Genomic DNA, 144,179 nt, shown 5'->3' on the forward strand with positions numbered 1-144,179 from the left:
CATCTACTTATTTTTCTAAAATTAACACACATGATGTATGTCATTAAAAAAAAGGCATCTCAGATGTTCACAAGAGCAGTACCCTTGGTGGTGACGAACCCTTGTGCTATTGGCCAGCACAGTCTAGAGGAGAAGGGACCTCATTCCAAGGTCAACGAGGAAGGGGAAACGGGGACATAAATCATCCAAATGTATTTCAGGAGGTAGAAGAGCCAAGCAGGTGCTGTCTTTGCAGACTCCTTCTACTTAGAACCAGCTCTGCATCCCCTTCCCATCACCAACACACACACACACACACACACACACACACACACACACACACACCCCACATTAAACAGCTATAGCACATGCCTGGGAAGACACTCTGCTTGGGAGAAACGAATGCAGAGGGCTTGGCCAGGCAGCCAACCCAGGGCAGAGGCAGAAGAGCACAACTAAAACCAGCCTCCCACTTCTCAGAAAACGATTTTGTCATCCCCATTTCACAGATGGGGAAATGGAGGCCAAATAATTTACAATAAAGGAAAGCTCTGGGATTGGACCCTGGTCTGTCTGATCCCAAAGCTCATGCAGTGCCTTTCACCAGCTCCAAACTGGATATGGTACTACGTACCAGGTATTACTTACTGTGCCTTTTCCTTGGAACCTCAAGATCTGTTCTCACCCCACCCCCATGCAGACCTAGCTATCAGGTAGCCTCTGGGAATCTCTGAGTTGCCACCTGAGATGAAAGCTTTGAGGTTTTACCTTGACTCACAGAAACAGGCACATCATGCAAATACTGAGAAATCTTATCCTATAGAGTCAGGATTCTAAAGTTAGCATTGAAGGCAAGAGTTGCAAATAGTCAAAGTTACATGGAAAAAGCTCTTTGCTTGCCGACCACGTTCATCTTCCCTAGAGACATTCTACACACTAAAGTCTAAGGAAGAAATGAGAGTCTGCGTGTTTGCATCTGGATCTTCAAACATTCTGCTTTGAAGACAATTATGAGAACCAGTGGTGCTGGGACCATGATGCAGCCGTGTGGTCATCCTTGCTCACAGAGAGATCGTATTCTGCTTAATATTAAACTTTGCAATGGCAGTGTATGCTCATAGGCGTGTTTGTTGCTGGGATTAAACAAACTCATTTATAATAGGGGTTAGAAAATGTTTGCTGGATTTGAAAATCTATTATGCTTCTTCTGAGCCACATACACGCTGTCCTTTGAAAGGCTTCAGAGAAGTTGGCCACCTGCCCAGCATCTACCCTCCCTGTGTCCTTGGGCACTGACCTCATCTCACCACCATGTGTCATGTGACTCCACTGTGTCTGCTTTTCGCAGCTACAATTTGCTGATGACCCGACACTCACTCTGGAGCTGAGGGCTTCGAGCTGGTGATCCTTTCCTTTGTTCTCACTTTTCAGTTGATTCACCTCCTGTTTTAGTTGTTGAACTTGACCATCCTTTACTAACACGTCTCTTTGCAAAGATGACACCATCTCTGTAAAAGAACCAAACAAACCAAAACAAAAGACTCATGGAGGTCAAAGAGGCAGGAAGGATTATTGGCAACACCGTGGCTGTCAGCCAACGTTCGGACAAGACCTTCCAAGCCTGGGCCACCACCGGTGCCCGCTTAGAACTGGGGAGGCTTTTTCCAAGGGTCCCAGAGCAGGAATGGGAATGAGAGCAAAGTCCACGGAACAGGGTTTGAGGCTTCAGTGAGAATGAGGGGCAGTCAGCACCAGCGAGAGGAGAAACCTTTGGGGGCCCCTTGTGGGCAAAGGCCAGGCAAATCTGGGAGGAGAGGCCACACCATGGGCCTGGGAAACAGAGGCCCAGCACACGGAAGGTCCAGGAATTCTTCTCCAGAGGCCAGGAGACGGGCGTGTGGCAGAGGGCACTGCTGGACGCTATTGATGGGGTGGTGGTTTTCACAGTCCTCTGAGTTTGGACCCCTCTCTACCACTTATTAGCTTGGTGGTCTTGGACAAGCTATTTCACCTCCCACTGTCTGTCCCACACAGAGTTATTGTAAGGGTCAAATGATGCGGTATGTCCCAAGAACACAAAGTGGCTAAATTATGTTTGTTCCATGGCGCCTATGATTTTTCTTGGCAGCCAGCTTCCAAAATGGCCCCAATGATTCCTGCCGCCTAGAATTCATGCCCTGTGTAGCCCCTCCCACCCTGAATAGGGCTGCCATGGGTAACCAATATGATACTGTGGAAATGACGGACTGTTTCCTCTCAGGCTGGGTCATAAAAGACACTGTGGCCAACTCTTTGCTCCCTCTTGAATCACTCACTCTGGGGGAAGCCAACTGCTGTGTCGTGAGGACACTCAAGCAGCCCTAGAGAGAAGCATGTGTGCTGAGGGACTAAGGCCTCCAGCCAATAGCCACATGAGCAGCCATTCGGAAGGGGGATCCTCCGGCTCCCCCCGAGGCTTTAGATGACATGACTGATGCCCCAGCCGACATCTTGACTGCAACTCATGAGAACTAAGTCACCCCCCGCTCAAATTCCTGAGCTACAGAAACTGGGGGAGATAATAAATATTGGTTGGGGTTTTATCCATTACATTTTGGGGTAACTTGTTATGCAGCAATAGATAACTACTCCATTACTGTAGCATCATTTTTTTAACATCTTTATTGGAGTATAATTGCTTTACAATGGTGTGTTAGTTTCTGCTTTATAAGCAAGTGAATCAGTTATGCATATACATATCTCCCCATATCTCTTCCCTCTTGCATTGTACTATCATTTTGAATAAAAGTGGGAAGAAGGGTGCATAAATGCAGTGGTATTGGGTTATCTCCTACGGTTCTTTTCTTGAAAGAACATCAGGCCCAGTTTTAGTGGTAGGTATCAATCAAGAATGTCTATGAAATAAAGCACAAAATGCTCCAGAATTTCATTTTAAAAATGAGCTTTGCCTCCAGGACACAGTTCAGTTACTTGGAAATCCCTCTGGGGCTTGCCACACTTTGAGTGGGTCCAGCCCAACTCAAGCATTATCCCAACCCAGGTCTGTCCGACTCCTTGATCGGAGAAGGTGGGATCTGAGACAGGCTTGATGCTTGGATGAGGTTTCACTGGCCGACATACGGGAGGAAGGTGAGGACCAGCGAGTTCATCCTTCCATTCCTGGTGCCCAGAACAGCACCTAGCCTGGGGGAGGTGCTCAGAAAATATCTGAGGACATCCCAAGTGAGGGAGGAGCATAAGTAGAGACCTGGGGGCAGCAGGGGGTGGGTGTGGGTGTGATTAAGTTGCAGAGTGAGGCAGAAGAAAAGCACAGATTCATACAGAGATGGGGATTCACGTGCGACTCAATGCTATGCCTGCCTTCTACAGCTGTGGGCATGTTTCCTGCTACGCGCTGGCTGCTTTCAGAGTGATGTGCCCCTCCGAGGCTCACTGCCTCCTCCCTGTCACGTGCTTCTCTCCCTCCCCTCGTCTGTGAGTGGTCCCATCCTCTTCAGGTCTCTAGGCATGTCAGTTCCTGATTAAAAACCTCCACTGGATTCCCAACACCCTTGGAATAAAAACCCAGACCCCCCGACCCTGCCCAGCCCCACAATCCCCTGTTCACTCCATGCAGCCTCTCTTGCCCTTGGCTTGTCCTTGGCCACCTGAAACAGGTCCACTCTAAAAGAAGGACATAGCGGTAGAGGATACAACATGAACTGGTTAGAATCGGCTAGGTCCAAGGGGGCGTAAGATTCGACTTCCAGGGGAACTGGAGCTTCATTACAGACTCATTGTAATACATGAGCGAAATGACACACCCACCAGCACCAGGACAGTTTGGAGGATGACCATAAAGGTCAAAAAGAGGATGGTGGGGCTTCCCTGGTGGCGCGGTGGTTGAGAGTCTGCCTGCCGATGCAGGGGACACGGGTTCGTGCCCCGGTCTAGGAAGATCCCACATGCCGCGGAGCGGTGGGGTCCGTGAGCCATGGCCGCTGAGCCTGCGCGTCCGGAGCCTGTGCTCCGCAACGGGAGAGGCCACAACAGTGAGAGGCCCGCATACAGAAAAAAAAAAAAAAAAAGTGGTTGTTGGCCCAATTCCTGGAAATCCCCGCCCCTTCCCCAAAATATTAGAGTTGTCACAATCCTCCCACTCATTAGCCTATAAAATTACCCAGCCCATAAAAAATAACTGCCCCATATTTGGGGGCCTCTAGCCTTCTGAAATGGCCCACACTCTGTCTGTGGAGTGTGTTTCTCTCTAAAGAAATCCACTTCTTACTTTGTCTCTCCCTGAATTCTTTCCGTGATGAGACATAAAGAACCTGAGGTTTATTAAGTCCCGAGACCAGATGCGTGATCTCGATTAAAAGATAGTGGGTTCTGACTGGGTTCGAGTCCCAGCCCACGGGTTCAAGTCCCACCTGAGTTCCATGGTTGCACACCCACTAAGCTGGTCCCCCTTGGCCTCCCCCCTTGAAGCGCTGGCCACCACGACACACAGTTTATTTTCTCCACAGCACCACTGCTCTCTGAAGTGGGCTTGTTTATTCATCCGTTTACTTTTATTGTCTGTCACCCCCTCCCGAATCTGTGAGTACAGGAATCTGACTGTCTTGCTTGGCTCTCCCTCCCCGGAGCCTGGAACGGGGCCTGACACCTAGTAGGAGCTCAAGAAACATGTGGAAGCAATGAAGGAATCCAGGGAATCAAAGCTCAGCTACAGCTGTGCGTTGGCTGCCCCTCTCCCAACCCAAGCCCTTTATCAGGCAACCACCTCTGATAAAATTAGAAAATGGTTTCCTTTGGGCCCAAGTGCACTCGGCTGAAATGGGTGAGACAATGGGTGCCTTAAAGGAGTGACCCCAGTTTGTCCACACTCTAGTTTGCACTCAGGCTGCTTTGTGGAACCACCCAAGCCACAAGGCGACCTGTGTTCTCCCTGGTGGGGCCAGTGCTCAGGAGACCTTGTAGCCAAGAGATACCATTCTCTCAAATATTTACCTGGCCCTGCCCTCGGAACTGGGCGGCAAGAAACCTCCACTGAGGGAGAACTCTAATGCACCGACACGGGTGATCCCTGAGGCTGCACCCAGGTCAAGGGCACAGGTGTGCTGGTTGACTGGTGATGTCTGCAGGGGGAGGGCAGAAGCTCTGGGGCCTGAATGCAGAAAGGCCTCACCTGACGTGATGGCGGCCTCCCTCCTTAAGTTCTCGGCCTCGTGCTTCAGGGAGGTGATTTCTAATTTTCTCTCAGACAGGGTCTGGCACAGCACCTGGTTGTAGCCTTGCTGTAGGGCACTGATCTGTGGAAGGAGGCAACACACAGTCAGAGGGGGCCAGCCAGGCCTGCAGGACACGCTGGTACTTCTCCAACATTGGGCAGAGTCGGGTTGATCTTGGATCGGGGTGTTGGGGAAATCAAGGTTTTCAGTTGTCACTAGTGGAAGGGGCAGGAGGGGGCCTGTTCCTTCAGTGACCACCATGTCATCGGTCCTCGAGACACGGACCTTATCTTTGTGGCCACCCAGGGGCTCCGGTGCTGCTGTCTTCCAATGACCTGTGGGTTTTCAGCCATAAATAGACCAGCTGTTGGTTCCAGATCATCCAGCACTGACTGGATGCACAGCAAAGTTCAAGAGCCGGGAGCAGGTTATGAAATGAATTCCCTCTAATGAGAATAGAGGGTAGTTTATACCTCACAGAACACTCCAGAGTTTACAAAGCCCGTTCACACATGCTACACTGATACTCGTCACAGCGTTGCTGAAGGCTGACGTTCCCATTAATGTGCCCATTTTGCAACGGAGCCAGGTTGAGACTCAGAGAGGCGAGGCCCCCTGCTTGGGATCACGCGGCTGGTCAGACGTGGAGTCTGATTCAAACCCAGTCTTTAGTTGCCTTGTTCCTCCTTCCCAGGTGGCTTTAGGAATGAGCGTGAGAAGTTGGAGGCTGTAAAGCATGGCATGGACTCGGGAGCCGGACTGTGGCCTTCAAGTCCTGTCTCTGCCAGTTAACGGGCTTTGTGAACACAAGGAGGACACCATATTCTGTTTCCTTTTGTTCAGTCTGCACGCGGGGTGATGGTAGTCCCAACCTGATAGGATTGTTAGAAGTATTTTAATAAGTTAGCATGTGTACAAGTGCTCAGATCATGCCTGGCACACGGCATAGGAGGATGAGCTATGACGGTCCTCTCCTCTGACTACCCACGGGGTGTTTTTTAGTTTTGTTTTGGGGTTTTTGTGTGTATTTTTTGCGGTACGCGGGCCTCTCACAGTTGTGGCCTCTCCCGTTGCGGAGCACAGGCTTCGGACGCGCAGGCTCAGTGGCCATGGCTCACGGGAAGAGCCGCTCCGCGGCATGTGGGATCTTCCTGGACCGGGGCACAAACCCGTGTCCCCTGCATCGGCAGGCGGACTGTCAACCACTGCGCCACCAGGGAAGCCCCTATCCATTCATCTCTTGATGACATTTAGGTTGCTTCCATATCTTGGTAATTGCAAATAATGATGCTCTGAACATTGGGGTGCATGTATCTTTTCAAATACATGTTTTTGAAAACACGTGTTTTTGTTTTTTTCGGATTTATACCCAGGAGTTGAGTTTCGAGGTCATATGGTAGTTCTATTTTTAGTTTTCTGAGAACCCTCCATACTGTTTTCCACAGTGGCTGTGCCAGTTTACATTCCTACCAACACTGTACCAGGGTTCCATTTTCTCTAAAAATTGTAAATTTTCTTCCTAGGGGTAATTGAGATGGTAGTTCAGTAATAACATAAGATCAGGTGAAGTCTAAAGAAATTTTAGAAAACCTGGATAAAGTAAGAAAACATCTGTTCGCTGGCATCTGAATGTTAGAGAGACACCAAGACATGTGGGCCAAGTTCTGGAGAGAAGGGAAACACAGACGCAAGCTTGACATTTGGTGCAGCTTTTCTCCTTGGGGCATTTGCGGATTCAAATCTTACAGCCTAGGAGCTGAAAAGCCAAGGAGTTCAAAAGACTCTAACCACAGAAGCTGCTGGCATCCCTTGACTTGTAGGTGCAGCACTCTAGTCCTGCCTCTGTGGTCACTGCCTCCGCCTCTTCTTTGTATATAATCTCCTCCTGTCTCTCACTTATAAGTACACTTACAGATGGCACTTAGGGCGAGGATAGTCTCAACTCAAAATCCTTATATCCGCAAAACTTTACCTTGTAAGGTAACATTCTCAGGTCCCAGGGATTAGAGCCTGAGACCTTTGGGGCCACCAGTCAGCCCACTGTAAGCCCTAAACGTCTTCTCTCCTGAGGAAGGTCTAGGCTGGGCAGAAACCCCGACAGACATCTACCAGAGGCCAGATTGAGAGCCCTTTTAGAAGGTCATTTCTCAGCTCATTTGGAACCTTGCTATTGCCCCGCTTTTTTTTTTTCTTTTCTTTTCGGTACGTGGGTCTCTCACGGTTGCGGCCTCTACTGCTGCGGAGCACAGGCTCTGGACGCACAGGCTCAGCAGCCATGGCTCACGAGCCCAGCCACTCGGTGGCATGTGGGATCCTCCCGGACCAGAGCACGAACCCGTGTGCCCTGCACTGGCAGGCGGACTCTCAACCACTGCGCCACCAAGGAAGCCCTGCCCTTTCTTTTTTCCTCCTGTTTGTCCTCAACAGGGGGAAGCATTAAGAGTAAATGAGGGGCTTCCCTGGTGGTGCAGTGGTTAAGAATCCGCCTGCCAATGCAGGGGACACAGGCTCGAGCCCTGGTCCAGGAAGATCCCACATGCCGCGGAGCAACTAAGCCCGTGCCCCACAACTACTGAGCCTGCGTTCTTGAGCCTGCGAGCCACAACTACTGAAGCCTCCATGCCTAGAGCCTGTGCTCCGCAACAAGAGAAGGCCATGGAATGAGAAGCCCGCGCAACACAACAAAGAGTAACCCCTGCTCGCCACAACTAGAGAAAGCCCGGGCGCAGCAACGAAGACCCAATGCAGCCATAAATTAAAAATAATAATAATAATAATAATAAAATAAATGCATTAGCAGATTTTGGGTTTCCTCTCATCGTTAGTGTATTGCTTTCATTCCTAAGACCCTAAAAAATTGGAAACCACTCCACTTACCAGGAACACACTTTGCAACACGGATCCAGGGGAAGCTGTTTTCTTCCGTAGACACTTCATGACCCCGGTTTCCACAACAGCAGGCACTGCTGGCTCTGCCAAGTTGCTGGAGAAGGGCACCTTATCTGCAAAGTCACGAATCCAAATGGGCCCCCATTGGCAAGGGTGGAAGGAAGTTGTTTGGTTTAGCTTCTTGGGGGATCAGAAGATTGGGAGTTCTGGGGGGGGGACTGCAGATACCTTGCTGTCCCTTGGTACAACGTCAGGGGAAAGAAAGGTCGCTGGTAGCTTCTCAGAGCTACCAGTTGGGGCTGTGCAGAGCGTCTTAGTAAATGCCATTTTGGTTGCAAATAACAGAAACTCAAACCGGCTGAAGAAAAAAGGGGACATCTACGGGGAAGAAAAGATGGCTCCTGCCTGTCCAGACTCCTCCGCTTTGCTTGCCCTTTGTTTCTCTAACCTTCCGCATTTCCCTTCAGTAAACTCCTTTTCTGTTTAAGTTAGCCACAGGAGATTTCTGTTGGTTGCAACCAGAGAATCTTGAGTGATACAAAAAGTCGTAGTGGAACCCAAGGGCAGGCATTGGAATGGGCCTTTCCAAGGAAAGAAACCAGGAACCAGAAAGTCATCAGGAATCAGGGCAACTTTCTGCATCAGTTGGAATGCCTTCAGCTTTTTTTTTTTCCCTTCATGGAGCTCATAATCCATTCATTTATTCAATAAACAATTATTGAGTATCTATCCTGTGCCAGGCACCCTGGTCGGTCTTAGAGTTCCATCCAGTTATAAAATATGCCAAGACCCCTGCCCTCAAGTAGCTCACATTCTAGTGAAGATAAGACATGTGAGCACATAGAGTATATTCACAACACAGAATAAGAAGAGCTATGCCATGGACACATATACACCAGCAAACATAAAATAGATAGCTAGTGGGAAGCAGCTGCACAGCACAAGGAGATCAGCTCGGCGCCCCGCGACCACCTAGAGGGGTGGGACAGGGAGGGCGGGAGGGAGGGAGACGCAAGAGGGAAGAGACATGGGAACACATGCACATGCATAACTGATTCACCCTGCCACAAAGCAGAAACCGACACACCATTGTAAAGCAACTACACTTCAACAAAGATGCAAAAAAAAAAAAAAAAAAAAACAAGAGCTATGCCAGAGGGATGAAGCATGACTGTCTTCATAGACCTAGAAAGCACAGATGCAATTACCCTGGTAGAGAGGGCCTGGGCAGAGAATCGCAGGTAGGTGAACCTGTGTGCACAGAGAACGTGGTATGTATGAGTAGCTGCAAGTTTTCAACATCCGTGGAGCAAAAGAGTTCTTGCAAAAGTAGTGGGAGACGTGGCTGAAGAAATTGGTTGAGGATGAAGCATAAAAAACCCACTGAAGTGTGATCTTTTTTTCCTGAGGAGGCATGGGGGAGCCCTGGAAGGTTTTTAAGCTGTTTGAGGACATGGTCAATTCTCTGGGTTTCAGAAAAGTCCCTCTGGAGTCTGGGATGTGGTGAAAGTTGGGCTGGACCTTTCACCACTGGGCATGCTCAGTCGCTCAGGAAAGGTTTTTGCTCTGCCTTGGGAAATTTTTCACGCCGCTCTGGCAGTGGAGCTCGCCCCGCCCACGGCTTCTCCTCACTGGATTGGTTGAACTCAGGGAGGCTACCAGGAGGCCCAGTTGACCTCCCAACTCCACACCCCCGCCCCCGCCCGTTAACGCTCTGGGCGCGTGCTGCCTTCAGCTTTAAATAACAGAAACCTGGATGTGGGTAGATGGTAAAAATTTGGAGCCCCTCCCAAATGAACTCTAGCCATGTGGCTTGCTTTGTCTGGTGAGATGTTGGCAAACACATGGCAGGTGGAGACTTGAAAAGTGTGCTTTGGGGCTTTCTCTCTCCTGCTGCTCTTGGAAACCTGTACCCACCACACGTGGCCTGGTCTGGCCTGCTGGGTGATGAGGGACCACACCAGGCAGAATCAGACGTCCCAGCTGAGGCCTTTCTAGACCAGGGTTTCTCATTCTCGGTACTATTGACATATTGGATCAAATAAGTCTTGGTTGTGGGCAGCTGTTCTGTGCACTGCAGGATGTTTAGCAGCATCCCTGGCCTCTACCGCGAGATGATAGGATCACCCCCACCCCAGTTTAACAACCAAAGTGTGTCCAGACATTGCCCAATGCCCCCTGGGTGGCAAAATCGCCCCCAGGTGAGAACCACTGTCCTAACCCAGCTTGCCTGGCAATGACCAGGCAGGCATGTACACGAAGCCACCCTAAACGAGCCCCAGCCAAACCAACCAGACCAGTACAAGTGGCCAGCTTGACGCCTGGAATCAGGAGAACTAATAGTTGCCATTTTAAGTCACTAACTTTTGAGTGATTTGCTCCACAGCACAAACAGGTACATCTGACCACAGTGGCTTAAACTGATAGGATTTATTTATTTATACAACAGGATGTACAGAGGTAGGCAGTTCAGGTACAGTGCAGAGCACAGTGATGCCACTAGGCTCCCACCCAGGCTTTTCATGTCTTTCCACTCCACTGTCCTGTGAGGTGGGCTTTGGTCTCTTGCTTGTTACCTGGTGATCCCCAACATGGCTGCTCCAGCTCCTAGTCTGAGCTCCAGGAGAGGAAAAGGAGACAAGGCAAAGGGACAAAGAGAAAAACTTTCTCCTAGCAAAGCCTTGCCTTTAATTCCAGAAGGGAAGCCCTGCCCAGGGCCTTCACCTGCATGTCACTGGCCAGAACTGAACAACACAGCCAGGTCTAGCTGCAAGGGAGGCTGGGAAATGAGGGCATTTCGCGGGCTGCTTATACAGTAGAGGGAGGCAATGACTAAGGGGCTTGTAGTGTCTGCTGCACTGTCTCTCTGGGGGTCGTCTTGGTTTCTTCTTCTTCTTTTTTTTTTTTTTGCCACACAGTGTGGCTTATGGGATCCTAGCTCCCTGATCAGGGATTGAGTCCGGGCCCTTGGCAGTGAAAGCGCAGGGTGGACGGCCAGGGAATTCCCTGGGTCTTGGTTTCCTGTCTCTACCTGTTGCTTATCTATCCTGGCCATGTCTTTCTAAGACTGGCTTTGTTTCTCCAAACACAGTGGGAGAAATGGCCACCCCAGCTGGGAACTGCATCAAGACTTTCAGCTCCGGACCCTTAATGACCTGTGTGGTAACTCCGTGTCCCACTTCCAAATATCAAGGGCACAGGTGCTGATTGGCCCAGCTTGGGTTAGAAGAGAAACCTGATTGGTCTGGCTTGGGTAGACTATCTACTGATCAGCCAGTCAGGTGCGGCCAAGAGAGCAGCAGGAGGTAGGGTAAACCTGGTTGGGGAATGTGCATTCTCAGAGAAAGGGGTGTGTGGCTGAGGAGACACCTAAAGAACCATCTAGTTCAAGGAGTGAAGAAAGGACATTGCCATTGTGGGTTGCAATGTTGATACGATAAAGATTAACACGTCCTTTGAAAGACCTCAAATACAGTGGAGTCACATAGGCATTACATTTAACTTATGCAAATTCAAATATTTGTATTCAACCAAAGTAGTTTTTTTCCCACACAATTTGGCTTCCAAACATGAGCCAGCTACTTAACTACTGCCTGACCAAGTGATCTTTTCTGGTGCTGGAGATTGCTGTTTTAGATTTGGGGGATATGGTACAGTATAAGTAATATGTTCTTTATGGAAAACTGCTGGGATTTTCAAGATTATTTTTAAGGTCAGGTGATGCTCACCCTTCTCACTGTGTAAGAAGTACCTTTAGTGGAAGACCATGCAAATCATTTTTCCCATTTCCTTCTAGTTTTAATCAGTATAAAGAATGCATTTGGTTTTAAAATATCAAAATACTTTTATTGTGGCTTTTTAAAAATAAAAAATAAATGATATTCATGGCTTCTGGCTCTTCCTCCTGTTTTGTTTGGTGGTCTCTGGCTGTACAAGAAAGGCAGGGAGAGAACAGATGGCTGGAGAGAAGGCAACAATGAGGGTCTCTTCAAACACCACGGGAAAGGGGTGTGTCCACCTGGGCAGTGTGTGTTCTTTGATGACTGGGTACTTGGTCTGTCCTGATGGCCTGGGACTTGACCTACTGGGCTGTCTTGGTGCGGCAGAATGGGCAGCGTGAGATGGAGTTAGAAACCTGGGTTCCAGACCCAATTCTTGAATTTACTAGCTGTGTGACTTTAGACAGGCCATTTAACCTCTCTCGGCCTCAGCTTCCTCATTTGTAAGATGGGGAACATAATGCTATTTACCTCCCAGGGCTTGAGAGAGGATTAGACGAGAAGTGTTTTGAACACCACAGAGCGCCATATAAACATGACTCACTGTTATGGAAGCGATAAAACTGGTTGCTGTTCACATTTATTATAATCAATTCAGATATAAATGCACTATACCATGGCCCCAACAGCCCTGAGGTTACCATTCTGTCCTGTGGCCCCAGTACACGCCCTGGGTTTTCTCAACTGCGGGCTTCTCAGAGCTCCTTGGAGGTGTGACATTTGGGTTTGTCACTACTCAAACACATAATTGCATCTACCAGGCCTAGGAGTCTGAATTTCAAACTTATTCTTCATACGCCTGCGTATGTTTACATTCATAATATCTGTGAAAAGAACCCCTCTCCTCACACACTCCAAAATCCAGTATTGTGCAAAATACCAGTCTAGGAAGCAACACACTAGGGTAGCAACCTTTAATGTCCTAAAAAAGCATCTTAGTAGTTTGACGCAGAAGAGTTACACTGACTCACGGAGGATCATGCGAGGCCCAGCGGGGCGACGTTTCTAGTTCCTTCCACCAGGTTTAGAAAACAGAAGGCTCTGGCTGGATTTGCTGGACATTTCTCTCTTCAGCATCTCCCTTCCTTGGTCCATCTTTGGGGTGCCTTTTCCGGCTCCAACCTACAACAAGCAAGAGCAACAAATGCCCAGACTCTATAATTGTAGGGAGATCCCCAAATATTTCTCAAATGACATTTTTTTTTTACTTAAGATAAAATCTTTGTTGTAAAAAATATTTATATACACACATAGACGTGAGCAAAACGAAGGTAAAATGATCCACCATTATCACACTACCCACAGGTAACCTTATTCACATTTTGGTGTACACTCTTCCAGATACACATATAATGTTTTCTTCTTACATTTGCAGCTGTTTTTGAACCAGGAGTTTCTGATGATAGGCAATTTCATTGGGATGGATTTTCTCTCGAAAAGCTGTTACTGAACTGAATGCCTTATGTCTCTGATGTCTTAGGAGGGTAAAATGCAGCATACTCTAGGGGGTCTGTCTAACCCTTTTCTGAGCACTACTCCTGGATCCAGGCAGCCATGTGTGTGACTCTGTCCCTGGTCATAGCTGATCGGGCACTTGGCACGGGCTGGGCTTTTAAGATGGTCACTCCCAGGATTTGGGCTTATGGGCTCTAAGATGCTACTTGCTTCCTGGGCTGGTCCTTTGAACTGGGGGACCATGAGGTCATTCCTTCCTGTCACATGACTGGAGAGAGCAGAGATCAGGGGAGCCACACAGAGACACAGAGAGGAGATACGGCCTGTGTGTGCGTGTGCACATGCTTGTGTGTGTGTAAAAGAGATGATGCCTGAGATCTGATGGCTTACCAGTTCTATTTCGAGGCCAGGCTCTCTTTCAGCTCCCAGTTTTTATGAGGCACTCACCCCTATATCCTTAAAAAAGCCCCCTCCCCCTCTTTTTAATTTTTTTCGGTACACAGGCCTCTCAGTGTTGTGGCCTCTCCCGTTGCGGAGCACAGGCTCCGGACGTGCAGGCTCAGCGGCCATGGCTCACAGGCCCAGCCGCTCCGCGGCATGTGGGATCTTCCCAGACCGGGGCATGAACCCGTGTCCCCTGCATCGGCAGGCGGACTCTCAACCACTGCGACACCAGGGAAGCCCAAGACCCACTCTTGGGGAAGGAGTCGCCCAAGTTACACTTGGCAAGGAACCTGGAGGAAACCTTTCCGTACTGAGGAGATCCTAGACACCAAACTTCTAAGCTCAGGCTGGAGGGCAGGGAGAATGGGAAGCTGGCTCTTTGCTCTTAGCCGAAGCACCATCTGCCCTGCTTCTGTTAAAGTCAGAGGCAGCGTGAAGTTCCAGGGTGTCTCACATCTCAGAGAAGCACAATGTTCCCACAACATCCGGGGCCCATCCCAATATCTCCTCTGCCATTTCACATCCGCAGGTGGTCCTCAGACAAAACCTAGATGTAGGGCAGTTTCTGCCTCCTCCCAGTCATATATGTGAGTGAATAAGTAACAAACTTCCAGTCGTTTCCACTTTGCAGGGTGGCAAACGTCTCAGATCAAGTGGGGCCCTCAGGATGCTCTCTATCCTCTTAACATCCTGCTCTGGGGAGTAACCACCTTCTGGTCTTAGCACAAGGATGCTGGTTGAGAAGCTTCTATTTTCCAAATATATCCCTCACCTAGAATATCTTCGTTTCTTCCCATGATAATTTGGTTGCCTCAGCATGACTGTGGCCTTTTATCAAACTTGAATGTCTCCTCTCTCATATTCAACCAAAATGTGTTTGGCTTTCTAGCTTCCTGAGAGCTTGCCTCTACTGTCTGCAAAGTGGGAACGTGGACTGGCTTAATTCCAGTTCCAGGGCTGATTTGTCAATGGCAATGTTTCAACATGTTCAAGATTTCATAGTCTTAATCCTCAACTTTGAAGAGAATTCTAGAGGATGCTTCCTTGAAATTTAAGAGAAATGCCCCTGGAAATGTATCAGGTTTATTACCTGGAGGTTTATAACCTAAAGGAGGAAAAGCTAGCACTCCCCTGGGTGTCAGATCTGCACTGATTCCCAGCTCTCCTACTGAGCTGTGTGGCTCTGGACAAAGAAAGTCTCTGAGCCTCAGACACCTCATCTGTAAATTGGGTATAATAACAACACCCACCCCATAGGGTTGTTGTGAAGCTTAAAAGAGATACTGCACGTCAAGTGTTTGGCTCTGTGCCCGGCACATGCCAAAGGCTCAATACATAATAGATGTGGGATAACTGTCCACTGGGCTTCCTGCTGACGTCCTAGGGTTTTCTCTCTTCTCTCTTCTGGCTCACCTGGAAATGTGAGTTCTGCATCTTTGAGTTCTTCATCAGCTCTCCAAACATTCGTCTCTTTAACACAGAAAGAATATTGACAAAATTTAGCTTATGTTCTTCTTTGCCTTTTGCATCAGAGAAAAATGGATTTTTCTCAACTTTCAGATGCTACCCATTTGGATGGAATGTTGAGCCTTCCTAGGTGAGGAGGTGAGGATAGAGGTCTGCAGAAGGGGGTGTGGCTTTGGGGTAACGCTACACTGTCCTGCTGCACCTTTTAGGGAATCTCTGTTCCAGATTCCAGCAGAGAAGGAGGTGGTCAACCAAGAAGGCTATGAAGGATACTGCATTCTTCTTGGAGGACAGATCTGCTTTAGCTGGAAGCAGAGCCTCCTAGATCAGTGGAAGAGGCTGTAGATGTCCAGTGGCTTTCCACCCAGTGGAAATGTTGAAAGCCCCAGTGGCTAACCTCCCTGGCAGGGACTACAGGGGCCTGTTGGGAAGCCAGCATCACTGAAAACCTGGAGCTTGCCGCTCCCCTGGGGTTTGATGACTATTGCTGACCCTGATCTGCTCAAGACCCTGCACCTCAGGGGCAGCTCATCAAAGAAAGAGCATCCCCTAGGCACTGGAGACACAAAAGTCAGAGGGAACTGGGGTCTCCCTTGCAGACCGACACTCCGCAGGTGAATGTGCAGTGGTGTCAGGAAGGAGACGTTCTCCTAGAGCCCTGAGCATCCACTGGGGTCGCCAACCTGATTCCTACAGCGGCCAGGAAAGTAAAAGAAGTGGGTGAAGTGAGCTGGGGTGGTGGTGGACAGCAGCAAACACACGAGCCCAGCGCCTTTCTAAGGGGCCTGGAAGATGGAGGCTTGTGATGGTGGCTTGTGGGTCTGTGGGCCTAGGGTCGCCAGATCTTCCAAGTTTCCCAGAGAAGCTGGAAATCCAGAATATTCCAGGAAACTGCCCTATTTTGAAATGTAACTTTAAAAAAACTCCCATGAGCCAAATGGAATATATCTGTGGGCTGCCATCTTGCGACACCCGCTTCAGAACCTCCCTGCTTGGTGTCTAGTTGGTGCTCAGTTAATGTTGGAGGGGTTGCCAGATAAAATACAGGATGCCCAGTTAAATCTGAATTTCAGAATGAAGCCAACAAATTTGTGAGTGTGAATATGCCCCGTGTAATATTTAGGACATTTATACCGAATAGCTTTTGTTGTTTATCTGAAATTAAAATTTAACTGGGCATCGTGTTTTTGGTTTGTTTGTTTTCCCCTCAATCTGGCAACCCTACCGGGTAGTCACACAACTCAGGGAGGAAATAAGGCTGTCTTTTGGGACAGGGCATAGGTGCTTGCGAGACTCTTCCCTTCTCCCAGAAGGATGCTGACTCTACCCTCAGAGGACTGTCCGTGAAGGCTGATGGGCCTGTATTGAACTGACAATTGCCCTCCACGCATTTTCCGTGGAGAAGGCCTCGAGCCTGCGGCCACTCGGTATTTATCACAAACTCTGTTGAGACAATCACTATCCAAATGCCCAGATATTATAGAGCAGGGGTTAGTTTTAAACCAACAGCCTTCTTCTCTCCCACCCCATCCCCCCCCTCCCTTTTTGTTTGCAGAACCGTTTATCCAAGCAAAATCCCATGAGGAACTTGGAGTATAAGATAATGGAGAGCTTCTCTGGCGGGAGAAAGGTGTGTGTGCTTTGAGAGTCACACCCTTCCATGGCACCCAAAGGCTCCAGGGAACCCCAGTTTGAACATTGCTGCAAAATTCCTTCCTGGATTAAGTTCCATCAGTGGGCAGCTGGGCACTGAGGGCAGAGCCTGGCCCCTGTGCACCTGCTTTTCCTGAACTTTACTGAACTCACTGGGATGTGATGAAGGGGGTGCGGGAGGGTCTTTTTCTTTAGCCTTCTTCTATCCGTATGCTGCATAGGCCTGGCCACATGGTTCTACTTCATCATTGTGGGCGGAAGAGCACCACCCCAAGCCCCTCCCATCCCACGGTCCTCCTACACAACATCTACCAATTGTGGGGCTTCCCTGGTGGCGCAGAGGTTGAGGGTCCGCCTGCCAATGCAGGGTTCGTGTCCCGGTCCAGGAGGATGCCACATGCCACAGAGCGACTGGGCCCGTGAGCCATGGCCGCTGAGCCTGCGCGTCCGGAGCCTGTGTTCCGCAACAGGAGAGGCCACAACAGTGAGAGCCCTGCGTACCGCAAAAACAAACAAACAAACAAACAAAACACACAAGTGGCACGGAGGAAGCCAGAATCTTGAGAATACCTGGGCCCAAGGAAATCTTGGAAGATAGTGAGTTAAAGAGAATAGTGAGGATAATGACGATGGTAGGAGAGGGTGAATGCTTTGTGGTCCTATGTGCTAAGGCTTTTGTATACAAGCTCCCATTGGGAAGGCTACGAGCTAGGTGCCATTTTTATTCTCATCTTAAAGAAGAGGGATCTGAGCTAATTAAGCAGAGGGAAGGTTAGGGGGTTTTCCTGGCTGAGACCACAAGGCAAAGCGGTGGTCACGCCCCCTAGCCAGGACTTGATTGGTTGGAGATCTGATTGGCAGGAGAGCTGAGCGGCTTCTCCTGCCAGAAGCAGCTGGTGCCCTTCAGCCTTTCTTACACTTCAAGCCCTAAGAAAGGGCTTGCGTGCTTCCCAAGTGGCAACTTCTGTGCATTTAAAAATTTCCTCTTGAAAATCCCAGCCTTAGCCCATTCACAAAAGGTATCCGGGTCCTTTCTTGGCCGTGGCCCTAGTCGTATTCACCAAAGAGAAGAGCGCGTCCCATAAGAGCTGGCGGCTTTGGGAGGACCGGGGAAGGCGTCAGCTGGCAGGAAGCTCCCTGAAAGAAATAGAGGAATCCCCACCCATCCATGAGCTGCCTATTCTTCCCCCTTAGAAACAGGGCTTGTGATATGCCAGGCACTGTAGGCATTTTGCCATTTAACCCTCCCACTGCCCCATGGAGTAGGCCCCTTGCTAAGAGTTTTGGTTGCTTTTGTTGAGGAACCTGCGATACAGAGGTCAAGCCACTTACTCAGGGTCATTCGGGGCAGCGGTGGGGATTGACCCCTATTTGTTTGACTCCAAATCTGGCCTCTGAACTCTGAGAGACACTGCCGGCTTCTCGAGGGATGTGGGATGTGGATTCGAGTGAGCACGGCCTGGGCCGCGTTTCCCGTCCCTCTGCCACATGGACAGAGCCACAGGCCCAGTTCGCTGTGAAGGCCCAGCATCTTATACCAAGTCTCATTTTCACAGCCAAAGATATTAGTGTGGAAATAGGACTTTTGATTCTTGAAAGATCTGCTTGGTGAAGAGATGATCAAACATTAAAACTACAAACTCCATTTTTTTTGGGGGGGGCAATTCTGAAGCTTAAGATGTGTAATTTCATCTCAGTGCTTCAACCTTGCCACCTCTGTGAACGGGTGAAGAGTTTCAAAGTTTTATACAGGAGGCTAAAGAACTAAGGCTCCTTGTGAAAATACTAAGTGTAAAACTTAGAAAAGAGGAATTCTGCTTTCTGTTCATTTCTGCTTAAAGACAACGAAGATATACTCCCTTGAAGGAATGGATGCCAAGACAGATGTATACAAGTGCCCTTTAGGATCCAGCAAAACTTTAAAATGTAGTATTGTTTTCTTCCTGACAAACAGGCTGGCACGTCCCTTGCATTGTGTATGAATGAGGCAGCCCATGAATAATACATGTGAAGCCTGATTATGTAAATCCTCAGGTTTTCAGTACATGACAATGGCTTTTTTTGGGCCCTTCTCTCTCCCATTCTGTGGTCTGGTGTCTCTGCTTTGGGGCCTAGTCTGCCAAGCCCTGTGGGCGGGGGGGGCATTTCGGGGAGGGGTGAGCTCTCCAGAGGGCACATCAAAGGGAAAGTCACAACTCTGTCACTGGCCCACCTCTCCCTGGCATTGCTTGGTGTGAAAGGAAACTGTCCTCTGCCTGAGGCAGCCCCATGACACATGCAGACTAAGGCCTGTGATGTTTAATTCACAGCAGTGAGCACTGGAAACACCGCATCCAGGCTCCCTCAGAGCAGGACAGCCACTTTTCATTTCTGGGGCTCTAAGTCAGAGAGCCTGCTGTCTGGAAACCTGTTGCCTGGAAGGTTCGCAGGATGGAGGGCAGGCTTCTGCAAGGAACTATCTGACCATCACCTCCTGGTTAAGGAGAAGGGCACCCTTCTATCACCTTGGCCTCCTTAGAGCTCATGCAGGCAACAAACACACACATGCAAATACACACACATGCAAACACACAGCACATACTCACATGTACACAGATACACGCAAGCATGCGTGTACAAATACACAGCCCCAAGTCAGAAAGACTGGAGTACTATTCTGGCTACTCAGAAGAGCAAACCCAAATCTTTATTCTCAGAAAGCTTATTCCTCGGTGTATCCCTGGCACCTGGCAGAACAATGAAAATCAGAAGCGCCGCCTTTAAAAACACTCGGGCTGTTCACTCAACTGATTGTGGTCATCATTTCAGGAGGCAGGGAAGTCAGATCATGATGCTGGACACCCTTAAGCTCAGTACAGTGCTGTGTGTCAATTATGTCTCAATAAAACTGGTAGAAAAAATAGTTATCTGGATAGAAAAAACAAGATAAAATACACAAATTATCAAAAGTTAAAAAATACAGACGAGCTAGACTATGAGTCTCAGAAAGCACTGTTCACAACAGCCAGGACATGGAAGCAGCCTAAATGTCGATGGAGGAGTGGATAAAGAAGATGTGGTACAAATATACAGTGGAATACTACTCAGCCATAAAAAAGAGTGAAGTAATGCCATTTGCAGCAACATGGATGGACCTAGAGACTATCATAGTATGTGAAGTAGGTCAGACAAAGACAAATATCATATGATATCACTTATATGTGGAATCTAAAAAAAATGATACAAATGAGCTTATTTACAAAACAGAAAGAGACTCACAGACTTTGAAAACAAACTTATGGTTACCAAAGTGGAAATGTGGTGGGGAAGGATAAATTAGGATTTTGGGTTTAACATATACACACTATTATATATAAAACATGTAATCAAGAAGGACCTACTGTATAACACAGGGAACTCTACTCAATATTCTGAAATAACTATTATGGGAAAAGAATCTGAAAAAGAATAGATATATGTACATGTATAACTGAATCACTTTGCTGTACATGTGAAACTAACACAACTCTGTAAATCAACTATACTCCAATATAAAATAAAAATTAAATTAAAAAAAAGAAAGTTAAAAAAAATAGAGGCAAGCTAGACTATGAGTCTCAGAGAGGTTAAGCTAACACATATATATGGAATCTAAAAAAAAAAAAAAAAAAGAATGTTCTGATGAACCTAGGGGCAGCCAGGAATAAAGACACAGATGTAGAGAATGGACTTGAGGACATGGGGAGGGGGAAGGGTAAGCTGGGACGAAATGAGAGAGTGGCATGGACATATATACACTACGAAACATAAAATAGATAGCTAGTGGGAAAGAGCTGCATAGCACAGGGAGATCAGCTCAGTGCCTTGTGACCACCTAGATGGGTGGGATAAGGAGGGTGGGAGGGAGACACAAGAGGGAGGGATCTGAGGATATACGTATGCATATAGCTGATTCACTTTGTTATACAGCAGAAATGAACACAACACTGTAAAGCAATTATACTCCAATAAAGATGTTAAAAAAAAAAAGCTGCCTGAAGTCACACAGTAAATGGCAGAACAAGAGTCTAAACCTAAGTCTGCCTAAAGCTAAAGCTATTCTGCCACCTTCCTTTGCAATGAGTGAATGCATTCTTTGCTGCCTGGATCCCACTGGGGCCTCAGTTGGCTGTTTCTAAAGGGAGCTGAGGGGCAGCCTCAGAGGCTCTGCTCCGAGCAGGGACCTCTCACCTTCTGCTGCCTGATCGCCCTGGTGACCCTCTTCTCCTGGTGCAGCCACTCTTCCATGTGCGCCAGGGCCTCCTTCAGCAGCGCCTTTTCTTCGGCCTCTCTGGAGATGTCCTTCAGCTTTGCCACCTGTGACTGGTACATCTGAACCGACACTTTGCTCTGCCTGAGCACACAGGAGAGACAAAGTCTCTTTTCTCCTCAGCTTTCTCACTCACCACCAATGCTCCTGACCTGGGAGATCCTCAGAACACTTCCATATATGCCTGGCTTCGCGGTTTCCTTACAAGTGGGGGGAAGGCTGAAGATGTGGGGACTAGAGGGCAGAATAAATAGCCCATTGGCTGTGGACGTGCAGCATGAAGGGGGCAACGGTTATGCTACCAGCCCCTCCCAATTTCCCAGAGAGGGTGGGGGAACGGATACCACTGAAAATAGGATGGAATTACGAAAAGCACACACATGGTGAAACATCAGACACATTTATAAAAGGTGCACCTTATTCCTTAACAGTAGGGTACTTTAACTGCTGCTTTCTTGCCCAGAGACTTGGGTCCATCAGGCCCTGAGTCACCATCCCGCCTGCCCCCCTCCACACCCAGGCCTCTGTCCTCTTGTCCTGGTCCCTACGGGTCTGCAGCTGCACCGAGGTTTAGCCTGGAGAATGGAGGCCTGGGCCTTTTGCCGGAGACATGGGCCACACATGAGCTGTTCAATGTCCTTCTCGTATCGTCTCAAAAGCTCTTCTTTTCTCTGCAGCTGGTTCTTGAGTAGGGTGATCTTATCAAACACCAGGTACAGGTCTGTTAGTCGAAGCTGGTAGACTCTCTCCCTCTCTTTTCGGGAGAGGTGTTTCATGGACACGTGACCTGACATACCTTTGATGTTCATCAAAGTCCCGAGGGTTTTGCTCATGTCCATGTACTACGAGAAAGCATTTCTCAGGTAAGAGGCCTGGCCCAAGACCGCTGGAGGCCACTTTGAGGAGGCAAACGTCTAATTCTGTTTCATTCATTTTCTGCAGTTGCAGAGAAGAAACACATGCTTTGCAAATGAGTGCATTTGGGGCTTTTAGTACGACTTTCATTTTCCCCCGCATCCATTTACACTATGCCTTTTTGAGAATTGGGGGGAAGTGGGGAGGGGGAATGACAACAGACATAAACATTCATTCTTACTACCCAGTCTTCCAAGGAATTGGGCTCTGCAATTTCTAGCCCATGCTGGGATAGGAGATGGGTCTCGTGGAGCTACTGTAACAACTAAACATGTATGTGGAGTTGATGTTTAAACTATCTGCAGGGCACGCACGTTTGGACAGGAGGGGACTGATGCTGGGTATACCTACCAGCTTTTCACTAAGATCTAAAGCGTCAGCCACATCCATTTTCCTTAACTTCTCAGAGACCATGATGGACCCTGGGCTGGAAAGGCCATTTTGAGGCTGAAATAAAAAAAAGAAGAAAAACTCTCTTGGCATTCCGTTATGATTTTCTACATCCAGAAGAATAACCCAAAGAATAATGGAAGAACTGGAAAGATACTAAAGAATAATTTGAGAGAGTTAATTTTTTTAACATCTTTATTGGAGTATAATTGCTTTACAATGGTGTGTTAGTGTCTGCTGTATCAAAAAGTGAATCAGCTATACGTATCCATATATCCCCATATCCCCTGACTCTTGCATCTCCCTCCCACCCTCCCTATCCCACCCCTCTAGGTAGACACACAGCACCAACCTACTCTCCCTGTGCGATGCAGCTGCTTCCCACTAGCTATCTATTTTACCTTTGGAAGCGTGTGTGTGTATATATGTCCATGCCAAGAGAGTTGGTTTTAAATCCAGTCTGACTCTGTGAACTGCTTTCTTTATGACTGTGTTCCTACCCCTTCAGAGCACGACTGCCTTTGAAATGATGCATCACTTGTGCCATTCTTTGGCCACCGTCTCGTCTGTCTTCCCTTTAGGCCAGTGGTTCTCAACTGGGGGTGACTCTGTCCACCCTACCCCCTCCAGGACATTTAGCAATGCCTGGACACATTTGTGGGTGTCATAATTGCTGTTGGCGTCTAGTGGGTAGAGGACAAGGATGCTGCTAAACACCCCACGATGCATAGGGCAGTCTCCCAAACAAAGAGTTACCTGGCTCAAAAAATCAGTACCGCTGATGTTGAGAAGACAAGCTCCAGAAAAATGGGGACCATGTGGCTTTTGCTCACTATCTCCCTCCTTGTGCCCAGCATGGCACCTGGCACCGAGTGGTGCATAGTGGGCATGTTTGTTGAATGAACGAATGAAGGTTAAGTGGAAAATAGCCTCCCTCCTTTTTATTAAAGGAATCTCATTTCTGTGCAGCAGAAACCATACCCTCACAAAATTTGGCCCAACCTTCTCCTAGCTCTGGAACCTGGTGGGTGGGCATCCCTTCAGACCCTTTCCAGAGACAATGCAGATAGTGTTTGCAGCTGCATCTCCCTAAGACCCCAACCAGCCAGCTGGCTGCTGGAAGGCCAAATGACTGCATGGAATGGCCACCAGTCTGAATAGGTTACCCGATCTGAATGACTACAAATAACCATAATAAGCCTCCTTAAAAAATAAATTGGCTTTTAATGCTTGCCATGAGCACCTCTTAGCCCTAGCATTTGTTGGCACTACCCTGAAAACCTCTGAGATTAAAAACAAAACAACTAAAAAACTATAATGGCCCCCAAAGTGACTGTGATAGATAAGAGTGGACATATTTGTCTATGTATCTATGGAGATGAGAATAAAAGAGGGTATCTGAAGATGACAATAAACCGGGCAGATCTGCTGCAAAAAGAACCTGAGATGCTGCTCAGTGTCTTCAGCTACCCTGAGCTGCATCCTCTGTACCGCTCCAGACGCCCCCTCTTTTCCTGAGGGGAGGGTCACTAAGGAAGAGCCTGGGCTACAGGATCCAAGCACACAGTCCCCACCCGGTCTCTGCAGGCTCGCAGACAGACCACCAGGGACACACCCCTGGTGTGTCTTCAATCATTATTCTGTGACCTTGGGTGAGGTACTTGACCTCCTGAAGCCTTAATTTTTCTTATCTGTTAAATGGGGACAATAATAGTAACTATGACACAAGGCTGCTACGATGGTTAAATGACATAAGGCATGGAGCCGGCTGAGCTCAACGCCTGGCACACAGTAAGCAGTTCACAGATGTCAGCTATTCTTCCTCCTGCTCTTTCATTTAATTACTGCCAACCTTGGAGGATTGAGAGTTAGGAGGTTTCCTGCTCTGTGGTGTCAGTGGTGGGATGAGGGCTTGTTGCCAAGGAGAAGGTCTTGGAAGCAGGACCATCAGGACGTGAGATCCAGCTGAGCTCCCCACCTGGAGACGGTCCCTCTACTCCCAACCTCAGAGAAGGAAGGTTCGATTTTATCAGGAAGACCAACAAGTTTCTGAAGACTCACATCTCTAGACGTGTGAGCAAATGTCTAGAAAAATTGTAGGAGAAAATGCTGGTACAGAGAGGATGGCTTTATTATGTTTTCCAAAAGCTGGTTTAGACCAGCTGCTGCAGCAAGCCACGCTGGCCTGAGCTGTCCATTGTCATGTGTCAGTCAAACACCCGGTCAAACATCCATTTAGGATACAGGGCACCTTCAACCTAGCAATCAAATTACCTCTGAAAATCCTGGAAAACACAAACTATGCTCCCTAAGAAAGGAAGGTTTTCTTGGATAATACTCTTTAAATACTGTTTGACAATAATAACTATCATCTATTAAAGTGCTCGCTATGAGCTAGGCACTGGGATAAGCACTTTACATAATGATCTCCTTTAATTTTTCCATCATCATTTTACAGCTGGGAAATTGAAGTCCCAGAAAGGTTAGGAGGCTGCCCAAGGTCACAGAGCTTGCAGAGCTGGGATTAGGACACAGGTCTCTGATTCTAGAACTTGTGTCTTCTTAATCATCATGGCTCCCTTCTGCTGCCCTTTATGTGTTCATGTTTTTCAGTTTATAGCAAAAAGCAAATGTTAGGCAAGCTCATGACATACTGTTGTACATTAGCTTGTTGGATATTTTCTGCAGAATACAACATGTGATGTGAAAAGGAGGGCCCAGAGATTGACCTGGCCAGCATCAGTGCAATGCTATATCATGCTGTACATGATGGGAAGCCGCCTTTCTATTCAAACATTGGATCGCTGTTACGGCCAGGTACCGACCAGTCCATACAGGTGCCAGCCCATCAGGGAGGACCTGGCCTCGAACCAATGATGTATACAGTGGTGCCAGGGCACACGGCTAGTGTCTGTCCTCACGCCCACCCTCCCCACGTGTCAGTCAATGCAGAGACAAAGTTTCTTTGGTTACCATTCCGATCTCTACTCTTGAAAAAGTTGGCAAGTCAGGTTTTACCTCCAATATTTTCCGAACATTTTTTTCCATCCCGAGGGTCTTTAAGTCTAGAAATGATCCATCCATGTGGTCCTTGTGATCTATAAAAGAAATAATTTACACTCAAAAGAAAGGCTCAGGAAGAAGTTACTGCATGTAAAAGTCACAGCTGGTATTTACTGGACACTTACCACAGGCCAGTACTAATTAGCTCACCATCCTCCCTTGGCAGGTGAGGCATCGAGGCCCAGAGAGGTGAAATGACTTGTCCAAGGCCACACAGCTCATATGAGGCTGCAGCCTCCCAGGGCGGGGGCACTGAGGGGGAACCTTCAGCCACAGGTGTGAGGATGGACTTGAACCCAGGCTTCTGTGTCCTAGCCCAGGGCTCCACCCAGCAGCAAGCTTGGTTTCTTGAAAGCCCTATTCTCTCTAAACAGGGTATTTATCCTGGGAAGTTCCCCAAGGTTGGTCCTTGCACAGCATCCGTCTATGAAAGAGTCCCAGGGGAGGCGCCATCATTCACCTGGTGTGATCACTGCTTGGCTGAGGCCCCACTGGGCGTGGGCACGCGTGGGTATGCAGAGTTGGAGGGGATGGCGTGTCAGAATGGAAGAGGTGGTTGGGTGAATGATGCCTCCCCCCCAAAGATGTCTGGGTCCTAATCCGTAGAGCCTATGAACATTACCTGACAGGGCAGAAGGACCTTTGCAGATGTGATGAGGGTAAGGATCTTGAGATGCGGGCTTATCCTGGATTAGCTGGGGGGACCCAACATAGGCGCATGGGTTCTTACAAGAAGCAGACACAGGGAGTCTGACTACAGACAGAGACGGTGTTGTGACAGAAGCAGAGAGTTGAAGGTGCTCCTCTGCCGTGAGCCAAGGAAAGCGGGGAATTTTTATTTCCTCGCCTTTTCCAGTCTAGAGACTAGAAAAGGCAAGGAAACGGATTCTTTCCTAGAGCCTCCAGAAGGAACCAGCCCCTTGCCTTTACCTTAGCGAAACTGATTTTGGACCTTTGGCCTCCAGAACTGTAAAAGAATAAATATGAGTGGTGTTAAGCCCCTAAGTTTGTGGTAATTTGTTAGAACAGCCATAGGAAACTAATATGGGGGGTGAAGGCAGGAGGTAGGATGAGAGGTAGGGAAATGCAGTGCATGTTCTGGAAGAGCTTAATTGGGTTAGAGCAGATGATGGGGGAGGGGAGGAGTAGAGGGAAGAGTCGGGATGGAAAGCTGAGCTCAGTTTGTGGCCAGCCTAGAACAGTAGCCTAAAGAGTATAAACTTGATTTAAACATCACTGAAATGTCACGAGTGTGACCTGTGTGCCCGGCCCTCTGCCAAGCAATCAACGCATCACCCCACTGTACTGTCCCGCCATCGCCTCCTTTTACACACGAGGCGGTCGGGCTCTGAGACCTGTGGCTGCTGGACGCCACACAGCTGGCAAATGGCTGAGCCAGGGCTTGGGATCACAGTGGTGTGACTCCAGGGTCTGAGTCACTGCTATTTCAGCTTCTGATGGAGCAGTGAGCTGGCTTAATGAAGGGTGATTTTTTTTTTCAGAAAAATAACCGGGATGTATTAGAGACGAAGGAGCCAGCAGCATTTCTCAACTGCAGCATCTCGACGTGTTGGGCTGGACAGTCCTCGTTGTGGGAGCCGTCCTGGGCACCGTAGGACGTTTAGCAGCATCCCTGGCCTCCACCTACTGGCTGCCATGAGCATCACCCACCCAAGCTGTAATTATCAAAGATGAGAGGGTTTCAAGAAAGCAAACCGAGAGGGTTGGGTAGGCCAGGGAGAACATGGTGGGGGGAGGAAGCTGGGGCTTCAGTGCAGGGGGGCCACGTCAGTTGCCAAAGAGGCAAAGACAATGTGGGAAGTTGGTGGTGAGCACACAGGGTGTAATGCACTTCAAGGTCTTAGTGGGACAGGAGTACAAGCAGTAGAAAAGGAGCTGAAGAAGAAGTGGTCCCAGTGAAGATACACCAGCTTGAAGTGCATGTTTGATGATGAAGGAGAAAGATGGAGTGGGAGGCTGTAGACGCTGAAGAAGGAGGTCGTGATTCAGGAGCTTGTGCACAAGGTCGTCTGGGAGGGAGAGAGAAGGGGAGACTCAGGGAGGGAAGAGCTGCATTTGGAAAGAGAATGTAGTGAGGGAAGATGGAGGGAAAGGAGGAAAGGTGGGTGCGGAGAGAGACAGGAGGGGAGCTGAATAGGCTCGTGCCTGGGCCCTTGACCTCTGACATTGCCACTTGTTGAGAATTTCCAGCTTGGAAGAGTGAGAATAATAATATTATAATAATAGCTATTCAGTATTAACCACTTGCCGTGTGCCAGGCACCATGCCAGAAGTTTACCACGTGATATTTTCTGATCATTACAAACAGCCCAGCAAGGAAATGTGTTTGCATTTATAGGTGAGACACAGACGCCCAGCAAGGTTAAGCTATGGAGCTGGTAAGCAGTAGGATCAGAATTCAGACCTAGGTCTCTCATTCTCTTTTCAGAGAGACTAGAGGCTGGAGAGTGAAGGGCTGGGCTGGCTGATGTGAAGGGTGCGTGAGGAGAGGGGCGCTGGGCGGATCCCGAGATGGCAGAGATGGGTGATGCGGACTTGGGCTGTTGGAAAGAGGGATTTTCTTCTTTGGGAGAAGAAGCAATTCTTGATTATAGTTCTGGATACAAAAGTTACACATGCCTGTTACACAAATCCAAACAGGGCAGAAACCCATAAAGTGGAAAGTGTCCCCCCGCTGTATCCTCAGTGGCCGGCACACAGTAGGGCTGCAATAAATAGTTGTTGAACGACTGAGTGAAAGTCATGGCTCATGCAGTCTCATCATGCTGGGATAATACTCTCAACACTTTTATGTCTTTTCCTCCAGATTTCTCCTGTGGTCGGATATTGGCATTTGAAAAAAAAAAAAGAAAAAAAAGGGGAGAACACTGTGCATATTGTATTACAACTTTCTTTTTTTTCACATAAAAATACTGCGTATCTTGGATATCTGAGAAAGAGCGATTTTCTATGTATGCAGGGAATCCTTTTATTTGCAACAAAATCTTGCAGACATAGACACAATCAACTGAGCTTGCAAAGATCAATGTAAAAAGTCCTTTCTTTCCCTTATCAAAAGAAGCTGAGAAACCAGGCAGGAGGAGAGGGGAGCTGACTTTTAAGGTCCTCCTTACATGTTTCCTGTCTTCCAGTGGGACCACACAGTAATCCTTCACCAATCAGTTTTTTTTTTTTTAGGTCACAGCTTTTTAATTTTTTAATTGAGATATAGTCAATGTAAAATATTGTATGTTTCAGGTGTACAACATAGTGATTCACAATTTTTAGAGGTTATATTCCATTTATAGTTATTATAAAATATTGGCTATGGGCTTCCCTGGTGGCGCAGTGGTTGAGAGTCTGCCTGCTAATGCAGGGGACATGGGTTCGGGCCCTGGTCTGGGAGGATCCCAAATGCCGCGGAGCGACTAGGCCTGTGAGCCACAACTACTGAGCCTGCGCGTCTGGAGCCTGTGCTCCACAACGAGAGAGGCCGCGATAGTGAGAGGCCAGCGCACCACAATGAGGAGTGGCCCCCGCTTGCCACAAATAGAGAAAGCCCTCGCACAGAAACGAAGACCCAAGACAGCCAAAAAAAAAAATAAATAAACAAATGTGGGGTTTAAAGAAAAAGAAAAAAAATTAGGAAAAAGTGAAATTAAAAAATATATATTGGCTATATTCCCTGTGCTGTAAAATATATCATTGTAGCTTATTTATTTTATACATAGTAGTTTGTACCTCTTTTTTTAAAATTGGAGTATAGCTGCTTTACGATGTTGTGTTAGTTTCAACTGTACAGCAATGTGAATCAGCTCTATGTATTCATATATCCCCTCTTTTTTGAATTTCCTTCCCATTCTGGTCACAAAAGGATGGAACGCTTCATGAATTTCCGTGTCATCCTTGCACAGGGGCCATGTTAATCTTCTCTGTATTGTTCCAATTTTAGTATATGTGCTGCTGAAGTGAGCACGGTAGTTTGTTCCTCTTATTTCCCTACCTCTAACTTGTCCCTCCCCCTTTCCCGCTCCCCACTGGTAACCACTAGTTTGTTTTCTATATCTGTGAGTCTATTTCTTTTTTTCTTATATTCAGTAGTTTTATTTTTTAGATTCCACATAAAAGTCATATCATACAGTATTTGTCTTTCTCTGTCTGACTTATTTCACTAAGCATAGTACCCTCCAAGTCCATCCATGTTGCTGCAAATGGCAAAATTGCATTCTTTTTTATGGCTGTGTAGTATTCCACTGCAGATATAGATATAGATATAGATATAGATATTGATATATCACATCTATTTTTGGGGGGTGGCCACACCATGCAGCTTGTGGGATCTTAGTTCTCCAACCAGGGACTGAACCTGGGCCGTAGCAGTGAAAGCGTCAACTCCTATCCACTGGACCGCCAGGGAATTCCCTACTGCATCTTCTTTATCCACTCATCTGTTGATGGGCACTTAGGTTGCTTCCATGTCTTGGCTATCGTATATAATGCTGCTATGAACATTGGGGTGCATGTATCTTTTTGAATTAGTGGTTTTCATTTTAGGGGAATAAATACCCAGGAGTGGAATTGCTGGATCATATGATAGTTCTATTTTTAGTGTTTTGAGAAACCTTCAAACTGTTTTCCGTAGTGGCCACACCAATTTACATTTCCACCAACAGTGTACAAGGGTTCCCTTTTCTCCATATCCTCGCCAACACTTGTTATTTGTGTTCTTTTTGGTGACGGCCATTCTGACAGGTGTTAGGTGATATCTTAACCAATCAGATCTTTAGTAGTGACCCCAATCTCCTGGGCTGCTCATGACATGATCCAACAATAGTTACTCAACCTGGATTTCCCTGAGGGATTTATTTCAGGATTTTACAGACCTAACTCGTTACGTGTGTTTTATCCCTTAGGACAATATTTTAAAAGGCAGGTAGTATGGTGGTTCAGAGCAGGGGCTTTGAGGTCACAGGGACCTGGATGGAGTCCCAGCTTTACCACTCGGCAGCTAGGAAATGCAGCCCATTGTCAAGAGCTGAGGAAGAAGGCCTGGGAAGAGAACTGAGTGCTCACGGCTAAGAAAATCTGACTAGCTGTCAAATAGAGATGCGGCAGGGGTCACAGGTAAAGGCACCTTGGCGTGAGTAAATCAAGCTGCCCTGCCTGTGCGCATACCCATCTGCTTGCCATCCACATTTAGTTCACATTAAATCAACAAGTATTCAAGGCTGATGCGGATGGCAGCTACCATTTACTAAGGCTTATGTGTGACCCCATGATTTGGGTACCAAGTCGTTTAATCCTCACAACTACCTGGTGAGATCTTAACCCCATTTTATAACCAAGTAAACAGAGGCACACAGAAGTCGAGACTTGCTCACACAATGAGTAAGCGCACACTTGAGAGTCACACCTTAGCAGCTGGTCTCCAAAGCCTGAACTCAGAATTATTCGCTCTAATGCAAATGGGGCTTTGCTGGGGCGAGGCCCGCGGTGCGCATCAGACACCCTTCACTCCAGGGAATGAAACTCTCAGGTTTGTCTCTGTTCAAGTTAACGACAGAACCTGTCCTCTAGGAACTGGGCATGTACCTGGTACCCCTCTGGATCTTCAGAGGGCATGTGGGGTCACAGAAAAAGCACAAGTGCTAGGGTCACAACGACCTCAGTTTGAGTCCTGACCCTACCATGTACCCGCTGTGTGACTTTGAGCAAGTTCCTTAATGTTATTGATACTCAGTTTCCTTACTTGCAAAATAAAGACGACAATAGTACCTGGCTCATTGGGCTGTTGGAAGATGAAAGTACACAGTACATGTAAAACAACTAACACAGTGACAAGTACCGAGGAGGAATTAAACAAACCATGGTTCCTACCCTCCTCTTAGGAACTGTGAACACACAAGGCTCTTAGGACTGCTTGTGTATGGTGATGAGTGACTGGGGGATCCCCTGCTGGCCTAAGTAATGGGAAGTACCTTGAATCACTTATCATGGTGGTCTAACACACAAAAAGTTTTTGAGCCAGCTTCTTCTTTTTTTTTTTTTTTTTTAGCGGTACGTGGGCCTCTCACTGTTGTGGCCTCTCCTGTTGTGGAGCACAGGCTCCGGACGCGCAGGCTCAGCAGCCATGGCTCACGGGCCCAGCCGCTCCGCGGCATGTGGGATCTTCCCGGACCGGGGCACGAACCCGTGTCCCCTGCATCAGCAGGCGGACTCTCAACCACTGCGCCACCAGGGAAGCCCCTGAGGGCTTAATTTTGCAACCCATGTTTCTTTACGGTAATGTAAGACTAGATTTAGAGACAGAGGCTTCAGTGACTCCTAAAGCCTGGGGAGGGGACAGTGCACACATTGCTTGGCCCCGCTATTACTAGGATAGAGATCATGACCTTTCCTTGTTTTAGTTCTGATTTTGAAGAACAGCTAGAACTGTGGGCCACATCTCTCTTGGTTTCACGCACACTCAGACTCTGCCATGATTACAACAGTAATACAGTGGTTGGGGAGGGTCTGGGTTGCCGGGAGAAATGCAACGCCCCTCTTCTCTATGCTCTCTGTGAGGGGCAGGCACTTACAGAAAAGTTAATCTTGATTTTGCCTCTCTTTTTTTTCTTAAACCCCAGATTTGTTTATTTATTTATTTTTTTGGCTGTCTTGGGTCTTCGTTTCTGTGAGAGGGCTTCATCTAGTTGCAGCAAGCAGGGGCCACTCTTCATCGCGGTGCACGGGCCTCTCACTATCGCAGCGTCTCTTGTTGCGGAGCACAGGCTCCAGACGCGCAGGCTCAGTAGTTGTGGCTCACGGGCCTAGCTGCTCCGCGGCATGTGGGATCCTCCCAGACCAGGGCTCAAACCCGTGTCCCCTGCATTAGCAGGCAGACTCCCAACCACTGTGCCACCAGGGAAGCCTTGCCTTTCTTTTTAAACACATTTAAAAGAAATTCGCACCACCTTCTGGATTACCTTAGACATATCCTGGCTGGGGTTGTTTAATCACCGGAGTTGAAAATCACTCCTCTATTCTCATTCATTATTGCAAGAATGTCAAGTTTGTGCAGCCTCCCTGGAGAGCACTTTGGCAAGAAGGATCAACGATAAATGTTGGAGTTTCCCAGGTGTGGCCCTGGGCTCTCCCTTCTCATTCAATACTTTCTTCCTAGTGATACCATTCACACGTATGGCTTTAATCACCATCCATCCATCCACCCGTCCATCCATCCCATCTGACTAAGCACCCGCTATGTGGCACATGTTCTTCTGGGTTCCGGCGCCACATCACTGATATGGTTGGATATCCAGGGTGACAGCTGCGTCCTTGGCACCTCACTTTGGATGTCTACAGGCACCTCACACTCATCTTCCCTCTCAAACCCGGTCCTCCTGTGGCATTCCTTACTCTGGATTTTAGTGAAGGAACCACATCTGTACTTTTAACACAAGCCAGAAACCTGGAGATCTGTAGCCCCCTTTCTCTCCATCACTTCCCTTCTAGCCATATCTAACTCCATCACTGAGGCCTGTTGATTCATCTCTTAAATGCCCCTGGAATCTTCTCTCTTGCTCCGTCCCCTCCATTGCCACAGTGAGGGCCACCATCGTGTCTTGTGACAGCCTCCTAACTGCTCTCCCGGGGTTCTGTGCTGGCCACCTTCCTGTACATTTTCCACTCGTGGCCAAGATGACTGTCTCCAAATGCAAGCCTGTTCCATCAGTTTCTTCCTTAAAACCTTTCGTGGGCTTCTCTCTGCTCTCAGGTTAAAGCAGAGCTTCTTACCAGGGCTCTGCAAGCCCCTGGCCACACCATGATACAGCCCCTGTGGACCTCCTTCACCAGTCCCTGCCCTCCGCCTCCATTTCTTTAAGCCCCTTGAGTTCTCCATGCTTCCTTCGATCCCACCACGCTGCTCCCTCCACCCAGAATGCCCTCCCCTCCCCTCTTTGGCAAATAACTCCTATGCACCCTGCAGTTGCCCTGCCGTCCCTGACCAGGTCAGAGCCCTGCACTTCTTCAAAGCAACTGTCATGATTAAAGTTTTACATGTGAGTGATTTTTCAGTTAAGGCCCCACCCTATTCCTCCCTGAGACCCTAAGATCTACAAGCGCAGGGAGAGTGCCTGTTAGTTCCCCAATATTTTATAATGAAAGATTTCAAATGTACAGCGAACAGGGAGGAATTTTACAGCCAACATCCATATACCCCATAACCTGGATTCTACCTGTTTCTGACTCCATTATATTTCCATCCTGCACTGTGCCTGGTATCTAGGAGGCCTGCGATAAATCTTTGTTGAATGAAAGTGGTTCATATCCTTCCACATCTAGGATGATAAAGATAAGATGAACAGGTATGTGTGAATAATATTTATGTCAGCCTCATCTATTAAGTGTGAAAAACTGGAAGCAACTTAAATGCCCATGATAGAGGACTGGCTAAATAAATTACGGTATATCCTTCAGAATGGGGTTCCTTGCCATCAGTGACAGCGATGATGTAGATCTGTGTGTATTGACATTGAAGGATGCTCCAGATGTACTGTTAGGAATGAAACTAAAGGAAATTGGGTATAATATGACATTATTCTTTTGTAAAGTTAAAAAATCAATACACGTGGATAGGTAGTGCCTATTTTATGCCAGGTACTATTCTGAATACTTTACATATATCAATGCATTTTAATCCTCACAAAAATCCTACGGGGTGAGTATTCCCTATTATCCCCATTTTACAGGTAAAGAAACAGGCACAGAGAGGGGAAGTAACTTGCCTAGAATCACACAGCTCTTTCCATGGGAAAATGCCCTGGAAGTTCCACACAAAATATGATAGTAGTGACGATACCAAACGCTAGCGAGGATGTGAAGCAACAGGAACTCTCATTCATTGTTGGCGGGAACGCAAAACAGCCACTTTGGAAAAGAGTTTTGTGGTTTTCTTAAAAACTAAACGTACTCTACGGACTTCCCTGGTGGCGTAGTGGTTAAGAATCCGCCTGCCAATGCAAGGGACACAGGTTCAAGCCCTGGTCTGGGAAGATCCCGCATGCCACAGAGCAACTAAGCCTGTGTGCCACAACTACTGAGCCTGTGCTCTAGAGCCTGTGAGCCCCAACTACTGAGCCTGCGTGCCAAACTACTGAAGCCTGCGCACCTAGAGACCATGCAACGCAACAAGAGAAGCCACTGCAATGAGAAGCCCGTGCACCACAAGGAAGAGTAGCCCCCGCTTGCGGCAACTAGAGAAAGCCCGTGCGCAGCAATGAAGACCCAACGCAGCCAAAAATAAATAAAATAAAATAAATTAAAATTAAAAAAAACACCTAAATGTACTCTAACCACACGATTCAGCAACCGCGCCCTTGGTATTTACTCAAAGGAGTTGAAAACATGTCCACACAAAACTCTGCACGTGGACGTTTATGGCAGCTTTATTCATAACTGCCAAAACTTGGAAGCCACCAGGATGTCCTTCAGTAGGTGAATGGAAAATGGAATATTATTGGGCACTTAAAAAGAAAAAAAGAGCTATCAAGCCATGCAAAGACTTGGAGGAAACGAAAATGCATATTACTAAATAAAAGAAACTAATCTGAAAAGTTGTATGATTCCAACTACATGATATCCTGGAAAAGGCAAAAACTAGGGCGATGGTAAAAAGATCTGTGGTTGCCAGGGGCTGCGCGGGGGCTGGGAGGGAGCACAGAGGATTTTCAGGGCAGTGAAACTATTCTTTTTTTTGGGGGGGGGGATAGGTTCTTTTATTTGAAATAAAAATGTCCAGTTTTGAAAAGAAAAGAAGGTTTCTTAAAAACATAAGTCCTCAAACCACAGGTTTCCCCATGACGAGTTGAATTCCTGAACACTGCAGAGGGATTACTGGAGATGTTGATTACTTAAGGCACTAATAGGAGGGCACTGAAGAACAGCAGGGCCAGGCTTCAATCAGACAAATGTGCGCTGCCCTCGAGGAATTGCATAGGCTGGCTTTGAAGTTGGCTTCTCCTTTGCTTCTTTTTATTTTGTTAAACTGGTAGCTTTACTTTCCTCAATTTCTAGAATATCAGTTTCTAGATATTTGGGTTTATGGGTTATCATCATTTTGCTTTATTACCACGTCCCTGATCTGTAACTTCACCCACCCCACTTCCCCTCTATGGACTCCACAGGTGGCTTTTAATGAATTCTCTGTCCTTTCTGTTACTGTGTAGTTACAGAGTGACCTGAGAAGTGAAACTCATAAATCGAGTTGACCTAATACCAGGGCTTTGTGCACAGAATCCACCAATCTGCTCAGAGATGGCCTGATCTGAACCACATCCCCCACCATGCTCCCTGGCTTCTGCTTAGGGCAGTAGATTTGGGATCAAAGGCACCTTCAGGACTGGACCATCTTCCCGGTGGAGCATCGTGATTTACAGGGCCTCTGGGTCCTCCCCGGGGTGGGCCTCATTATTGGTGGACCTGCTGGTCTCAGGACTTAATGAAGCTCAGGTTGTTGATGTCTCATCGCAGAAAGAATTCAGTGAGAGACAAAGTGATAGGTAAGACGTGGACTTATTTAGAGAGAAACACACTCCACAGACAGAGCGTGGGCCATCTCAGAAGGCGAGAAAGGCCAGGGCAGTGAAACGATTCTGTATGATATTATAATGGTGGATACATGTCATCACACATTTGTCCAAGCCCAAACCCATAGGATGTACAACACCAAGAGTGACCCCTACACAGCACTGTAAATCAACTACACTCCAATAAAATTAAAATGAAAAAGAGTGAACCCTAATATAAACCATGGACTTTGGGTGATTAGGATGTGTCAATGTAGGTTCATCAGTCCTGACAACTGTACCTCTCTGGTGCTGATGCTGATACATGGGGGAGGCTGTGTATGAGTGGGGACAGGGGGTACCTGGGAAATCTCTGTATCATCCTCTCAATTTTGCCATGAACATAAAACTGCTCTGAAAAACGTCTCTGCTCTCTCTATGTATATATAGGGTTACTTCTGAGAGAGAAGATTGAGCATAATTTCGATTTTTCCTGTTGACTCTGTCACGTCTCCTTTTTCTCCAGTATCACGTCGCACTTGTGTACTTGTTTCCAGGAACACTGCTTCTCAAGTGGTGAAGCAAAGTGAAGTCTGGAGAAGGGAACACTTGGCCACATACCTAAGAAGCCTCCCTCAACAGATGTCCCATCGTGATCAGATTCAACGCAATAGTTCAGTCATGTAACTATGTGAGAAAAGAGTTTCAATCACCTTTGTCGGAGCTGCAGAACTGGATCCCCACCTCGTGGAGGAGATGCTCCGTTTCCTCCAGCCAGGACAGTGACAGGCGCAAGATGTCCAGCGCCACCTTCTGGAGCCCTGAGACAGGTGGGCTGACCTGCAGGTGCTGCAGGAGGTCGACCTCCTTCTTCAGGTCATTGCTACAGCAAGACATTGTCATGCATGCCTGGAAAGAGATGAGGTCGTGAGGAGCCCGGGCACCATCGCCAGAAATACCACCTGATGGCTGTGACCCGCACAGAGCAGTGTTCTTGACGGGCCCGTGAAGCAGGCAGGGCCGTATGTTGGCCGCCCTGTGACGGCCCAGTTCTACTTCCCTTTTTTGGGGGGCGGAAGGAAGGAGGCAGCTTTTATTTCACGTGCACTCTAATTGGGACTCTGGATGGTCAAAGAGACCCTTTGTTTAGGTATAGGCAATTCCAAAGCCAAATTGCCAAGGACGATTTGGCTGAAAGGGGAAGCAAATTTGGTTACAGAATTCCTGCTGAGATCAACACACAAGCTGGTCATAAAGTGCGGTTTCCTGATTTGAAAGAGTGCTGACAAGCCAACATTTGCCCAGACTCCCCAGATAGCAGCTGCATATTTCCAGAGAAAGCAGAAGCAGCTGCCTGATGTGATAAGCTGGATCCCTGCGTGGGGGCCATGAAGTGGGGGCTCTGCCAGACCCTCTGGTCCAATAAGGGTAAGAGCAGCCTTCCACTGCTGGGACAGAAAAGAAAACTGCAAATAAAGAGCAGAATGTTTCTTTGGTTTCTCTGGAAATAACACGGGGCTGTTTTTTTTTCCCCCGGGGTCTGGGGCCTCCCAAAGGCAGTACTTGGAGTGTGTCGGGCAGCTTCTCCTTGGCCACACCAAGTTCACCTGGGAGGCATTTCTGGAGGTCCTTTGTTTTCTGATCTCAAACAGATTTCTCCAACAAGAGAAAAGGTGGACTAAAAGCAGAGCTGGACAATTTCCTGAACAAGGAGCACAAAAATGAGACACAGGGGACATTTGAGGAATGGAGAAGGGGGCACCTGGCAACGGTCTAAGGATGTCTTCAGCTTCTTGATGTTCTGGGTGATTTCCTCCTCTTTGCAGCTGCTGAGCTGGGTCTCCTTCTGCAGGGTCTGCTTTTTCTGCCAAACGTTGATATTGTCCTCTGTGACCCTGCTGCTCTTCTCTAGTAACTGGTGAGAAAAAGAAAAAAAAAAAGATTTAAAATGCAGGGTGGGGCTTCCCTGGTGGCGCGGTGGTTGGGAGTCTGCCTGCCGATGCAGGGGATGCGGGTTCAAGCCCTGGTCGGGGAAGATCCCACATGCCGTGGAGCAACTGGGCCTGTGAGCCACAACTACTGAGCCTGCGCGTCTGGAGCCTGTGCTCCGCAACAAGAGAGGCCGCGATAGTGAGGCCCGCGCACCGCGATGAAGGGTGGCCCCTGCTCGCCGCAACTGGAGAAAGCCCTCGCACAGAAACGAAGACCCAACCCAGCAAAAATAAATTAATTAATTAATTAAAATGCAGGGTGGCTCTGGGGGGAGGGGACCTGGAGGGCTTCAGCTTAAGCTCAGAGGAGGGAGGTCCTGGCGTGTTTTGGGGATGGCTCTGGAGGGTGGATATTGGCTCTGTCACCGGGGCATGTTTCCCAGGATCAGAGATGGTTTTTTAAGAGCCAAAGGCCTGTCATGTGGCCACAAGTGTGTTCTAGATTCTTCTGCATTCTGGGAGGGATTCATCACGCTGAGCCTGATGCTGTGGGCTCCTAAAAAGGAGGTCGTCCGAGAGAAGCCCGTGGTGTGATCTTGTGACCCGCGCGCTGACACCCAGGATTGGAGAGGATAAACGGAAGGATAATAAGGCATCGTTACAGCCAGAGGCCCCCCCTCACTGCCATCTGCCACTTCAGGAGGAACGAGCGAGCGAGGACGCACCGTCCATGCTGAGGCCGCCCCTTTCCTCGCGGGGCTAACGGAGGTTCACCGTGCGGGTCTGCCGACCAGACACAGTCCTGGGTGGTTTAATTTGATTTTCACAGAAACACTGCAAGGGAGTTTAACTGGCTTTTACTTTAAAAGCCAGGAAATCCCAGAAAATCAAAACAAATTTCATGGTGTAGCAACAGTGTGAAAAATATGTGCCACCAACAAAAAACAGGAACATATGCTCCCAGTGTCTGGAGCCCCGGGTCCCTGAAGGAGAAAGTGGGGAAGAGAGACGAGCTGTCTGATTGGAGACAGGTTTGTCCTGGAATGGTTTCACGCGTCCGCAAGTGGCCTTGAGGACCTGACCTCTGAAAAGCTCCAGCTGCAGCACAAAGAAAGGGAAGGGGATGAGGTGAGTGGCGCAGCTGCAGCTGCAAGGCTAGGGGAGGCACCTCCATCGCTGGGTCTGGGAGAAATCGGTGAGAAGGCTCTGCACGCCTTTAGTGGTCATTATGGGTAATTAACACCTTCACCTCTCACCGGAAGGGGCAGTGCCCACACAAGAGAGGGGGACAGCAGGTTTTAATGACTTTTCAGGTGTGCCCGCTTAACCTAGCCGACGCACACGGTCAGCACACACACGTCTCGGGCTCTCGGAAGAGCCACTTGCTGCCAATTATCCAGTGGGAAGTCCAGGGCCAGGAGTGCTCTTCCGTAATTGCTACGTTGGCACCAGGCTGTGAGATAAACATTGAGGCTGCCAGCCCGGGTAACTCGTGTCATCAGCAAGGGCTCCTGGGGAGAGAAGGTGGAGCTGCCTGCTGCCGTTTTGTGCCTTAGACCTTGTGTCCTGAAGACGACGTCTCCTGTATTCCTCTCCAGGTCCCCGGAGCCTGGTGCAGTGCCTGGCACACAGCAGGCACTCAATAAACGTTCATCGAATGCTTAGAACAGAAACACCTGTCAAGTCAGATGTTCAAAGTCCTCTCCTTCAGTTCAGCCAGTTTTTACTGAGTGCCTCCCTGATGCTGGTGTCTTCATATTATGGATGATGAAACAATGCAGTTAAATTAAATCAGGGCTTCTAGAATGACGAGTTCAAGATGCCCCAGGCTCATGAGACTTGAACGGCAAAGAAGCCCAAGATTCTCTGGAAATTTCCCAACGTGATGGCCCTTGGCCTGGGTTTTTGGCTCACTGGCAAAATGTGGTCATGAAAGGCTCTAAAACAGAGCCCTGAAGGACCACAAGGGCCACGGAATCAATGAGAACGTCAACAGGTCCTAAGACACAGGAGTCTGCTGCACACCAGGGAGCTCTGGGAAGCCAAGTAGAGGAATTGTGACTCTCCTAAGGACACCTCTGCAGTCATCCTGCCAGAAGCCAGCCGGGTGATTGGAGGGACTCTGGGTCGTCTGCTGGTTTCATGGCCAAGGGAGGGTCCTAGCTCGCCTGAGGAAGAGGTTATGTAGAGAGGGCCCTGTGGGCAATGGCCCGCGTTATCACCAGAGGCGCCCTACAGGACTGCTTGGTGGGGGGTGGGGGTGGGGAGGGACAGGTCCTGCTGGACGATGGGCTGAGTCCTGTGGTCACTGGCCTGGGGAAGGGCAGGACTTTAGGCCGGGAGTGGGCTGTGGAGACAAGGGGGTGAAGCAGGAAGGCCCAGGCAGCGCAGAGAAGCCTCGTTCGTCCTTTCTCTCTCGAGTCTAGACCTGGAGGAATCTCAGTGTCTTTGAGGGTCTTCCTGGATGACCCCTGACCAGAGCCATGACCAGGCGCTCGGCAAGTGGCGCAGATCATGCCCTCAAGGCGGGTGTGCGCCGTGAGTGCAGAGTGCCAGCAAGGTGAGGGGTAGCCCAGGTGCACGGAGGGAAGCCCAGGCTGGCGGGCTCTCTGCCTTGCTAAGGGGTCGGCACCCTGCAGGAGAAAGGACACCGGGGGTGATGGTGTGGAAGTTGGTTGAAGAGGCTTTAAAACCTACCTGAGGGTCAGCATCGTCCTTTAACTTGTGGGTGCCTCTGAAGTTTAGCGCATGGGACAAATTCCGGTCACACTGATGGTTCAGGCTTGGATGCTACCAAACACAAGGGCTTTGGGAACTGGGCTGGGTGGGACGGAGGGCTCCTTTGAGGATTGTGGTTCTTAACCTTTTTTGGTGGTTTACAGATCCTTCTGAGCATCCAATGAGTGACGAGGTGGACTCACTCTCCCAGAAAAAGAAAAGCACAAACACATACATGCAAAACGTTCTTGGTCCCCCTGGAGCCGTGGCTGCCAGGAGAGGATGCCTCGTGGAGGGGGTCCAAGATGGGCTGCCCTCGGTGGGCTGTGTTCTGGAGGGCCAGTGCCCCGTCTTGGGTTCTCCTTTGCTCTCCCTTAGCCTTTGGTGAAGGCTCGTTTGCATGTTCTGGCCCTCATGTCTGTGCCACGTGTCAGAGGAAGGGCCACTGGGCCATCGTGGGTCAGAGTCCTGGGAAATGGCCCTCTCCCCACCCTGCCCACCTCCACCTGGCATAAGCTGTGGTATTCTGGGTTTTACTTTATTAAGAAAAGTGGCAGGACTTCCCTGGCGCTCCAGTGGTTAAGATTCCACGCAGCCACTGCAGGGGGCACGGGTTCCATCCCTGGTTGGGGAACTAAAATCCTGCAGGCCACGCGGTTCAGCCAAACAAAACAAACAAACAAACAAACCAACAAACAGAAATGTGGCATTTCCCTGGGGACACTGACTGTAGCATCTGTTTGGGGTCCCAGAGGAAGAAAGATCGCTGTAAATGTCAGGACAAAAAATGTGAAGGAGAAAGTGCTAGAAACACCACCGGGGTCAAGAGCTCAAACCCTTCCCAAAAGGGAACCGCACAGCTGGTTCCCTGGGGTGGGCCTTGAGCTGGGACTGGCTGCTTGGTCAGGGTCTCAGGCAGCAGCAAACACTGGAGTGGGCAGCTTCCCAGAAGGAAAAGCCTCTTTAGTGAAATCCACGGGGACGCCGAAGCCGCACAAAGCCCTGCCCCTGAGATAAGCGGGTGAACTAAGCCAGGCCGTCTTCCTCCTCATTCATCCCTGCCGGCCGCTTGGGTGCGGGATTCCGTGGAGAGCACGGGCCCGTGAAGGGGCTCTGCAGCACGCCTACCTGACCTACTGCCCTTTCCAAATTGGCTTTAATGAGGTTTTCTCTGTTCCTCATTTCTTGCAGCTGAAGCAATTTCCTTCTGGAATCCTGCCGAAGCTTCTCTTCCACCTGAAAGGATGATGAAAGCGTGGGCTTGCTGCTAATGTGATCATCATGCCCTCTGGGGAAACTCTTCTGGGGGGGCTGCTAATGGCAGTGGGGGAGTCCCTGAGGGGTAGGGACAGCTGCAGCCCAGCAGCAGGGGTCACAGGCATGCACAGGGTGGAGGCAAACTCACAGGGAGTTGCCCCCTACGGGAAAGGGCCGAGCTCTGCACCCGGGACTCAACTATGTTCTACCGCACACTCCCATCCCAGCTCGGTCCCAAACAAGCCGTACGACACTCGGAAAGTTATTTCACTGCTCCGTGACTCAGTGTCCTCATCTGTCAAATGGGGATGATGATACTAGTATCACTGCATAGAGTTATTGTGGGGATTCAATGTTTGGAATAGTGCTTAAGGGCTCTGTGAGTGTGTTAAGTACTGTTGTAACCTAGGAAAGGTGGACGGCAATGTCCGCCGTACAGTCTCGTTCTAATAACTCGTGATGGGTACTTGGAAATGTTATGATTGGGTTTATTATCATAACTGTTTGTCGTTACCACTTTGAGCACACTCACTGGTGGTAACCTCTCTGGAGGCTTGCTAAAGCAATGTCTATTAAGAACTGCAGCCTGCCAAGGAAGGTATTTAAAGTGGAGAAGCTTGCCTACTTTTCCCCCCTTGCTTGGGTAACAGTCAACGCACGGTAAGCTTGGGCGTGCTCCACGCTACCCTTGGCTGGCCAGTGTAGGCCTCACAGCTGCTTAATTCTTGGATGCACCTGCTGAGCCCTGGGCCCTGGCACTAACAGGAAATGAGGCAAACTCTCATAAATAAATGGAAAGTTTTTGTGCTGAAACAAATTCACAGGCTGTTTTTTTAGGGATCTGAAGAGGGGGATCACAGGGATGTAATAAAAGACCCAGAAAAGCCCTTAAGAGCTTTCTTCTGAGTAGTGTGGTCCAGTGGAAGAGCCTCTACCCAGCTCCGTTACCTTGGAAAAGTCATCTAAGCTCTCTGGGCCTTAGTTTTCTCCCAGGTCTAAACATGCTCTGACTTCTATGTCAGCAGCCTTTTTCATATGCTGCAAAAGCCAAGTCCAGCCTTGGACTCTGCCCTTATCTGTGTTCTGCATGAACAGCCCCCGTTCCCGTCCCCAAGCCTCAGAGTCACCTTCAGCGGCCGCCCTGCTCCCTCCCTCACACTTGGTGGTCTCACGCCTGTCCTCCAGTCCCTCTAACATGCAAGCTGGACTGTGACAACTGGCCTCCTCGCCTCGAGTTTAGATTCTTCCAGTGCAATCTTAACGGTACTCTGAGAGTTACCCAGCTGTAAGGCAGCTCTGTCCAACAGAACTTTCTGCAACGGTACAGGTACTCTGAGCGAGGCTGTGTTGTCTAATACGGCAGCCACCAGCCACATCTGGGGATCGAGCACTCGAAATGGGGCTGGTGTGACGGAGGAACTGAACTAAAAATTTTAGTTAATTTTCATTAATTTCAGTGTAAACAGTAGCATGTGGCTGTTTGCTACGCCAGCGTCACTGAAGTCAGACGAACCTGGAGTCAGACAAAACCGACTGTGCCATTGGGCTAGTTACTTTACTAGTAACTAGTAGCCTTGACTTTCTCATCTGTAAAATGGAGAGGATGATTTCTAGATCACAGCGCTGTTGTGAAGATGAAGAGATGAAATGTTCAAGGGAACGCCTAGTACGTGAGAAATTGTAACGATCATTTTCACCCTGATTACTGTCCACAAATGTCATTGCATGAGTCACTTGTTCAGAAGCCTTAGGAGCTCCCCACTGCCTGTGTGGTACAGAGCCCAAGTGCCTGAACTAAGGCAAAACACCAAGCTAGGGATTCAAGAAGACCCTACGAACTCTGAACGAGGTAAATAAAACTGAATCCACACCTAGATAAACCATAATAAAACTGCTGGAAATCAAGGGAAAAGACAATCTTAAAAGCAACTGGAGAAAAAGACAGATTATGCAAAGGTACAACAGTTAGGCTTACAGATGACTTCTAAATAGAAATAATAGGAGCCACAAGACAATAGTGACATATCTAATGCTGTATCTAATGTGCTGAAAGAAAAGAATTGCCATTGTAGAATTCAATACGCAGTCAAATGTGTTTTAAGAATGGAGGTTAAGGGCTTCCCTGGTGGCGCAGTGGTTGAGAGTCCGCCTGCCGATGCAGGGGACACGGGTTCGTGCCCCGGTCTGGGAAGATCCCACATGCCGCAGAGCGTCTAGGCCCGTGAGCCATGGCTGCTGAGCCTGCGCGTCCGGAGCCTGTGCTCTGCAAGGGGAGAGGCCACAACAGTGAGAGGCCCGCCTACCGCAAAAAAAAAAAAAAAAAAAAAAAAAAAAAAAAAAAAGAATGGAGGTTAAATATACATCTCCAGACAGACAAACAGGCACATTTGAGAATTTGTCATCAGCAGAGCCACCATGAGGGAAAACATTAAAGGGTATTCTTCAGACACAAGAAAAATGAACCCAGGTGGGTGATCAGAGATGCAGAAAAGACAAGCAACAGTAAGGGTAATGTGTGGATATGATACTGACTATAGCAAAACACTACTAATGTCTTGGGGGTATTAACTATCAAGAGGAGTTTAGAAAATGACAGCAATGGCTTATAAATCTGGAGGGGGTAAGTGAAGTTAAGGTGTTTGAAACTCATTGCACTGTCAAGGAGAAGGGCATAATTATCAACTACTATTGCCTCTTGGTAAGTTAAGAATGCAGGGCTTCCCTGGTGGCGCAGTGGTTGAGAGTCCGCCTGCCGATGCAGGGGACATGGGTTCGTGTTCCGGTCTGGGAGGATCCCACATGCCACGGAACGGCTGGGCCCGTGGGCCATGGCCACTGAGCCTGTGCGTCCGGAGCCTGTGCTCCACAACGGGAGAGGCCACAACAGTGAGAGGCACACGTACCGCAAAAAAAAAAAAAAAAAAAAAAAGAATGCATATTGTAGTCTTCAGGATGACTACTAAGAGAATAGTAGAAGAGTGAAAAACTTAATTAATGTGTGATTTTGGTGAGTCAAGGATGAATGCTATTGTCTTACTATTACTAAAAGAATAGTAAAAAAGTGAAATATTTCCAAGCTAATAGAGGGGGAAAGTGGAATAAGAGAAAACCATCCACTCAGAAGGAGGCAAGAAAGGAGAGAAAAAGGAACATAGCACAGATGGTACAACTGGTATTGAGCAAGAAGGTAGATTTAAACCCCAGTACACGAGTAATTACATAATATAAATGGACTAAAAGTCAAAGATTGTCAAACTGGATTTTGTAAAAATGATACGCTATTTGAAGGCATATGTCTAAACCTTAAGACAAAAATTGACAGAGAACATATGAAAAAGATATGGTATGAAAACTCTAACCAACAGAAAGCCAGTGAGGAAGCTAAATGACAAAGGAGACGTTAAGGGAGAAACACTACTAGAGATGAAAAGGGACATTTCATGATGATCTAAAGTTTTGCTCTACAGGAAGTGTTAGGATTCTAAATTTATATGCACCTAGTAACACAGCCTCAAAACATATAAAGCAAACATCGTTCATATTAAAAGAAGAAACACACAAATTACAAACATGTTGAGATTTTTAAAAACATTCTCAATGATGGAACAAAAAGACAAAAAAAAATCAATATGAGAATTTAAGTTGGAAAAACATCATTGGCAAACTTGATTTAATGGATCAATTCTTTCTTAGATAATTTCACAATTAAGATTTGAAGGCAGTCTAGGGTAGTGGTTACTCACAGGAGCTTTGGAGTCAGGCAGACCTGGATTCAAGTTCTGCCACAACTACTTTATGCAAGTGAACTTGGATAACTTCCTTCACCTCTGTGTCAGTTTTCCCGACTGTAAAGTGGGGTTAATACCAGTATAGACCGCATGGGGTCATTGTGAGGATGAACAGAGATGATGCAGGTGGAGTGCTGGCCCCAGAGTGGTTCCCAGGCCGACCTGTCCCTGCCATACCTTGCTCTTTTCCTGCAGCGTCATAGAGATCAGGCTCTGCTCGGTACTGCTCCTTTTCAGCTCCACCCTCAGCTTCCTCATTTCTTTTTCCATGTCATGGATTTGCTGAAAGAGTTCCAACAACAGGGAAGTCAACTTCACAACTCATTTCATCCGGTTCATTAAGGCAGAAACCTAGTCTGGGATTCGCTTCATTCCTTCCCTTGGGGGACAATTCCACATCTTTGAGGCAAAGTAGACTTTCTTTCAACGGATGCAGAGAAAGGGCTGGGTGAGGGAAAATTTGAGTTTCTTTTGAAGATCAGCATGGATCCTGGATTAAACAGTATAAGATACCTATCCACTCATTAGAGTCTCTTTCCTTGGGGCACATTTTTGAGTTCAATCTAAATAAGGGCTGTTTGGAAGACACAATGGGCACAGTTTGGAAGCAAAGAACAATGACATTTTTCTTTTATCTCATTTGAGGCAGAGAAGTGTGCTCCTGACAGAGAGAAGAACACACGTCTCCTTTCCCCGTCCCAGGCACCGTCCTTCCCAATGGATGGAAAACGTATGCCTGGTGATGTGCACGAGGGTTCGGGCCGGTACAGGGGGTGAACATTTATATTGAGTTGTCATCTTTTCACTGTATTGATTTTTATGTTCACCTTCCATACAAGGCCAGTGATACATTTGCTTTTTATTTTGTTTTTATGAATTGTTGTAAAATTGAATGTATTTAAGCAAAAATAATTCAAGAAGAGTTGTGTTAATAACAGTACTCAGGGCCGTGATAAAACTTGTGACAGTGGATCATGAAAGTCTGGGCATCAAAGTCCAGGGGTAGGGACCACGTTGAATTTCTAGCAGCATACGGTGGCCACCTCCCGTCCCTTTCCCCAGGGGAATCCTGATGAGGGGCCTTGAGCCAACTGCCCAGAAAATCTGGGGAGCGTGTGTTTTCCATGGTGTTTTCACCCATCTCTTTGAGGCTAGCAAATCAAAGAATTAGGAGACTACATTAACAGACAAACACCCAGAAAGCCCCAGAGCTTGTGCTAGCTAATGAGCCAAGGAACCCCTCCAAAACACTCAAGGTCACAATCTAGGCTTTCAGTGGACACCTAGGGGTCAGGAGGTTCAACGCACGGTTTTGCAGAGTTTTAACTCTTTCTCTTGGGCTTCCCACTTCTCCTTCTGGGCATCTTCCTTCTGTAACTCTTCTTTCAGCACTGAGCACTGTGGAGAAAAAGGACAAGGCCACAGGGGCTTGGCTGGGGGTCCCAAGTACCTGTGTTCACGCCCAGGAGTGTTTCCTGCTGTATAACCCAATCACACCTCTGAATTCTGAGAGGTAAGACCATTTGTGTGATGGGAGCACGGGATCCTGCAGTCGTTCCCAGTTCACCCCTCTCATGAGTTCTGAGGAATAGAGCATCCAAATTCCTCTTCAAAGTTAGCAAACTTCACTGCAGGGGAAATCCAGCTTTGCAGAGTCTGGGTACTTAGGGTGCAGGAATTGGGATGTTTTCACGCTGTGACCGGTGAGGGTGGAGGGGCCCGAGCCAGTGAGCTCGGGTCCATCTTACGGCTTTTGTGCAGGTTGAGTCTCAAAGACACAACTGCGCCGACTGGTGTGGAGGGGTAAACGGAGCTGTCTTGCCCGAAGGCGGCTCGGCAACAGGAATTAACGGCATAAGAATGGATGTGCCTTCTTTTGACCCAGCAATTCCCACTTTAGGAATGTACCTTAAGGACAATGACTGGAGAAATAAGTAAATCTGTAGTTTCAAGGATGCTCTTCACAGAATTGTCAGTAACAGTGGAAGAAAAAAAAAAAAAGAGGAAACAACCCAAGTCTTGTTTAGAACAGCAGACCACTTTATAACACTGGGTACATCCAGGAGAAAGTATGTAGCTTTTAAGACGAATAATAAGAGCGTTGATTTATTAGCATGGGAAAATAGTAAGTATTTAAAATTTTTAAAAATGTGCATAGTATAAATTCACTATAAAATGATTGATTGATTGATTTCTAGGCAATATATAGAAATAAGACTGGAAGAACATACATGAAAATATTAACACTGATTTCTCAAGGTTGCATTTCCTCTCCTCTCTTTTTATTTTTTCTTCTCAATGTCATCTACTTATTTTTCTAAAATTAACACACATGATGTATGTCATTAAAAAAAAAGGCATATCAAATGTTCACAAGAGCAGAACCCTTGGTGGTGACGAGCCCTTCTTCTACTGGCCAGCACAGTCTAGACGAGAAGGGACCTCATTCCGAGGTCAACGAGGAAGGGGAAACAGGGACATAAATCATCCAAATGCATTTCAGGAGGTAGAAGAGCCAAGCAGGTGCTGTCTTTGCAGATTCCTTCTACTTAGCACCACCTCTGCATCCCCTTCCCGTCCCCAACACACACACACACACACACCCCCCACATAAAACAGCTATAGCACATGCCTGGGAAGACACTCTGCTTGGGAGAAACGAATGCAGAGGGCTTGGCCAGGCAGCCAACCCAGGGCAGAGGCAGAACAGCACAACTAAAACCAGCCTCCCACTTCTCGGAAAACGATTTTGTCATCCCCATTTCACAGATGGGGAAATGGAGGCCAAATAAGTTACAATAAAAGAAAGCTCTGGGATGGGACCCTGGTCTGTCTGATCCCAAAGCTCATGCAGTGCCTTTCACCAGCTCCAAACTGGATATGGTACTACGTACCAGGTATTACTTATTGTGCCTTTTCCTTGGAACCTCAAGATCTGTTCTCACCCCACCCCCATGCAGACCTAGCTATCGGTTAGCCTCTGGGAATCTCTGAGTTGCCACCTGAGATGAAAGCTTTGAGGTTTTACCTTGATTCACAGAAACAGGCACATCATACAAATACTGAGAAATCTTATCCTATAGAGGCAGGATTCTAAAGTTAGCATTGAAGGCAAGAGTTGCAAATAGTCAGTTACATGTAAAAAACTCTTTGCTTGCCTACCACGTTCATCTTCCATAGAGACATTCTACACACTAAAGTCTAAGGAAGAAATGAGAGTCTGCGTGTTTGCATCTGGATCTTCAGATATTCTGCTTTGAAGACAATTATGAGAACCAGTGGTGCTGGGACCATGATGCAGCCGTGTGGTCATCCTTGCTCACAGAGAGATCGTATTCTGTTTAATGTTAAACTTTGTACTGGCAGTATATGCTCATAGGTGTGTTTGTTGCTGGGATTAAACAAACTCATTTATAATAGGGGTTAGAAAATGTTTGCTGGATTTGAAAATATATATTGCTTATTCTGAGCCACATACACACTGTCCTTTGAAAGGCTTCAGAGAAGTTGGCCACCTGCCCAGCAGCTACCCTCCCTGTGTCCTTGGGCACTGGCCTCATCTCACCACCGTGTGTCATGTGACTCCACTGTGTCTGCTTTTTGCAGCTACAATTTGCTGATGACCCGACACTCACTCTGGAGCTGAGGGCTTCGAGCTGGTGATCCTTTTCTTTGTTCTCACTTTTCAGTTGATTCACCTCCTGTTGTAGTTGTTGAACTTGACCATCCTTTACTAACACGTCTCTTTGCAAAGATGACACCATCTCTGTAAAAGAACCAAACCAAACCAAAACAAAAGACTCATGGAGGTCAAAGAGGCAGGAAGGATTATTGGCAACACCATGGCTGTCAGCCAACGTTTGGACAAGACCTTCCAAGTCTGGCCCACCACCGGTGCCCTCCTAGAACTGGGGAGGCTTTTTCCAAGGGTCCCAGAGCAGGAATGGGAATGAGAGCAAAGTCCACGGAACAGGGTTTGAGGCTTCAGTGAGAATGAGGGGCAGTCAGCACCAGCGAGAGGAGAAGCCTTTGGGGGCCCCTTGTGGGCACAGGCCAGGCAAAGCTGGGAGGAGAGGCCACACCATGGGCCTGGGGAACAAAGGCCCAGCACAGGGAAGGTCCAGGAATTCTTCTCCAGAGGCCAGGAGACGGGTGTGTGGCAGAGGGCACTGCTGGACGCTATTGATGGGGTGGTGGTTTTCACAGTCCTCTGAGTTTGGACCCCTCTCTACCACTTATTAGCTTGGTGGTCTTGGACAAGCTATTTCACCTCCCACTGTCTGTCCCACACAGAGTTATTGTAAGGGTCAAATGATGCGGTATGTCCCAAGAACTCAAAGTGGCTAAATTATGTTTGTTACAGGGCGCCTATTATTTTTCTTGGCAGCCAGCTTCCAAAATGGCCCCAATGATCCCTACCACCTAGAATTCATGCCCTGTGTAGCCCCTCCCACCCTGAATAGGGCTGCCATGGGTAACCAATATGATACTGTGGAAATGATGGAATGTTTCCTCCCAGGCTGGGTCATAAAATACACTGTGGCCTCCTCTTTGCTCTCTCTCGAATCACTCACTCCGGGGGAAGCCAACTGCTGTGTCATGAGGACACTCAAGCAGCCCTAGAGAGAAGCATGTGTGCTGAGGGACTAAGGCCTCCAGCCAATAGCCACATGAGCAGCCATTCGGAAGGGTGATCCTCCGGCTCCCCCCGAGGCTTTAGATGACATGACTGATGCCCCAGCTGACATCTTGACTGCAACTCATGAGAACTAAGTCACCCCCCGCTCAAATTCCTGAACTACAGAAACTGGGGCAGATAATAAATATTGGTTGGGGTTTTATCCATTACATTTTGGGGTAACTTGTTATGCAGCAATAGATAACTACTCCATTACTGTAGCACCATTTTTTTAAACATCTTTATTGGAGTATAATCGCTTTACAATGGTGTGTTAGTTTCTGCTTTATAACCAAGTGAATCAGTTATGCATATACATATATCCCCATATCTCTTCCCTCTTGCATTGTAGTATCATTTTGAATAAAAGTGGGAAGAAGGGTGCATAAATGCAGTGGTATTGGGTTATCTCCTACAGTTGTTTTCTTGAAAGAACATCAGGCCTAGTTTTAGTGGTAGGTATCAATCAAGAATGTCTATGAAATAAAGCACAAAATGCTCCAGAATTTCATTTTAAAAATGAGCTCTGCCTCCAGGACACAGTTCAGTTACTTGGAAATCCCTCTGGGGCTTGCCACACTTTGAGTGGGTCCAGCCCATCTCAAGCGTTATCCCAACCCAGGTCTGTCCGACTCCCTGATCGGAGAAGGTGGGATCTGAGACAGGCTTGATGCTTGGATGAGGTTTCACTGGCCGACATACGGGAGGAAGGTGAGGACCAGCGAGTTCATCCTTCCATTCCTGGTGCCCGGAACAGCACCTAGCCTGGGGGAGGTGCTCAGAAAATATCTGAGGACATCCCAAGTGAGGGAGGAGCATAAGCAGAGACCTGGGGGCAGCAGGGGGTGGGGCTGGGTGTGATTAAGTTGCAGAGTGAGGCAGAAGAAAAGCACAGATTCATACAGAGATGGGGATTCACGTGCGACTCAATGCTATGCCTGCCTTCTACAGCTGTGGGCATGTTTCCTGCTATGCGCTGGCTGCTTTCAGAGTGATGTGCCCCTCCGAGGCTCACTGCCTCCTCCCTGTCACCTGCTTCTCTCCCTCCCCTCGTCTGTGAGTGGTCCCTCCTCTTCAGGTCTCTAGACATGTCAGTTTCTGCTTAAAAAACTCCACTGGATTCCCAACACCCTTGCAATAAAAACGCAGACCCCCCGACCCTGCCCAGCCTCACAATCCCCTGTTCACTCCACGCAGCCTCGCTTGCCCTTGGCTTGTCCTTGCCCACCTGAAACAGGTCCTCTCTAAAAGAAGGACATAGCCGTGGAGGATGCAGCATAAACTGGTTAGAATCGGCTAGGTCCAAGGGGGTGTATGATTCGACTTCCAGGGGAACTGGAGCCTCATTACAGGCTTATTGTAATACATGAGCAAAATGACACACGCACCAGCACCAGGACTCTTCCGAGGCTGACCATAAAGGTCAAAAAGTGGGTGGTGGGGCTTCCCTGGTGGCGCGGTGGTTGAGAGTCTGCCTGCCGATCCAGGGGACATGGGTTCGTGCCCTGGTCCGGGAAGATCCCACATGCTGCGGAACAGCTGGGCCCGTGAGCAATGGCCGTTGAGCCTGCGCGTCCAGAGCCTGTGCTCCGCAACGGGAGAGGCCACAACAGCGAGAGGCCCGCGTACAGAAAAAGAAAAAAAAAAAAGTGGGTGGTGGCCCAATGCCTGGAAATCCCCGCCCCTTCCCCAAACTATTAGAGTTGTCCCAATCCTCCCACTCATTAGCCTATAAAATTACCCAGCCCATAAAAACTAACCGCCCCATATTTGGGGGCCTCTAGCCTTCTGAGATGGCCCACACTCTGTCTGTGGAGTGTGTTTCTCTCTAAAGAAATCCACTTCTTACTTTGTCTTTCACTGAATTCTTTCTGCGATGAGACATAATGAACCTGAGCTTTAGTAAGTCCCGAGACCACATGCGTGATCTCGATTAAAAGATAGTGGGTTCTGACTGGGTTCGAGTCCCAGCCCACGGGTTCAAGTCCCACCTGAGTTCCATGGTTGCACACCCACTAAGCTGGTCCCCCTTGGCCTCCCCCCTTGAAGCGCTGGCCACCACGACACACAGTTTATTTTCTCCACAGCACCATTGCTCTCTGAAGTGGGCTTGTTTATTCATCCGTTTACTTTTATTGTCTGTCACCCCCTCCCGAATCTGTGAGTACAGGAATCTGACTGTCTTGCTTGGCTCTCCCTCCCCGGAGCCTGGAACGGGGCCTGACACCTAGTAGGAGCTCAAGAAACATGTTGAAGCAATGAAGGAATCCAGGGAATCAAAGCTCAGTCACAGCTGTGTGTTGGCTGCCCCTCTCCCAACCCAAGCCCTTTATCAGGGAACCACCTCTGATCAAATTAGAAAATGGTTTCCCTTGGGCCCAAGTGCACTCGGCTGAAATGTGTGAGACAATGGGTGCCTTAAAGGAGTGACCCCATTTTGTCCACGCTCTAGTTTGCACTCAGGCTGCTTTGTGGAACCACCCAAGCCACAAGGCGACCTGTGTTCTCCCTGGTGGGGCCAGTGCTCAGGAGACCTTGTAGCCAAGAGATACCATTCTCTCAAATATTTACCTGGCCCTGCCCTCGGAACTGGGTGGCAAGAAACCTCCACTGAGGGAGAACTCTAATGCACCGACACGGGTGATCCCTGAGGCTGCACCCAGGTCAAGGGCACAGGTGTGCTGGTTGACTGGTGATGTCTGCAGGGGGAGGGCAGAAGCTCTGGGGCCTGAATGCAGAAGGGCCTCACCTGACGTGATGGCGGCGTCCCTCCTTAAGTTCTCAACCTCGTGCTTCAGGGAGGTGATTTCTAATTTTCTCTCAGACAGGGTCTGGCACAGCACCTGGTTGTAGCCTTGCTGTAGGGCACTGATCTGTGGAAGGAGGCAACACACAGTCAGAGGGGGCCAGCCAGGCCTGCAGGACACGCCGGTACTTCTCCAACGTTTGGGCAAAGAGTCGGGTTGACATTGGATCGGGGTGTTGGGGAAACCAAGGTTTTCAGTTGTCACTAGTGGAAGGGGCAGGAGGGGGCCTGTTCCTTCAGTGACCACCATGTCATCGGTCCTCGAGACACGAACCTTATCTTTGTGGCCACCCAGGGGCTCGGGTGCTGCTGTCTTCCTATGACCTGTGGGTTTTCAGCCATAAATAGACCAGCTGTTGGTTCCAGATCATCCAGCACTGACTGGATGCACAGCAAAGTTCAAGAGCCGGGAGCAGGTTATGAAATGAATTCCCTCTAATGAGAATAGAGGGTAGTTTATACCTCACAGAACACTCCAGAGTTTACAGAGCCCATTCACACATGCTACACTGATACTCGTCACAGCGTTGCTGAAGGCTGACGTTCCCATTAGTGTGCCCATTTTGTAAGGGAGCCAGGTTGAGACTTAGAGAGGCGAGGCCCCCTGCTCGGGATCACGTGGCTGGTCAGACGTGGAGTCTGATTCAAACCCAGTCTTTAGTTGCCTGGTTCCTCCTTCCCAGGTGGCTCTAGGAATGAGCGTGAGAAGTTGGAGGCTGTAAAGCATGGCATGGACTCGGGAGCCGGACTGTGGCCTTCAAGTCCTGTCTCTGCCAGTTAACGGGCTTTGTGAACACAAGGAGGACACCATATTCTGTTTCCTTTTGTTCAGTCTGTACGCGGGGTGATGGTAGTCCCAACCTGATAGGATTGTGAGAAGTATTTTAATAAGTTAACATGTGTACAAGTGCTCAGATCATGCCTGGCACACGGCACAGGGGGATGAGCTGTGACGGTCCTCTCCTCTGACTACCCACGGGGTGTTTTTTTTGTTTTGTTTCGGGGGATTTTTGTGTTTTTTTTTTTTGCGGTACGCGGGCCTCTCACAGTTGTGGCCTCTCCCATTGTGGAGCACAGGCTCCGGACGCGCAGGCTCAGCGGCCATGGCTCACGGGCCCAGCCGCTCCGCGGCATGTGGGATCTTCCCGGACCGGGGCACGAACCTGTGTCCCCTGCATCGGCATGCGGACTCTCAACCACTGCGCCACCAGGGAAGCCCTCACGGGGTGTTTTAGCTTCAGCTTCCCTCGTCCGTCTCTGGGGAAGGTAGTTGGTAATCTTTATGTGTGCATTTGTAAGCCTTGCCAGGCTCACTTAAACGCCAGTGTGGTTGTTATTAAGAGGAAATACAGGGGCTTCCCTGGTGGTGCAGTGGTTGAGAGTCCGCCTTCCGATGCAGGTGACGCGGGTTCGTGCCCCAGTCCGGGAAGATCCCACATGCCGCGGAGCAGCTGTGTCTGTGGGCCATGGCCGCTGAGCCTGTGCGTCTGGAGCCTGTGCTCTGCACTGGGAGAGGCCACAACAGTGAGAGGCATGTGTACCACAAAAAAAAAAAAGAAAAAAAAGAGGAAATACAGGAATCGTGGGTGGGAGGACCACAGGTCGGCTCTATCTATGGCTGCTGTGAGCACCCTCTAAGTCCATGGCTCAGAGCCCCCTCAAGGGCGGGCCCCCCTCCAGGGGTCTAGGTCTACACGTGGGGTGTGGAAGGCTCTCCATCAAAGGCAACGTTGGTAAGGGCCCGAAAGTAGCTGCCAGGCCTCGGCCTCCACAGAGCAGGTACCCGAGAGGCCAGGAAAGAGAGCTGGGCCTGGAACCCCCTCCCTCTCGGTCTGATGTGGCCAGACTGCTTGTTCTGAGTGGCCAGGACTTTCCCACCTCAAGGTGCACTGTGGGCCTTTGCCCTGTGATTTTTCAGATGTGAGGCCTCAGTACTAACACAGGGACACGTTTATTGGGGCATAAATGCCACACAATCCGTAGACAGGACAAGAGCTATTTTGTTTTAGTATTTTTTTTTTTTTTTTTGCTGTACGCGGGCCTCTCACTGTTGTGGCCTCTCCCGTTGCAGAGCACAGGCTCCGGACATGCAGGCTCAGTGGCCATGGCCCACGGGCCCAGCCGCTCCACGGCATGGGGGATCTTCCTGGACTGGGGCACGAACCTGCGTCCCCTGCATTGGCAGGTGGACTCTCAACCACTGCGCTACAGGGAAGCCCCACTAGCTTGTTTTGATAGATCAAAATGGAAGTGACAAGGAGAAGGGTGCAATTTCTTTTCTTTTCTTTAAAATAAATTTATTTATTTTATTTATTTATTTTTGGCTGTGTTGGGTCTTTGTTGCGGTGCACAGGTTTATTGCAGCGCCTTCTCTTGTTGCAGAGCATGGGCTCTAGGCGCACGGACTTCAGTAGTTGTGGCACGACGGCTCAATAGTTGTGGCACACGGGCTTAGATGTTCCGCGGCATGTGGGATCTTCCCAGACCAGGGCTCGAGCCCGTGTCCCCTGCACTGGCAGGCGGATTCCTAACCACTGTGCCACCAGGGAAGTTATGGGTGCAATTTCATTGTTCTCCTAAGGTAAGTTTGCCAGATTTAGGGGAGGAAAAATGGATGTTCACTTAAATTAGGATTTCAGATAATGAATAATATTTCAGTGCAAATGTGTCCCATGCAATATTTGGGACACACACTAAAACGAAATTCTAAAATTCAAATTTAACTGGGTGTCCTTACTTTATCTGGCAACCCCACCCGAAGAGAGTTCCTAAACTTCAGTCATTCATATACCACTTTCACCATTTTTCCCATGTCTCTTGGCTAGTCCCACTATAATTTCTTAGCATTTTTCGTAGAAGCAGCTCCCTTTTTAAACTTAAAAACGTGCATTAAATTAAATATAACTGTTATAAGAGTAAATAGAGACTCACTATCTTAAATAAAAATAATCCCTCCAAAAGAAGAAATACAGGAATTTCCCTGTTTACCATCAGACCAGGTTGCAGGCATCACACTAAAAAAAAAAAAAAAAAAAAAAAAAAGATTGGGGGGAGGTGGTGGGCATGCCCAGGTAATGGAGTTCGGGCGTGCTGATATGGCCACCAGATGGCGCGCACAGCCTTTGGTCTTGGTTTGTGTCCTTGGAAATCTTGTCATTATTACTCTGGTAGAATTAACAGAAGGGTCAAGGTCTCACAAGTTTTCTGACTCGTTTCATGCACCATCATGGTTCAGAGTCTAGGACATTTGGGGCAGTTACACTTACCTTTTCCCTGGGGCACCTGAGACATTATTGGGGGGGGTCTATGCTAGAAGTTGCAGGGACACAGGCCACTCTGACCCCCACTCTCCCCAGGGCTATACTTTTGCATGTTTGTGCTTTGGAAACTTTGAGTGAAACAATTCTTTCACATCTTACTTTTCTCTGTTGGGGGGAACTACAACTTTTCCATAAAAGGTCCTTGGAACACTGAAAGTGTTTGTAAGCTCTTCTCAGCTTGATGCTTTTATTTGCATGATACCAGAGATAGAACACACAGAGACAAACTTCCAGAAGGGAAAACATACGTTCCCCTCTAAGACTCCAGTGGTTTTGACAGATTTAAAATATTTCAATCTGAGTGTCAGAGTTTTAGGATTTCGGATTGCTGGAAAACTCCAACGAGTCTCCAAACCTCTTTGATACTTTTACTATCAAAGTAAATATCCATATTGTTTGTAATGGCATAAATTCCAAGATGTTTAATGTCTGTTAAGCTGTGTAACAAAATGGGCACTGAATCATAAGAAAGTTAAGAGTGCTAGGAGGAGTGATTGTTTCAGGATGATAATTTGGCTTCTAATTACCACAGGTGTATAAGAGCACATGGAGGTAAGAATTTTCTAGTGATATTGTAGCAGATCGAAGATCTGCGAGAGCAAATCATTATGCACACACCTTCGGGGACCAGGGAAAACACATAAAGTAATCAGAACCATAAATCAACCTGCCATGTGGCTTACACTTCTGGTGGAATGCCCTGCAGGCAGTAGAATAGTTAAGAAACTAAAATGTCAGTGGATGAAACTCGATTTGAGTTCAAACGAATCGAGCCTCTGGTTCACATATGCCTTGCTATAAAATATTCTTCTTCAGTTATAAGTGAAGCTCCAGGGGTAGGGGCGGCAACAGCATGATGCATCAGTGTAATTATTTCTAGATAATATCTTTGTAAAAAAACATTTTTCCCCCAGATATCGGCAGCCACTTTAAATAATACTCAAATTGGGACCGGCTGATATTCAAAGATACGTGGAAATTATATAATATTCTATGTCAAATATATTTCAATTATTTAAAAAAAGGTATGTGGGGAATTCCCTGGCAGTCCAGTGGTTAGGACTCTGTGCTTCCACTGCTGGAGGCCTGGGTTTGATCTCTGGTCAGGGAACTAAGATCCTGCAAGCCGCGTGGTACGGCCAAAAAAAAAAAAAAGGTATGTGGGAATAATTCAGCCTCATCCATGTACCTGAAAAAGACATGTCATTTTCTCAGGAAAGCTCTGAAATGGGAGAATAACTGAAAGGAATATTTCAGCAAAATTGGGTTCAGTTCAAGAAAAAGGTGCTCATTAATGTGTCAGCTACATGTCAAGGTAGCTGTTTGCACTAATAATCCCTACAGGACCTGTTACTTTCATTGTTTTTTCAAAACCAGGTTTGAAGGAGAGTCATTAGTTCCTTTAAATATTAGAGCATGTATTTGTTGACTTGTTTATTCTGTCTCCCTCACTAGAGCATAACAGGGGGAAGGATCATGTCTGTCTTGTTCTCTGCTGAATTCTCAGAGCCTGGAAGAGGGCATGGCACGGGATAGGCCCCCCAAAATATTTCTTTGGATTAATGGACGGATGGATGGATGGATGAATAAAGAACAAACAAACAGACACGGTCCTAACAGAGTTCTAGAAGGTTACTGGGCCCAACCTTTGCCTTCATGGAGCTTACAGTTTCCTGCTAGAATCTCCTAGGTTCACCATACACAATCTGTGTCCTTTCTAGAGCACCATTTCTAGGATTGAAACTGTGTACCTAGAATCGGTTACAGAGGGAAAGACAGTAAACAGAGAACAAGAGAACAAAGGCCCCCAAGCATTGACTACGGTTTTTTTTTTCCTCTCTCCTTTTTTAAAATGTTTATTTATTTATTTATATTTTTCTTATTAGTCACCCATTTTATACACATCAGTGTATACATGTAAATCCCAATCTCTCAATTCATCATACCACCACCCCCACCCCCTGCCACTTTCCCCCCTTGGTGTCCATACGTTTGTTCTCTACATGTGTGTCTCAATTTCTGCTCTGCAAATTGGTTCATCTTTACCATTTTTCTAGGTTCCACACATATGCGTTAATATACGATATTTGTTCTTCTCTTTCTGACTTACTTCACTCTGTATGGCAGTCTCTAGATGCATCCACGTCTCTACAAATGACCCAATTTTGTTCCTTTTCATGGCTGAGTAATATTCCATTGTATATATGTACCACTCCCTCTTTAACCATTCGTCCGTCGATGGGCATTTAGGTTGCTTCCATGATCTGGCTATTGTAAATAGTACTGCAATGAACATTGGGGTGCATGTGGCTTTTTGAATTATGGTTTTCTCTGGGTATATGCCCAGTTGTGGGATTGCTGGGTCCTATGGTAATTCTATTTTTAGTTTTTTAAGGAACCTCCATACTGTTCTCCATAGTGGCTGTATCAATTTACATTCCCACCAACAGTGCAAGAGGGTCCCCTTTTCTCCACACCTTCTCCAGCATTTGTTGTTTGTAGATTTTCTGATGATGCCCATTCTAACTGGTGTGAGGTGATACCTCATTGCAGTTTTGATTTGCATTTCTCTAATAATTAATGATGTTGAGCAGCTTTTCATGTGCTTCTTGGCCAGCGGTATATCTTCTTTGGAGAAACGTCTATTTAGGTATTCTGCACATTTTTGGATTGGGTTGTTTGTTTTTTTAATATTGAGCTGCATGAGCTCTTTATATATTTTGGATATTAATCATTTGTCAGTTGCTTCCTTTGCAAATATTTTCCCCCAGTCTGAGGGTTGTCTTTTCATCCTGTTTATGGTTTCCTTTGCTGTGCAAAAGCTTTGAAGTTTCATTAGGTCCCATTTGTTTATTTTTGTATTTATTTCCATTACTCTAGGAAGTGGATCAAAAAATATCTTGCTGTGATTTATGTCAAAGAGTGTTCTTCCTATGTTTTCCTCTAAGAATTTTAGAGTGTCTGGTCTTACATTTAGGTCTCTAATCCGTTTTGAGTTTATTTTTGTGTATGGCGTTAGGGAGTGTTCTAATTTCATTCTTTTACATGTAGCTGTCCAGTTTTCCCATCACCACTTATTGAAGAGACTCTCTTTTCTCCACTGTATATCCTTGACTCCTTTGTCATAGATTAGTTGACCATAGGTGTGTGGGTTTATCTCTGGGCTTTCTATTCTGTTCCATTGACCTATATTTCTGTTTTTGTGCCAGTACCATATTGTCTTGATTACTGTGGCTTTGTAGTATAGGCTGAAGTTAGGGAGTCTGATTCCTCCAGCTCCGTTTTTTTCCCTCAAGACTGCTTTGGCTATTCGGGGTCTTTTGTGTCTCCACACAAATTTTAAGCTTTTTTGTTCTAGTTCTCTAAAAAATGCCATTGGTAATTTGATAGGGATTGCATTGAATCTGTAGATTGCTTTGGGTAGTAGAGTCATTTTCACAATATTGATGCTTCCAATCCAAGAACATGGTATATCTCTCCATCTGTTGCTATCATCTTTAATTGCTTTCATCAGTGTCTTACAGTTTTCTGCATACAGGTCTTTGTCTCCCTAGGTAGGTTTATTCCTAGGTATTGTATTTTTTGGTTGCAGTGGTACATGAGAGTGTTTCCTTAATTTCTCTTTCAGATTTTTCATCATTAGTGTATAGGAATGCAAGAGATTTCTGTGCATTCATTTTGTGTCCTGCAACTTTACCAAGTTCATTGATTAGCTCTAGTAGATTTCTGGTGGCATCTTTAGGATTCTCTCTGTAGAGTATCCTGTCATCTGCAAACAGTGACAGTTTTACTTCTTCTTTTTCAATTTGGATTCCTTTTATTGCTTTTTCTTCACTGATTGCTGTGGCTAGGACTTCCAAAACTATGTTGAAGAATAGTAGTGAGAGTGGACATCCTTGTCTTGTTCCTGATCTTAGAGGAAATGTTTTCAGTTTTTCACCATTGAGAATGATGTTTGCTGTGGCTTTGTCATATATGGCCTTTACTATGGTGAAGTAGGTTCCCTCTATGCCCACTTTCTGGAGAGTTTTTATCATAAATCAGAGTTGAATTTTGTCAAAAGCTTTTTCTGCATCCATTGAGATGATCATATGGTTTTTCTTTTTCAATTTGTTAATATGGTGTATCACATTGATTGATTTGCATATATTGAAGAATCCTTGCCTCTTTGGGATAAATCCCACTTGATCATGGTGTATGATCCTTTTAATGTGTTGTTGGATTCTGTTTGCTAGTATTTTGTTGAGGATTTTTGCATCTATATTCATCAGTGATATTGGTCTGTAATTTTCTGTTTTTGTAGTATCTTTGTCTGGTTTTGGTATCAGGGTGATGGTGGCCTCAGAGAATGAGTTTGGGAGTGTTCCTTCCTCTGCAATTTTTTGGAAGAGTTTGAGAAAGATGGGTGTTAGCTCGTCTCTAAATGTTTGATAGCATTCACCTGTGAAGCCTTCTGGTCCTGGACTTCTGTTTGTTGGAAGATTTTTAATCACAGTTTCAATTTCATTACTTGTGATTGGTCTGTTCATATTTTCTATTTCTTCCTGGTTCAGACTTGAAAGGTTATAACTTTCTAAGAATTTGTTCATGTCTTCCAGGTTGTCCATTTTATTGGCATAGAGTTGCTTGTAGTTGTCTCTTAGGATGCTTTGTATTTCTGCGGTGTCTGTTGTAACTTCTTTTTCCTTTCTAATTTTATTGATTTGAGTCCTCTCCCTCGTTTTCTTGATGAGTCTGGATAATGGTTTATCAATTTTGTTTAACTTCTCAAAGAACCAGCTTTTAGTTTTATTGATCTTTGCTATTGTTTTCTTTGTTTCTATTTCATTTATTTCTGCTCTGATCTTTATGATTTCTTTCCTTCTGTTAACTTTGGGTTTTGTTTGTTCTTCTTTCTCTAGTTCCTTTAGGTGTAACGTTAGATTGTTTATTTAAGATTTTTCTTGTTTCTTGAGGTAGGCTTGTATAGCTATGAACTTCCCTCTTAGAACTATGGGATGCTTTTGTTGCATCCCATAGGTTTTGGATCATCGTGTTTTCATTGTCATTTGTCTCAAGGTATTTTTTGATTTCCTCTTTGATTTCTTCAGTGATCTCTTGGTTATTTAGTAACATACTGTTTAGCCTCTATGTGTTTCTGTTTTTTACAGGTTTTCCCCTGTAATTCATTTCTAATCTCATAGCGTTGTGGTCAGAAAAGATGCTTGATATGATTTTAATTTTCTTAAATTTCCTGAGGCTTGATTTGTGACCCAAGACGTGATCTATCCTGGAAAATGTTCCGTGCGCACTTGAGAAGAAAGTGTAATCTGCTGTTTTAGGATGGAATGTCCTACAAATATTAATTAAATCTATCTGGTCTATTGTGTCATTTAAAGCTTGTGTTTCCTTATTAATTTTCTCTTTGGATGATCTGTCCATTGGTGTAAGTGAGGTGTTCAAGTCCCCCACTATTATTGTGTTACTGTTGATTTCCTCTTTTAGAGCTGTTAGTGATTGCCTTTTGTATTGAGGTGTTCCTATGTTGGGTGCATATATATTTATAATTGTTATATCTTCCTCTTGGATTGATCCCTTGATCATTACGTAGTGTCCTTCCTTGTCTCTTGTAACATTCTTTATTTTAAAGTGTATTTTACCTGATATGAGTATTGCTACTCCAGCTTTCCTTTGATTTCCATTTGCATGGAATATCTTTTTCCATCCCCTCACTTTCAGTCTGTATGTGTCCCTAGGTCTGAAGTGGGTCGCCTGGAGACAGCATATAGATGGGTCTTGTTTTTGTATCCTTTCAGCAACCCTGTGTCTTTTGGTTGGAGCATTTGATCCATTCACGTTTACGGTAATTATCGATATGTGTGTTTCTATGACCATTTTCTTAATTGTTTTGGGTTTGTTTTTGTAGGTCCTTTTCTTCTCTTGTGTTTCCCACTTAGAGAAGTTCCTTTAACATTTGTTGTAGAGCTGGTTTGGTGGTGCTCAATTCTCTTAGCTTTTGCTTGTCTGTCAAGCTTTTGATTTCTCCATCGAATCTCAATGAGATCCTTGCTGGGTAGAGTAATCTTGGTTGTAGGTTCTTCCCTTTCATCACTTTAAGTATATCATGCCACTCCCTTCTGCTTGTAGAGTTTCTGCTGAGAAATCAGCTGTTAACCTTCTGGGAGTTCCCTTGTATGTTATTTGTCATTTTTCCCTTGCTGCTGTCAATAATTTTTCTTTAATTTTTGCCAAGTTGATTACTATGTGTCTCGGTGTGTTTCTCCTTGGGTTTCTCCTGTATGGGACTCTCTCTGCTTCCTGGACTTGGGTGGCTATTTCCTTTCCAATGTTAGGGAAGTTTTTGACTATAATCTCTTCAATATCTTCTCGGGTCCTTTCTCTCTCTCTTCTCCTTCTGGGACCCGTATAATGTGAACGTTGTTGTGTTTAATGTTGTCCCAGAGGTCTCTTAAGCTGTCTTCATTTCTTTTCATTCTTTTTTCTTTATTCTGTTCCGCAGCAGTGAATTCCACCATTCTGTCTTCCAGGTCACTTATCCGTTCTTTTGCCTCAGTTATTCTATTGATTCCTTCTAGTGTGTTTTTTTTTTCAGTTATTGTATTCTTCATCTCTATTTGTTTGTTCTTGAATTCTCCTGGATCTTTGTTAAACATTTCTTGCATCTTCTCGATCTTTGCCTCCATTCTTTTTCTGAGGTCCAGAATCATCTTCACTATCATTATTCTGAATTCTTTTTCTGGAAGGTTGCCTATCTCCATTTCATTTAGTTGTTTTCTGGGGTTTTACCTTGTTCCTTCATCTGTTACATAGCCCTCTGCCTTTTCATCTTTTCTGTCTTTCTGTGAATATTGTTTTTGTTCCACAAGCTGCAGGATTGTAGTTCTTCTTGTTGCTGCTGTCTGCCCTCTGGTGGATGAGGCTATCTAAGAGGCTTGTGGAAGTTTCCTGATAGGAGGGACTGGTGGTGGGTAGAGCTGGCTGTGGCATTGGTAGGCAGAGCTCAGTAAAACTTTAATCTGCTTGTCTGCTGATGGGTGGGTCTGGGTTCCCTCCCTGTTAGTTGTTTGGCCTGAAGTGACCCAACACTGGAGCCTACCCAGGCTCTTTGGTGGAGCTAATGGCAGACTCTGGGAGGGCTCATGCCAAGGAATACTTCCCAGAACTTCTGCTGCCAGTGCCCTTGTCCCTTGGTGAGCCACAGCTGTCCCCTGCCTCTGCAGGAGACCCACCAACACTAGCAGGTAGATCTGGTTCAGTCTCCTAGGGGGGTCACTGCTCCTTCCCCTGGGTCCCAATGCACACACTACTTTGTGTGTGCCCTCCAAGAGTGGAATCGCTCTTTCCCCCAGTCCTGCCAAAGTCCTGCAATCAAATCCCACTAGCCTTCAAAGTCTGAGTCTCTAGGAATTCCTCCTCCCATTGCTGGACCCCCAGGTTGGGAAGCCCGACGTGGGGCTCAGAACCTTCACTCCAGTGGGTGGACTTCTGTGGTATAAGTGTTCTCCAGTTTGTGAGTCACCCACCCAGCAGTGATGGGACTTGATTTCATTGGGATTGCGCCCCTCCTACTGTCTCATTGCACCTTCTCCTTTGTCTTTGCATGTGGGGTATCTTTTTTGGTGAGTTCCAGTGTCTTCCTGTCGAAGATTGTTCAGCAGTTAGTTGTGATTCCAGTGTTCTCGAAAGAGGGAGTGAGAGCATGTCCTTCTACTCCGCCATGTTGAACCAAATCTGACTACGGTTTTAAGCAGAATTATGCACTGAGGCCAAAATTCATCAATGACCAATTGCTTTTTTATCAACTTTGTTGAGATATAATTTATGTACAAGATCAGTGGCCAATTTTAAAGTAGTTCTTTAAAACTTAAAAAAGTTTTTTTTTTCTTTTGGATTTAGTTTCAGGAGGAAGGAAGTTGACTGGTAAATCCAGACATTCTGGGTGGAGATTTTTTGGTGAAATTCCCTATAAATGAACCAGCAGCTGCCTTCAGGGTGTGATAAAGGCCTCAGTGTTTGGAACACTGTGGGGTTCCTCCTCCCCACCTCCAGCTCTTTCTGGCTGGGTCCGGGTGGGTGTGAGAAGTGGTCACTGAAGCGACAGGAGTTGGGTGGAAATGCAAAGCGGGTGTGAAAGCATGAGGTGTACAAGGTGGCAGAGCTGAGCCCAAGTCACATCACTGCCTCTCACTTGCTGTGCAAGCTGTAACAAGCTCCTGGGCATCTCTGAGCATGCCTCAGTCTCCTCATCTGTAGAATGGCATGTGTCAGAAGACTGAGGTTTAAATAGCTAATGAGGGGACTTCCCTCATGGTGCAGTGGTTAAGAATCCCCCTGCCAATGCAGGGGACAGGAGTTCGAGCCCTGGTCCAGGAAGATCCCACATGCTGTGGAGAAACTATGCCGTGGGCCACAACGACTGAGCCTGCACTCTAGAGTCCGCGAGCCACAGCTACTGAAGCCCTCATGCTGCAACTACTGAAGCCCACGTGCCTAGAGCCCATGGTCTGCAGCAAGAGAAGCCACTGCAATGAGAAGCCCATGTACCACAGTGAAGAGTAGACCCTGCTCACTGCAACTAGAGAAAGCCCGTGCACAGCAACGAAGACCCAATGCAGCCATAAATAAATAAATTAAATTAATAAATTAAATAAATAAATAAATAAGCTAATGCACCCAAAGCACCTGCACCGGGGCCTGAACATGGTAGGCACTTAATCAAATCTAATATTGTTCTTACAAGGCTAGAAACTTGCCAACCCTGCACTCCCTGGAACTGTACTCCTCACCATGCTGTGCTGACTGCCCATTTCTAACTACCCAGGTGGTTCCCCCCAGGCTCTACCTGAGAGCTGTCACCCTGTGTTGTGACCCCAAGGCCCCGACCCACTTGTCTCTGAGCCCTACCTGGTTTTTCAAGCTCTGGATCTCTCTCTGTTGGGCATCGTCCTCTTCATGCAGAACCTGAAACTTGGGCGGGATCACCCTCTCCTTCTGCCTGGAGGCAGCTGTTTCCAACAGCTTCTGGCTCAGGTTGGCCACTTGGTTCTGCAGGCTTGCTATCACCGTGTCTTTGTATTTAGATTCAAGTTCGAAATCGGAGAGACGGCTGACTTCTTTTCCCAGCAGCTGAATTATTTCATCCTGGGTGGAGGCCAGATGGGAAATTTACTAGGTGTGGGTCTGGGTGTAAGGCTGAGCCCATTTAAAGAAAGACAGGAAAAATATGGTATCATTCTTTGGGAAGGTGAGGGCAGGCAGGGAGGGAAAAAGCAGACTTTCAAGGCTATCTCTGTCACTTGGAAAATCTCATAGAGACAAGAATTGGGTTAAAATGATGTACTTGTATATAGACTCCTGTAATGGATGTCTGTACCTCACAGGTACGGAAACTTTCCTTTCCCCGAGAATTAGACTTTCATATTAAGAACAACCATCCCACTTGGGAACTTTTGTTGCTACAAAGTTTACTTAGAATGTTTTCATTTACAATATTCAGCCTAGCACACTGGGGACCTAGGAAAGGTAGTTAGGAAAACAACATTCTGTTTGACCACATTCTGCTTATAATGAGGGTTATTTTTTTAACTTAAAACATTCTGAAATATTTGTTTTCCCTTTCCTCTCTTCTAATATTTCCAGCCTCTTTTGGCTATTCATGTATGAAATTTTTCCAGGTAACTCAATCTGGAAAGTAAATGAGACAGGAATAGTGATTTATTTGCATGGGCTCATATAAACATTCGGCTGGAAAAACAAAATTGCTGGTAGACTGTACCCACAGGTATAATTAACCCTGTCCTCCATCTCTCCATTGATAAAGCTCTGCAGCCAAAGAATTGGTTAGGTTTTCCAAAAAAGGAAAAAGAAATTCCCCCAAATTTCTCACTAGACGTTATCAATAAAATGTCAGAAAAACTGAAGAAGAAGAAGAAGAAGAAGAAATTCCCCAGAGGCCTTTTCCAAAGCAGTCACGGGAGGAGGTAAACGGGCAATTTCTGGGCCAGCTCATTCCCAGGAGAGCCGTGCAGTCAGCCTCACGACCTGCTAGCTCCGTGACCTGGGGAAGGACAGGGTCTCGCTCATGAGAAAGCCTGTCTGACATTGCCAGCTGCTGCCAGGGGCCGTCCTTTGGGTCCTTGTGAAAGTTGGTGGCAAAACTTCAAGAGAGAGCATCAGACATATTCCCTACTCCTGGGCAGTTTCCCCTGTTTCATCCTGTTATGATCAGCCAGGTGCTTATTCATTTTTCATGCAACAAACATTCAACGGGCAGCAACTAAGTGCCAGGCCCCGTGCCAGTGCTGGAATATAAGAAGTTTGCAGAGGGCAGTGGACAGCTGTGGGTTCTGCTTTCCTGCTGAGGGTCCCCTTGCCCTTCTTGGAGGGAGTGTTCCTCCTTCCATTTGGTCTGGGTAGGACTGTCAGTCATGTGCCCTGCTCCTTCCTGTCCCACCTCCCCATGTGCATGTGGCCCAAGCTGGTCAATCAGAGATTTCACACATCGATTACAGAGGGAGAGGATCTTGCCTTCTTTTGGATCATGTAGGCTTGTTTGCCTGAGTTTGTCTTTTCTAACACACAAAGCCAGCCTTATGAAGAAAGCCAGACACTGAGGGAAACAGAGGGGAGAAGTTGGTAGTGGGGAGGTGTTCTGATGACATTATTCAAGCTCCTGGATCTAGCCATACCTGAAGCTAGTGGCCCTTTAAATTTTCCAATAAGATGAGCTAATCAATGCTCCCCCTCAAGCTAATTTGTTTATTGTCACTTGAAGGAGTCCTGGCAAGTCAGGGTATAAACGACTTATAAAGAGAAAGAATTATTTCTATTATAAATAGAAAAAATGATAAATGGCTTATAAAAATTTTCTATAAATAGAAAAAATTATAGTGGTTGCACTATATTTCCAAGTTAAAATTGAGGCAGGTTGAGAAATGGCTACAAATACTTTGCAGTTTTGCCATCCAGTCTATTTCCCCACCCTCTAGTCTGGGCTGGCCCCGTGACTAGCTTTAACCAACGGAATGGAGTGGAAGTGATGCTGCATGATCTCCAGGCAAGTTCTTACAGGCTGTGCAGCTTCTGTTCTGGGCCCCTGGGAACACCGAGACCACCGTGCTGTGATGAAAAACCACATGCACAAAGGGGCGCACCAGTCCAGGCGTCCTGGCTGAGGCCCTAGATGTGGGAAGGAGGCCAATGGAGACCGACAACCAACCTGGCCAAGCCAGCGGCTGACTGAGGCCGCATGAGTGAGGCCAGGGGACACGAGCAAAGGAACCTTCCAGGTCAACCCATAGATTCTGGGGAATAATGAATTGCTGTTGGAAGCCGCTAAGTTTTGGGATGGCTTGTTACACAGCGATAAATACAGAATCTGAGTGTGGCTTCTCGCCTTTCTGCAACATTTTTCAGAGTCTGGTCCCAGGATGCCTGGGATGGAACCCCCTGCCTCCTGAAGGTTTGGATTTCCGTGTCTGACAAGAACCCCAGGTAGGTCTGCTCCTCACAAACTCTGAGGATTGCTGCAGGAGCAGGCCCTGGCCCTGAAGGAAAGCGAGATATTATAGACTGCTTCTTTTAGAGTAAATTTCGAGTCGTGTCTAAGTGGGGAGAAATTGACCTGGGCCCTTCCCAGGATGGCTTGAATCCACCTGTTCTGCTCGCATCCCTGCTTTAAACCTCTCTGGTTCTTTAACGAGTCTCTCGGCCCACGCCTCCCTGACTTCAGGGCTCACGTCCTCCTGCAAGGAACGTGTTTTTGCATCACTGTTCCATCACTGAAGGTTGACCAAGTGATTACTGTGTGGGAGTTAGAAGTACCCGCTGAGAAGCTAACCAGACCTCGCTTTGAATCCTAACACTGCTCCTTGCACTGGGCAGCCTTGAACACATTACTGAACCTCTCTGAGATTCAGTTTCCTCATCTGCAAAGTGAGGGTGATAAAATCTATTTTGAAGATGGTGAAGATTAACGAGCTAATAAATGTCAAGTGCACAGGACATGGCCCAGCACACAGTAGGTGCTCAGTACCTTGTAGTTGTAGATGTTATTTGGGATAAAATGAGCAGTGGCCAAACCTGGCTGAATGTCTTGGGAGGAAGAGGTGGTTTCTTGGAAGTAGGAAAAAGGGACAGTCCTTGAGGCACAGAGAACAAGAGGCAGTGGCAATCTCTCCATGGTCCCTCTTGCTGCTGTAGCTCTGTGCTTCCCCAAGACCCCTCACCTTATCGTGCTGGGACAGGTCCTGGTCCACAAAAATTTCTCTGTAGGGCTCTGCCACAGGAATTTCCTCGGCCACTGATTGTTCCGACAGTTCCGCGGCGTTGGTCCACACTAACACACAAGGTCAACAGAGAATTCAGAGGAGACAGTGAGTTTCCCCAAAGTCTTAAAGAATATTTTCAGATTAACCTTCACATTCATGAGACTTATGCACTGAAAGCATTACAGGAGGACTGGAAAGGGTAAGAGCTGCCTCATTTCTCTTCCCCAGCGTTAACTGCACTGATGCACTGTGGTGTGTCTCTTTCCAGACTTTTTTCTATGCTGCATAAGAGCTGAGGACCTTGGGCAAGTCATTTGCTCTTTCTAAGCCTTAGTTTCCACATACATAATTTAGGATCACTGATAGTCTCTGCTATAAAGGGCTATCTGGAGATTAAATAGAATAATGATATAGAGCAGGGCTTGGCAAACTATGGCCCTGCGGCCAAATCTGGCCTTCTGCCTATTTTTGTAAATAAAGTTTTATTGCAACACAGCCACAGTGATTGATTTACATATTATTTATGGCTGCTTCCCAGCTACAAAGGCAGAGCTGACTAGTTGCAGCAGAGACCATGTGACCCACAAGTACTAAAGTATTTACTATCTGGCTCTTTACAGGAAAAGTTTGCTGACCCCTCAAGTAGAGCATTTAGCCCTAAACATTAGCTATGTTTGTTTTATTGCAGCCATATCTTTTCAAAAAACAAAAATGCATTTACATGACAGAGATGCTTATCCAGCTTACTTTTCAGCTAACAATATCAAAAACATCTTCCCATGTCAGTATTTGTAGCTGTACTTGGTTCTTTTCCAGGGTAGCATTGTGGTCCATTGTACAAGTGTGCCAAATGTGTTTAACTAGGATCCACTTGATGGCCATTTAAGCTTTCCTATATTTTTTCTTATTTACCCCAGTATTACAAGGCCTTTTGATATGACTTTCAGGGAGTATGGCATTGTGTTTGGGGGCCCCACTCTGTATCACATCAGACATCTCGCAATTCACTCACATCAACACTGAATACATTTCTTTTTTTTTTTTTTTTTTTTTTTTTTTCTTTTTGTGGTATGCGGGCCTCTCACTGTTGTGGCCTCTCCCGTTGCGGAGCACAGGCTCCGGATGCGCAGGCCCAGCGGCCATGGCTCACGGGCCCAGCCGCTCCGCGGCATATGGGATCCTCCCAGACCGGGGCACGAACCCGTATCCCCTGCATCGGCAGGCGGACTCTCAACCACTGCGCCACCAGGGAGGCCCAATACATTTCTTTTTATTGGTGTAGAAACGTTTGTCAAGATTTCTATAATTCTACGTGTGAGATCACTTGGGCCCAAGCAGCGTATTTTAAATTTCCAAGTGACTATGGTTTCTGGACAGTCACTGCACATTCTTATCTTCCTGTGAAGTGAGAAGCTGAACAAATTGTTTTCAGTGGTGATGGAACTTTCATGAGTCTTAACATCAATGATGGATGAAGCAGGCACTGTCATGTTTGTGGACATTCATCATTTATTCATTTTGCTTCTGTATTTTTTATTTATGCATTTTAGAGTCAAAGATTCCTGCCCCCCAGCCAGGTCTCAAACCTCTTTGGGGACCCCAGAACCTCTAGTGGACATAGCTGATGGCCTGTGGTGCCCGGAGAATGCACAGCCTTGCGTGTTGAATGAACAGCCCTGGCCACAGTGGTTCCTGGGGCGCGAGGAACACAAGGGCCTGGAACTTCAGCAGCTGCCCATTTTCTCTCCCTCCACCTCCCCAACTAGGTCCATGATTAGAAAACTTTTATTTGAAGCTCACTGCCCCCATCTGACTCTCTTGGATCCTGAGCAGCTAAGTCCTAACTGACTACAGCAGCAGTGCCTGATAGAGAAATGATGGGAGCTACAGAATGCAATTTTCAATTTTCTAGTAGTCGCATTAAAAAGGTAAAAAGAAGAGATGAATTTTTTAATGATCAATTTGATTTAACCCAATACATTAAAAAAAACATCATTTCAACACGTAATCGACAAAAAATATGGAGATATTTTATATTCTTTTTCTTCGAGGCATGAAGCCTTTGAAATCTGGGGTTTATTTTACACTGATTGTGTATCTCAATTTGGAAAGTGAATTTTCAGGAGGAAGACTTGATCTGTTTTCAGATTCCTCAAGAAATCGGCTCCCACTGGAGGAAGGTACTGCCTGGCCTGTGTCCCCAGGGAGGGCCACGGGGTCTGACCCTAAATGGGCCCCTGTCCAGTCTCAGCTTAGAGTTCTGGCATCTGATGCCATCTCCAGGGGTGACTCCGGCTGCCTCTGCGACCCTGTCGTGGCTGTCTTGAGGGACCCTTCCCCGCAAGATGATGGCCGGAGGGGGGACTTCATAAAACTTACAGAACAGGCTGATCGATGGGGTCCCTTTATTAGGGAAGGTGTGTTTACCGAAAGTCTTTGTAGGGCTAGAATTTGCTCTGAGACTTGCTTTCCTTACACCCAGGCAGGGAGGTGCGGGAGCAGTTACCCCTCACCTGCCGCAAACTTCTTTACCGGCTACTGTTATTTATCAGAAAGAACCTAAGGGCCATGTATGACCAAACCGGCTTAACTCTAGATGCTGGATCCTTCGGAGGTCCCAGTGGGGAGAAGCCCCAGGTAGGGTCGGGAGGGCTGGGGCGGTGGGAAGGCGGATATGGGGACGCAGGCACTTTAAGAATTTTCGGGCATGAGCTGTTGGCCAAAGGGCAGGGAAGTTACTTTAATATTTTAACAACCCCCAGCTGTCCTGGTGCGCTCCAATTATCACCAGTGTGCAGCAGGGGCAGTTTGTGTGCACCTTAACTGTGTCCTTCAGACATTGTAAGTTGTAAATAAAAGTTAAATAACAATCATGCTTAGGTAATAACTTAATTTTTAAATTTTAATATTTAAAATTTAAATATTAAAATTATTAAAATATTAAAATTTAAATATTAAAAAATTAAATATTTTAATATTTACTGAATGTTCGCTATGCACCTGGCGCTGTGCTCAGCACTTACACGCAGGATACGATTTCGTCTTCATAACAACCCAGTGAGATAGGCATTATTATTCCCATCTCCATTTTATACGTGAGAGGTATGAGGCACAGAGAGGTCAACTCATCTGCTCAAGGACACACAGCTGGTAAGTGGTAGAGTCAAGGGATGAACCTAAGTTTGTTGGATTCAGAGCCTATGCTTTTAACCACTATGCAGTCAATGTATTGAAGTGGGAAGATGTTTATGATATATTATTGAATTTTAAAAATCAGGTAGGGAATTCCTTGGCAGTCCAGTGGTTAGGATTCTGTGCTTCCACTGCAGGGGGCACAGGTTCCATCCCTGGCTGGGGAACAAAGATCCCGCAAGCTGAGCGGCACGGCCAAAAAAAGAAAAAAAAAGGTTACCTATGTTAGGTTCATATGATCCCATTATTGGGAAAAAATATATATATATATATGAATCAAGATGCTATTTTAATAAGTCACTCCACATATTTTCTTTTCTCAGTAATTCTTCCCCACCTCCCATGAGCTCTTGCCATTAAGATTTGGCCTTGGAGCTGATGTTTATTGCCTTGTGGTAAAGGAAGGATGAGTATTAACTAAAACAGGGTGATTTTTCCCCCAGGCAAAATGACGTTTTGATTTTTGACAATGTCTGGAGACATTTTTGAGTACCACAGTTAGGGGTGGTGGTGGTGGTGGTGTTGCTACTGGTATCTCTGGTGGGTAGGAGTCAGGGATGCTGCTAAACATTCTACAGTGGACAGGACAGATCCTACAACAAGGAGTTATCCGGCCGCACATGTCACTGTGCCAAGATTGAGAAACCCTGACCTGATCTGCAGTAAATAAATCCTTGGCTTTGGGTTTTCAAATAGAATTTTTCAAGTCTAAAGCAAGGTGACAGTCTAACAGTAAACCAATTTAATTGGAAGAGCCCAGCTTTGCTAAGAGAGGAAAGAGCTTTCTCGGAACCCTTAAAAAGAGGTGTTTTCTGTCAAGAGACAGCATGGAGGACTGGAGAACAGAGTTTTCTCTAAAGCGTGGAGTAGAGAGGCCCAGACAGAAAGGAACTCCCCATGACACGGGAAGATGAAAGTCCTTTTCTGAGGATGGGGAGTGTGTCAGGGGAACGAGGGCAAACGTTTGGAAACATGAGACCTGGCTGAGAGGCTGAGGAGATAGAGCCCAGGTAGATGTGAGGGAATCTAAGCCATACGAATCATCCTTCATTTCTCCAGGGGGGATGCAAGTCTTTTAGAGAAGCCCCAAGTTCAACATGGCACTGGAGAAACCGGTGATTACAGTGGAAAAATTTAAATGGCGGAGTGAAAAAAAGAAAAGAAACAGCCCATGTGCCATGTGTCCAAAGGACGCATTAAAAAAACAACCCCCAAAACCCTGTATATATGTTCATAAAACAGAACATGATCCATACAACAAAATGAATGAATCTCAGAAATACTATGCTGAGTGAAAAAAGCCTTCCACAAAGGAACATGTACTACATGGTTCTGTGTACTTGAGATTCTAGAACAGGAATATCTAATCCATAGCGGGAAGAGAATTCAGAAGAGTGGGTGCCTCTGGGGCCTGGGGCTGGGAATTGACTGGGCAGGGACATGAGGGAACTTTCTGGGGTGATGGTAATGTTCTATATCTTGATAGGAGTTTGGGTTACATAGGTGTACACGACCGTCAAAACTCAATGAGCACACTCAAGATCTACACCTTTCATGGTGTGGTAGCCAGTCTCCAAGATGGCCCCACTGATTCTTGTCTCCTGGTATTCAGACCCTTGCATCATCCTCTCCAATACTGGATGGACTTTATATTAGTTAGCTGGGGCTGCCATAACAAAACACCATAGGAGGTCTTAACAAAAGAAATTCATTTTCTCACAGTTCTGGAGGCTGGAAGTCCAAGATCAAGGTGTGGGCAGGGTTAGGCCTCTCTCCTTGGCTTGCAGACGGCCACCTTCCTGCTGTGTCCTCACATGCCCTTTCCTCTGTGCACGTGCATCCCTGGCGTCTCTCTCTCTCTTCTTACAAGGACACCAGCCCTTGGATTAGGGCCCACCCAATCATCTCATTTTAACTTACTCATCTATTTCAATACACTATCTCCAAATATGGTCACATTCTGCGATATTGGGATTGAGGCCTCAGCATATGCATTTTGGGGGAATGCAATTCAGTCCGTAACAAAGCTTCTCTATGTAACCAAGGATATTGCAGAAATGACACAGTTTGATTCCTGAGGTTAGATCCTAAAAGACATTGCAGCTTCTGCCTCACTCGCTAGGACCACTTGTCTGGAGGAGCTGGCAGCTTGAGGATGCTCAAGCAATGTATGGAGAGGTGCACTTAGTGAAGAACTGAGGCCTCTTACCAAAAGCCATGGGAGTGACCCATCCTGGAGGTGGGTCCTCCAGCCCCAGACAAGCCTCCAGAGGACCACAGCCCAGCCACCACCATGACTGCCACCTCATGGACAAGCCTGAGCAAGAATCCCCCAGCGAAGCCATTCCCAACTTCCTGACTCAGAGAAACTAGGAGATAATAAATGTTTACTGTTGTTTTAGGCCATTACATCCTGCAGTAATTTGTTATGCAACAATAAGTAGCAAATACAGGTTTGGGCACCAGGAGTGGTGCAAAATTGAACAAAAACCCTACAATGTGGAGTGGTTTGGGATGGAACAGTGGCCAGAAGCTGGAGGACTTTGGCCAAGAGTCTTTGAGAAAGCCTGAAAAATCTTAGTAGAAGCCCGATGGCCTTTGAGGAGGCAGTGAGGGAAGGGTTCCAGGAAAGTGAGGAAAATGTTACTGGGGTTAAGGGATCCTTGTCAGGTGGTGGCAGAAGGGTTCCTAACACATTGCCTGTGGTCATGAGGAAGGTAGAAAATGTTTGTGATGAGGCTGAATGGTCTAGCTAGAGAGAGTCCCAGACAGAGTCTTGGAAGGTGCTGCCTGGTTACTTCTTGCTACTTATAGTGAAATGTGAGGGGGAGAGACAGTTAAAGGAAGGGCTGTTAAATCAGGGCAATGTTCTGGGCTTGAAAATTCCCTGCCTCTCCAGGTGGCAAATGAAATGTAAGAAACAGGTTCTGGGCAAAGATCAAATCAAGGGCACTCTCAAGAAAACACAGTCCAGAGAAGAAGCTGAGGGTGTGGTTGTAAAATCCTTTGTTAAGAATACAGATCCAGGGCAGTGTCCAAGAGAACCCTTCGGTCAAAGAACTGGGCTTCTAAGAAGCTTCTGTCCTTTGTCAGTCTTTGCAGAAGCCCATGGTGGAAGGGCTTGTGACAAAAAAGTCTGTGGGCGTGGTTTTTGCCTGATAGGATGAACCCCAATAAGAAGCACTGCCAACTCAGACTGACAGAGACCCACAAAAGTCAAAGAAGTGTCTGGACCCCCAAGCTTCTACAGGCAGGAAGCAGGCTATAAAACTATGCAGCCACATCCATAGGACACCTTTCATAGGAAAGGGAGGACGACTCAGAAGGCGGAACTCACGGACCAGGGGCAGAGCCAAGAGCCCTGGAAAGTCATTTCTGGGCAAGAGTTGGACTGAAGCCCAGTCAAGGAACTGCCGATATTTTCCCAGCTGGACTTCAGAACTGCTTTGGGCCAGGGACTCCTGTGTGCTTCCTGTTTTTCTTCTTTTGGAACAAGAGGAGTGTATGTAGCAGTGATGCTATGTCTGTCCCACCAATATGTGCTGGGTGTGTGAGGGACAGACCCTTTGTTCAGAGGTCTTCAGATTTCTGGAAGTAGTACTTGATGAGCTGAACGTAACGTACTACACCCATGAGCCCCATCTGTACCTGGACTTGATTTAGACGAGATTCTGGAATTTGAGCCGATGCTGTTACTGGGGTGAGATTCTGGGAGGCCTCGGGAGAGAGGAGGAGGAGTGTGAATCATTGAGGACCCGAGGGCAGGCTGTGGTAGCCGGCCTCCAAGATGACTGCTGATAATCCCCGCCTCCTGGTCTTCAGGCCCGTGTGTAGTCTTCTCCCACACTGGAGGGTGATGCCCTGGGTAACCATCAGGATACTGCAACAATGACAGAGCATGACTTCTGAGGCTTAGTCACAAGAGATGTTGCCATTTCCATCTTGTCCTCCAGGATCACTTGCTCAGGAGGAGCAGCTGCCGTGTCATGAGAACGCTCGAGCCACTCTCTGGGGAGGCCCATGTGGTGAGGAACCGGGGCCTCCTGCTGACACCCATGTGAGCAGCCGTGTTCGAAGTGGATCCTCTGGCCCAGGTCAAGCCTTCAGATGACTGCAGCCTTACGAGGGACCCTGAGCCACAGCCGTCCTGCTAAGCTGCTGCCAAATTCCTGACCCCACAGAAACCGTATAGATGATAACACATGTTTGATTTGGCTTTAGGCTACTACGTTTGGGGAGAATTCGTTATGCATTCATGATAACTAATACACATTCTGTGTTCATTTTACATGAAGGAGACAAAAAATGTTGAGTTCTAGTTAATGGTATATGTGCTAAAACATTTAGGGGGAGGACTACAGATGTGTGCTATTTATTTTGAAATGCATCCAAAAAATAAGATGGATTAATGCAGGACAAGAAGGATGGGTAGACAGAAATGTAATAAAGAGTACAGCAAAGTGTTAGCGGTAGAATTAGGAGGAGAGCTGTCTCTATAAAATTCTTTTTGCTTTGCTGTATGTTTGAAAGTTTTCACATTAAAATGCTGGTGGGGGGCTTCCCTGGTGGCGCAGTGTTTGAGAGTCTGCCTGCCAATGCAGGGGACACAGGTTCGAACCCTGGTCTGGGAAGATCCCACATGCCACGGAGCAGCTGGACCCGTGAGCCACAACTACTGAGCCTGCGCGGCTGGAACTTGTGCTCCGCAACAAGAGAGGCCGCGATGGTTAGAGGCCTGCGCACCGCGATGAAGAGTGGCCCCTGCTCGCCGCAGCTGGAGAAAGCCCTCGCACAGAAGTGAAGACCCAACACAGCCATAAATAAAGAAATAAATAAAATTAAATTTAAAAAAATGCTGGGGGTAAATGGCTGAGTAATTTCTTAACTTGGGTGGTTGGTACATGAGCGTTCCTTAGATGATGATGATGATGATGTAAACTGCAGAGATACCTTTCATTTGCTCCTTAGTCTGTTTATTTCAGAATAATAACTATTATTTGAATGGCTGAGGGAAGTGACTAGGTGAGTGGTCCTGAGTGAGACCAGGGAAGGGTGTGGAGGCATCGAGAGACCTGGGGACTCAGAGGGGTCTGGGGCTGGGACACAGAAAACAGAGAATGGGACCTTCACACCAGTGGCCACAGAAGAAACCTGGGAATCATGCCAGGGACTAAGTCGACCCAGCTACTCTGCCAGTAAGCCTGGCAAGGCCAAGAGGATGGTGACAGACAGGAAGTCTCCTCCCCAAGTGCCATGAGGCCTTCTGGGGGGGAGGGGGGGAGAAGGAAACCCTGATGGCTGTGTGTCCCCAAAGTGACCAGGCTGTGAGTGACAGTCACTGAGATAACCAGCCTTAAATTTGACCGAAAAGCGTTATTTTAGATTAGATTGAATACATAACCTCCAGAGAAATAATTTTCTCCATAAGCCTCAGTCTCCTCTTACCTGTAAAATGGTAATAAAATATTTAAAAACCTCCTAAGGCAAGAGGGATTTCAGTTACCAATATGTCTGTACATCTGAGTTGAAGTATATAAATTTAGATTCTGATACAAATTCATATATATTCATATATATGTACAAACACACACACACACACACACACACACACACACACACTCACCACAGAGGTACTGACGTGTGCAGATGGGCAGAGCACAGTCTTGGAGGAGTTTGTACCAAAAAGTCAACAGGGAGAATTCTGGTGATAAGGGTGACAGCTTATCTTTTACTGTTTTCTAACTTTCTGCTTATCCCAATTTTTTCACATTTGATTATGTTCTACTTCAGAACCAGAGAACATAAGCAAAAGCCAGAGGAAGACAAATATCATACCATATTGCTTATATGTGGAATCTAAAAAAAGGTACAAATGAACTTATCTACAAAACAGAGATAGAGTTACAGATGTAGAAAATAAACTTATGCTTACCGGGAATAAGAGGGGGGAGGGATAAATTGGAAGAGAGGGATTGACATACACAATACTATACATAAAAGAGATAACTAAGAAGGACCTACTGGATAGCACAGGGAACTCTCCTCAATACTCTGTAATGGTCTATATGGGAAAAGAATCTAAAAAAGAGTGGATACATGTATATGTTGAACAGATTCAGTGTGCTGCATACCTGAAACTAACACAACACTGTAAATCAACTGCACCTCAATAAAAATTTTTAAAAAAAGGGGAAAGCAGAAACTGAGACCCGTCCTCCTAGCAAAAGCCCCTCCCCAAAGCCGCCAAGGAAGCGCCCATGAGTACCTTGCCTGATGATGGGAACGCTGTGGGCGGCTCTGTCCACCTTGAAGGAGAACATCTTCTCGCTGGCACTCACGGGCCGCCTGTGGGAGGCTGGTGGGACCATGGGGGGCTCAGGGGACCCCTGCGACCAGCTCCTCTGCACTGGCGCTGTCCAGATGCCCGGGTAGAAGGGGGTCTGTGGTGGTGAGGGTGACTGGTTCAGTTCCTGGGTGGCCCAAGGTGGCTGTGGCCTTGGCCAAGGTGCTGGGCCCCTCACCCATGGGAAGGAGACCTGCAGGGGCAGACAAGAGGGTCAGGGGAGGTTACGAGCAGCTGGGGTGGTCTTCACCTTTCTGTCCCGGCGACATAATTGCTGCCCTAGATTTCGGCGTATAAGTCACTTCTCCCAAGAATCCCTCCCACACTCTCCCCAAATTTGGGATGGCGGTCCCCACCATGGGTCACCTTGCACACTATCGCACCACCATTTATTGGGTGCAGCCTTCGTGCCAGGCACCCAGTCAAGAGATTCACATGCATTACCTCATTTAATACCCCTGATGCTCTGTGATGAGCCCGAGGCTGAGCAAGACCTAATGACTTTCCCAGGACCACAGATTTGGCAGTGAGCGTCTGAGCTGGTACAACGCCACCTCTGAGCTCTGAGAGGCTGACAGCTTTTTGTCTACCTTGCTCAGCACCGTATCCTCAGCTCCTAGAATAAACCCTTGGCACATACACAGTAGGTCCTTAAATATTGGTTGAAAGAATGAATGAACACATCTCCGAGATTCAAGCCCAGCTCTCCAGGACACACACATCCACACTGTGTGTCTCCCTGGCACTCCCATTCCACCTCTTCCCCGAAGCCGAGAGCTCTGGGGTGGCAGGCACCCCAACTGGCTCGAAACCCAGCTGGCTCATTAGCCTGTGATCCTCAACATCTGCCACATCTGATTCTTGGCAGACGCTCCATAAATATCTATCGAGGGAACCTTTTTTCATCTGACCCGGCGGAAGATGTCTCTATCTACTTTCATTAGAGAGCACATCAAAATCCATCTACACCAGGAGAAGCAAATGCTGAGAGGTGCTGACACCTGGCTTTTTCTTGGTTAATGCTGTTGTGGCCGTCCCTCCCTGTGCCTAGTGGTTAAACCGTGACATCGTGAATGCTACCATTTATTGTAATTACTCACCGATTTCTCGCGATAGCCCTGAAGGGGAGGAGCTCTCCTTATTCCTAGCTTACAAATGAGGCTTGGAGAGGTTAAGGACTTCACCAAGCTCAGGTGGTGGTGGAGAGGGTGGTGGGACTGGGGTTCTGGAAAGTTCTTTCCCTCTCTGTCTCTCTCTCCCTTCTCTGCCCCAACCCTACCCCCAGTCGCTTGGCAGAAAAAAACACACTTTTCAAGGAAGAAGCTAAGTTCAAAGGTTTGCCGCCTGTGGCGGTCACGTTTCTCTTTCTGCAGACTGCAGACACATAATGAGAAACAGGACAGAATGCTTCCGAAATAGGAGCACTGGCAGACAGAACTTCCTATAGCTCCAGCTGGATTGTATTCAAGAGGAAGGTTCTCCACTCACTCAGGTTCCCAAACCGGTCTTTTAGCTACAGTCTTTCCCAGCCAAGTCAAGAATCTGGTGAATTCCCCTGAAGACTTTTTTGGAGTCAGGGAGAACACTGTTGGGGAAAATCAAACTCCAATTGCCTGGCGACACCTGGCCCAGCATTTATGATGACACTGGCCCCGTTGAAACCTGTTTCAGGAACGGACTTGGCAGTGTTCCAGAACTCTGTTACCTTATGTGAAGATTCGAATTTCTCTCCACTGTGGGCACCTCGGTCTCCACCTAAGCTTTCTTCCTTTCTCTCCTTTCAGAAGCTGAGGTGTCCTGCTCCTGCCTTGCACTCACTTCTCCATCCATCCTATCCCTTCCCGTCCTCTCCTCTGGGGCTGTCTTGCCTCAATCATTCCTACAACCTTTCCTCATCGATTTAATAAAGATTTATCGAATGAAAGGGCTGAAGGTGGGAAGGGGGAAATTTGAATATGTTTTACCCCCGCCTGATAGAAAACAAATCGAGAGACCACGGGTAGTGTGGAGGAATTCCCTTTTGTGCTGGGATGCTCAGGTAGATGTGCCTCACTGCCCACTAACTGCCAGGGTGCTAAAGGGAGTGCTCATATCTCATGCCTCAAGTGGTTCACTGCCGTAGTGGACAGGCCGCAACCCACCTGGCTCTTCTGGAAATTCCAGGAATCTCCCTCCCAATCTGTCGGCCCATTGCTGTGGGTGGGGCTAAGCAATCAACCAATCACACTCCCTGGACATACTGATTGGTTCAGTGGTGGGGCAAGTGATGCAATCAGAGCCAAGGAGACCCAAGAAGACTTGGCTGGACACCAGGATCTGGAGTGATCTGGTGGGACTTCAGAATGCAGCCAGCATGAGGGAGTGGAGCCCAGACATGGAGAGAGGGAAGCTGTTTATTCAGTGGTGTTAGTATAGTCACATTTCTGTGAGATGGATCTCCAGAACTTTTTCGTCTTGCAAAATGTAAACTCTATTAATCATTAGACAACAACTCCCCATTCCCTCCGCCACCCAGCCCGTGGTGACCAACATTCTGTCTCTATGAATTGGACTACTCTAAGTACCAAGTACCTCAAATAAGTGAAATCACATGGTACCTGTCTTTTTGTGACTGGCGTATTTCACTTAGCATAAGGCCTTCAAGGTTCATCCATGTTGTAACATGTCAGAATTTCCTTCTTTTATTTTATTATTTGTGTGTGTGTGTGGTAGGCGGGCCTCTCACTGCTGTGGCCTCTCTCGTTGTGGAGCACAGGCTCCGGACGCACAGGCTCAGCGGCCATGGCTCACGGGCCCGGCCGCTCCGCGGCATGCGGGATCCTCCCGGACTGGGGCATGAACCCCTGTCCCCTGCATCGGCAGGCGGGCTCTCAACCACTGCGCCACCAGGGAAGCCCTTCCTTCATTTTTAAGGCTAAATAATATTCCACCATACAGTTTAGAGTGTATTTTTTTTTATCCATTAAGCGTCATGGGCACTTGGGTGGTTTCTACCTCATGGCTATTATAACTATGCTGCTGTGAACATGGTGGGGAAAATAAGGAAGCTGGTTTTGAGCACTGGCTGGGGTGCTACCCTGAAGTGCTCCATCCCTGAGGCTGGCTAGAGCTGGTTTCTGTCGCTTGCAGCACACAGAGCCCGAACGATAGGGCCCCTAGTGGGAAGGAGCCAAAGATGTATAAACGCAGCAGAGACTCCAAGCTCTTCGGGTTTAAAAATTTAAAAATAAAGGTTTTTTTTTTTTTTTTTCTCTGAAGCATGTTGGTTGAGGGTAGCTTTAGTTGGATGGTTAAAGTTGGTTTTCTCTAGTTTCCCCGCTTGCTTTATCAAAGGGAAGGTCAAGGTTTTCTCAGAAATTGCTGCTGGCAACTACAACGATACAGGCAGGGAGAAAAGCAAACATAAGAAGAAGACTCACATTAAAAGCTAGCTCTGGGCTGTACAGGAAGCATGGGGTCAAGGTCAGTTATCAACAAGTTTGTTTTTATTATTTATTTATTTTAGATTTAATTCTATTTATTTTTGTCTGTGTTGGGTTTTCGTTGCTACGTGCAGGCTTTCTTTAGTTGCGGCGAGCGGGGGGCTACTCTTGTTGTGGTGCGCAGGCTTCTCCTTGTGGTGGCTTCTCTTGTTTCGGAGTGTGGGCTCTAGGCGCATGGGCTGCAGTAGCTGGGGCACATGGGCTCAGCAGTTGTGGCACGTGGGCTCTAGAGCGCAGGCTCAGTAGTTGTGGCGCATGGGCTTAGTTCCTCCACGACATATGGGATCTTCTCAGACCAGGGCTCGAACCTGTGTCCCCTGCACTGGCAGGTGGATTCTTATCCACTGTGTCACCAGGGAAGTCTTCAAGTCTGTTTTTAGAAACTTTAGTTTAAAAATACATGCTAATGCCTTTTCTCTTTCTTTGTGTCTGTTCTCTGACCATATGGTATGTTGCCATGGTTGGGTTTTTTGTTTTGTTTTTGAGGTAGCATATGTGATACTCCTGATTTCTTTTCCATACTACCTTTAAAATAGAAGGTTGGGGCTTCCCTGGTGGTGCAGTGGTTGAGAGTCCGCCTGCCGATGTAGGGAACACGGGTTCATGCCCTGGTCCGGGAAGATCCCACATGCCACAGAGCGGCTAGGCCCGTGAGACATGGCCGCTGAACCTGCGTGTCTGGAGCCTGTGCTCCACAACGGGAGAGGCCACAACAGTGAGAGGCCCGTGTACCGAAAAAAAAAAAAAAGCAGGTTCTCAACCACCTGGATTAACCATGACCACATCCACGGCTGAATTTATATTAGCTTTAATAAACACAGGTCAATGATTTACTCAAGAAATCACTATCCATTTTTTTTCAGATTATCTATTTGTTCTTTGTGTTATTTCCCCAATATCTGCTTCTAACCCTGAAAAGAGTGTAAGTTGAATGGGACACCCTAAAAAAAATTCGAAGTAGTTTGCACATCGAGTGCCTACAGTACACATGAATTCTGCCAGGAAGCCCTGGAGCCTGCAGAGAAGGTGGAAACTTAGACCTTGCCCTTGGAGAGCTTGTTATGTGCTCTGCCATTTGTAAGTAATTGTGGACAATACAACGACTATGAGCCACTGTGTAGAGAAGCCACAGATGTGCCACAGACTGTGCTGGGCACTTAATGCATGTGGTCTCATCTGATCTCCAGAATAATCTTGCAGGAGGCATTTTACCCCTCATTGTGTGGATTAAGAAACTGAAGCTCAGAGAGGTTAAATGACTTGCCCAACGTCTCACGGCCAGGAAGTGGTGACACAATTTGACTCCAATACCTGTGCTCTTAGGACTTCTAGGTTACTCGAAGTCATGATTTATTACTTGCTTTCCATACTCACAAACGGATCTTAGACGACTGGTTAGTGAATGATAGGATATTTTCCAAGTTAAAAAAAGGAAATGAACATTAGATGGTGTGAAAAAACACAAGACATCGCATGGGCTACTTAGAAATGGGATTTTCTAGGAACACTGACAACTGTCTTATGGAAGTGTTATTCTTTCTGGTACATGCCACACCCTGGAAGCAGCTCAGAGGACCCCAGCCTCCATCCGGGAAGACCTGTGGTATGTTCACTGCTGTACCAGAGGAGTGCTGGGGCCTGCTGGTACCCGCCCACGAGAACTGATTGTTAAATGTCCAGGAATTTTGCCAACTGGTTGAGAAACACAGCCATTAATAAGAATTAACTTACATAAATTTACAATTAAATTATATCAGAAACAATTGGTATACAAACTTAAAAGTCACCCCTTCCTAATTATTTTACTCTATTTTATTATTACCTATGCTCTTGAGGTTATTTCACTCTACTGTATGTTTCTGTTGGAAATGTTACATAGTAATGTGTTACCACACCTCTCTTTCCTTCTCTGTATTCAGGGATGCGTCATTGGGAGCTTGAAATTGACCGTGGAGTGCATATTACACCATAGAAATCAGGAAATGTTATAAATGAGGGCTTGGTTTTTAAAAAGTTTTATAAATAGGTTTAATAATGGTGGTTCATGTAGAGCTTGATTTTGTTTGTTTGTTTGTTTTGTTGATTGCCTAGACTTAAGACAGTAACGGAGAAAATGTTAACAATGCAGATTATACAAAAGCATGTTGTGTCTTAGCCGTTATGTTATGAATAGAGCAAAAAATTGGGGAAACGTTCTTCGAGTATTTAAAAATTATTATCTGATGCAGCAACAAAGTCACTCATGTCACTGATGAACATGTGAAGTTCTAACGTCTTTCTTTTTTCACTTGTATTATTCATAAATCCAAAATATCCAAAAATACCCATCAGTGCTCAGGTTGGGAACTCTCTCATTCGTCAACTGCAATGAGAAATTGGCTATGGATACAAGAGTTCACCTAAAGTCAATGAAAGCATTCTGTGAGACTCAGCTGGCTATATAGAATTTACAAGAAAGAGTACTGTATATTTTGTTACATGGATAGACTGTGCTACACATTCTTTATATCAGTAAACCTTATGCTATGCATCCATGTACTTTACTTTTCCCAGAGAGCTGGTCATTAAATATTTACCAGCCAATTGCTGGCTGTGCTGGCACCCAGCAGAGTGCCTGCTACTCATGGTAGATGTTCGCTGACTGAGCTGAACAGTTGGCAAGTGGAGTGTAAATAAAAAGCACTTTGATTCTGGGGCTGGGATGGGGAAAACACATGCTAAGCCTGGTGCATCTTGTAACAGCAGAGAGTAAGCAAGTGCCCAAAACAAAAAGGTGGGGAGATGCTCAAGGACACAGCAAGCAATCTGAAAGAGCTCCCAGTGGCCAAGGCTGGAAGAATTTGAGCGAAGAAATAGTTAATGAGTATTGGATTATAATTCAAAGTGTAAAATCAGTATACATGGATCCATACTGACATAGATACATTAGTGAGTAAATCCATAAAGGAGGGAGAAGAGACTGGCTTCCTTACAGAAGAATTTAACATACATAGATGTGGAGCTTAATTCCCATGGTCTGGAAGGGCCTGGGGGGTAGGGGTGATGGTGGCGAGCAGGGACACTGACCGCAGCATGGAGGAGCCATGGACCTGGAAAGACAGAATGGAGACTAGAAAACATGGCCAGTAGATCTCAGAAGCCAGGAGAGGGTGCTACTTGGTGCCAGGACAAATGGCCTTTATCTCAACAGCTACCGGGGTGTCACCGTAACTCAGAGACGGGTAATAATTCTATGTCCCCAAGAAAAGGGTAAATCATGTACGGGGCTTCAGTGTGAGAAATCAGGGTTATACATTTAGAACACAGAACCGCCAAGTTATACATTATTTTTAGGTTTTGGAACTTAAAAGAATTAAGTCCCTTTGAGCTGTTCAGAAAAGCCATTCGTTTGGGGTTTTCCCAGCTGTGTTCAAGGAGATCTGGCCCATCTAATTTTCCCATTTTCTTGTAAATCTTCAATCTTACGGTTTTTCCTTTCCTTTCAAGTTCTAATCAGCTTCCTGGTCAGTCCATAAAATGGGAAATAGAATCTAATGAGAAAACAGCCGGATTTTTGCAAATAGCTTTTGCTACCCCTAGACTTGGCCTGCTTCAATTGGGTCTTGCCAGATAGAGAGACGGAATGAATGAATGAATGAATGATCATCAACTAAGTTCAGAGAAGGAGCAACGTGGTTCTGATTTGGTAACAAAGGGTGTGGTCTGCCAGAGGAAGCAGGACGCGGCCGGGTTCCTGACCGAGTCTGGGTTCTGTCTCAGCAGGATGCTAAGGGTTCAGCCCGCGATCCCGTCTCCACCTCCCCCGATGTCATCTGCATCGCCTGTAGACATCTGGTGACAACACAGCCTCAGGGGTCCTTTTGTGTGAGTTTCTGCTGCAGAGGCCGAGCCTGAGGCTGTCTGCTGCCCCGTGCCCTCCACTTCACTGGTCTCGGGAAATCGCCTTTGATATGAAACACCCAGCCTCAGGAGTTCTCATCACATAAGTAAGTCCCCACGGGACCTGTAAGAGCACAGGGTAGAGGAAATCCTACAAGGTTAGGTAGGAGATGACAAAGCTTGACCAGAAAGAGGCTTTGTTCTGAAGGGCACCATACTCTCTGGTCATTCACTCAGTTGCCGGCTTCTCAACCCCCGGTACAGTAAAGCCACATCCTCCTCAACAACGGGCCCAATTCAGAGGTCCCAGGAACGTGGAAACACCACCCTTCTTGGGGATGGACAACTAAGGCCCAGACTCTGAGCTTCTCATCACACCAGTTCACCACAGGAGAGAAATGAGCAACTCTGCTTCCTTGGAGACTGGCCTGGGACTTTTCCAATGGAAAAGTGGATTATTCATCATTTTCCTCCCCCCAGATCCCTAGTGGCAAATCCCGTTAGGAAGGCTCCACTTAGGCAATAGGAATGCTTCCTAATGTCATGGACATCTTCTTTGTTTTTGCCTCCCCCGCATCCATTTCTTCCATCTTCTGGATGGGCACCTTAATTTTTTTGCAGGGAAGACACCCTTTCCCTGACAATCCTGAGTCCATAGAACTCTGACCCTTCCACCCCAGGGGTGAGACCATAACCCAGGTCTGGCCAATCAGAGCATTCCTGGCCCCTGGCCTCAGTGATTGGTTCAGGGGAAGCCACGTGATCCAAGCCACTGTCAATGAAGATGCTGGCTCTATCCCTGGAACTGCTACTTTGTAGGGTGCTGGGGCTGCTGGTGGCCACTTTCCTACAGGTGAGGCAAGAGTCTGTCTGAGATTGGGAAGCTAACAGGGAAGAAAGAGTCAGATTCCTGACCATGATTTGGGCGCCTGGATCCAGCTGGGCCTAAGCTGCAGCTTTTGGCCTTTTCAGTTCCATGAGCTTTTTTTTTTTTTTTTTTTTGCCTAGGCTAGTTTTAGTTGGTTTTCTGACACTTGCAAACAATCAAATTTCCTGGACAGTATGCTTACTGAGACTTTAGCATAAGCATCACTATGTACTCAGAGTGAAAGTTGTTTTAAAGGTTATGACATGCTCAAATAAAACCCACCAGACTGTCATCATGCACCAAGTTTACCTTTCAACTTATAAAAGTAAAGCAGCATCTCCAGAGAAGAATGATTTAAGACCAAGGAATCAATCATAAGACAAGTAGTAAAACGCTGCTTAGAGAAACTTAGATAGATAAATAGTCCTCTAGCTACAGCAGGCTTCAGACTACAAACCCCAAATTTCTGCTTCAAAAGTGACTCAGGGAAGACATTCCATAGTTTCATTTATTTCGTTTTTTGGCCTCGCCGTGCACTTGTGGGATCTTAGTTACCTGACCGGGAATTGAACCCAGGCCCTCAGCAGTGAGAGCACTGAGAGCACTGAGTCCTAACCACTGGACCACCAGGGAATTCCCAACAGTCCACAGTTTTAAAAGAAAACTTTCCAGTTGAAGAAACAGGTAAAATTTATAATATGCATCTGTTGTATATATAATATGTTAATGTCTAGTACATTTATCAGATCCATGTCAATGTAATTATATTATTACTATATTTGCAAATGCATATATATGTGTATGTATATTTAGAACCACATATTTCCAGCTCTTTTTTAAAGAGGTATTGAAAAGCCTGTTCAAAATTTAGTTTTCCAGCTTGTCTGTTTTTTCTTATTCCTCAGTAAACTTAAGCAATTAACCAGCACATTTCCTGGCACACAGTAAGGCTCAATCTGAGTGAGTTCTTTCTCCCCAGCTCCCCCCTCTATTTTAAGTTCTTCTTTTAGAAACCAAGTCAAATGAAAGAGGCAGGACTGCATAGTGTTACAGGCAGAGGCTGGTCAACGTTTTCTGTAGAGCCAGACAGTAAGCATTTCCAGCCCTGTGGGCCATAGGATCTGCCCAGCTTACTCTGCCATTGTAGCCGACAACACAGGCAATACTGAAATGAATGGGATGGCTGTGTTCCCAGGAAACTTTACAGAAACAGGCGATGGACCGCACTTGGCCCTGGGCCATAACGTGCCGACCTCAGGTTAAGACCTTGGGATCCGGCATCACACAGACTCTGGTGCGGCTCCCGGCTCTGCTCCGTCTCTGGGACCCTGACGAGTGTGTCATTTCTGTGCCTTGTCTGTAAGACACAGGGATACCAACAGCCATTTCTTAGTCTGTGAGAAGTGGGTGAGACAGTGCACGTGAAATGCTGGGAACACGTCCTGGTCCATAATAAATGAGCATAAAACATTAGCCACCAGGTGTGATCACCATCGTCAAAAAAGGAGAAGAAAGGGCACAACTGAATTTGTCCAGGAACGGCAGCAATATCCCTGGTAAAGAGTTAGTGGGTAGACTTCCCTGGGGGCTCAGTGGTTAAGAATCCGCCTGCCAATGCAGGGGACAGGGATTCGAGCCCTGGTCCAGGAAGATCCCACATGCCGCGGAGCAACTAAGCCCATGGGCCACAACTACTGAGCCTGTGCTCTAGAGCCCGCGAGCCACAACTACTGAGCCCGCGTGCCACAACTACTGAAGCCCACACACCTAGAGCCCATGCTCCGCAACAAGAGAAGCCACCGCAAAGAGAAACTCGCGCACTGCAAAGAAGGGTAGCCCCCGCTCGCCGCAACTAGAGAAAGCCCGCACGCATCAACGAAGACCCAACGCAGCCAAAAATAAATAAATAAAATAAATAAAATAATTAAAGAAAAAAAGTTAGTGGAGCCAGGGACTTCCCTGGCCGTCCAGTGGTTAAGACTCCACGCTTCCAATGCAGGGGGTGCAGGTTTGATCCCCGGTTGAGGAACTAAGATCCTGCATTGGTGTAGCCAAAAAAAAAGTTAGTGGAGCCAAACAAGCAAGGAAGCCAGATAACTGAAAATGCAGTTTCTCCTATTATCAGTGGCTTTCGTTTTTACCCACATAATGAATCATCCCCTGTCAGCGTGTGAAATTGCAGGTTGGACTGGGAATTGCAAGACCTTCCTTAACCGCTGGGCAGTGAAGGACCTGCCTCGGCTCTCACGGCCCCACGATGCTTCGTGCTACTAGGAAAAGGCTCCAAGGGACTCAGGAGAGCCGGCTCTTAATCCTGCCTCTGGATCTATATGATTGATGCCTAACCTTGGGGAAGTCACTGAAACTCTCTGAGCCTCAGTTTATGCCATGATAGGGGTGGTCCCAGGGACCTCTATAAAAACAACTGAAGGGGGAAAGGGGACCTGGGATTAATGAGTAGCTCCTTGGCAGAAATTGGAAATTGAAGCTCAGAAAGGTAAAGCTAGTTGCAGCTGGCATTTCAACTTGGGTCCATCCAACTCCAAAGCCCTTGCTTTCTCGATTGTGTTCTGCAGAGCTTCCCCATTAAAGCAGCAAGGAATATTGGCCGACAGAGGGCGCTCTTCTCGCAAGACAGGACGTCATGACATTGCAGGGACAGAAGACAGTATCCAGGAGCCACGTGGGAGAGTCTGGCTGGACTGGGAACAGGGCAGAGCAGGCTACAGGGAAGGCCAGACACAGGCAGTCATGGGGATGGGGCTGCCGACAAGGAGCTGTCAACCCCCTCATGGAACAACTCGGCACGTCATTTGTGGCGCCTGGCTTCCTTTTTCATTCTGGCCATTTCCATCAGTTTTGCCATATTTCAGAACAGAGAAAGACATGATTGATACATACGGGTGACGTGGGTTTCCTTACTCAGCTGCCTTGTAAGAACGGCGCCACTGTGACTAGCACAGCTTGTTTCCACACCTCCTTTCCCAGAGCTCAGAAAGCACGAGTAAAGGCAACAACCAACAAAACCCACAACACGGCAGCACACCTGACTCTGGGACTTCAATTTCCCACGCCTGGTGCCAAGACTCTATGGGATTAATCAACGGTTGCTTCAGGGCATTGCAGATGGCCCTGCGGGTTATGTCCTGCACAGTTTCAGTGGGCGCCATCCACATGGACTACGTTGTGAATGGTGACCCTGGAGCTGTGCAATATGGCAGCCCTAGGTTATACTTTGATGAGAGAGCTATAATTTACACAGTATGGTCCTGGGGGCTTCCCTGGTGGCGCAGTGGTTGAGAGTCCACCTGCCGATGCAGGGGACACGGGTTTGGGCCCCGGTCCGGGAAGATCCCACATGCCACGGAGCGGCTGGGCCTGTGAGCCATGGCCGCTGAGCCTGCACGTCCGGAGCCTGTGCTCTGCAACGGGAGAGGCCACAACAGTGAGAGGCCCGCGACCACAAAAAAAAAAAAAGGATGGTCCTGGGCACAACCTGGCTGCCAATGCACTTTGTCAAACAGGAGTTTTTCTTTATATTTTTCCATCTTGTATGTTATTCTATGGGTAATTTATCTGCAAATGTATTTATCTGCTAGCGGGGGCAGGTCTTGGGAGGTTTCCCTGTCCATAAGGACACTTACAAAGGAGGCATCTTGGCTGCTCCATGCTGGTTTGCTTGACTCTAAAGCTGAGGGTTATCATGTGCTTATTAGGTGCCAGACGCTGGACTAAGCAATTTACGCACTTTGCCCACTTAATACCACAGTCACTCAAGGTGGTAGGAACTATTGTTACAGGAGTGGGGACCGAGGCCCTGAGAGGTAGATGATTTGTGCACGTCCAGTATAAAAGCCGGTCAAGAGCAGGGCTGGGACGGCGCTGGAGTCAGCCTGACCTCAGGGCACGTGCTCTAACCACTGAGACATCTGCAAACACATCTGGATTCCTAACCGCCCCGCACCTCACCCGCCTCCCCCAATAAAATGCCGTCACACCCTCCTCTATTGGTTAGGGTCACCACAAAACCTGAAATAAATGCTTTCATTTGGGAACTCTTTGTCGGGAGAAGAACAGTTCTCATCATACTGAATCTGTATGATATCAGGGCAGTCCTCCGTGGAAACTCCATCCAAGGAGGAAACACAGCGCCCTCACCAGGGACCCCAAAATCAATTGGAAACAAGAATAGGCCGGAAGCAAGACGGCCACGAATTTTTTAGAAAAACTGGGCTTCAAAATATTTGATGAGGGGCCTCCCTGGTGGCGCAGTGGTTGAGAGTCCGCCTGCCGATGCAGGGGATACGGGTTCGTGCCCCGGTCTGGGAGGATCCCATATGCCGCGGAGCGGCTGGGCCCGTGAGCCATGGCCTCTGGGCCTGCGCGTCCGGAGCCTGTGCTCCGCAACGGGAGAGGCCACAACAGTGAGAGGCCCGCATACCGCAAAAAGAAAAAAAAAAAAAAAATATTTGATGAGAGATGCTCTTCAATACCTCTCCCTTTTCCCCTCTTCCTTTCTCTTCTTTTAAATAGCCAGCAGGTTGGGGTCATCAGGAAGTGGAATTTGTAGGAAGGTGTCAGTCAGTCCACAGGCTGCCCTCACACGGACGCTGCAAAGGACCCCTCCATGAATATGAGCATCATGGATGGAAGCTCCTCAAGCTGGGGACGCCCCGGCAGAGAGCACTTTTGAGAAGATGGGGCTGTGGAGAGTCCTGCAAAGTGCCCTGGGCACAGGCCAGGGGAACACTTGTGCAGCTGCCTGCAGTCAACTGAGGAATGAAGCAAGGTGCAAGTGCGTGTAGGAATAAGAATTGAAAAAATCCGTGCATATTCGAGTGACCGTGAGAGTATGCTTTCCTCGGTGTGAAAACCAGTCAAGGCTACTGCTCCAGCTAGCATCAGACTAAATGGTTTTCTCCCCTCCTTTTTCCGCAAGTGGGGATAGTGTTTAATTTGCACTGACTAGCTGTGTGGCCCTGGGGAAATTACTTAACCTCTCTAAGTTTCGGATTCCTTGTCTGTCAAATGGGGATCATGGGAGAACCCATCTCATAGGTTGCTATGAGCGTGAAATAAGGGAGAGCAGGTGAATTGCTTAGCACAGTGCTGTTCACGTCAGTGATTCCTCCTGCTGCTCTCCTGGTTTCTCTTCTTACAAAGCATCTTCTTCCGTCTTATCTACTCAAGGTTAGAGGTCGTCATCACTTTTTCCCACAATTATATAAGAAGTACCTTGTAAAATAAAGTCCCCATTCCATAGTTGTACACCCGTGTGCATAACAAACTTACTCAAAATGGCCAAAAGATGGAAGCAACCCAAGTGGCCATGGATGGATGAACAGGTAAACAAAATGTGGTGAATCCATACAATGAAATATTCAACTGGAATGAACCATGAGGATATCATACTAAGTGAAATAAGATGGTCACAAAAGGACAAACAATGTAAGATACCATTTATATGAGGAACCTAGAATAGTCCAATTCACAGACACAGAAAGCATGGTGGGAGGGGAGGAAGGAAGCAGGGGGTTTGATGTGATGGGCATAGAGTTTCAGTTTGGGAAGATGAACAAAGTTCTGAAGATGGATGGGGGTGATGGCTGCACAACAGTGTGAATAGATTTAATGCCACTGTGAACTGTACACTGAAACATGGTTAAGATGGTAAATTTTATGTGTACTTTACCATAATTTTGAAAATTAAAAGTTAAAAACAAACCCCAAAATGAAATACCTCCAAGGTTTCTCCGAGGTTTGGGGTGATAGAAATGGAGGAAAATGTTCTGAGAGCAGGTTGTGGTGATGGCTGCACAACTCCATCAATATATTCAAATTGATTGAATTGGACACAAAATGGGTGAAGTTTCTGTTATGTAAATTGTACTTCAGTGAAGCTGTTAAGAGCAAGCAAGCAAACAAACACATGCTGTGATCCGGAGGAAACTTTGGAGGATGAAGGAGCTGTTCACTGTCTTGATTGTGGCTATGGTTTCACAGGTGTACCCATATGTCAAAGCCCATCCACTTACAGACTTTAAACATGTGCTGTTTATTGCATGTCAATTATATCTTAATAAAGCTGTGTTTTAAAAAGGCAGAAGAGTATTCCATATATAACGAACTCCTTATAATATATTAAACTCCTTAGAATATATTAAACAATATAATTTATTAAACAATGCCCCCTTTGGATGGAAATTTAGGTTTCAAATTTTATGCCCCTATAAATAATAGTTCAATAAATATCTTTGTAGGAGAAAAGAAGAAAAAAATGCAGATATTGTTTGCTGCTCCCCCTCTTCTTCTCCCCACGGGCAGGCCACAAAGTCAGAATTTCCCAGGGAGGGGGCCTGGGAACCTGTAATTTGACTGAACATTCCTGAAAAATTCTTGGAATCAGACATGTTGGGGCACATTGAATCAAACTTCATGAACTTGGATTTTCAGGCTTGGGAGTGTGAAATCCCCTTTTCTTTGATCCCTAAAAAATTCTGTAAGTGTTCCATACAAATGATTCTAAATTTCGGTTTCCCTCCTATTGGCGGTGCATCAGAATCATCAGGGAGCTTGTGAGAATGCATATTCCCAGGCCCTACTCCCAGGGAGGATGTGTATGGTTGCCAGATTTCGCATAAAGAAAGAAATGAATAAATCAATATATAATAAACTATAGGGTGTCCGTTAAATCTGAATTTCAGATAAACACCAAATAATTTTTTTAGCATATGTGGTTCCTTGCAATAGTTGGGCCACACCTGTACATAACAATTATTTGTTGCTTATCTGAAATTCAGATTTAACTGGGTGTCCTGTATTTCATCTGGGAATCCTAAGTATGAGTCCTCAGGCCTGGGGTGAAGCCCAGATCTGCACTGTTGGTCTGCTCCCCACGTGCTTCTGACGAGGGGGATCCTTAGAACCCATGTTGAGAACCCCTGATCAGGTCAACACCTTCTATGTCAGGAGCCCCTCCTCAGGGCGCCCAGTGGATCCCAGTGCATCCCACAAGTGAGCACACTTTAATGTTGGTCCAAGGAGGAAAAGGGGGCTGAGAAGCAGCAGGAGAAAACTGTCCCAGGTTTTCAAAGCCAAACGTGGTGGATACGGTGTCACGGGCCCTGTAGCCTGAGGGACGGTGCTCATCTTCTCTGAGTGAGTATTTAAGGCTGCCTAGTGGACCCACACCCCAGGATTCTGTCTAGATTCTCTAAACTTTATTTATTTATACCCAGCCTCGTCCCAGAAAGGACTTTAAGCCTCGGAGGTCTCAGTCCATTCAGGGTTCTTGGTGCTGGCGAGTGAGGTTAACACGCCGTCTCTCTGGGACACACACGACAGGTATTCATTGTGTGCTCACCACGAATGGGCATTATTCTGGGAGCTTTACAATGATAACCATCTCATTGAGCCCTCGAGATAAGCCTGCAAGGTCATTGCTGTCGTTGGCCCCATTTTGTAGATGAGGAAACCGAGGTTCCGAGGGGTCCAATGGTTTGTACAAGAGCGCACCGAGTAGGCCAGTGGCAGAGCTGGGGTTCTGACCCAGGACTGTGTTGCTAACCAGCCCCCATCCTGCCTCCCTACTGAACCAGATACTTCTTGTCACTGAGCTTTGCTGGGCGAATTTTGGGTTACGTTCCGCTTAACCTGGGGCCATACTTTAGGTCCTGATCCCGGGAACATTTCTGATCCGGTGTGATAACAGCTGGCAGGCCTTGAGCGTCTACTCTGGCCAGAGACTTTGACTTTTTATACATAGATACTCTCTCAACGCCCTGCACCGCTAAGAAGACCCAGACCCAGGCATACAGAGAAGCCTGGCCGAGGTCACAAAGCTAGGAAGTTGCAGAGCACTGATCTGCCTAAAAAGGAAGCATCCATCTCTGCATCTTCAGAAGCACACACTTGCTTTCCACCTCCCCTCGCCAAGCTTCACTTTTCAGGAAAACGCTCTCGCTCCGGGCTGGTCGCTAGGCAACCCTTGCATGTAATTCCACGAAATGCCCAGAAGAGGGCGCGAGGACTCGCTCTCCCCGGGCACCCACGCGATGGGGCTGAACTTCGCAGAATCTCGAAAGCAAGAGTGACGCGCTCCAGACGAACTCCACCTGTGGCCGTACCCGAGCCCTAGGCTGCACGGAAGGTGGCACAACACGGCACCTCTGCACCCCACCCCACCCCACCCCCGCAGGGGCCTGGACTCACCGAGGCTGGGTTTTCAATGACCAGTTCGTAGGTCAGCCCTCTGGACCCAAACCTCAGGATGTCTCCGGGTAGGAGCTTCACAGCCACGTTCTGAATGTGGCACTCATTGACGAACGTGCCGTTGCAGGAATTGAAGTCGTGGAGAACAAAGCTGCTTTCGGCCTCATTATATTCAATGAGTGCGTGATGGTTGTCGACGTCTGCAGACTGAAATGCAGAAGGGGGACAGTCAGAGCCAGCAATAACAGGAATAACAAGGAATAACTAGTGCCACTGACACTGGGGGCCCCAATGTGCTAACCACTTCATCTGGCTGGACAGTCACTGCAATCCTCATTTTAAGAGGAGGATGCTGAGGGTCAGAGAGGTTAAGTGACTTGCCTAAGGCCACACAGCTAGTGAGTGGAGGGTCACCAGACCCTGACAGCAGACCCAGAATAGATGCCCAGTTTTGGGGTAGGGCGTCAGGCAACACAGAGGCAAGAGGGAACTCGGGGGGAATTGGCCAGGAATTGGCCACTTGATAGTTCTCTGATCCCATGCAAGGATCCTTTTGGTTGTCCCGAGTGGCAAGACAGCAGAAATGGCCCAACACAAACCAGAAAGGTCAGTTGGCAAGTGACAACTGTCCATTTACTGCAAGTGTTAAAGTTAAGGGGAGGTTTTGTAATAATTGTTGTTTGTTCTATTCATTTTTAAAATAACATGTTTTTTGTAATAATGCAGAAAATGAGAACTAGAGAAAAACACAAAGAAGACATTAAAATCACTTAGACTCCCGTCCCCCAGAGGCAGGCACCGAGAACACGGTGGTTCACATCCTTCCAGTCTTTTCTCTATGCTTACAATCTTTTTAAAAAGTTTAAACACAATTGAGCTCACACCACAAAACATAGTTTTATAACTACCTTTTAAAAGCCTTGGTGTACAATGAAGGTTTTTCCCATGTGCTTAATTATTACTGTTGCTTCTTAAAAGCTAATCAGAATTTATCTAACCAAAGATGATCTATTTTTCAATAGGGGCCCTGGTGTGACCACATTTCCCTCAAAAGAGAGAGACCCCAGACAGTGATTTGTCAGTGGCCTCAGAAACCTCCTGTGTAACCACTTTAATAAGAAGAATGAGCAAAACTCGGCACCAAGGAGGAAATATCACATCCCCACCTGGCCCCGGCGCCCTGGACTATGGGCTGCAGGGCACGTGCGAAGTCCTGTGTCTTCTCAGGACACTGCCTATGAGCCATCCACTCCAGCCTGAGACTTTGCAAATATTTTCTAAGTCACTCTTCTCAGAGTGCCTCACCCAAATTTCATAGAGAGTACTTGGACTTAGAAATCTATACTAATGTCCCACAATATAATTATAACCTATAGCTTATATTAATAATAGCTTATAGTATATGAATAGATAATAATATAACTGCATATATTAGTAGAATATATTAATGACACATTATGTGTAATTACACAAATGCCAGGAAATTTGCTAAGTGCTTTACTGCATTATCCCGTTTCATCTTCACAATAATTCAAAGGGATACTTCCTCATTTCAAAAAAATTTAATTTTTTATTGAAGTCTAGTTGATTTACAATGTTGTGTTAGTTTCAGGTGTACAGCAAAGTGATTCACTTATACATATATATAATATCTATTCTTTTTCAGATTCTTTTCCATCACAGGTTACTGCAAGATATTGAATATAGCTCCCTGTGCTGTACAGTAGGTCCGATAGTTACTCATTTCTTAGATGAGGAAACTGAGGCATAGAACGATTAAGTGTGCCCACAGTCAGCCACTTTGACTCGCTTGGCTTGTTCCCAGGTTTGCCTGATTCAAATGACTGTGCCTTTACCCACTTTTCAAATTCCTACCAAACACTTTGGCACTTAAAATACTGAAACACAAGAAGAAAGCAGGAGTAGCTCTATTAATTTCAGGCAGAGCCAACTTCAGAGGAAGGAAAGTTATCAGGGATAAAGAGAGGCGATACATAGTGATAAAGGGGTCGATTCTCCAAGCAGACATAACAGTCCTTCACTGTATGTACCCAACAATAGAGCATCAAAGTATGGAAGGCAAAAACTGATAGAACTGCAAGGAGAAGCAGATGAATCCATCATGGTAGCTGGAGACCTCAACAGCCCTCTGTCAGTGATGGGCAGACCCACCAGGCAGAAAATTAGGAAGAATGAAGTTGAACTGAACAGCACTACCATCATCTGGATCTAACTGGCAACCACACAGCTTCATCCCACAGCAACAAAACACACATCCTTCTCAAGCTCCCATGGAACATTCATGAAGCAGACCACATTCCAGGCCACAAAATATACCTCAACAAATGTAAAAGGATAGAAATTATGCAAAGTACGTTTTCAGAACACAATGGAATTAGGCTAGAAACCAATACCAGAAAGACAGCTGGAAAATCCCCAAATATTTGGAGATTAAACAACACACCTCTAAATAACAGATGGGTCAAGGAGGGAGTCTCATGGGAAATAAAAATTTATCTTGAGCTAAATGAAAATGAAAATACAACCTATGAAAATTTGCAAGATGCAGTGAAAGCAGTGCTTGGAGGGAAGTTTATGGCATTGAAGGCATACATTTGAAAAGATCTAAGCTTCCACCTTATGAAACTAGAGAAAGAAGAGCAATATAAGCCTACCACAAGCACAAGAAAAGAAGCAATGAATGAAATAAAAAGCAGGAAAACAATAGAGAAAAGTCAGCAAAATAAAGAGCTGTTTGTTTTTTTTTTTTTTTGTAAAGATCAATAAAATTGACAAACCTCTAGCAGGATAACCAAGAAAAAAAGAGAGAAGATACAAATTACTCAAATCAGAAATGAAAGCGATGGCATCACTACTGATCTCATGGACACTGAAGGGATAATAAAGGAATATTATGAATAATTCTATGCCCACAGATTTTATAAGTTAATGAAGTGGACCATTTCCTTGAAAGACACAATCTACTGAAACTCACACAAGGAGAAATAAATACTCTGAATAGACTCATATCTAGTAAAGAATTTGAATCAATAATGAATAACCTTCCAAAATGGAAAGCACCAGGCCTGGATGGGTTCACTGGTCAATTCTATCAAACATTAAGGAAAGAATGATATCAGTTCTAAATAATCTCTTCCAGAAAATAGAAGAAGAGAGAACACTTCCCAGCTCATTCTGTGAGGCCAAGCTTATTCTAATAGCAAAACCAGATAAAGATATTGCAAAACAGGAAAATTGCAGACCAATACCTCCCATGAACATAGATGCAAAATCCTCAACAAAATATTAGCAAATTGAATCCAGTGATGTATAAAAAGACTTCTACACCACAGTCAAGTGGGATTTATTCCAGGTATGCAAGGCTGGTTCAACATTTGGAAATCAATTAATGTAATCCATCACATCAACAGCGTAGAGAAGAGAAATCGCATTATCATAACAGTAGATGCAAAAAGAGCATTTGACAAAATTAAACACCATCCATGATAAACTGACAAACCACCAAACCACCACAACAACTCTTGGCAAATTAGGGATGGAGGGGAACTTCCTCAACCTGATAAAGTACATCTATAAAAACCCTAAAGCTAACGTCATATTTAATGGTGAGAACCTAGAAACTTTCCAATTAAGATCAGGAATAAGGTGAAGATGTCCCCTTTCACCACTCATTTTCAACATTGTACTGTATGTCCTAGCTAATGCAACAAGGCAAGAAAAGAGAATAAAAGATAGATTGGGAAGGAAAAAGAAATCTTCTTTGGTGAGCTGTTTGTTCAGATCTTTTGCCCATTTTGCAGATGGCATGATTGTCTATGCAGAAAATCCCAAAGAACCGACAGAAAGCCCTCCTGGAACTAATGAGCAATTGTACCCAGGTGGCAGAATACATGATTAATATACAAAAGTCAATTGCTTTCCTATATACCAACAATGAACAAGTGGAATATGAAATTAAAAACACAACATCATTTACATTAGCACCAAAAAAAAAATGAATTACCTAGGAATAAATCTCACAAAATACTTAGCTATGTGAAGAGGTATATGAAGAAAACTACAAAATGTTGATGAAAGAAATCAAAGTAGTCTAAATAAATGAAGAGATATTTCATGTTTATTTGAAATTCCTTAATGATATATGATGTTTAACATCTTTTCATATGCTTATTTGACATCTGTAGATTTTCTTTGGTGAGGTGTCTGTTGAGCTCTTTTGCCCATTTTTAAGTTGGGTTGTTTGGTTTCTTACTGTTGATTTTTAAGACTCATTTATATTGTTTATTTATTTATTTTATTGAAATGTAGTCGATTTACAATGTTGTATTAATTTCTGCTGTACAGCAAAGTGATTCAGTTATACATATATATACATTCTTTTTAAAATATTCTTTTCCATTATGGTTTATCACAGGATATTGAATATAGTTCCCTGTGCTCTACAGTAGGACCTTCTTGTTTCTCCATCCTGGATGTAACAGCTCACATCTGCTAACCTCAACCCCCCACTCCATCTCTCCCTCAACCCCCTCCCCCTTGGCAACCACAGTCTGTTCTCTATATCCATGAAGACTCATTTATTTTGGATACATGCTTACAGCATCTTTATTCATAACTGCCCAAAACTGGAAGCAACCAAGATGTCCTTTAAAAGGTAAATGGATAGACAAATTGTGGTACATCCATACAATGAAATACTAGTGATAAAAATAAACGAGTTATCAAATAACAAAAAAGACATGGAGGAATCTTAAATGCATATTGCTTAGTGAAAGAACCTAGTCTGAAAAGGTTACATACCGTATGATTCCAACTGTATGAAATTCTGGAAAAAGTAAAACTATAAGGAGAGTAAAAGATCAGTGCTTGCCAGGGGCACAGGGGCTCTGGGGCTCAGGATGAAGACGAGGGGCACAGGGGATTTCAGGGCAGTGAAAATATTTTTTATGATACTGTAATGGTGGATACTTGTCACTATACATTTGTCAAAACGAAAGAACGTACAACGCAAAGAGTGAACCCTAATGTAACCTATGGACTTAGTTAATAATAGCATATCAATATTGGTTCATCAGTTGTAACAAATGTACCGCACTAATGCATGAGGTTAATAATAGGGGAAACTGTGTGTATTGGAGGGGTGGATATATGGGAACTCTCTGTATTCTCTGCTAAAATTCCTGTAAACCTAAAACTGTTCAAAAAAATAAAGTATTAAAAAAAATGAAAACACATTAGCTCTTTGGAAAATGTCACCCACATCATCTTCATCACCATTGCCATTGATCTTTGTGTCCTTTGAACCTTTGATAACCCATGAATGAGAGAAATTCTGTCTGTGACATTTTGTTTGTCTCTTGCCAGGCTTCACTGCGTTCAGTTCCTCAAAAACTGTCAGGCCATTATTAAGACATCAAAGCAAGCAGGAAGTTTTCAATGACTCCACAAATTTGGGTGAGCCTCTACCACATGTTAGGCCAGGAGACAGCTTCCTAGTTCGGCCCTATAATATCACTCGCTCCCTTTACTTGGAAAATTGCTAAATGCTGCTCCTGGACAGACGCCCTGCTGCTAATACAGACTGAGTCTATAAGCCCCAGCCTACTGAGCTGTCCCACTATGAGATGAACTGTTATTTATTCATTATTATTTTTATTATTATCCTTATCGTCCTCTCACATATTTTGAGGGCTTCCTGTGAACTGGGCCCTGCTGAAGCATTTTGTGTGCATTTTTATCATTTAATCTGCATGACAGCCCTAAACAGGGACTCTATTGTTATCTCCATCTTAGAGATGAAGAAGCTGAGACTCAACAGGTGAAGTGAGAGGACAGCATCACCTTGATCCCAAACCCAGACAAGGACACGACAGGACAACCACAGACCAATATCTCTTATGAACACCGACACCACAGTCCTCAACCAAACAGGAGGAAACCGAATGCAACAGCACAGTAAAAGGATCATACACTATGACCAAGTGGCATTTATTCTTGGAATGCAGACCTGATGGTTCAACATATGAAAATTAATCCACGTAATACATCACATTAACAGAAAGAAGGAAAAAAATGATCATCTCGATGGACGTACAAAAAGCATTTGACAAAATGCAACACTCTTTCATGATAAAAGCACTCAACAAACAGGGAATAGAGGGAAATTACCTCAACATAATAAAGGTCAAATATGAAAGGCCCACAGGTAGCATCATACTCAAAGGTGAAAGACTGAAAGCTTTTCCTCTAATTTCAAGAATAAGATAAGGATACCTGCTTTTGCCACTTCTATTCAACAAAGTACTGGAAGTCCTAGCCAGAGCAATTAGGCAAGAAAAAGAAATAAAGACATCCAAATTCGAAAGGAAGAAGTCAAATTATCTCTGTTCACAGGCAACATGATCTTACATGTACAAAATCCTAAAGAGTCCATGAAAAACCACAACCCTCTTAGAACTAAAAAATACCATTCACTAGCAAAATCGTAGGACACAAAATCAACACACAAACATCAGTTGTGTTTCTATATGCTCACAATGAACAATCTGAAAAGGAAGTTAAGAAAATAATTTCATTTACAATAGCATCAAAATGAATAACATATTTTGGGATAAATTTAACCAAGGTGGTAAAAGATGTGTACACTGAAAACTACAAAGTGCTGCTGAAAGAAATTAAAGACACAAATAAATGGAAAGACACCCTGTATTCGTGGGTTGGAAGACTTAATATTGTTAAGATGTCATTACTACACAGCAGGATCTACAGATTCAAAATCCCAACAGCAGTTTTTGCAGAAATAGAAAAATCCATCCTAAAATTCATATGGAATCTCAGTGGACCCCAAATAGCCAAAATACTCTTGAGAAAGAAAAGCAAAGTTGGAGGTCTCACACTTCCTGATTTCAAAACTTACTGCATACAAAGGTACAGTAATCAAAACAGTGTGATACTGACATAAGGTCAGGCACATAGGCCAATAGAATAGAATAGAGAGCACAGAAATAAAAGTTTGCATATATGGTCCAATGATTTTTGACAAGGGTGCCAAGATTATTCAATGGGGAAAGAACAGTATTTTCAACAAATGATGCTGGGAAAGACTGCAAAAGAATTAAGTTGAACTCTTACCTTACACCATGTATAAAAATTAACTCAAAGTGGATCAAAGACTTAAACATAGTCTAAAACTATAAAACTTTTAGAGGAAAGCACAGGAGGAAAGCTTTATGACATTGGATTTGGCAATGCATTTTTGGATATGATACCAAAAGCATAGGCAGCAAAAGTAAAAATAGATAAATTCAACTATATCAAAAATTAAAACTTCTGTGAATCAAAGGACACAATAAACAGGGTGAAAGGCCATCTAGAGAATGGGAGAAAATAGTTGCAAATCACAAATCTGAAAAAGGGTTAATATGAAGAATATATAGAGAACTATAACTCAACAACAACAACAAAAAAGAACCCCCAAATAACTTGATCAAATATGGGCATAGAACTGGAATAGACATTTCTCCAAAGAAGATATATAAATGTCCAACAAGCATATAAAAAGATGCTCAACATTACTAGTCATTAGGGAAATTCAAATCAAAACCACAGTGAGATACCACCTCATACCCATTAGGATGGCTACTATCAAAAACAAACAAACAGCAACAGAAAATAACAAGTGTTGGCAAGGATGTAGAGTAGGGGAACACTTATGTACCGCTGAGAATGTAAAATGGTGCAGCTGATATGGAAAACAGTAGAGCGGCTTATCAAACAATTTAGGATAAAATTATCATATGATCCAGCAAGTCCACTTCCGGGTATATACCCCAAAGAATTGAAAACAGGAACTTAAAGAGTTATTTGTACACTCATGTTTATAGTAGCATTATTCACAATTGCCAAAAGGTGGAAGCCACCCAAGTGCCCACTGACCGATGATTGGATAAGCAAAATGTGGTCCATCCATACAGTGGAATATTATTCAGTGTAGGAGGAAGGAAATTCTGACACATGCTACAACATGGATGAACCGTGAGGACATTATATGAAATAAGTGTCACAAAAAAGCAAATTTTGTATGATTCCACTATGTGAGGTACATAAAGTAGTCAAGCTCATAGAAACAAAATAGAACGGGGGTTGCCAGGAGCTGGGGAAGGGGAAACGGGGAATTGTTGTTTAATGGGTACAGTTTCAGTTTTGCAAGATGAAAAATTCTGAGGCTGGTTGCACAACAATGTGAATAACTTACAACTACTGATCTGTACACTTAAAAGTGGTTAAGATGGTAAACTTTATAGGTATTTTACCACGATTTAAAAAATGGCTAAGATGAAGGGACTCACTCAACATCAGGATGCTGGCCCAGGGCAATATCAGGGTTTGAACCCGAGTCTAATTCCAAAACTTGTACCTTTGATTTGTACCCTGTGATTTTCAGAGTAGAGAGTGATTTAATAATGAGAGAGGAGACAGGCAGGACCTAATATACAAAACAAGTGCATTTTTTAAGGCTCCTGCATTGAAAATGTCTTTAAAAAGTATATAGTGAGTCCATAAAATATTGAGACGTTTCAATTTCTATTAAGAATGACCATCTGCTCTGATGACCCCTGTGCTTTAAGGAAGCCTCCTCGGGAAGCTGACTTAGTTATGACATTGCCCTGAGGTTCACTGACATTGTCGCTGAGGTTCGACGTGTACCTGGAACCGTCCTTTGGAGCTAGGTTTCAACCTTGCATCACCTGGCACTGGGAAGCCCCATCTCAGACCATAACCTCCCACTCCCGGCCTTCCTTATCCTCTGTCTCATCCTCTCCTTGAGTCACGTAGCCTTTGCTCCCTGTTTGCTCCCTAGGGGTAATGCCCTATGCTCAACCAGCCTGGGCCCTGTTCAAGCTCACCAGCTCCTTCAAGCCCATCCCGGCCCCCAAACCCTCCTGCCACCCTCACACTTCTGTCCTGAGGCTGGCCCAGTGCCCTTTGGGCCCCCCAGCCAGCAGGTCCCTGCTCTCAGGCTTTTCATTCTACTTTGACAACAGCCTCCTAGGTCTTCACCTCCTGCACCTGCCTGCATCCTCCGTCTGCTTCTCCCGACCCTCCTCCATCCCTTTACACGGCGCCCTCTGCCCAGCAGGCCCACCTGTGCGGCTACATCCATGGGCTGATGGGCTCCTTGTGTCTGGTTTCTGGTTGGGTTTGGCCAGTGGGGGGGGTTAGAGATCAGAGCAGGGAGAGAGCTTGGGGTACTTACTCCCCTGGCTTCCATTCTCTGGGGCCACACAGCTTCCCTCAGAGGACTCTACCCAGCCCTCGGGGTCTCCAGGTCCCAGGAAATGCCCCTGCCCCTCACCCCTCAGCTCTGGGGGTGGGAACAGTCCTCACTCATACTAGCTCTGGGCCCTGCACTATCCTTTGTGGTTTCTCTGAGCCCTGCCCACTCCCTATGGAGTCCCTTCAGGAAACTCCCCTCCATCACTCCACACCCCTGTGAATGTGCCTTCAGCTCCCTGCCAGGACCTGGACTTCCCAGGCTTGGAGAAGCTCCTAGATGGGACCTTCAAGGCTTCTCTTAGCTGCCAAGGGCCTCCGGGTGGTCCTGCCTTCATCCCGCCCTGGTCTGGTCCCTCTCCTCAACCATCTCCTCTTCTGCATCCTCACCTTGACAGTGTAACTTCCGTCTAAGCTGTGAACGTGCTCACCACCCCCTCGGCCTGGAAACGCCGCCCCTTCCCCCTTCCTTTCCTTTATTGTCAAATGGCTTCAAGAGGGTCCTCTCCCGCTGGGTCCTCAACCCACTGCCATTGCCCTCGGGGGCCTCCTCGGGCTCTCGGCCTCCCTGTGACATGAGACACAGTTTTCAGAGAGAGGCACGTGGCCTGATGGTTCAGGGGTTGGGGGAGCAGGGCAACGTGGTGGTTATTAGAATGGGCTCGAGTCCAGCTCTCCTACTTCCTAGAAGGGTGACCTTGGGCAAGTGATACCTCAGCTTCCTCATCTGTAAGGTAACAAAAGGACAGTCTTATAAGCTACTGGTGACGTATAAATGATATAATACATACTAAAGCACTTAGAAGAGAACATAGGGCAAATGGGAAATGTTCTCTATTATGAGCAAGAGGATGGGCTCTGGAGTTAGAAAGCCTTGAGTTCAAGTCCCACCTCTGCTACCTTCCAGCTGTGCAGCCTGGGGCACGGTTCTTTGCTTCTCTTTGGTTGCTCCCTGAGCAGCAAAAATGAGTTTGATAAGCTGGGCTTCGTAGGATTGACAAAAGGTACTGCTTGGTGACATGTTCTAAGGAGTGGGATAACATTTTTGAAATTAACTTGTGTGTGTGTGTTTGTGTGTGTGTGTGTGTGTGTGTGTTTTATCTATTTCTTTTAACCTTTTGGTTCTAGGCTATCCCATCCCCCAGCCCCATCCCCCCACTGCCTCCAGAAAGGGATGTAGTGCAGAAATAGTAAAAAAAAAAATGGGGTTTTCAAAAGAATAAGGATATGAGGAAATGGCCAGGCGCTGGTGAGATGACGGGTCTGGGATTGGAAGGAAAGAAGAAGCTTCTCTGCTTCCCCGTCAGCTGGATCCTTCCTCCCCGGTCTCCCCGGGAGAGCCCTGTGGACCGGCAAGGCCTCAGGAGAGGCTGGTCCTGAAATCAGACTGCCCGAGCGTGGTGCCCAGTGCCCCAGCCTCCCTCTGTGACCTCAGGCAGGATACTCAGCCTATCTGTGCCTCAACGCCCTCATCTGTAAAGTGGGGCAAACAACATTAACCTCCTAAGGATGAAATGAGTTAATACACTCGAGAGTGCTCAGAACAGTACCTGGCACAAAGCAAGCTGTCTCTGTGATGAATACCCTCAGCCTGGCAGCAGCTCTCTGGCTCCCTCACCTCTCTGACTGCTTCCAGGTCTCCACGCCGGGCTCCTCTCCCTGCAGATGTCCATTTCCTCCACACTCTGTCCATGGGCTGGGGCCACTGTGCCACCCCCTGGATTCGCAGGTTTGTATTTCCAACCCCTGGTTCATCTCCAGGCCCCAAACTGCCTGGCTGCTTCCGGGATGTTGAGGTGCTCACTCAACCAGTCCTGCTTCCTGCCCTCTTGGTAACGGGATTATCACCTGCCAGCTCATCCAGCCATCTTTCTCCATGGCCTGTGGCATTGATCCTACTGATTCTTCCAGAAAGCTCTCAGACCAGTCCCAAAGCAACGGTCCAGTCAGGTGGTAGTATTAATGTGGTGGGCAGAATGGTCTCCCAAAGATGCCCATGCCCTGATCCTCAGAACCTGGGAATATGCTCCATGAGGTGGCCAAAGGGACTGTGCCGATGTCAAGGTTACTAATCAGTGCTCTTAAAAGAGGGAGACTAAGGACTTCCCTGGTGTTGCAGTGGTCAAGAATCCGCCTGCCAATGCAGGGGACACGGGTTCGAGCCCTGGTCCGGGAAGATCCCACATGCCATGGAGCAACGAAGCCCGTGTGCCACAACTACCGAGCCTGCGCTCCAGAGCCCACGAGCCACAACTACTGAGCCCACGTGCCACAACTACTGAATCCGCGTGCCTAGAGCCTGTGCTCCACAACAAGAGAAGCCACTGCAATGAGAAGCCCGTGCACCGCAACAAAGAGTAACCCTCGCTCGCTGCAACTAGAGAAAGCCTGTGCTCAGCAACGAAGACCAAACCCAGCCAAAAACTTTTTAAAAATTTTTTAAAAAGTGGGAGACTATCCTGGGTTATCCAGGTGGGACTAATTGAACTCCACCAGTCCTTAGAAGCAGAGAACTTACTCTGGCTGGATTGGAGAGATAAGTGGTGTTTCTTGCTGGGCCCCCACTTAACAGCCCCAATGCTCCTCTTCCTGGGAAAGCACCAGGTCAACGTTTCCTCTTTACCCAAATCCCCCCCTAGATGGCACCACCTCAGTCTGTGGCATGAATGAGGATCACAAGAACATTCATCTCACATTTCACTGACAACCCCCATTCTCGATTCCACAGGGTGGAATTTCCCTAGCTTAGTCAATTATCTTGTTATCTCAGTTAACTGAGAATTTCCAATTTAGATATTAGATGTTCCCTAAGCTAAATTTACACTCAAAAAGTGAAGCTTCTGTTTTTAGAAGCTTGAGTCAGCTCAGTCTGAAACTCAGCCCCACCTCCCCCGACTAGCTGTGTGATTTGGGCCAGTTCCTTAACCTTTCTGAGTCCCATGTCCATGTCATCAAATGAGGATAATAATGATAATAGTAGTTCTCACCCGCACAGGATTTGTTTTGTGGATATAATTCTATAAATACAGAACATACATAGATGATGTATAAAGCCATGTGAGATGCAGTAAGTAGTCCATAAATGTATGCTGTAGCTGTTTGTATTATGTATGCTATTCAAAAGATTATGATCTTTCTTTCATCTCACATCCATCAGAATGGCTAGTATAAAAAAAAAAGGGAAATAACAAGTGTTGGTGAGGAAGCAGGGAAAGTGGAACCCTTGTGCCCTGTTGTGAGAATGTAACTTGGTGCAGCCACTATGGAAAACAGCATGGCAGTTCCTCAAACAATTAAAAATAAAATTATCATATGATCCAGCAAGTCTACTTTTGGGTATATATCCCAAAGAACTGAAAGCAGGGCCTTGAAGAGATATTTATACACCCATGTTCATAGCATTGTTTGCAACAGCCAAAAGGTGGAAACAACCCAAGTGTCCATCAGTAGATGAATGAATAAACAAAATGTGGTGAATCCACACAATGGAATATTATTCAGCCTTAAAAAAGGAAGGAAATTCGGACACATGCTACAGCATGGATGAACATGGACATTATACTCAGTGAAAGGATATTATACTCAGTGAAAGAAGCCAGTCATGAAAAGACAAATACTGTTATGATTCTACTTATATGAGATACCCAGAGTAGCCAAGGTCATAGAGACAGAAAGCAAAACGGTGGTTGCTGGGGCTGGGATGGGGGGACAAGGGGAGTTGTTGTTTCATGGGTGCAGTTTCAGTTCTGCAAGATTCAAAGAGTTCTGGAGATGGATGGGGGTGATGGCTGCACAACAGTGTGAATATATTTAATGCCACTGAACTGCACACTTAATAAAAGTGGTTAAGATGGTAAATTTTATGTTATGCATATCTTACCACAATAAAAAAAAATGAGAAAAATGAGATCACGATCTAGCCCTTTCCTCTGAACTTTTTCCTCTTGGAAGCCCTCCATCTGCTGGTGAGAAACTAGTCCCATCAATTGCTGTGCTGGGTACTGACCAATGAAATCAGCCGCCAGTTCCCAAACAGGGGGCAAAACATTCCCTGAGGACTGGTGACACCTAACAGGTGAACCACCAGAGCAAGGAGCACTTGGGGAGAAGCCAGGGGTGAGGTGGGGGTGAGGGGGGAGGATGGGAGCACGACCCAGGCAGGAGGACAAGCGCGATGCAGATGGGGAGCCAGCAAGTGCACCCTCCCAGGCCTGTTTCATTCCGTGGATTTCCCCACAGAGAGTCCACCTGTCACCTTATGTCTCAAAATGCAGGTGTTCGCTTAGAATAAGAGAAATGTGAATTAAAATGACACAGGTACCATACTTCACCCCGTAGATCAGTGAAGATCCAATGGGGGGTCAGCACCCTAGGCTGGGGAGGGAGTGGGAGACGGGCATCCACTGCTGGCAGGACACCACATCCGGAAACCTCTGGTGGGAAATTTGGCCATGCCCATCAGAGCTACAGCTGTGTGTGTCCTTTGACAGAGCAGACATACCTGCATGTCCGTGAAATTACGCAAATAATAGGAGAATCCCAGCAGCCTTGTTTAATAATAATAAACAAGATTAAGGTGTAGGCTCTGGTTCTTTCCTGAGAGGCAGCCCAGAACTGACAGGGGCCAGGAAAAGGGACGAGAGTCATCCGGCTGGATGGGATCTGGGGTATGTGTATGAGATCAGTCTGGCTTCACGACCCTCAGATCCCACGCGAGAAGGGCTGACACAGGCTGGAGAGATGGCTAAACCCATGAGAAAGGAGATGCCTGGCAGGACACTGACCACCGAGGGTGAGGTGTGGACACCAGCATTTCAACCCCCTGTCATGTCTGTTCTTTCTTTTTCTCTTCCATCTCCACCTTCCTAGCTGCAGCCCTGCACTGACTTGGGCTGTCCTAGAGCTCAGTCTTCTAGGGATCCTGGGACTTCCCCAGGGTGGGACTGGGGGAGTCCCTGGGGAGGGGGTAGGGTCAGTCAGCCCTTCATTGTTTACCCTTCGCTTCTCTTTTCCTCAAAACAAAGTTTATTGAAAGAATACACACACACACACAAGCAGGAGCTCTGCTGATCAAGAAGGGAGAGGGAGGGAGCACTGATGGTGGGGTTCTCAAAGTGTGGTCCTGGAACCAACTCCAGGGACTCCATTCCCCCCACCTGAACCTGGGGAGCATACAAATGTGAAGATTCCTGGGCCTTACCCCAAACCCACTGGGTCAGAATGCCTAGGAGTTCATGTTGAACAACCACTCTTAAACATGAGGAAAATCCAACAACCACTGGCTTTGGTGTTTCTTCATTCTGGAAGAACTGAGTCCCTTTCTCAGCAGAGTTTAAATAACAGCCATATCCAACTCTAAAAAATACAGTTTACAAGGCACATCAAATCATATAAATTATAACTTGCAAGGTTTAGCTGTGAAATGAGCAAGGCTGAGGCTTTTGAGCCGTGTAAACTGGGAGAGGGGAGATTGTGAATAGAGCTCCTGATGGCTCGTCTGCACACAGCAGCCGGGATGTTCACTGGCAGGTCTCCCCCTTGTTTACAATCCTTCAAGCCTTCTTCCCACTGCTTTTCAGATAAAGATCAAAACCCTTATGGTGACATGAAGGAGGCCGACTTGTCCCTTAGCCCTCCTCCTTCCCACTCTGACTTCTGGACGCCCTGGTTTTCTCTCAGTCCCTTGGGTTCACAATATGCTCTTCCACCCCAGGACCCTTGCACATGCCATTCCCTTCTCCTATTGTCTAGTTAAGTCCTCCTTGTCTTCCATATTCCTTTCCTTTACAGCCCCAATGTTGGAATGGAATTAGTCACACCTTTGTGGGATCATTTGACTTATTTCTCTCTCTCCTGGCAGCTTCCTGATGGCAGGGACCATGTCCAGTTCTGACATCACTGTACCCCTAGACTTGGCTCGGTGCTGAGGCTCTGGGTAAATACTGTGCAATGAATGAGTGATAGCAACAGTTATCACTGTTGACTATAAACAGTTCTCACTAGCCTGGCTATAAACAGGCTTCCTACTGCCTTAGGGAACCAAACTCCTTACAGGATATAGAAAAAAGTCTGGAGGGTAAAACCCAGCAAATATCAATATTGATTTTTCCCTGAGCCAAATGATTACAAGTGACTTTTATTTTCTTCCTTATATTTTCCTTTCTCCCAATTTTTAAAAACAAGAAGCATGTAACTACCTTCCATTATCGGAAAGAGTAAATGATGTCGAAATACTACAATACCAATAGTCAAAACAACATGTCAGCCTTGCTGATGAGTAGAAATCTTTAGAAGCATGACTGCCTATTCTTTAGGATTGATCCAGGCAAATAAAACAAACAATCTTTTTTATTTGCTAGATGTAACCTCTGGGTAATTGCAAGGATGATTTTTAGTAATATAAATCCCTGACATTTTTTTTTTTTTTTTTGTGGTACACGGGCCTCTCACTGTTGTGGCCTCTCCTGTTGTGGAGCTCAGGCTCCGGACACGCTGGCTCAGCGGCCATGGCTCACGGGCCCAGCCGCTCCGCGGCATGTGGGATATTCCCGGACCGGGGCACGAACCCGTGTCCCTTGCATTGGCAGGCAGACTCTCAACCACTTCGCAACCAGGGAAGCCTAGTGACGTATTTCTTAAGCTAAGTCTGAGGAGCAGTAAGCAGTCAATTATTTATATACAATGAATGCAACTCAATTTCTGTCTCGTTAATAACTGTCCTCATTAGTTCCCTTTTCCAAATGGCTTATTAATGTCAGTGGGTCCTCATCTCAACCCTGTGCACCACTGAGGATTCTTCTCAGTCTCTGTTTTATGAGACCATAATAATGATCATTGTGTCATTCACTGAGCACCACATGCCAGGCTCTTTATATGCATTTCTCACTTAATCCTCAGAATAACCCTGTGAGGTAAGAGGTTTACAGACAGGGAAAAGGAGCTCAGAGTGATTAAGTCATTTGGTTGAAGTCACTCAGCCACAAAGTAGCCTAATGAGATTCAAACCCAGGTCTGTCTATCTCCAAAGCCCGTGCTTTTAAAAATTACTACAGTTTTCTAATATCATAGTCAGGTTCAAAACAGAGATCTCTGTCTCTACTTTAGCCAGACAGGAAATAAAACGACCCCAAATCTATGCCTTGTTAGGATAAAGAAGAAACTACAGTTCTTCTTCTTCTTCTTTTTCCTCCCACTTTGCACACTGAACAGATGTTCTGTGTCCTTGAAGGGAGACCATATCATGGAGGAGAATCTCACGGGGAGGTTCATGGAGTTATCTTTAAATCTGTTGCATTTACAATAAACATTCTCAGAAAACTAGGAATAAAGGGGGAAATTTCTCACTTGGTAAGAACATGTATAAAAACCCTACAGCTAACTCCTACTTAATGGTGAAAGAGTAACTGCTTTCCCCTAAGGTCAGGAACAAGCGAATATAAGGATTTATACACTGCTCTTGTTCAGCAGAGTCCTGGAAGTCTTAACCAGGGAAATAAAGCAAGGAAAAGAAGATTAAAAGCATTCAGATCTCCTTTTCTGAAAGAAGAAATAAAATTGTTCTTATTTGCAGATGACATGATTGTTTATGTATAAAATCCCAAGAAATCTACAAAAGCCCTTATATAAGAAAGTGCAGTTAAGGTTGCAAGATACCAAGAAGCATACAAAAATCAACTGTATTTCTATATACTGTCAATGAACATGTGGACACCAAAATTAAAAATATAATACCATTTACAATCACTCAAAAAAAAAGAGAGAGACATACTTAAGTGTAAATCTAACAAAACACGTACAGGCTGAAAACTACAAAACACTCATGAGAGACACTGAATAAATGGAGAAATATACCATGTTCATGAATTGGAGGACAATATAGGAGTATATCAATTATTCTCACATTGATATATAGGATAAAACACAATTCCAATCAAAATTACAGCATGATATTTTGTGTATACAGACAGGCTTACACTAAAATGTAAATGGAAAGGCAAAGCAACTAGAAGAGGTTAAAAAATTTCTTTAAGGAAAAGTGGGAGGAATCACTCTACCTGATTTAAGACTTACATAGCGACAGTAATCAAGGCTATCTCATAATGGTAGATCCATTATGACAAATAGATCCATGAAACATAATAGGGAACTAAGAAGTAGCCCCCATAGAAAGTATGGCCAGATTATTTTTGACAAACTTGCAAAAGCAATTCAATGGAGAAAGGATAGTCTTTTCAACAAATGGTTCTGGAACAACTAAATATCCACATGCAAGAAAAATGAACTTTGACCTAAATCTCACATCATAAACGACAGTGAACCCAAAATGGTTCATAGATTTAAACATAAAACTATAAAACACTTAGAAGAAAACGTAAGAGAAAATCCTCAGGGTCAGGGACCTTGTGGCATGTTCTTAGACATGACACTAAAAGCATGATCTATAAAAGAAAAAATAACTACCTGGACTTCATCAAGAGTTAAAGCTTTTGCTCTGTGAAATACTCTGCTAAGAGAATGAGAAGACAAGCTACGGATGGGAGAAAATATTTGCAAACCATCTATCTGACAAGGGACTCATATCTAAAATACATAAAGAATTCTCAAAACTCAATGGTAAAAAAACTAAACAATTCGATTAGAGACACTTAAAAGATATGAAGAGATATTTCACTGAAGAGGATATGCAGAAGGCAAACACGTACATGAAAAGACATTTAACATCACTATCGATTTGGAAAATGCAAGTTAAGACTATGATGAGATACCACTACACACTTACTAAAACAGCTAAAATGAAAAACAGTGTTTATGCTAATTGCTGGTGAGGATGTGTCTCATACATAGCTGGTGGAAATGAAAAATGGTACAGCCATGCTGGATAAGTCTGGCAGTTTCTTTACAAACCGAATATATATAAACACATATGTTAATCCATGCAATCATACTCCTGAGCATTTATCACAGAGAAATAAAAACTTATGTTCACACAAAAACCTGTACACAAATGTTTATAGTACATTTATTTGTAATAGCCCCAAATGGAAACAAAATGTCCTTCAAAAAGTGAATGGTTAAACACAGGTGATACGTCCATACCGTGGACTATTACTCAGCAATAAAAGAACAAGCTAATAACCTAAATGGATGTCAAGGGCACTACACTGACTAAAAAAAAAAAAAATCAATCACAAAGGTCATACATACATGATGAAAATTATAGAGACGGAGAACAGATTAGTGGTTTTCGGAGCGTGGGGACGATGGTGGGAGGAGGAATTGTGACTATAAAAGGAGCATCACAAGGGACATCTCTGATGATGGAATACTCCTATATCCTGAGGGCCACACCCAAATCCACACGTGGTAAAATGGCACAGGTCTCCACACATGCTTCGTGCCATTCCCTCTACTATTTGTGCATCTATAATTATTTCAAAATAAAGTTTAAAAAAATCTGTTGAGTGAAGTCTGAGAGTGGTCTGCCTTTCACAGTCCTAAAGGGATTCCATTGCATTTCTCTTTCTGCTTCAATATTTTAATCCCTTTCAAAATGGTAAAAGGCTCAAAGCCACTGTTTGTATAATTCCTTACTTACAATTTCTTCCAACTTCCTTGGCTGTCAATGAGCTGGGACTGTGGACCAAGCCACAGCTAATTCAGAGAATGGAATGAAATGAAGTGAGAGAGCGCTGAGGCCACGCCCAGGGCTTACCCTGATTTACTACTTGGAGGTACGGGGGCACGGGAGGGCTCTGAGGGGCCCATAGTCTCCAGAAGCTCTGGAAAGGGCGAGAGGCCATTGCTCAAGCTGGGCCCTTCAGGTGGCCGTGGCTGCCAGACGCAGAGCAGGTGAAGGTCAAGCATCAGCTCTAAGCCCACCTTCCAAACCACGCCATCAGGGTGGGACACTGCAGACACAGTCAGCAAAGGACACAGGGCCCATCGCACTTTGCACTGTGCTCATTCTTACCACATGTGCCAGGGAGACCCAGCACATGCCGGGATTGGTTATTGGTGGCACACCGAGGAAGGCTGGGACTGTTAGCCAGAGGCTGTGCTTTACAAGAGACTGGAGTCCACAGAACAGTAAGGACTTTTGGTGGTGTGAGGGGTAGGGAGGGTCGGGGACTGGCTAGGAAGAGGTCTTACCTCTAAAACAAGGTCTGAATTTTCATGCCTTCCAATCGTAGTGCTTTTATTCAGGACAAAATAGCCTTCTGCACTCTTTAGATAGGCTTTCATATTCTCTGCTTTTCCTATAACAGGTTTTCAGAAAACAATTTTGTTAGAAAAATACAGTCCTCTAATTATTCAGTGTCATATTTAGAATGAATGGAATACACCATAATGTCCACAGGAGAAGTCAGCAGAGGTAGGAGTGGATAGCTGGATTTAACAACGATCACAATGATAATTCCGCACATATTTAAGACTGTCCTTTTAACAGTGATAGCCGGCATAGATGAGCTTGCTTCTGATCACAAGAGGACATCCTTTATGTAACTCAGAGCACAAACAAGCAATAGCAAAAAAAAAAACAACCCAAACAAATCTGAATTCCACTGATAACCGCTCTCCACCTCCCATTAAGCTTAGTTTGGGGTTAGTTATCTGACAGAATCAAATACTCAGTGTTACTAACCCACCACTTACTAGCTCTGTGACTCTGAGTGAGTTACTTATTCTCTCTCTATGCCTCTGTTTCCTCATCTGTAAAATGGGGCTAATAATACTCTGTATCCCAAAGAGTTTTGTGAGGATTAAATGTGAAGCATCTAGAATGGTGATTGCTACACTAAACACCCATTTGTCCTACTGTGATTGTGACTGTTATTAATCTTGGGCTTCTGAACTTTGACTCAATAAACCCCAACTTCTACAGAGCTTCTTAAAGTGTGGAAGAGTCAGTCATCGAGGAAATGGGCATTAGAAGATACTTTCTTTTTAAGTCACCGCATTCCTTCATATATTTAGGTTGAAAAAAAAATGATTTCCAACGACAAAATATCAAGATTATAGCTTGGCTGTACGGTCAAGACTCTGTACGTATCTTTTGCTGGCATTTTATTATGAAAATGTCAAACACACAGAAAAGTTGAAAGAAGTGGATGGTGAACTTCTATAGAACCACCACCCAGTTTCTACAATCAACATTTTGTTCTATTTGCTTTATCACATATCTACCCATCTATACATTTTATATTTTAATGCATTTCAAAGTAAATCCTGTACATGTTTTTAAATTTTATTTATTTATTTTTGGCTGTGTTGGGTCTTCGTTTCTGTGCGAGGGCTTTCTCTATTTGTGGCAAGTGGGGGCCACTCTTCATCACGGTGCACGGGCCTCTCACTATCACGGCGTCTCATGTTGTGGAGCACAGGCTCCAGATGCACAGGCTCAGTAGTTGTGGCTCACGGGCCTAGTTGCTCCGCGGCACATGGGATCTTCCCAGACCAGGGCTCGAACCCATGTCCCCTGTATTAGAAGGCAGATTCTCAACCACTGCGCCACCAGGGAAGCCCTATACGTGTTTTTTATTTATTTATTTTTATTTATTTATTATTATTATTATTATTTTTAGCGGTACGCGGGCCTCTCACTGTTGTGGCCTCTCCCGTTGCGGAGCACAGGCTCCGGATGCACAGGCTCAGAGGCCATGGCTTACGGGCACAGCCGCTCCGCGGCATGTGGGATCCTCCCAGACCAGGGCACGAACCTGTGTCACCTGCATCGACAGGTGGACTCTCAACCACTGTGCCACCAGGGAAGCCCATATATACATGTGTTTTAAAACATAAAAATGTCAGTAACTTCAGCTGGTTCCAAAATGTTGATGATAATTCACATGATATTTGAATTCTGATCCATCTCAGTGCCATGTCAAAGATAGTCTCTTTTCTTTTTTTTCCTTTTTTTTTTTGGCTGTGTTGGGTCTTCGTTGCTGCATGTGGGCTTTCTCTAGTTGCGGCGAGCAGAGGCTACTCTTCCTCACAGTGCGCAGGCTTCTCACTGCGGTGGCTTCTCCTGTTGTGGAGCATGGGCTCTAGGTGTGCAGGCTTCAGTAGTTGGAGCACGTGGGCTCAGTAGTTGCGGCACACGAGCCCTAGTTGTGGCTCGCAGGCTCTAGAGTGCAGGCTCAGTAGTTGTGGTGCACTGGCTTAGTTGCTCCGAGGCATGTGGGATCTTCCTGGACCAGGGCTCGAACCCGTGTCCCCTGCATTGGCAGGCAGATTCTTAACCGCTGAGCCACCAAGAAAGTCCCCAAAGTCTCTTTTCAACTGAAACGTCACTGAAGTGTGAAGTTGTTAGACTGTGGATAAAAACAAAAATCATCTAGGTCTGACCGTAGAGGGTCTCCGGTCTGGCTCTGCTTTCCATCAATATCTCCATCATCATTCCATCACTGAATCCCTACTAAGTGCCAGGCACTGGGCTATCCTTTTACACACATGGCCTCTTTTCATCCTCAGAACCACCCTGCGAGGCAGGTGTCAGTATTGTCCCGCTTTACAAATGAGGAAACTGAGACTCAGAGAAGTTAAGGTCACACAATAGTAAGTGTGTGACAACTCTGGGCCTTTGCATGTAACCAGTGTACAAACCTCCATTGCTGCTGGTGGGGCAGAGTAGGGGTGGGGGAATTGCACTGTCTGCTGACACTTGGCACATGTAATAAAAGAAAGTCCTTGAAACCAGCATTCTATCCTCTGAAAGGAAGACGAGACCCTACCTGGGGGTAAGAGAAATAAAAATAAGCAGCATAGTTTATATTTGTAAACTTTGAGGCCTGTGGATGTCCCACAAATATTGATGCTTTCAGATAATGAGAAATACATTTGATTAAGTTCGCTGTCATGTATACAGGGGAAAAGACATTTCCTCTTCCCAAAGAACCATGCTCTGCTGCCTTCAGTTATTAATCTTCAATTGCAGAGGACCATGTTAGCACGCAACACATTCAAGTCTAATTAAGCTAAAATGGAAACTTCCAAGAAATGTCTCTTCTGCAGGAAAACCACAGGAAACGCCACTAATCTAAAACTTAAACTTGGATCATGTGCATATTTGTTTTTTAGCTCTCACCCCAGACGTCCCCAAGGCTGGGGTCTTCTCTCTGCTCAGACGTCCCCCCTCGGGGCAACCACCTGACTGACCACTCTGGCTAAAGGCACCCTCAGTCATGTTATTCCCCTGCTAGTTTTCCCCTGCTGTGTTTCCTTCCTCGTACTTATCATTCTCTGACATGTTCTTGTTCCTTTCTTTAGTTATGCTTGCTGTTGGTTTCTCTTTCACTAACATATATGTTCCTGGAAAACCAGGACTGTGTTCATTTTGTTCAGAAGCGATTCTTCATGGGTATTTTGTGTTTGTACCCATCTTCAGAGCAAAGGCATTGAAAGATTTTGTCCTGCACTCACTTTCCGAGGCTGCTTGTATGGCAAACAGCCTGGGAGGATAGAGGTAATGTTTCTAATAAAGATAACGGCTCCTTCTGGGGCAAAAGTTGGGCAGGTTTGCTAGCAGCCCCTTTCAAAGATTGCAGTTTCCTGAGTTTGGAGTTCCTTACCTGGGACACAGACCCACTGTGCGCACAGCATCCACACTGGCTGCTCTGCACCAGCCCGATGGACTTTCAGGGCAACAGGAACCAAAGTGCATATGCAGCTCTGCTGCCTTTTATGTCAGCTGTGCTGTGAGTAATCAAGTTCTTTGTTTCTGGCCCAGGAGTCTCTTGTCTTCTGCCAGGAACTATAAGCTGGGCAGGCTAACTTACTAACTTTCAAACAGGGTCAAATGTCAGACCCTTTGCAGTTCCTGCCAGTTCTGTGCATTACCCCTTCTCCGGGGTAGGGGGCGGCGGGGGGCAGAACCTGACACATAGTAGGTGCTTGGGAAACACTTGCTGAGTGAATGAAAATACAAAGGACACCTCAAAGCAAGTCAGTACAGCCAGCTGGCTAGGAAGCTTTGATAGTAACTACCTTTCATTTTTCCTGTCAGTATCTAGCTTAGATGACTCCTTGGAAAACCTAAATTCTATCTCTTTAGCTTTTGGATTGGACAATATTTCTCCACCTTCATTTTGCCCTGTGCATCACTTCCTTGCGTGAAAACACTGTCAAAGTAATTTGAATGTGTGGAGCTCTGTGAATTCGTTCTTACTCAGCGCCATGGAGCACCAGCCACAGGAAAGAGCAAAAGGGCTTCAGTCATCTGCGTTCCCCCGACCACTTTGGATGGCTCAGAATTGGGCTAAAGGAACAAACTTTCTTTTGAGGTTTACAGTGGCCTCAAAGTTCCTTAAAGAAGGGGAGTTCAGGTAAGGGGCGGGTGTGTGTGTGTGTGTGTGTCTCTGACCATTGGGTGGGTGTTGTCCATAAATCAGGGGAAACAGGGGTTCCTCTCTTAATCCCAGCTATACCCACAGGACATCCAAGAGCTGGTGCCCAGGAGAGGCTTAAAGCTCCCGTGCCGCCTCCCTTGGGGGGCGAGGTAGGGGCTGCACTTAGGAAGGAATGGCTGGTGTTGGGGCACCTTTTCTGGGGTGCTCCTGGCGACCCGAGCCTGGATCAGAGAGTTCGGACTCGGCTGGTGCCGGGTCCCCTGCCTACCCCAACGCCCTTGACCTCGCAGGGCTGGCCTCCTCCGGCCCAGATTTCCTCCCGCCGCCTCCTCGCGCGCCGCTCTCACCTGGCCAGAGGAAGAAGCCCACGCCTCGTCCTCCGCCGAGAGCCCTGACCTCCGCTCTGCCGCCCTCCCGCGGAGTCTCCAGGCGACAGCCCGCAGCCCGCGCGCCCGCCCGGCCTTTTTACAAACGTCGCCACGGCAACGCCATTCTGACGGCCGAGCTGGGGAGGGGCATGGCGTGCGCGGCGCCCAAGGATGAGGGGGAGGTGCGCTGGGAGCACCCGGCCAATTACAGCCCGCTGCAGCGCTGCGAGCCCTCCCCGACCTGCCCGCTAGAGGATGGAGAAACAGGCTCAGTGTTCACAGAAGTAGCTCCAAGTCTTACAGCGGGGAAGGAGCAGACTCAAGAATCCTTCCTACTGACCTTAGCTCTAGGTTCGGTGCGTTGAGGAGGGGGTGGTCAGGCGTGGGAGGGTAATGGAGCTGAGCCACGAGAAGCTTGGAGGTTAGTACCCCCCGTCCCACCCGAAACTCTAGTTCTCTCTGTTGTGGAGGAGAAAACAGAGTAAGCTGGGGGGAACCATCACTTCTGGGGGTGGGGGTGGAGATGGGAGATGGGTGGGGTGGAAGGAACACTTCTGAAAGAATGGAAGATTCTCCCACGTGCTAGGGAAAGGGTATTTACAAGCCCACAGCCTTACTGTTCCTGTCCTTCCCTGTCAAAACTCGCGTTTATTCATTCATGTGTTCTTTACTTCTACAAACATCACCTGAGTCCCTACAAGGTCAGACGGTGGCCCCAGTGTTGACCTGGATCAGATCCTTATGAAACCGCCCCCCTCCGCACTCCCCATGGGCACGGGGCTGGGGGGATGGAGCGTGTGGAGAAGACATGCAAATGCCAACTATCTCCCCTCACCCCATGTCACCTTTTTCAAATCATCCCCTTCTGTCTGGGAGCAGAACAGCCCTGCTGACTACCTACAGAATGCCTCATTTCCCTGGCAGGCAATGACGGACAAGGTGCCCCAAGACAAACTCAAAATATTCATCTGAGAAAGATGAAAGATGGCAGACTCCACTCTAGTCAATTAGAAGATGATATAAGAGAGAAAAATCATGGAAATAGATATGGGATGGAATATATGGTAAAGATGCTCCCACATGCTTAGAGGCTCTTAGAAATGCACATTCCCTGGCACAGACCTCAGAGATTCTGATTAGGCAACTCTGGAGCATGGTCCAGGAATGAATTTGTTGCGTTCTTTCAAATTCCTTGTGCATTTGTTAAAAGCTTGGCAAAACCTCAGGACTTTTTCAACCCTGCAGTTGAATCGCAGAGCCCTCCCAGCACTTGTCCCTAGAAATCTCTTCCAGGCCCTCAGTCAGCCTGGAAGGTTCTGCCTGGGTTAGTTCCCTTCGACCAGAAAGACCTTAGGAATGTATGAGGAGTGACCACAGAGACCAGGGCCCTGAGTGGTAACTTCAGAGGAACAGAGAGGGTCAGGCTCAACTCTCCAGGCACATTTCTGCCTCAGGGCCTTTGCAGTTACTGTTTCTTCTCCCTACCTGGCACTTCCCCCAGGGATCTCCTTCAGCTCCTTCAAATTTTTACTCAAATATCACCCTATTTAAAAGGGTCTTGGAATTCCCTGGCGGTCCAGTGTTTAGGACTCGGTGCTTTCACTGCCCGGTTCGATCCCTGGTCGATCCTGCAAGCCCCATGATGCCACCCAAAAAAACAAAACAAAACAAAAGACACCCCCCCAAAAAAACATGAATAACAAAACAAACACCTCACTCTATTGCTCTTCCCTTCATCTTACCACTCCTCTAACATGCTATTTATTTAGTTTCCTTCTCTTATTTGTTGTCAGTCTCCCCACTCCCAACTCCCCCCTGCCCCCCAACTTAAGCTCCATGAGGGCAGGGTTTTTTTTTTCTCTTTTGTTCACTGCTGTATCACCAGTACCTAGAACAGTGCCTGAATGAACGAATGAGTAAATGAACAGGGGCAGCCCTTGCCACCCACCCACAGCCTTGTCTCCTACTCTTGAGCTGCTGAGCTGAACTGTCCTTACCCCAGGACCTAGGCTTCTGTAGCCTTGGCCCTCCCCAGCCCCACCCACAGCTCCATGCTTGTCTTCAGTGTCATCAACATGAGCACAGAGCGCAACCCTGCTCATTGCCAGCCAGACCCTACGGAGCCCATCCAGGCCAGCCTGGAGCCGGAGCCGCCCTTGGCCCCGTGATAGGCTTGGGAGAGCATATGTTGCCATTAGTCCATCTCTCGATGAGGAAATACTAAACGCAGAACAAAGCTGACATTCAGGCTCACTGGAGCAGAAATTGCCAAATCTTGATTGGATCCTGCCGCTCCCCACAGGATGCCACAGTCATCTCAAAGGGTGTGTGAAAGTCTTAAAACCCAGTTCCATGTCATCCACTTAAATTTCAAAAACAGAAACCAAAATACCCCAATAACTCATGGCTTTATCATAGCATGTCCTGGGCTGAGTGAGAGTTGTCCTTTGCGATGGTGGGGTGTTCAAAATACTGCACCTGGGGAATTCCCTGGCGGTCCACTGGTTCGGACTTGGTGCTTTCACTGCCATGGCCCGGGTTCAATCCCTGGTGGGGAAATTAAGATCCCGCAAACCACAAGGCATGGCCAAAAAAAAAAAGAGGTTTCTAGTTTATATGGGCTCCTTGGTGATGCCTGTAATCAATCAATCTTCTTGAGCTCTGGGTGGCTACCAAGGCTGTACTGTATCTCCATCAACATCAGGATGCTGGTGTCTGAAAGGCCTGGGTCCAGGTCCCAGCTTTGTCATTCCCAGCTGTGTCCTCCTAATACTGGAGCGTGTGATGTCAACTCCGGGCTTTCCACCCGCAGGGCTCTGTCCCAGTCCTTCCTGTGGATCATCTCATTTAATCCTCACCATAACCTGGGGCAGTAGGTGTGTGTGAAACACCTGGACCTCGGAGCTCTGCAGAGAAGCGCTCAAAAGTGTCGTGACGGGTGTTATTTCTATCACGTCACTCCCACTGGAACAGGAAAATAGGGCTCAAGAGCCATGGAGGTGTGTGACCAAGGTGACACAGCCAGAACAGGATTTGAATCTAGATGACTGTGATGGGACGGTATTTTCCCCGGGGACCACAGGTGACAGGTGTCACAGCCACGAGACACCCATGCTCACCACCTGCTTTCCCTCAGCCCTGAACAATCTGGGCTTCCGGCTGTCCTGAAGTTTGGGCAGTGCCTGCAGCAAGAGGGGGAGGGAGCTGAGGTCAGGAGTGGGTAGCTGGGGCTTGCCAGGGACCTCTCCTGCCACCCATTGGGCTTCTTTCCTGCAGGACCTCTGCCCCATAAAATCTCATTGGGCCACAGTTGCCTTCCCTGGGCTGTCCTTGACTGAGAGAGCCCATCCACTGTGCCCCCTCCCCAGATCTGCTTGTTGTCCCCTGCATTCCAACAAGAAATGAATGCTGGCCTCCTGCCTGGAAGAGGTAGGGAGCTTGCCCAGCCTTTAAGGGGTAAGAGAGAGCCAGGGAAAGAGCTGGAACCGGAGAAAGGGAGAGTAAAAGAGAGAAAGAGTGCTCAAGGATCAGGAAGTAGCTAAGCTGTTGAGTAGGTGACAGATGGGAGAGCAAAGGGCCATTGGAGGCTCCACAGTCCATTCATAACCTGACGCTATGGGCTAAGGAAATGCAGGTTTTTATACACACAAACACACACACACACAGGTTCACAAAAATAAATTCAAACCACAAAATCACAGCTGGTCACTGAGGCCTTCTGCGGCCATGCACACCCCCTTCCCCTGTCAGAAAATGAGAAGTCACCCAGGTGTTTTCTCAGATAGAGACAAGGCTGGTTGGGATGCTCATCTCTTGCAAATCAGAGATCTGTCAGGGGGCTTCCCTGGTGGCACAGTGGTTGAGAATCTGCCTGCCAATGCAGGGGACGTGGGTTCGAGCCCTTGTCTTGGAGGATCCCACATGCTGCGGAGCAACTAGTCCCGTGAGCCACAGCTACTGAGCCTGCACGTCTGGAGCTTGTGCTCTGCAACAAGAGAAGCCGCGATAGTGAGAGGCCTGTGCACCGCGATGAACAGTGACCCCCGCTTGCCACACCTGGAGAAAGCCCTCGCACAGAAACGAAGACCCAACACAGCCAAAAATTAATTAATTAATTAATTTAAAAAATTAAAACAAAACCAAAAAACCACTCTCTCTAAAATAAACAAACAAAAAAACAGAAAAAAAGCTTCGCCAGGGAGGTCAGTCTGTATGTTCTGTTTGAAAACTTCAGATGAAGGGTGCTGATCCCACCTCTGATCGGCCTGGTTTCGTTTGTTTGTTTGTTTTATTCTGTCTGTACCTCACTTCTCTCACCTGTAAAATGGAGGTAATAACAGCATTGACTGTAAAGACCAAATGGGTTAAATGTGTGAAGTAGTAAACTGTGCCCGGTACCACAGACTCCTTCTGTGAATGTCCGCGTTGCTGTCTGTCTGTTTGCTTGTTTTTGTTGCTTTCTTGATGATGTGGGAGGACAGCACCATCTCAACCCGATCACAGCCATCCTGGGGAGAGCTTTGATTTGCATCGTCTCAGTCCCAACCCAGAGCAAACTTGACCTCAGAACACTCGCATATCATCTTGCTTGTTGCCCAGGGACATTTCTGGGTGTGGGTGTCAGAGGCAGGCTGAGCTCCCCTGATCGCTGCTAGAGGGATTCTGAGAATCCAGCTGGTCTCTGTGGCGTGGCATGTGCAAGACAACTCCATATATTCGACTTCCAGGCATCCAGGCAAATCAACCTCCACTACTTTTTTTGGGGGGATTAACAATGAACCACTATGAATGAGGTGAACCAAACTAGCTAATATTTACTGAGGCTTGTTAGGTACCAGCCGCTATGCCATGCACTGTTTTATTTAATTCTTGGCCCAACCCATTTCACAGAAGCGGGCTCAGAAAAGTCAAGTAACTTGCCCAGTTACAAATCTTGTAAGTGATAGGTCCAAGATTCGAACCCTAGCTGTTGGACTCCAGCATATTTTCTTTTTTGTAAAGTTTTGTTTTCAAAACATAATATACATCTCGAAAAGAGCACAACTGATAAGTGTACACTTGAAGAATTTTCACAAAGTGTATGCACCCACCCTAACCAGAACCCAGAACAAGAAGCAGAACATCACCACCCACCCCCGCCCCTCCGAGAAGACTCCCTGTGCTCATTCTTGTTACCCCCTCCCGCTTGTCTGACTTCCAATCATAGATTAATTCTGCTTGGTTTTGAACTTCATGGAAATGGAATCTTACAGATTCCATTTGCTGCCTGGTTTCTTTCACTCAACTATGTGAGGTTCGACCACGTTGTCTGATGTAGCTGTGGTTCATTCATTCTCACTGCTGCATTGCATTACACTCTGTTATCTATTCCTGCAGAACAAATTACGGCAAACTTAACGGATCCCAAAAACACACACTTATGTCACAGTTTCTGTGGGTCACGAATCCGGGCACTGCTTAGCTGGGTTCTCTGCTCAGGGTCTCTCCCAGGCTGCAATGAGGGAGGTGGCCAGGGCTGGGGTCTCATCTGAGGCTCAGCTGGGGAAGGATCCTCTTTCCAGTTCATGTGGTGGTTGGCAGGATACAGTTCCCTGAGGGTTGTTAGTCTGAGGGCCTCACCGCCTTGCTGGCTGTTAGCCAGAGATCTTGCACTGTTTCTTGCCATGTGGGCCTCTCCATAAGGTGGCTTGCTTCATCAAAGCCAGTGAGAGTCCATAGAGAGAGTCTCCAGGCAAGATGGAAGTTACAATCTTCTGTAACATAATCACAGAAATGACATGCCCATCACCTTTGCAGCATCTACTGATTAGAAATAAGGTACAGTCCTGCCTACTCTCAAGGGGAGGGGACACAGAGGTGTGAACACCAGGGATATTTGGGGGCCGTTGTGTATGCCTTTTGGTATGCACATGTGCACATATCTCTTGGGTATATATCTAGGAGTAGAATTTCTGGGTCACACATACATCCGGCTTTATGAGATTCTGCCAAACATTTTTCCAAAGTGCAGGCACCCTCTACACTCCCTCAGCAGGCTATGAGCTTCCCAGTTAGAGCACATGCTTTCAATACACTCCTCCCCTCTCTCCTTACAGAAGGGGTGTTTGAGCTGGGGCTCTTTGGGACGACAGGTCCTAATTCTGGCCCCATGTCAGAATCACTGAATTCCCGGGCCGCTTCGCCAGACATTCTGATCATTTGAGGGCTCAGATACAAACTGGAAGGTCCACTCCATGAGGCGAGGATCCCTGTATCCTTGGTGCCCGGAGCAGTACCTGGCAGCAGTTCCTGGCAGGTACCAGGTAGCTGGCACTCAATGAATGTTTTTTTGATTAAGTGAATGAGTTTAGGAAATATTGTTCAAGAGATGGGCCCCAGGGCGGGTATAAGCTGCTTAAACGGGAAGGAAACTTTGTTGTGTCTGAGGCTGTGTGTATTTTTCTGGGAAGAGGGCTCAGAGCCTCAACCAGGTATGTCCCCAACAAAGGTTAAAGACCGCTGTGATTGGATACTCTCCGGCTTAGGTATTTTATCACATGAAGAAAGACTTGGTCCCAGGGTAGGTGGCATGGGAACTGTGGACAAGGTCCCATGGTCCTTAGAAGTAAAAAGCGAGACAGTGCTTCCCTGGGGTGGCTCATAAACTGACACCTTGCTTGTTTTGTCCTTTGACCCATGGTAGTTCTTTTGGTACATCTAGCCACTGCCTGGCCTCCTGGGACCCTCCCTGTGTCTGTCTGTTGAACAGAAAATTCCAGGAGGCCTCGGTGCCCTGAGTTTCCATCAGGGGCAAGCCAACATGAGCCCTAGCTTTTGAAAAACCCCTTTCAATTCATAGAAAGCCTCCCAGTTTATCTGGTTTGAAATGACCTCATCCTTTGTCACCTTCTCTCTTGTTTTCTGGAGGTTTCTCAGCGTCTTGCTGCTGTCCGTATTCTTTTCTCATGTGAACAGTGCACCTATTTTGGGCATTTTGTCGTTGTTGTTTTGGGTCATTCCCGTCACACAATTTTTATATTCCTTTCCAGTCAGATCAACCTCATGCCTCTCTAGACATTTCTTCTCAGGTTTCCTCTGAATCATTTCGTTTGGTCTAAATATGTCCAGTGGTTCCTCCTTCCTCACTGCACTCCACATAGACCCTCTCTTTTCCCCGGAACAACTGTTCTTTTCTTTCGAATCCCTGACCCAAATTCTCATCTTTCACCATGTTTTCTGACTTCTCCTAAGAACTGATTGTTTTTTGAAACTTAAGCCTCAAATATCATCCCTTCTAATCTGGGTCTGAATTTGGATCACGGTCAAGAAGCAGGGGAGACAGGAACGTGGCTGGGTAATTAGGATCCTCAGCAGAAGGGCTGAGTGTTCATCGGTGGGGGGGTCAGAGGGGCCTGGGGATGGAGGGAGAGGTATCTTCTTCTGCCTCGGGTAGGGCTTAGGGTGGGGTTGTCAGGAAAAGCACTAAGAAAAAAGGACCCATTTGACTTGAGTTCTGAAGGATGAGTAGGATTTCCGGAGGCAGAGCAGGGAGAGAAGAGGATGGTCCAAGGCAGGAGCAGTGGGAATGGAGGCCAGAAGATGAGTCATCAGAGAAGCTAGGGACAAGAGTACAGAAGGAGAGGGGGGGCCAGGTGCTGAGACCGCAGACTGAAGGTCCATGGTCAGCCCTCAGATATGTTTGTCTGGCTTTCCCAGCGTGTTAAAAGACTTTTAATTAATTGCTGAAGGGAGAGGCCTCTTTCTGTGGAGTGACAGAGAAACCTATTCAAATTGTCTTCAGCATGAATGCAAATTCACTGGTTACCAAAAATGAAAAGTCTAGAGGGAACCTCTGGGTTCAGGCTCAGATGATATCATGAGGCCTTGACCTCTCTCCAGCTCTCAGGGATTCTTTGAACCATGTGGATCCAACTTTAGACAGAATCTCTCTATAATGGTCACAAAAAGGCAGCCGAAGCTCCAGCCCTTACATCTTCTCAGCTTTGAATTCCATAGGGAAGGATAAGAGTCTTTTTCTTAAGCTTCCCCCAATGGCCTCACTGCTTCTCATTTTCTCTGGGTGGGTCAAAAGCCCATTCCTGAGCCAATTATTGTGGCCCAGGAGACTGCTCTGATTGGCTGAGCTTGAGCCACATGCCCAGCCCTGCAGCCAGAGGTGGAATCAACACCATCTCTGAGAAACTGGACTGAGACTAGGAGAAAGGTGTTGTCCCCAAAGGGGGATCATAACACCATAATATTTTAGAAGAGAGGTCAATTGCTATTAGGTGACAAAAACCAGATGTCTACCACAGTAGCCAACATGTACAGATCATTGACATCTGGATTTATGCCTTTTTTTGGGAAAATGGGAATATCTGGCAATACCTGGACTCTCTTCTTGTATATAGATCAACAATCTGCTGGGGCTGAGAAGAGGCTCCCTCTTTAGATACAGCCTATGTTCTGCCTGCCCAATGCACTGATCATATTTCCTCTCGGGCTCCTGGAAGCACTTGAATTTTTATTGCCAGCATAATTTGATTCTGTAAAGAAATCTGTTTTTCCCACCAGAATGGAAGAGCCAAATGTACAGGGGTCAAATAGCTCTCCTGTGCTCCCACAAACTCCTGAGGACAAATGCCTGGCCATTTTTGATAGTCTCATTCCTTGCTCATTTTAAAAGCCTTCTTTAAACAAATATTGAACACATAGTGATTTTAGAATCTGTTATCTGATAATTCTAACATCTGAAATCTTTGGGTGGGAGTGGCAGTGGGGTGGTGTCTCAATGTCTTGTTTGTTGTGTCTGCTTACTCTGGCTCATACTGACTTATTGCTTGGATGTTTAGTAATTTGACTGTGATCTCATTCTTCATTGAACTTAATCTGTGGGAATCCTGAGGGGTCTGATTCCTGGCTGCTTTGCTCTCGGAAGTCTTTTTTGTTTGTTTCAGCTGGATGCCAGGGATGCTAATAACCTCTGAACACTGACATTTATTTCCTCAACTTGGGAGTTTTCCCACTGAATACATGGAGTATAAACTTGAGCCCCAGACCCACGTGGTTACAAACCTTCAGGGTGATCATCATCATCATCAGTATTGTGGCCATTATTAGTTTTCCCCTCCAGAGCCACATTGAAAACTACAGGTTTTCATAGGCTCCCCTTTCTGAAAGTCCAGAAAAAAAAAGTTTTTAAGCCCTCCTCTTGCCAGGGTGTGGAGCATCTTTGAGGGTGCCAGCTTAATACAGGCATCTTAGACTTGGTTAGCTCATTTTTCAAGGCCCAAGGCTTAATCTCCCTTTTCCTGCACTTACTAAAGGCAAATGGCTTCCTCATTTGCTTATGCTTTGGTTGTAGCTCACTCTGTTTGTGTGTGTGTCTGTATGTTCCTTTGAGATTGCCTACATAAAAATTGTTTTTTATTATGGGATTTTGGAAACACACACAAAACTAGAGAAGAGTGCGATTAACTCCATGTATTCATCATCCAGCTTCAACATTTTCCCAGTGTTCTTTCATTCTTTTTTCTTCCTTTTTGAGTTGTTTTCTAGGTTAATTTAAAGCAAGTTGTGTCATTTCACCCATAAAGACATCCTAACTGAAAGGACTATTTTTTCCTTTACATTATCCCCGCCTTGACATGATCACAGCTAAAAATACTTATTATCATTCCTGAATATCATCTAATATTCAGTCCATGCTCACATTTCCTTGATTCTCTCAGAGATATCTTTTTTACTGTTGGTTTGTTAGAATCAGGATCCAGACAATGTCCACACATTACACTTGGTTGTTATGTCTCTGAAATGTCTTTAATTTTGTAACAGCAACACCCCGCCCCTGACCTTTTTTATCCCCCAGCCACTGATTTGTTGTAGAAACTGGGTCTTTTGTCCTGTAGAACATTCACATACTGGATTTGGCTGATCACTTCTTCTTGGTTTCAGTTAACTTGTTCCTCTTTTCCCCATGTTTCCTGTAAACAAATAGTTAGATCTAGAGGTCTGAGGAGATCAAAGTCTTTTTGTTGTCCAGTCGCCTTCACAGGCGGTACTGTGTGATCCATCCTGCATCACACAGTGAGCACATAATGTCTGGTCATCCTGTTTTTAACGATATTGAGATTGAATGGTAAGTCCAGTGCTAACAGACTGAGCCATCCATTATAAAGTCCCCAACGGCATTTTTTCCCCAAATAATTAACATTTTTAATTTTTAATTATGGTAAAATATACATAACATAACATTTACCATCTTAACCATTTGAAAGTATACAGTTCGGTCTTCCCTGGTGGCGCAGTGGTTGAGAGTCCACCTGCCGATGCAGGGGACCCGGGTTCATGCCCCGGTCTGGGAAGATGACACATACCGCAGAGCGGCTGGGCCCGTGAGCCATGGCCGCTGAGCCTGCGCGTCCGGAGCCTGTGCTCCGCAGCGGGAGAGGCCACAACAGTGAGAGGCCTGCGTACCGCAAAAACAAACAAACAAACAAACAAAACACACAAGTGCAAGGAGGAAGCCAGAATCTTGACAATACCTGGGCCCAAGGAAATCTTGGAAGACAGTGAGTTAAATAGAATAGTGAGGATAATGACGATGGTAGGAGAGCGTGTATGCTTTGTGGTCCTATGTACTAAGGGTTTTGTATACAAGCTCCCATTGGGAAGGCTACGAGCTAGGTGCCATTTTTATTCTCATCTTAAAGAAGAGGGATGTGAGCTAATTAAGCAGAGGGAAGGTTAGGGGGTTTTCCTGGCTGAGACCACAAGACAAAGCGGTGGTCATGCCCCCTAGACAGGACTTGATTGGCTGGAGATTTGATTGGCAGGAGAGCTGAGCGGCTTCTCCTGCCAGAAGCAGCCTGTGCCCTTCAGCCTTTCTTACACTTCAAGCCCTAAGAAAGGGCTTGCGTGCTTCCCAAGTGGCAACTTCTGTGCATTTAAAAATTTCCTCTTGAAAATCCCAGCCTTAGCCCATTCACAAAAGGTATCTGGGTCCTTTCTTGGCCGTGGCCCTAGTCGTATTCACCAAAGAGAAGAGCGTGTCCCATAAGAGCTGGCGGCTTTGGGAGGACCGGGGAAGGCGTCAGCTGGCAGGAAGCTCCCTGAAAGAAATAGAGGAATCCCCACCCATCCATGAGCTGCCTATTCTTCCCCCTTAGAAACGGGGCTTGCGATGTGTCAGACACTGCAGGCATTTTGCCATTTAACCCTCACACTGCCCCACGGAGGAGGCCCCTTGCTAACAGTTTTGGTTGCTTTTGTTGAGGAACCTGCGATACAGAGGTCAAGCCACTTACTCAGGGTCATTCGGGGCAGCGGTGGGGCTTGACCCCTATTTGTTTGACTCCAAATCTGGCCTCTGAACTCTGAGAGACACTGCCGGCTTCTCGAGTGATGTGGGATGTGGATTCGAGTGAGCATGGCCTGGGCCGCGGTTCCCGTCCCTCTGCCACATGGACAGAGCCACAGGCCCAGTTCGCTGTGAAGGCCCAGCATCTTATACCAAGTCTCATTCTCACAGCCAGAGATATTAATGTGGAAATAGGACTTTTGATTCTTGAAAGGTCTGCTTGGTGAAGAGATGGTCAAACATTAAAACTACAAACTCCATTTTTGGGGGGGGGCAATTCTGAAGCATAAGATGTGTAATTTCATCTCAGTGCTTCAACCGTGCAACCTCTGTGAACGGGTGAAGAGTTTCAAAGTTTTATACAGGAGGCTAAAAAACTAAGGCTCCTTGTGAAAATACTAAGTGTAAAACTTAGAAAAGAGGAATTCTACTTTCTGTTAATTTCTGCTTAAAGACAACGAAGATATACTCCCTGGAAGGAACGGATACCAAGACAGATGTACACAAGTGCCCTTTAGGATCCAGCAAAACTTAAAATGTATTATTGTTTTCTTCCTGACAAACAGGGATTTCTGACAACATATTAACAACAAGCCTGAAATGCAAACCTGAGTCCTGGAGTGAAACCCCCAGGAGCAATGGTGCGAGGTATCCAAGGGGGCCACCCTGGTAAGGGAGACACAGAAGGAAGGGGTGTGGAAAAGTGAACCTGGGCGGGGGAGGGCAGCAGGTGGGGAGGAAATCCTGTTTCTGCCACTTAGTAGCCAGGGAAGGGTACCCTCTGTCAACTCAGCTTTCCCCTCTCTCTAAGGGGCTGACACTTGCCAGAATCCCTTGCGGGTTGATGGGAGAGATGAAGCATGTGTGGTGTGGAGCAGGTGCCTGCCCCTTGGTAAGTCTTTCCCCCAGTTGTGAATTCCACGAATTTGAAAGCTACTAGCTGTAGCTCTTCTGGGGACCCTGACACAGGTTCAACTTGGCCATTTCAGACCCTTCTCGGCTGAGGGATGACCAGCGCCAAACAGGCTGGCACGTCCCTTGCGTTGTGTGTGAATGAGGCAGCCCAGGAATAAAGCATGTGAAACCTCATTATGTAAATCCTCAGGTTTTCAGTACATGACAATGGCTTTTTTTTGGGCCCTTCTCTGTCCCATTCTGTGGTCTGGTGTCTCTGCTTTGGGACCTAGTCTGCCAAGCCCTGGGGGCGGGGGTGGGCACTTCGGGGAGGGGTAAGCTCTCCAGAGGGCACATCAAAGGGAAAGTCACAACTCTGTCACTGGCCCAGCTCTCCCTGGCATTGCTTGGTGTGAAAGGAAACTGTCCTCTGCCTGAGGCAGCCCCATGTCACACAGAGACTAAGGCCTGTGATGTTTAATTCACAGCAGTGAGCACTGGAAACACCGCACCCAGGCTCCCTCAGAGCAGGACAGCCACTTTTCATTTCTGGGGCTCTAAGCCAGAGAGCCTGCTGTCTGGAAACTTATTGCCTGGAAGGTTCGCAGGATGGAGGGCAGGCTTCTGCAAGGAACTATCTGACCATCACCTCCTGGTTGAGGAGAAGGGCACCCTTCTATGACCTTGGCCTCCTTAGAGCTCATGCAGGCAACAAACACACACATACAAATACACACACATGCCAACCCACAGCACATACTCACATGTACACACATACATGCAAGGATGCGTGTACAAATACACAGCCCCAAGTCAGAAAGACTGGAGTACTATTCTGGCTACTCAGAAGAGCAAACCCAAATCTTTATTCTCAGAGAGCTTCTTCCTCGGTGTATCCCTGGCACCTGGCAGAGCAATGAAAATCAGAATCGCTGCCTTTAAAAACACTCGGGCTGTTCACTCAACTGATTGTGGTCATCATTGCAGGAGGCAGGGAAGTCAGATCATGATGCTGGACACCCTTAAGCTCAGTACAGTGCTGTGTGTCAATTATGTCTCAATACAACTGGTAGAAAAAAGAGTTATCTGGATAGAAAGAACAAGATAAAATACACGAATTATCAAAAGTTAAAAAAATACAGACGAGCTAGACTATGAGTCTCAGAAAGCACTGTTCACAACAGCCAGGACATGGAAGCAGCCTAAATGTTGATGGAGGAGTGGATAAAGAAGATGTGGTACAAATATACAGTGGAATACTACTCAGCCGTAAAAAAGAATGAAGTAATGCCATTTGCAGCAACATGGATGGACCCAGAGACTATCATACTATGTGAAGTAAGTCAGACAAAGACAAGTATCATATGATATCACTTATATGTGGAATCTAAAAATCATGATACAAATGTGCTTATTTATAAAACAGAAACAGACTCACAGGCTTTGAAAACAAAGTTATGGTTACCAAATTGGAAATGTGGTGGGGAGGGATAAATTAGGAGTTTGGGATTAACATATACACACTATTATATATAAAATATGTAATCAACAAGGACCTACTGTATAGCACAGGGAACTCTACTCAATATTCTGTAATAACTTATATGGGAAAAGAATCTGAAAAAGAATAGATATATGTGTATGTATAACTGAATCACTTTGCTGTACACCTGAAACTAACACAACACTGTAAATCAACTATACTCCAATATAAAATAAAAATTAACTTAAAAAAAAAGAAAGTTTAAAAACATAGAGGCAAGCTAGACTATGAGTCTCAGAGAGGTTAAGCTGACACATATATATGGAATCTAAAAAAAAAAATGTTCTGATGAACCTAGGGGCATGCCAGGAATAAAGACACAGATGTAGAGAATGGACTTGAGGACATGGGGAGGGGGAAGGGTAAGCTGGGACGAAGTGAGAGAGTGGCATGGACATATATACACTACCAAATGTAAAACAGATAGCTAGTGGGAAGCAGCCGCATGGAACAGGGAGATCAGCTCAATGCTTTGCGACCATCTAGAAGGGTGGGATAAGGAGGGTGGGAGGGAGACACAAGAGGGAGGGATGTGAGGATATACGTATGCATATAGCTGATTCACTTTGTTATACAGCAGAAACGAACACCACACTGTAAAGCAATTATACTCCAATAAAGATGTTAAAAAAAAAAAAAGCTGCCTGAAGTCACACAGTAAGTGGCAGAACAAGAGTCTAAACCTAAGTCTGCCTAACGCTAAAGCTATTCTGCCACCTTCCTTTGCAATGAGTGAAGGCATTCTGTGCTGCCTGGATCCCACTGGGACCTCAGTTGGCTGTTTCTAAAGGGAGCTGAGGGGCAGCCTCAGAGGCTCTGCTCCGAGCAGGGACCTCTCACCTTCTGCTGCCTGATCGCCCTGGTGACCCTCTTCTCCTGGTGCAGCCGCTCTTCCATGTGCGCCAGGGCCTCCTTCAGCAGCGCCTTTTCTTCGGCCTCTTTGGAGATGTCGTCCTTCAGCTTTGCCACCTGTAACTGGTACATCTGAACCGACACTTTGCTCTGCCTGAGCACACAGGAGAGACAAAGTCTCTTTTCTCCTCAGCTTTCTCACTCACCACCAATGCTCCCGACCTGGGAGATCCTCAGAACACTTCCATATATGCCTGGCTTCGCGGTTTCCTTACAAGTGGGGGGAAGGCTAAAGATGTGGGGACTAGAGGGCAGAATAAATAGCCCATTGGCTGTGGACGTGCAGCATGAAGGGGGCAACGGTTATGCTACCAGCCCCTCCCAATTTCCCAGAGAGGGTGGGGGAACGGATACCACTGAAAATAGGATGGAATTATGAAAAGCACACACATGGTGAAACATCAGACACATTTATAAAAGGTGCACCTTATTCCTTAACAGTAGGGTACTTTAACTGCTGCTTTCTTGTCCAGATACTTGGGTCCATCAGGCCCTGAGTCACCATCCCGCCTCCCCCCTCCACACCCAGGCCTCTGTCCTCTTGTCCTGGTCCCTACGGGTCTGCAGCTGCCCCGAGGTTTAGCCTGGAGAATGGAGGCCTGGGCCTTTTGCCAGGGACACGGGCCATACTTGAGCTGTTCAATGTCCTTCTCGTATCGTCTCAAAAGCTCTTCTTTTCTCTGCAGCTGGTTCTTGAGTAGGGTGATCTTATCAAACACCAGGTAGAAGTCTCTTTGTCGAAGCTGGTGGACTCTCTCCCTCTCTTTTGGGGAGAGGTGTTTCATGGACACGTGACCTGACATACCTTTGATGTTCATCATAGTCCCGAGGGTTTTGCTCATATCCAAGTACTACGAGAAAGCGTTTCACAGGTAAGAGGCCTGGCCCAAGACCGCTGGTGGCCACTTTGAGGAGGCAAACATCTAATTCTGTTTCATTCATTTTCTGCAGTTGCAGAGAAGAAACACATGCTTTGCAAATGAGTGCATTTGGGGCTTTTAGTATGACTTTCATTTTCCCCCGCATCCATTTACACTATGCCATTTTGAGAACTGGTGGGGGGCGGGGAATGACAACAGATATAAACATTCATTCTTACTACCCAGTCTTCCAAGGAATTGGGCTCTGCAATTTCCAGCCCATGCTGGGATAGGAGATGGGTCTCGTGGAGCTGTAACAACTAAACATGTATGTGAGGTTGATGTGTAAACTATCTGCAGGGCACGCAGGTTTGGACAGGAGGGGACTGATGCTGGGTATACCTACCAGCTTTTCATTAAGATCTAAAGCCTCAGCCACATCTGTTTTCCATAACTTCTCAGTGGCCATGATGGACCCTGGGCTGGAAAGGCCATTTTGAGGCTGAAATAAAAAAAAAGAAAAAAGTCTCTTGGCATTCCATTATGATTTTCTACATCCAGAAGAATAACCCGAACAATAATGGAAGAACTGGAAAGTTACTAAAGAATAATTTGAGAGAGTTAATTTTTTTAACATCTTTATTGGAGTATAATTGCTTTACAATGGTGTGTTAGTTTCTGCTGTATCAAAAAGTGAATCAGGGCTTCCCTGGTGGTGCAGTGGTTGAGAGTCCGCATGCCGATGCAGGGGACACGGGTTCGTGCCCCGGTCCGGGAGGATCCCACATGCTGCGGAGCGGCTGGGCCCGTGAGCCATGGCTGCTGAGCCTGCGCGTCCAGAGCCTGTGCTCTGCAGCGGGAGAGGCCACAACAGTGAGAGGCCCGCATACTGCAAAAAAAAAAAAAAAAAAAGTGAATCAGCTATACGTATCCATATATCCCCATATCCCCTGCCTCTTGCGTCTCCCTCCCACCCTCCCTATCTCACCCCTCTAGGTAGACACACAGCAACGACCTGCTCTCCCTGTGCGATGCAGCTGCTTCCCACTAGCTATCTATTTTACCTTTGGTAGCGTGTGTGTGTATATATGTCCATGCCAAGAGAGTTGGTTTTAAATCCAGTCTGACTCTGTGAACTGCTTTCTTTATGCCTGTGCTCCTACCCCTTCAGCGCACGACTGCCTTTGAAATGATGCATCACTTGTGCCGTTCTTTGGCCACCGTCTCGTCTGTCTTCCCTTTAGGCCAGTGGTTCTCAACCGGGGGTGACTCTGGCCACCCTACCCCCTCCAGGACATTTAGCAATGCCTGGACACATTTGTGGTTGTCATAATTGCTGCTGGCATCTAGTGGGTGGAGGAAAAGGATGCTGCTAAACACCCCACGATGCATAGGGCAGTCTCCCAAACAAAGAGTTACCTGGCTCAAAAAATCAGTACCGCTGATGTTGAGAAGACAAGCTCCAGAAAAATGGGCACCATGCGGCTTTTGCTCACTATCTCCCTCCTTGTGCCCAGCATGGCACCTGGCAACGAGTGGTGCATAGTGGGCATGTTTGTTGAATGAACGAATGAAGGTTAAGTGGAAAATAGCCTCCCTCCTTTTTATTAAAGGAATCTCATTTCTGTGCAGCAGAAACCATACTCTCACAAAATTCGGCCCAACCTTCTCCTAGCTCTGGAACCTGGTGGGTGGGCATCCCTTCAGACCCTTTCCAGAGACAATGCAGATAGTGTTTGCAGCTGCATCTCCCTAAGACCCCAACCAGCCAGCTGGCTGCTGGAAGCCCAACTGACTGCATGGAAAGGCCACCAGACTGAATAGGGGACCTGATCTGAACGACTACAAATAACCATAGTAAGCCTCCTTAAAAAATAAAGTGGCTTTTAATGCTTGCCATGAGCCTCTCTTAGCCCTAGCATTTGTTGGCACTACCTGAAAACCTCTGAGATTAAAAACAAAACAACTGGCGGCACCGCCCAAGTACCCAGGAGGAAGGCACGGGCCCTCCCTGCCTGAGGGATTAGAAGTCTAAAGTGGATGAACACTTAGTGACCATCTTGTTGGAGACCCTCTTCCTACGTGGTATCTGAGACTCAGTGGAAATGTAATTCTCTGTCCAAGGTCACACAAGGCAGCACCAGTGGAACCAGAAGTCTGGGCTCTGGACTTACCATATGTTTCTTCAGTCATTCATCACAGAATTATTGAACACCTACTAGACTAGATGCTGGAGATGTAATGCTATCCACTTATCTCAATACCACGTTTAAAAAACCTATCTTTTGGACCCGGAGGAAGATGGCGGAAGAGTAAGACGCGGAGATCACCTTCCTCCCCACGGATACACCAGAAATACAGCTACACGTGGAACAACTCCTACAGAACACCTACTGAATGCTGGCAGAAGACCCCAGACCTCCCAAAAGGCAAGAAACTCCCCACATACCTGGGTAGGGCAAAGCGGAGAGATTCCCGCACAGAGGATCGGTGCCGAGCGGCACTCACCAGCCCGAGAGGCTTGTCTGCTCGCCCGCCAGGGCAGGCGGCGCTGGAAGCTGAGGCTCGGGCTTCGGTCAGAGCGCAGAGAGAGGACTGGGGCTGGCGGCGAGAACTCAGCCTGAAGGGGGCTAATGTGCCACAGCTAGCCGGCAGGGAGTCCGGGAAAACTCTGGAGCTGCCGAAGAGGCAAGAGACTTTTTCTTCCCTCTTGGTTTCCTGGTGCGCGAGGAGAGGGGATTAAGAGCGCTGCTTAAAGGGGCTCCACAGACGGGCGCGAGTCACGACTGAAAGCGCGGAGCCCAGTGACGGGCGTGGGACGCTGGGGCTGCTGCTGCCGCCACCAAGAAGCCTGTGTGCGAGCGCAGGACACTGTCCACGCCGCCCTTCCGGGAGCCTGTGCAGCCCGCCACTGCCGGGGTCCCGGGATCCAGAGACGGCTTCCCTAGGAGAACGCACGGCGCGCCTCGGGCTGGTGCAACGTCACGCCGAACTCTGCCGCTGCAGGCTCGCCCCGCACTCTGTGCCCCTCTCTCCCGCCCGGCCTGAGTGAGCCAGAGTCCCCAAAGAGGCTGCTCCTTTAACCCTGTCCTGTCTAAGCGAAGAACAGACGCCCTCCGGCGACCTACACGCAGAGGCGGGGCCAAATCCAAAGCTGAGACCCAGGAGCTGTGAGAACAAAGAAGAGAAAGGGAAACCTCTCCCAGCAGCCTCAGAAGCAGCGGATTAAAGCTCCACAATCAACTTGATGTACCCTGCATCTGTGGAATACATGAATAGACAACACACCATCGCAAATTGAGGAGCCAGGAGTCAGTGCTGTGCCTCTGAGGTGGGAGAGCCAACTTCAGGACACTGGTCCACAAGAGACCTCCCAGCTCCACATAATATCAAACGGCGAAAATCTTCCAGAGATCTCCATCTCAACACCAGCACCCAGCTTCACTCAACGACCAGCAAGCTACAGTGCTGGACACCCTATGCCAAACAGCTAGCAAGACAGGAACACAACGCCACCCATTAGCAGAGAGGTGGCCTAAAATCATAAAAAGTCCGCAGACACCCCAAAACACACCACCAGACGTGGACCTGCCCACCAGAAAGACAAGATCCAGCCTCATCCACCAGAACACAGGCACTAGTCCCCTCCACCAGGAAGCCTACACAACCCACTAAACCAACCTTAGCCACTGGGGACAGACACCAAAAACAACGGGAACTACGAACCTGCAGCCTGCAAAAATGAGACCCCAAACACAGTAACATAAGCAAAATGAGAAGACAGAAAAACACACAGCAGGAGAAGGAGCAAGATAAAAACCCACCAGACCTAACAAATGAAAAGGTAATAGGCAGTCTACCTGAAAAAGAATTCAGAATAGTGATGGTAAAGATGATCCAAGATTCTATTTCCCAGATCCAAAATCTTGGAAATAGAATAGACAAAATGCAAGAAACAGTTAACAAGGACCTAGAAGAACTAAAGATGAATCAAGCATCGATTAAAAACACAATACATGGGCCTCCCTGGTGGCGCAGTGGTTGAGAGTCCGCCTGCCGATGCAGGGGATACGGGTTCGTGCCCCGGTCTGGGAGGATCCCATATGCCGCGGAGCGGCTGGGCCCGTGAGCCGTGGCCACTGGGCCTGCGCATCCGGAGCCTGTGCTCCGCAACGGGAGAGGCCACAACAGTGAGAGGCCCGCATACCGCAAAAAGAAAAAAAAAAAAAAAAAAAAAAACACAATACATGAAATAAAAAATACTCTAGATGGGATCAATAGCAGAATAACTGAGGCAGAAGAACGGATAAGTGAGGTGGAAGATAAAATAGTGGAAATAACTGCTGCAGAGCAAAATAAAGAAAAAAGAATGAAAAGAACAGAGGACAGTCTCAGAGACCTCTGGGACAACATTAAACGCACCAACATTCGAATTATAGGGGTTCCAGAAGAAGAAGAGAAAAAGAAAGGGACTGAGAAAATATTTGAAGAGATTATAGTTGAAAACTTCCCTAATATGGGAAAGGAAATAGTTAATCAAGTCCAGGAGGCACAGAGAGTCCCATACAGAATAAATCCAAGGAGAAATACGCCAAGACACATATTAATCAAACTGTCAAAAATTAAACACAAAGAAATCATATTAAAAGCAGCAAGGCAAAAACAACAAATAACACACAAGGGAATCCCCGTCAGGATAACAGCTGATCTCTCAGCAGAAACCCTACAAGCCAGAAGGGAGTGGCAGGACATAATTAAAGTGATGAAGGAGAAAAACCTGCAACCAAGATTACTCTACCCAGCAAGGATCTCATTCAGATTTGATGGAGAAATTAAAACGTTTACAGACAAGCAAAAGCTGAGAGAGTTCACCACCACCAAACCAGCTTTACAACAAATGCTAAAGGAACTTCTCTAGGCAAGAAACACAACAGAAGGAAAAGACCTACAATAACGAACCCAAAACAATTAAGGAAATGGGAATAGGAACATACATATCGATAATTACCTTAAATGTAAATGGACTAAATGCTCCCACCAAAAGACACAGATTGGCAGAATGGATACAAAAACAAGACCCATATATATGCTCTCTACAAGAGACCCACTTCAGACCTAGAGACACATACAGACTGAAAGTAAGGGGATGGAAACAGATATTCCATGCAAATGGAAACCAAAAGAAAGCTGGAGTAGCAAGTCTCATATCAGACAAAATAGACTTTAAAATAAAGACTACTAGAAGAGACAAAGAAGGACACTACATAATGATCAAGGGATCGATCCAAGAAGAAGATATAACAACTGTAAATATTTATGCACCCAACATAGGAGCACCTCAATACATAAGGCAAATACTAACAGCCATAAAAGGAGAAATCGACAGTAACACAATCATAGTAGGGGACTTTAACACCCCACTTTCACCAATGGACAGATCATCCAAAATGAAAATAAATAAGGAAACACAAGCTTTAAATGATACATTAAACAAGATGGACTTAATTGATATTTATAGGACATTCCATCCAAAAACAACAGAATACACATTTTTCTCAAGTGCTCATGGAACATTCTCCAGGATAGATCATATCTTCGGTCACAAATCAAGCCTTGGTAAATTTAAGAAAATTGAAATTGTATCAAGTATCTTTTCTGACCACAATGCTATGAGACTAGATATCAATTACAGGAAAAGAGCTGTAAAAAATACAAACACATGGAGGCTAAACAATACACTACTTAATAACGAAGTGATAACCGAAGAAATCAAAGAGGAAATTAAAAAATACCTAGAAACAAATGACAATGGAGACACGACGACCCAAAACCTATGGGATGCAGCAAAAGCAGTTCTAAGAGGGAAGTTTATAGCAATACAATCCCACCTTAAGAAACAGGAAACATCTCGAATAAACAACCTAACCTTGCACCTAAAGGGTGCAAAAAAAAAAAAACAAGGCAAAAAAACAAAACAAAACAAAAACAAACAAACAAACAAACAAAAAAACCAAAAAAAAAAAAAAGAGAGCTTAAATCAGCCAGAGAACATTCCCCAGCTTAGAGAAGCAGGGACACCCAGGTCAGCTACATCCTCGCGCCCCCTGTTAAGATCCCCAATCAGAACCTGGGCCTCAGATGCTCTTGTCTGTATGTTAAGAAGAGTTAAAGAGAAGCTCTCTCCCTCCATCCTCGAGGAATGACACAAAATGCCTCCAATAACCCCACCCTCTATTTTGCCTCACTCCACCCTCTCGGGGCAGAATCAGTCTAAAATTTTCATATTTACTCAAGTTAATGACAGGAACCTGATACACCACAGGCTGCAACCTCCACATTTCAAGAATCAAATAAAACGTTCACCGCCCCACCCCCCACCCCGGAGATGTTCTGTGTCAACACTGTGCATTAGCATCACTGTTATTAACCTTATTTTTTGTCTTGTTAAAATATTAATATGAACCACTCCCAGTAAGCAGAGCAGGAACTTATTCAATGTTTTATTACCTTAAGAAAGTTTTCAGACACATCGAAAGCATATGCCACCAGAAAACACGTTACACTGTTTATACTGGGTAAGTCGTGCCCAGCAGAGAGCCGTCAGGTTCTGAGAGCTGGGAGTAGGCAGAACATGCATGTGGCCCAACACATGGTCTGCAGGGTAAGGGGGGATGGGATGGGGTCAGAACAGGCCTCCTTGTGACATCTCTCAGGTAACTCATCTGTTAAACCTAAAACGGGGGTCATTCTAGCCGCCCATAAGTGCGAGATGGGTTCTGTAAAACCTTTTATGCCCTTTGGAGGACACGCCAATCAAAGGTGACCACTCACTTGGGAGCAAACTAGAATGTTCCATTTGCTTACCACGTGAAACCAATGGGGCATGCTGGTAAACCTGGCCATCGGGGCCCTGTTACTTCAGGTCACTGCAGCAGCTCCCTTCCAAAACAAGAGGAGGAAGAGAAAAGGCACGCCCACGAATGCGTTTCTCCGTTTACATCCCAACCTGCCAGAAAGCCCACAATCCTCTGGGCTCCAAGGCCACCTGCCCCGAGCCCTGGTATCCAGGATACCGCATGAAGCTGCTGCTCTTTTAGCAGGCCCTCACTAGCCAGACTTGAGTGGACGGCTGCAAGCTAATGAGTTGTGTGCCCCAGCCAGGGAGAGGCCCTGTCACGTGGCTCTGGGATCAGTTCTGAACGCCACCAACTGCTGTGCACACATCAATTTACTCAACGCAGGGTTTATTTGCTGTGACAATCATGGCCTTCACCTGGAAACCTTCATCACTACTAGGGCAGATTCAAGGGTACCTAGAAATGAAAGGCCGTCCAAGCTGGTGGGTAAGTCAACTCTCTTCTCCTGGAAGATGGCAGCAAAGGCAGCAGTAGCCCCACGGCCAGGTCAGACTTTTTGCCACGGGCTGTCCTAACTCAACCACGTTGATCCCACTATTTACACAGTGCTTCTCATTTCCCCAGATGAGGACATCTTCTGTCACCCACAGGAACCCAGGAGATAGCAGGAAAGGAAGGTAGTACTATCCTCATTCAACACTTGGAAACTGAGGCCCAGAGATATTAAACCCCAAGTTCAATTAACATGAAGTACTAGACCTATAACTCAGGTCTTTGGTACCTGGTCAGCTGGGAAGATTCAAAAGGCCCAAAAGGGCCCCAGTTAGAGGGATGCAATCCAGCTGTGACGAGCATCCCACAGGCCTTCTCTGTTGGGGGTCAAGTGGGCTAACTACACTCTCCTAGCTAGGAGGGTGATGGCCTCTAAATGGATGGCAACCGTCGCCACCAGCACTTTCTCTAACTGAAAGGTGAAGAGGCGGGGCGAGTCTGTCGACGCAACACATTCCTTGGTTTATTTTCTCCGCTAGAAATAAACGGGAGTGTCTGAAGGGCAGCCCAGCCATTCCCGAGCAAAGTCAAACTGCTTTTGTCGGACAGCTCTCTGTTCAGCGGCTATAAACCGAATGCCATTACCCGCAAAATGTAACCATAAAGGCCATAAGCCCGACGTTGTGAGTTAATTAAATGCCTCATTAACTTTTTTAAAAACATGACTTATTCAATTCATAGAAAATTTAACCATCACCGCTAAAGGCACAAGCATGTGGTTGCACACTGGCGTTTCAGCCTAAGAAATAGAAGCCTTTTTCCCAGGAGGGAAAGGTTTGAGGTCTTTGGCCACGCAAGTGATCTATTTAACGCGGATCTGAAGCCAGAGTGTGTTTCTAAACTTCCAGAACCACATTATCATGACATAAAGCTCAGACAGCCTTTATACTGCACATGGTATCTTTGGCTAAGCAGAAGAAAATAACCAAGAATGCTGAAGACAAAACTTCAGGAAAACCCTCCCAAACCACACCCTTATCTGCTTAAGCAAACTGTCCTTCAATTTGAAAAGGCTGAAGCTGCCACATCTCCCAACTGGGCCATCATCCCAACATTTAAAATTCTGCCCAGAGAAATCCCAGAAAGTTGGATTCAAAGTTGAAAGCGTTCATCTACTTGTCACAATGTTCAGCATCAACACTGGTGATCTGTGGAATCTACATATTGAAATTTACATTTGAAGAAAAAAACAAATCCGACCGTAAACATTCCCAAGGCTTCCTGTGCAATCAAAGGCCAGGTAGCCTAAAAAAGGATGGATCAAGTGCCCCTTGGTCCAGGCCACAGAGCCACCAAACCAAAATGGAAACTGTCTTAGAGGACCAACGAGGGTCTTTTGACGTCTCTGGTCCCAAAGGGAGGCTGCTGGAAATGATGCCAAGTTCACAGGTGGGGCTCGGAGCCCCGCCCTCCACGGCGGGTGCAGCAGCACCCCGCCCCCCCATCTCCAGCATTTGCTGGAAGCGGGAGTCTACTTTCTCAACCCTAACCCAAAAGTTGGGGTTAGGAGTCTCCCCCCCAACTCCAGCGTTTGCTGGAAGCAAGAAGACTATTTTCTCAACCACGGGGGTCTCTAGCTCAACACTATGTGCAACATCTGCTCTGTCCTCCTAGGCGCCCGCTCTCAGCTCTTGGGAAACCAACTGGGTGCTCCTTGGACTTCACCTGCAAGTAACTGCGCTAACTACCAGAAAGTGCTCTCTAGCTAATGGAGAGGTCTCCAAGAGACGTGTAGATATAAACAACAGCACATTCAACCCACAACAACAACAAAAAACACCCCCAAACTAAGCATAGCCCTAGTGCTTCCAACTTCCCACCCACAGTCATGCCTTAGGGCCAAGGCAGGCACACTTCCAAGGGCTCACGGCACTATGGACCGGGGTGGGGGGACACGACGGGAGACGGGGGACAGGGGCACAGAGCTGGCTGAGGGTGTGGGCGCCAGGGCTCCGGGCCAGCCTGGGTCCTGCCACCCCAGTGCTCAGCCACACCTCCACACTCAGCCTGCTGAACCGCGTTTTACTGTCACCATTCAACTCCCAGAGGGCTGATGCCAGCACAGAAAAATGCCTTTGCCCTGTGGGCTATTACATCACAATTGCTACTGACAAGTATGGTGGGGGAACTGCACAGGGCAGAGAGAGTCATCTGTCTTACAGAGGTTTTGAACTGTCAAAAGGGCAATTCCAGTGTGAGCCAGTCTTGCTGAGGAGCGTGGTGGGCTGTGGAGCACTGCTGGATTGCTACCTGTACGGGTATCAGCTAACCCCTCTGAGGCTCAGTTTCCTCATCCGAGAGTGGGCTAGTACGCGTTACTCCCAAGTGAAGATGTTAACAGGGTGAAAGGAGTTACTACAGATCACACGGGCTTAGGCAGATATCAGCTATCTTT

General features: G+C 46.6%; 1 protein-coding gene across 1 annotated transcript; it reads right to left on the bottom strand.

The window, feature by feature from the left end:
* Positions 1-21,085: 21,085 nt before the first annotated feature.
* On the bottom strand, positions 21,086-114,357 carry LOC308610747 (forkhead-associated domain-containing protein 1-like; the record flags this gene model as incomplete). The annotated part of the gene is made up of 17 exons (XM_081259769.1): positions 21,086-21,248; positions 21,786-22,006; positions 22,431-22,526; positions 25,443-25,567; positions 36,793-36,988; positions 37,842-37,994; positions 39,040-39,108; positions 41,857-41,964; positions 45,951-46,055; positions 47,082-47,171; positions 49,409-49,539; positions 53,201-53,324; positions 65,482-65,718; positions 68,805-68,914; positions 78,304-78,574; positions 94,822-95,028; positions 114,265-114,357. Coding segments are annotated over 17 exons (2,499 nt in total), but the record flags the coding sequence as incomplete, so codon positions are not given.
* Positions 114,358-144,179: the final 29,822 nt, after the last annotated feature.

The sequence above is a fragment of the Mesoplodon bidens genome, assembly GCF_964165515.1.
Source record: "Mesoplodon bidens genome assembly, contig: HAP1_SCAFFOLD_750, whole genome shotgun sequence".
In the NCBI taxonomy this organism is placed as follows: Eukaryota; Metazoa; Chordata; class Mammalia; order Artiodactyla; family Ziphiidae; genus Mesoplodon; species Mesoplodon bidens.